This window comes from Triturus cristatus, chromosome 7, assembly GCF_964204655.1.
Source record: "Triturus cristatus chromosome 7, aTriCri1.1, whole genome shotgun sequence".
NCBI classification, from domain to species: Eukaryota; Metazoa; Chordata; class Amphibia; order Caudata; family Salamandridae; genus Triturus; species Triturus cristatus.
In genome coordinates this window covers 811,667,818-811,811,996 of record NC_140590.1, presented here as the reverse complement: position 1 = coordinate 811,811,996, position 144,179 = coordinate 811,667,818, and the positions used below count along the sequence as shown (strand labels likewise).

General features: G+C 47.9%; 1 protein-coding gene across 1 annotated transcript; it reads left to right on the top strand.

Annotated features, from left to right (window-relative positions):
* The first annotated feature begins 81,700 nt into the window (after positions 1-81,700).
* On the top strand, positions 81,701-137,513 carry GM2A (ganglioside GM2 activator). The gene is made up of 5 exons (XM_085617678.1): positions 81,701-82,121; positions 101,888-102,030; positions 106,605-106,757; positions 133,893-134,072; positions 134,256-137,513. The coding sequence occupies exons 2-5, from the start codon at positions 101,914-101,916 to the stop codon at positions 134,427-134,429; spliced, it is 624 nt and encodes a 207-aa protein (XP_085473804.1). The 5' UTR covers positions 81,701-82,121; positions 101,888-101,913; the 3' UTR covers positions 134,430-137,513.
* Positions 137,514-144,179: the final 6,666 nt, after the last annotated feature.

The following is a 144,179-nucleotide window of genomic DNA, read 5'->3' as shown; positions in this document are numbered from 1 at the left end:
CCCGTACCCAGGCCTTTGCCACGTGGGTACGAGCCGTCCCGCCATTGTTGGGGTGACGTAGGTGTGGGCGTGGTACGACTCGTACCCACGCTCTTAAGGCGTGGGTACGGGACGTACCTGTCTGGTTGTGTTGCCGGTTTGCGTCGTCAAGAACTTCCGTTGTGGCGGTCGCTGGCTTAGCTGGACACGCCCCCACCTCCTCGTAGTGACCAGGGCCTGATGGTCAGGTATGTCCAGGGCATGTGTGCTGTGTGACTATGGTGGGGGTTTTGTGGACTGCCCTGGACCTGCCACCCCCCCCCCCTTTCCCCCCTCCCTTTGTTGTTCTGACCTTCTGCGGCGTCTGCGTCGTAACCTGTAGAGGAGGTCGACTGCTATGAGGGCCGGGATGACACGTAGGTTCGGGTCCATGTCTGTCCGTCGCGTACGGGTACTCCTTGTTCGCGTCGTCCTGTCTGTCCGTCGCGTACTGGTACTCCTTGTTCGCGTCGTCCTGTCTGTCCATCGCGTACTGGTACTCCTTGTTCGCGTCGTCCTGATTTCCCGGCAGTTTTTGGCAGCCGGAAAATATTCACCGTGCGGGATGACGTCGGTGTGAATCGTAATTCCTGGTTCGTGAATGGCAGGCTGCGTGCGTCCCGACGTCAGGTCGGCTCTTTCCCGGATCGCATTTGTATGTTTATTTTCGTCGGTCGGGGTTTTGTACGATTCGTACGGAAATGGTGTTTCCGTGCGAATCGTAATTCCATGTTGGTATATTTTGACGACCGGGTACGCGTCGGACGGAGAATATGCTCCGTCCGACGGTTGGTACCCGGTTTTTACAGGATCGTGATTGGCACCTTATTGTCTACTCAAGAAACTGCATGCTACATTAAATCCAGAAAAGGAAACAAATTACTGAAACATTCTGGATACATATATTGTAAAGAAAGGATGAGTTTTCCTAGAAATCATTGGAGGTGTGTGCAATACTACTCAACCCATTGCAGTGGCAGAGCGGTTACACATGATAATATCATTATTAAAACAACAGAACATAACCACTCTGCCTCTGCAATGGAGATTGATGTTAGAGAAACATTAAACGAAATGAAAGAAATTGCAAGCACCTCCAATGATTCCACTGGATCCATATTAAGAGAGGTTGCACAGCATGTCCCCAGTCATGTTGCTAGTAATATGCCTATAATTCCTAATTTGAGACGAATTATTCAAAGACAAAAGCAGGCAAGTAAGACACAAACCACAACACCTCATACCTTTTCTGACATAGTTATACCACATGAACTAACAATCTCTTTTGCTCATGAACACTTCCTTCTCCATGACAACGAAAACCCTCAAAAACGTATTCTTATTTTTAGCACACCACCTAACCTTGTAAAATTAGAAAATAGTGAAATTTGGATGATGGATGGAACGTTTAAAAGTACACCCCATCCTTTCACTCAAATTTACACTATACACGCAAAAATTAACCATAATGTGATCCCCTTAGTATATAGTTTGCTACCTGATAAGACTTCTGCAACTTACTCTGAACTTTTATCAGTTATTACAAATTCTACATCCAAAAGTCCTAGGAAAATAATTGTAGATTTTGAATTGAGCATGATCAATGTGATCAGTAAAACGTACACGGATACCCAAATTCAGGGGTGTTTTTTTTCATTTTTCCCAGGCATTCTGGCGTAAGTTACAAAAAACATCCCTGGTTGCAGAATACTCAAGAGATAGCAAACTTCAATTTGAATTAAAAAAATTAACAGCTCTTTGTTTTGTTCCTCCCGAAAGTGTAGACGAGTACTACACTGCCATTACAGAATCTGAATATTACAATGTAAATGAAGAGAAATTGGCACCCATCTTAAATTATTTTGAAGACACATGGATTGGGCACCTAAGCAGATCGGGTCGCAGGAGGAAGCCACGTTTCCATGTGGAGTGGTGGAACTGTTACACGAGCTGTTTAGAGGGAGAAGCTAAAACAAATAATGCCATTGAGGGATGGCATAACTCCTTCAACCATACAATTGGCAAACCACATCCTAATTTCTACTCTTTCTTGGAAACTTTGAAGAAGGAGCAAAGTTTTCAAGAAATGAAACTTTCACAAACATTAGCTGGTAGTCTAAACCCACGAGTTTCTCAAAAAATAAAGGAAATTTCTGAAAGACTATTGGGTATTATACAACAGTTTTCGTTGTGTGTGGCTCTAGACTACCTTGAAAATGTTTCTAACATTCTAAACTTCTAATTAACTTTTCAACCTTTACTTTCCTGCTTTGCATTAAATTTAATCCAACACAAATTACAATTGGCAATACAATTTTTGTAAAACGTTTTTTCAAATTATTAGTCGAGTCAAGCTACCTTATAATTTTTTCTTTTTATTATTATTTTTTTTCAACAATAAATACAATCTTTCCAAAAACCCAATTCCAAAATTAAACCATACTCAAAATGCGAAAAAACCTGTTCACTTTGTTCTAAATGTGACAATCCATTCCAAAGTTGCATTTAGTACCACCTTCCAAATCATAGTGTCACTATATCTTCGATTTTACAATTTTTAAAGCAACGCAATGAATAATTTTTTTATTCTTTCAAATAATCTTTAGAAAATATAGTAAACAAATTATCTTTACCTTTTTCCATAGTTATCTTTTTTTTTTTTTTTCTCCGTACCAAAAGACAAACTAGTATTTTTAATTAACCGTTCGATTTTTTTGTACAAAATATCCAAAAACGTTCTATTATACATGAATTTCCATAAAATATTTAGGTGCCGATTCCGATCCTGGAAAAACCGGGTACGAACCGTCGGTCGGAGCGTTTTCTCCGTCCGACTCGTACCCAGGAAAAAAACATTACAAACATGGAAGTACGATTCGCACGGAAACACCATTTCTGTACGAATCGTAAAAAACACCGACCGACGAAAATATACATACGAATGTGATCCGGGAATGCTCCAACGTGACGTCGGGACGCTTTCAGGCAGCGTTTCACGAACCAGGAAGTACGATTCGAACCGACAGCAGTCCGGACGGCAATATTTTTACGGCACCCAAAAAGTGCAGGAAAAGCGAAGTACGCCGCGAAACAGCCAGATTAGGGGGCCCGGTACGCGCCGTACCCCCCCCCCAGCCCCCGTGAGTACGCGCCGAACCCCCACCCGTGTATGTACACCCGTGTACGTACGAGTCGTACCCCCACCCGTGTATGTACACCCATGTATGTACGAGTCATACCCCCACCCGTATATGTACACCCGTGTACGTACGAGTCGTACCCCCACCCGTGTATGTACGGTGCGTACCCCCGTAGTGCTGGGGGTACGCACCGTACATACACGGGTGGGGGTGCGACTCGTACGTACACGGGTGTACATACACGGGTGGGGGTACGACTCGTACGTACACGGGTGTACATACACGGGTGGGGGTTCGGCGCGTACTCACAGGGGCTGGGGGGAGGGTCGGCGCGTATGCGGGCACATGTCTCCATGGTTGCTATGGGAGTTCGGTCCGTACGGTGCATTTTCCATACGGTTGTAACATCGGACGCACGGGATGGATCGTACTTGCGCGCTCGGACTTCACTTTTCACATTTGTACGCAAAATCGTCCGGGGATGTGTCGGACACTTTTTCCGACCCGAGGACGTGTGGGGAAATTTTCCAAATGCGATTCGTATGGACTTTTTCCCATACGAATCGTACTTGGCAGTTTGTACGCTACTTGTACGATTCGTACGGTAAAAAGACCGGATACGGGTCGTACGGGGAAAATTTTTCCAGGATCGGAATCGGCACCTTAATGTTTAGAACTACTAATTATAATCAAAACATTTCACTTTCACTTTCAGAGACCCGACATAGGCATACGCTAATAACATGATCGGCGACATGCTTTTTTTACATGTTTTACAAAACATTCAAACACCGCAACCTCTCCTTATCCTTTCTTTACAATATATGTATCCTTTTTTAATCTAAGATGTATAAATAAAGTTAAAATTGTTTCCTACCTGGACGTAGATCAGCTTCCAGCTGCTTCCTCCATCGGTACTCTTCAAAATGGCGGATTACGTTTACGGTTACGTCCTTACGTCATTGAAAGCTGCAAAGATGAATAACGGACTACTTTTTCCTATTATTTAGACAAATATTTAATACATTTAAATTAATAAAATGTTACTTATGTAATATATGTAAAATATTGCAAAAAATATCTAAAATCATAAATGTTTTTTTTTTTTCAATAAACAATTGAAACTCGAAACAATGTATTCTTTATTTGTATTAATGTATTTATTTTACATATACTTATTTCTTCTATCTTTTTACTTCTAAAATCACGTAATTTCTTCCTTACCTCTACACTATTTTCATTTTCTTTCCAAAGTTCCCCTTTCTTCTTTTTTCACACCTTGCTTTCCAGTTCCGCGGGACATCCAGCTTGACCTATTGAAATAAATGAAGGACAATTTTACCCATAGAAATCAATACTAAACCGTGGGATTTTTTTTTTTATTATTCTTTTAAATTAATTTTCCTACTAATAAATTATTGTAAAAATAAATATATTTGTTTTACATTCTTAAGAAATTTTTCAAAATATATTTTGAGGTTTATTTTTATTTTATTTATTTTTTAAAAAGCTAATTATTTTAAAAATATCTTAGCACTATATCTTTTTATTGTAACTGTTAATATTAATCTATATTAATTTTTTCCAGAGTATTAATTTGCAAATTGAATGAGTATTTTTTTAAACAATTTTATAAATAATTAAATTCATTTTTCACAGTATTTTTGTAAGTATATATACTAGATTATTACTAGAGTATTAATTTGCTATTTTTTTGGATTATTTATTAATAGTAAAGTATTCTTTATCAATACTAGAGTAATTTCTTTATTTATTAATTTTAAAAAACATTTAAAAATTTCACCTTATTAAATATTTCCAGAGTATTAATTTCCAAATTAATTAAGTATTGTAGTAAACAATTTTATAAATAATTAAATTAATTATTCACAGTATATTTTTCAGTATATTTACTAGATTATTACTAGAGTATTAATTTGATACTTTTTTGGATTTTTGACTATGCAAAACAATTTAATTATTAATACTAAAGTATTATTTATCAATACTAGAGTAATTTTATTCACAGTATATTTTTCAGTATATTTACTAGATTATTACTAGAGTATTAATTTGATACTTTTTTGGATTTTTGACTATGCAAAACAATTTAATTATTAATACTAAAGTATTATTTATCAATACTAGAGTAATTGTATTCACAGTATATTTTTTAGTATGTTTACTAGATTATTACTAGAGTATTAATTTGATACTTTTTTGGATTTTTGCTTATGCAACACAATTTAATTATTAATACTAAAGTATTATTTATCAATACTAGAGTAATTTCTGTATTAATAAATTTTAAAAAATAATTAAAAAACTTCACTTTATTAAATATTTCCAGAGTATTAATTTGCAAAATAAATAAATATTGTAGTATACAATTTTATAAATAATTAAATTCATTATTAACATTATATTTTTACGTATATATACTAGATTATTACTAGAGTATTTATTTGCTTCTATTTTGGATTTTTGATTAAGTAAAATAATTTAATTATTAATACTAATGTTTTCTTTTTCAATACATTTTAGAAAATAATTAAAATACTTCACTTTATTTAAAAATTAAATTTTCATTTCACTAATTTTCTATAATAAATAATATTAATTTATAATTAAATAAATAATAATTAAAAAGATAATAAATGCGTTGTAAAAGTCTTTGCGTTATAAAGGTACTTACGTTGTAAAAACAGGCGTTGTAAAAGCATGCGTTGTAAAAGAAAATGCGTTGTAAAAATTGCGTTGTAAAGGTAGTGCGTTGTAAAAGTTGCGTTGTAAAGGTTGTTCACCCCTTGAGAACCCGCAGCGTACAAATATATATATTTTTTAAAGAGTTTTATATAGCGCGAACTAGACCCGAGACATAGGGTATCAGAGTGCTTTACATGAGCACCAGTTTCGTTACAGATGGACACATTCCTTTAAGATTAAGGTGCCCCCCCTGTATGTACACCCGTGTACGTTTGAGTCGTACCCCCACCCGTGTATGTACGGTGCGTAGCGCTGGGGGTACGCACCGTACATACACAGGTGGGGGTACGACTCGAACGTACACGGGTGTACATACAGGGGGGTTCGACTCGAACGTACACGGGGGGTTCGACTCGAACGTACATGGGGGGGTTCGACTCGAACGTACACGGGGGGGGTTCGACTCGAACGTACACGGGGGGTTCGCACCGTACATACACGGGTGGGGGTACGACTCGAACGTACACGGGTGTACATACACGGGGGGTCGGCGCGTACATACGGGGGCTGGGGGGGGGTCCGCGCGTACGTACGGGGGCTGGGGGGGGTACGGTGCGTACCGGGCCACCTACTCTGGTCGATTCGCGCCGTACTTCGCTTTTCCGGCACTTTTTGGGTGCCGTGAAAATATTGCCGTCCGGACTGCTGTCGGTTCGATTCGCAATTCCTGGGTCGTGAAACGCTGCCTGAAAGCGTCCCGACGTCACGTCGCAGCATTCCCGGATCACATTCGTATGTATGTTTTCGTCGGTCGGTGTTTTTTACGATTCGTACGGAAATGGTGTTTCCGTGCGAATCGTAATTCCATGTTTGTAAAGTTTTACGACCGGGTACGAGTCGGACGGGGAAAACGCTCCGACCGACGGTTCGTACCAGGTTTTTACGGGATCGTAATCGGCACCCAAGTGATTTGCCCAGAATCACAGGATGTTGAGCGTCGTTGCCAAGACTAGAACCCAGTTCCCCAGCTTTGAGGTCGACTGCTCTAGCCGTAAGGCTACTTCCTCTCCCCAATATTTGCCCACAATTGTCCCATGCCACTTCCTCCATGCTTGATACACGTTAGCAGAAATCAGTAACTCCCTACACAGGGTGCCATTGTGATTTCAACAGCTAACCATCACTGAGTTGCTCATCTGTTGACCTTAAATGTATAAAAGCTGTATCCTGTGGAGAAGTGTGGCTCACTGGTTAGAGGAGGCAGACCTGGAAGCAGAGGTCAGCCCGGGACCAGGGTTCAATTCCCGGCTCGGCTGGGTCTTGAGTCCATAAAATGTCCATGGACTCGATAATTCTCACTCCAGTGCATACTCGATTCATGGGTTCACACTCTGCGACTCTGGGCAATAGCTTGCTTAATCTCCACAATGGCCCCTCGCGGCGGGATGCCTGGCTTTCACCTTGCGGATGCCCTGCCGGGTTATCTCACAGGGGAATACCAGGACGGGTTCCCTAAGCAAGCGCTTAGAGACCGCTTGGTGATTTGCGCTATATAAATTCCTGCACATTTACATCCTTTACAATGACTGGACAACCACTTTTGTTGTATAATATTTAGGTGGCTAATGTATGAGTTTTCACCTCTACAAATAATGTGCAGGAGTAAGCCTTGACTGTTCAGCCTTACTAACCCTGAGAGTGAAAGCCTAAAAAGGAGATCTTGGGTATTTTCGTAGTTCCAGGAATGGCTGCAATGATTATTACAAGTAAACCTACTTTCGCTTGAGTCCCTTTGACCTCCAATTACTGGCTTGAGCATGTAGTCATGGTTCACATTTCAAGTATATCCAAACTGTCGAAAAAGTGAGTCCCAGAAGTTCAGTGATGTGGGCAACTCTAGACATAGGGGCAGATTTATGTTGCACTTGCGCCACTTTTGCGCCGCCGTTGCCTCACTTTTGTGACGCAGCAGCGGCGCAAATCCTGCGCCATGGTGCGGGGTATTTACAACGTGATGCATCTGGGAGATGCGTCACGTTGTAAAGCCCTGCGCCACATGTAGGCGTTCCAGGGCAGGTGGGGGCGTTCCGGCGCAGGAACGCCTCCTAAAAGTGGCTGAGTGAAATCTACAAGATTTCACTCAGTCACTTTTAGGCCCATGCTGCGTCAAAACCCTGCGCCTGCTTGAAGCAGGCGTAAGGATTGACGCAGCATTGTACAGATAGGGCCCCCAAGAACATTGCTGGAGCTGCGTCGCGCTTGCGACGCAACTCCAGCAATGCGCCACTTTTACGGCACAGATGCGTCACGCATCTGTGCCGTTTTTGCCCCATGGTGCGCCGCATTATAAATGTGGCGCATCCATGGTTGCGCAGGTGTGGCGCATAATAATTGGCGCATCCCTGCTGATATGCAGGGATGCGCCAGTTAACATAAATCTGCCCCTAAATACCTTACTCACTAGGGTTCTCCATTAAGAATGTAAATCTATGTATCAAATTATTAATTTCTAGATTATCATTTTTTTTTTTACTAACTGTATAGAAACTGTTGAAATATTCATAACGAGCAACAACAGTGATCATGAAAATTTCTGTAGCTTTGCGAAGCACATTTGTCGAAAGTGTCCCTAGAACATAACATGTGGTATTATGAGTTGAACACCTAGTTCATCATTCAAGCTCCACAATTTACTCACTGTGACTAAGGCCGAAATGAATATTTAGAAACAAGAAGCGCTTCCCCTTTTCTGAACTATTCAGCATAACTCTCATGATTAAACAAAACCTATCCTTTGTGTGTGTGTGTGTGTGTGTGTGTGCGTGTGTGTGTGTGTGTGTGTGTGTGTGTGTGTGTATAATGTGCAAGCTTCACACGTGCCAATTACGATCCGGCAAAAAAAAACCCCGTGCGACTCGTATCCGGTCTTTTTACCGTACGAATCGTACAAGTCCCGTACGAACTGGCAATCACGATTCGCATGGTAAAAAGTCCATACAAACCGCATTGGGAATCATTCCCCACATGTCCTCGGGTCGGAAAATGTGTCCGACACGTCCTCGGACGATTTACCGTACAAACGTGAAAAGTCAAGTCCGACCGAGGAATCACGATCCCACCCGTGCGTCCGAACTCACAACCGTATGGTAAAAACACCGTCCGCACCAAACTCCCATTGCAACCATGGAGATATGTGCCCGCATACGCGCCAAACACACCCCCCAGCATCCATACGTTCGAGTCGTACTCCCCGTTAATGTACACCCCCCCTGCATGTACACCCGTGTACGTGTCGAACCCCCACCCGTGTACCCACACCCCAGTACGTTCGAGTCCTACCCACACCCCTGTACGTGTCGTACCACCGTGTACCCACACCCCAGTACGTTCGAGTCCTACCCCCACCCCTGTACGTGTCGAACCCCCACCCGTGTATGTACACCCCAGTACGTTCGAGTCCTACCCCCACCCCTGTACGTGTCGAACCCCCACCCGTGTATGTACACCCCAGTACGTTAGAGTCCTACCCACACCCCTGTACGTGTCGTACCACCGTGTACCCACACCCCAGTACGTTCGAGTCCTACCCCCACCCCTGTACGTGTCGAACCCCCACCCGTGTATGTACACCCCAGTACGTTCGAGTCCCACCCACACCCCTGTACGTGTCGTACCACCGTGTACCCACACCCCAGTACGTTCGAGTCCTACCCCCACCCCTGTACGTGTCGTACCACCGTGTACCCACACCCCAGTACGTTCCAGTCCTACCCCCATCTATTTTGGATTTTTGATTAAGTAAAATAATTTAATTATTAATACTAATGTTTTCTTTTTCAATACATTTTAGAAAATAATTAAAATACTTCACTTTATTTAAAAATTAAATTTTCATTTCACTAATTTTCTATAATAAATAATATTAATTTATAATTAAATAAATAATAATTAAAAAGATAATAAATGCGTTGTAAAAGTCTTTGCGTTATAAAGGTACTTACGTTGTAAAAACAGGCGTTGTAAAAGCATGCGTTGTAAAAGAAAATGCGTTGTAAAAATTGCGTTGTAAAGGTAGTGCGTTGTAAAAGTTGCGTTGTAAAGGTTGTTCACCCCTTGAGAACCCGCAGCGTACAAATATATATATTTTTTAAAGAGTTTTATATAGCGCGAACTAGACCCGAGACATAGGGTATCAGAGTGCTTTACATGAGCACCAGTTTCGTTACAGATGGACACATTCCTTTAAGATTAAGGTGCCCCCCCTGTATGTACACCCGTGTACGTTTGAGTCGTACCCCCACCCGTGTATGTACGGTGCGTAGCGCTGGGGGTACGCACCGTACATACACAGGTGGGGGTACGACTCGAACGTACACGGGTGTACATACAGGGGGGTTCGACTCGAACGTACACGGGGGGTTCGACTCGAACGTACATGGGGGGGTTCGACTCGAACGTACACGGGGGGGTTCGACTCGAACGTACACGGGGGGTTCGCACCGTACATACACGGGTGGGGGTACGACTCGAACGTACACGGGTGTACATACACGGGGGGTCGGCGCGTACATACGGGGGCTGGGGGGGGGTCCGCGCGTACGTACGGGGGCTGGGGGGGGTACGGTGCGTACCGGGCCACCTACTCTGGTCGATTCGCGCCGTACTTCGCTTTTCCGGCACTTTTTGGGTGCCGTGAAAATATTGCCGTCCGGACTGCTGTCGGTTCGATTCGCAATTCCTGGGTCGTGAAACGCTGCCTGAAAGCGTCCCGACGTCACGTCGCAGCATTCCCGGATCACATTCGTATGTATGTTTTCGTCGGTCGGTGTTTTTTACGATTCGTACGGAAATGGTGTTTCCGTGCGAATCGTAATTCCATGTTTGTAAAGTTTTACGACCGGGTACGAGTCGGACGGGGAAAACGCTCCGACCGACGGTTCGTACCAGGTTTTTACGGGATCGTAATCGGCACCCAAGTGATTTGCCCAGAATCACAGGATGTTGAGCGTCGTTGCCAAGACTAGAACCCAGTTCCCCAGCTTTGAGGTCGACTGCTCTAGCCGTAAGGCTACTTCCTCTCCCCAATATTTGCCCACAATTGTCCCATGCCACTTCCTCCATGCTTGATACACGTTAGCAGAAATCAGTAACTCCCTACACAGGGTGCCATTGTGATTTCAACAGCTAACCATCACTGAGTTGCTCATCTGTTGACCTTAAATGTATAAAAGCTGTATCCTGTGGAGAAGTGTGGCTCACTGGTTAGAGGAGGCAGACCTGGAAGCAGAGGTCAGCCCGGGACCAGGGTTCAATTCCCGGCTCGGCTGGGTCTTGAGTCCATAAAATGTCCATGGACTCGATAATTCTCACTCCAGTGCATACTCGATTCATGGGTTCACACTCTGCGACTCTGGGCAATAGCTTGCTTAATCTCCACAATGGCCCCTCGCGGCGGGATGCCTGGCTTTCACCTTGCGGATGCCCTGCCGGGTTATCTCACAGGGGAATACCAGGACGGGTTCCCTAAGCAAGCGCTTAGAGACCGCTTGGTGATTTGCGCTATATAAATTCCTGCACATTTACATCCTTTACAATGACTGGACAACCACTTTTGTTGTATAATATTTAGGTGGCTAATGTATGAGTTTTCACCTCTACAAATAATGTGCAGGAGTAAGCCTTGACTGTTCAGCCTTACTAACCCTGAGAGTGAAAGCCTAAAAAGGAGATCTTGGGTATTTTCGTAGTTCCAGGAATGGCTGCAATGATTATTACAAGTAAACCTACTTTCGCTTGAGTCCCTTTGACCTCCAATTACTGGCTTGAGCATGTAGTCATGGTTCACATTTCAAGTATATCCAAACTGTCGAAAAAGTGAGTCCCAGAAGTTCAGTGATGTGGGCAACTCTAGACATAGGGGCAGATTTATGTTGCACTTGCGCCACTTTTGCGCCGCCGTTGCCTCACTTTTGTGACGCAGCAGCGGCGCAAATCCTGCGCCATGGTGCGGGGTATTTACAACGTGATGCATCTGGGAGATGCGTCACGTTGTAAAGCCCTGCGCCACATGTAGGCGTTCCAGGGCAGGTGGGGGCGTTCCGGCGCAGGAACGCCTCCTAAAAGTGGCTGAGTGAAATCTACAAGATTTCACTCAGTCACTTTTAGGCCCATGCTGCGTCAAAACCCTGCGCCTGCTTGAAGCAGGCGTAAGGATTGACGCAGCATTGTACAGATAGGGCCCCCAAGAACATTGCTGGAGCTGCGTCGCGCTTGCGACGCAACTCCAGCAATGCGCCACTTTTACGGCACAGATGCGTCACGCATCTGTGCCGTTTTTGCCCCATGGTGCGCCGCATTATAAATGTGGCGCATCCATGGTTGCGCAGGTGTGGCGCATAATAATTGGCGCATCCCTGCTGATATGCAGGGATGCGCCAGTTAACATAAATCTGCCCCTAAATACCTTACTCACTAGGGTTCTCCATTAAGAATGTAAATCTATGTATCAAATTATTAATTTCTAGATTATCATTTTTTTTTTTACTAACTGTATAGAAACTGTTGAAATATTCATAACGAGCAACAACAGTGATCATGAAAATTTCTGTAGCTTTGCGAAGCACATTTGTCGAAAGTGTCCCTAGAACATAACATGTGGTATTATGAGTTGAACACCTAGTTCATCATTCAAGCTCCACAATTTACTCACTGTGACTAAGGCCGAAATGAATATTTAGAAACAAGAAGCGCTTCCCCTTTTCTGAACTATTCAGCATAACTCTCATGATTAAACAAAACCTATCCTTTGTGTGTGTGTGTGTGTGTGTGTGTGCGTGTGTGTGTGTGTGTGTGTGTGTGTGTGTGTGTATAATGTGCAAGCTTCACACGTGCCAATTACGATCCGGCAAAAAAAAACCCCGTGCGACTCGTATCCGGTCTTTTTACCGTACGAATCGTACAAGTCCCGTACGAACTGGCAATCACGATTCGCATGGTAAAAAGTCCATACAAACCGCATTGGGAATCATTCCCCACATGTCCTCGGGTCGGAAAATGTGTCCGACACGTCCTCGGACGATTTACCGTACAAACGTGAAAAGTCAAGTCCGACCGAGGAATCACGATCCCACCCGTGCGTCCGAACTCACAACCGTATGGTAAAAACACCGTCCGCACCAAACTCCCATTGCAACCATGGAGATATGTGCCCGCATACGCGCCAAACACACCCCCCAGCATCCATACGTTCGAGTCGTACTCCCCGTTAATGTACACCCCCCCTGCATGTACACCCGTGTACGTGTCGAACCCCCACCCGTGTACCCACACCCCAGTACGTTCGAGTCCTACCCACACCCCTGTACGTGTCGTACCACCGTGTACCCACACCCCAGTACGTTCGAGTCCTACCCCCACCCCTGTACGTGTCGAACCCCCACCCGTGTATGTACACCCCAGTACGTTCGAGTCCTACCCCCACCCCTGTACGTGTCGAACCCCCACCCGTGTATGTACACCCCAGTACGTTAGAGTCCTACCCACACCCCTGTACGTGTCGTACCACCGTGTACCCACACCCCAGTACGTTCGAGTCCTACCCCCACCCCTGTACGTGTCGAACCCCCACCCGTGTATGTACACCCCAGTACGTTCGAGTCCCACCCACACCCCTGTACGTGTCGTACCACCGTGTACCCACACCCCAGTACGTTCGAGTCCTACCCCCACCCCTGTACGTGTCGTACCACCGTGTACCCACACCCCAGTACGTTCCAGTCCTACCCCCACCCCTGTACGTGTCGTACCACCGTGTACCCACACCCCAGTACGTTCCAGTCCTACCCCCACCCCTGTACGTGTCGAACCCCCACCCGTGTATGTACACCCCAGTACGTTAGAGTCCTACCCACACCCCTGTACGTGTCTAACCCCCACCCGTGTATGTACACCCCAGTACGTTAGAGTCGTACCCACACCCATGTACGTGTCGTACCACCATGTACCCACACCCCAGTACGTTCGAGTCCTACCCCCACCCCTGTACGTGTCGTACCACCGTGTACCCACACCCCAGTACGTTCGAGTCCTACCCCCACCCCTGTACGTGTCGTACCACCGTGTACCCACACCCCAGTACGTTCGAGTCCTACCCCCACCCCTGTACGTGTCGAACCCCCACCCGTGTATGTACACCCCAGTACGTTAGAGTCCTACCCACACCCCTGTACGTGTCGTACCACCGTGTACCCACACCCCAGTACGTTCGAGTCCTACCCCCACCCCTGTACGTGTCGAACCCCCACCCGTGTATGTACACCCCAGTACGTTCGAGTCGCACCCCCAACACAACCTCCTAAGTACGGAGCGCACCCCAGGCCCCAACATCACAACCGCATGTTCGAGTCGTACCAAGCCACACACAAGGCCAGCACCGTACAACCAAATGGCCCATGTACACACCGTACACACGCTCAAAACGCACGTACACAACCAGGAAAAACCAAAACAACACAAGAATACACTATTCGAATGGCACAAAGCCACTAAACATAGCCAACAAACACTGAAAAAACACATACACTGACCTGCAATTGCCAAAAACAAACAGAGGCACTAAACACCACCACTCCTTATAACACACCCACCCAAACTTCAAACACAGCCACACCCACCAATGGACCAACAAAAAGGGCCCACACACACAAACCATGAGCCTTTGCAACAGACTCACTGCTGCTAGACACCACAGACAACTAACAGCACCTTACTACAAGCTTCACCACACCTTACACTTGCACATCTCCACACAACCACCTTCACAAACACACCCTCATCACATTCACGCACACACACACCTGCACAACCACACCCACACACCCACAACCATCCACACACACCCCCCACCATCCACACCCCCCCCCACCATCCACACCCACACCCCTCACCATGCCCACTACCAAGAATCCAAAGTTCAGTAACCGAGAGTTGGAGGTTCTTGTTGATGAAATCCTCAGAGTCGAGCCACAGCTCTTTGGAACATTGGCCAGAAACACCAGCATGGTAGCAAAAACAGCCATGTGGCAGACCATCATTGATGCTGTGAATGCTGTTGGGGACACCAGAAGGACCAGGCAGGAATGCCAGAACAGGTGGTACGATCTGCGGAGGAGGGTCAGAGCCAAGAGGCAGGAGGAACACGACCAGGCCAACGCCACCGGAGGAGGGCCCTCCCGCAGACCCGTACAGTACCAGCCCTGGGAGGAGAGGGTGATGGCCATACTGCCGGTGGAGGCAGTCGAAGGATTAGAAGGACTCCGAGACCCGGGTGAGTACACAAACAACGCACCTCACATGGGGGGAACGGCATCCACAACCAAAATCACTAACAGGCACGCAACCACCCCAAGCCATCGCATGACTCAACCACACTCCATGAACACGCACATGCCACTGGCGCCACCATGCCCCATGCACCCAGCTGGACAATGTCAAGTCACAGGCCACAGAAGACACCAACACATGACACGGTAACCCGGATGGCGGGAGGCTGGGCACCAAAAATCACATAGTGCAACTCAGAAGCAGACAACAATGCCCACTGCCCATATGGCCTAGGTCACAGCCAGACAAACAGTGTGTCCCAACACAGGAATGACTTGCCAGCAAATGGCGGACGCCTTGCATCAACACATGGGGGTGAAGGCACTGTTTCGCACATGACAGCAGCTAATGAACAGCCAACATTGTGAAAGAGTGGCAGCACACACCACCACAGCAGCAGCGCACACACAGACACTACACCCAATGGGTGCCTGGAGATCAGAAACAAACTCACTTCAACAAGCCAAGGCCCATTCAAAGATCTGCTAACAGTGTGTGCCCAGGAAGCTAGCCTGAGGTGACAGAGGGTGACACACAGAGGGAGGGAGAGGGGGACAGAGAGGGAGGGAGAGGGGGACAGAGAGGGAGGGAGAGGGGGACAGAGAGGGAGGGAGACACAGGGACACGGACAGAGGGAGGAGGCTGACACGCGGAGGGAGGGAGAGGGGGACAGAGAGGGAGGGAGAGGGGGACAGAGAGGGAGGGAGACACAGGAAGACGGACAGAGGGAGGAGGGTGACACACGGAGGGAGGGAGAGGGGGACAGAGAGGGAGCGAGACACAGGGAGAGCAAATCAGCCGTGTGGCGTGTGCGAATGTCTGCTCGTCAGCAGGTAGACTGCGTGCATGTAGACAAGGGTGGCCAGTCCCAGAACCCCCCCTCTTCCCCATGGCAAAACACAGGGCTATGTCACAACCTGTTCACGAGCACAACGACAGCTACCTGGATCACATAAGTGTGTGGATCCACTCCATGTGCACATGTACAGTGCTACACGGAAGGCGCCAATGCATGGCTCGCCACACCTGCCCACTCCACTGCTGACTGCAGTCACACTTGACGCAGCAAGTAAGACTGTGCCACACATAGTTAAAGGGGCCAAAGTGGTTCCCAAGGGACACACCCATGCACAAGTGCACTGTGAGTGGAATGCAAGACAGATCCCAATTCCAAGAGGAAATGTCCCAACTTTGAAACAGATGAAACATGGATGTTGCATGGACCAAAATTAACATTGTCTCTCTCACACACAGGTCAACGTCGTGGTTCACCCCCCAACACTGGGGGGGAAGACTCACAGGACCCGGATCTGCGGGAGCCCGATCCCACCGGCAGCGACCACTCTCACCACTCTGTGGACGACCCCGACCGACCTGGCACCTCTGGTGTCCAACCACCTGCAGCACCTGCATCAGGTACAACTGTGCCAACCACCACCCCCACTCCTGCCACATCCCAGGAGACACCCAGGATCCCTGCCCCAACACCACAATGCAGCCAGGCTGGCCAGGAGGGACACGGTGTCCCGGGCACCCAGGAGGAGGCAGGCGACAACGCCAATGCCACCCCTCAGGGGTCCCGGAGACCCGATGTACCCACAAGTGCAGGCCAGGTGCAAGTGGGCAGGGGTGGTGGGAGTGGAGGACGGCGGAGGCGCGAGCCTGACCAGTTGGCTGGGGAACCGGTATTTGCCCATGTCCGTGACATCATGGACACATACCGGCAGGACACCACGGGCATGGCCCAGGTTGTGTCCATCCTCGAGGGGATCAAGACCCAGCAGGCCCAGCAACATGCCTGTCTACTGCTACACCAACGGAGGATGGAGGACAGACAGGCTGAGCAAGTGACGGCGTTCCAGGGGATTCACGATACACTCCGTCGGATGGCCGACAACATGGCCGACCCTCCCTGTGCCAGAAGGCAGAGAACATCACCACCCACAGGGAGGGATCAGGAGGAGGAGGAGGAAACATCCGATGGAGCATCCCAGACGTCGTCACGGCCTGCTGCTGAGGGTCCCCGCAGGAGGCCGGGTCGTCCACGGAAAGGACCGTGAGGGTCGGCGCTACATCACCATCTCCCAGGACACCTGGCCTGGCACCTGGGCCACTGGACCAACAGCATCACAGCATCAAGAGACATTCTCTGCCACATGGCCCTGCTGGTCACTGGCTGACCAATGTTGACAAAGACTGTGGCATGGACTCTGAGGATTTCAAATGGCAAGGACACCAACTCCCCTACTGAACTTTGGATTCCAAACTCCCGGAAAGCCCCTCACTTTGTCCCCCCCCCCCCATAATAAATCACATTATGAAGAGTAGATGCCTGCTGGTTGCATAATTACCTAACATGTGTCTTGTAAAGTCTAAACATGCCTGAGTCATCTATTGTCTTCAACCATCCACACCCTGGGGCCTGAGTCTGGCACAGGACACATGGGTCACAGTGTATTAGGCAAGACAGACATGGAGCACCATACACACCCGTGATGGGCCCAACCAGCTGAGGGGGTGGCCGTACAACCGTGCTGACAGACACATTGAGTACAGCAACAGTCATGCGCAGAGGTCAGGGATCCAGTCCAGTGTCCTGGGGGGCACCCAGGTATGTGTAGACAGGTGGCAGAACCATGTCCTGCAAGCTTGAGTCCGGTGGATGCAGAGAATGGGGTCATGGACAACGTTGGATGCATGGGGATGGCACATGTCACAATACCCACACAGTCATGGACATCATGCCCAATACACAGTCTCAGCACACACACACAGCTTGCATCTTGCTACTCGACACATTGACACATAGCCACAATCAGGGAATACCATGCCAGACATGCTGGATGCACAGTGGCAACACACCAGCATTGACTGAGAAGAGGCACCTTGGAGGCATAGGGACACCTTTATTAGTCATGTTTTCGGGAGTGCAGAGGCTACTTGAAGTACACATGAACACATCCTGTGGAGTAACATGTGGGTCCAACACTGGAACCCCCCTTCTGCAGCACAAATGTGTGTTCGCCATGGAACTGGCACACAAGCCTCGGCTAACAGCTCAACACCCACAGCTGCTCACGGAGAGACTGCCATACACCATTGATCCGCTGATGTGGAAGTCCCACACCATGTCAAGCCAATGCTAACCGTATGTGTCCGAGGGCAGTGTCACACACATTGATGCCATCATCACAATCCCCTATCCCATCACTGATGACTGTCTACCAGGCAGACCATCTATTCAGGTGTACACAGCTGCATGTCTTGTCCCATGCTGATGCCACATGGCTGCAGAGGAACCAAACATAGACAGGGCCAGTGTGCATACATCGTGAACACCTGCCACACCCAATACACCCCTGATGCATCCCTTACCCTATGGAGACTTCCAAACGTGTCCGTGCCTGTAACGCTGAGTCAGCCCACGATGTCGTGTCCAGGAGGAATAGCAGTGCCACAACAATGCAAGCAGCAGACGGCATGCGCAAGTACCTGGGCAAGAGAGACACACAAGAAGTCAGCCACAAAAAGCACAGCCACTTGCATGTGCATTGACTCGACACATGTATGGATGACAACATGCTAGGTCACAAGTATGACTGGGGAAATACTACCATCACGGCCACCATCACTCCAGTGACACACCCACACACACCTCTGACTCACGTGCCATACATGCAGGTGGACACACACATCACAACACATTGCACACGGGGACCAATGCGTGCACACTCAGACACTGGTACTCACCACTAAGCAAAGAAGTCGCGTATGAGCCGAGTCCGGATGTCCTCTTGCGGCTCCACATCCTCCACATCACTAGCCACATTGCCAAGCCCTTCGTCCTCCACGGGTGGATGGTCCTCGTCATGTTGATTCAGGATGAGTGGCACAGCTCTTTCAACTGCCATGTTGTGCAGCATGCAGCAGACCATGAAGATCTTGCAGACCTTCGCCGGGGCATATGGGAGTGCGCCGCCGGTCTTGTGTAGGCACCTGAATCGGCTCTTCAGCAGGCCAAACGTCCTCTCGATCACTCGCCTTGTCCGGCCATGGGCGGTGTTGTAGCGGAGCTGGGCCGGCGTGATGGGGTTGCGGAGAGGTGTGAGCAGCCAAGGCATGTTGGGATAGCCAGCGTCCCCTACATGGGAAGCACATGGACATCGTTAGAAGTGGTGAAGCGGTCGTGCTGGTAGGTTATGCAAAATACAGGACAGACAGACTGTACCCACCAACAACACATGCCCGTTCGTTGCGCAGCTGCATCATCATTTCAGGCATCCTGCTACGCCTCATGATGTAGGCATCGTGTGCTGATCCTGGAAAACGAGCACAGACATGTGAAATCACCATGTTGGCCTGACACACCACAAGGGCATTAATGGAGTGGTAGTGCTTTCGATTGCGGTACGCCACCTCCCGTGCGTGTGGTGGTACCAAAGCTACATGTGTTCCATCTATGGACCCAATGACATGGGGCATCCCTCCCAGGGCATAGAATCCACGCTTGACCTCAGTCATCTGTTCAGGGGTTGGGAACTTGATGAAGTCATCCAGGTGAATCAACATGGCCTCTAAGAAATCATGCAGCACACGGCAGAACATGCTCTGGGACATGCCACCAACATGAGCTATGGTATTTTGAAAGGTACCCGTGGCAAGAAAATGTAGGGCAGCCATTACCTTCAGCTGGGTTGTCAGTGCCGTAGGATACCTGTGCTGCGGTTGCAGGTGTGGTGCCAGTCTCGCCGTCAACTCCACAATCAACGGTTGGGTGAAGCGTTAGAGCCGGATGCTGTCATTCTCCTGCATGGCAGCCAAGTCCGGAATAGGTCGGGCACGAGGCGGCGCTCTGCAGTAATTAGGAAATGACAAGGAAGAGTGAGTGCACTACGACAACAATTCATATGTACTGAGCACATGTTAATCTGTCAATACACATATGCTACATAGGGAGTCAGGTATGTGCTACATGCCCAGGACACGTATGGCTGCCAGGTGACACTCCTACCAAGACCCATCTACACACGGAGATTGTGAACCTCCACATGCCATGGCATGGGATTAGCTGTGTCCCAGTGCAAGTGACCAGCCAGACGCAAGACAGGAGTGACATACGCCCACACATCAGCAGCAGTAGGATGCCGATTGCAGAGACTGGTAGCGGAACACTGGATCCACAGGTCACATGACATTCCACTAGGACAGCCCACACACCTTGCCATGAAGGTGCACATGTCATGACTCACCACACATTCCTTGTGAGGATGCTGACATGTCCTTGTTACGCTACTCCGTGTCCCATGCATACATGTGCACCTCACTTCCGATACCACATGTGGCATGGTGTGCGGAACAGTGTGCAATGACAATCTACACACAGACACATGTTGGTTGCTGCAACGGCTGCAGCTTTTGAGGGTGCTCCAACATCAACCTGATGGGAAGCCCCCACACATACATGACATAGTCACATTGTGCACCGTGGGTAGTGACAAGTCAGGTGTGATAAACCCTGTACCGGGCATCAGGGGACACTTCCGTGTGTTGGTGTCCGTGCCATGCCAGTGACGCCAACCCCAAGTGTGCAGTACGACATGCACACATGTCAAAGGAGTCAAGGCCATGCCTGGCACACATTGCACCATCACACGGTACATCTGTACACATCTCATCATACATCTGGTGCCTTCTCCACTCAGGAGTCATGTGCCACATCACAGGCCGTCACACCTGTGCCCCACACATGTAGTAATGCACAGATGATGCCTTGATGTCAATTAATGGACAAGTATGTCCATCCATGGACAAGTATGTCCGCCCTATCCCTACCTGTGTGCCGCCTGTCACCACTGTGATGTGTGAAAACCGCTGTACTGCTGCGAAGAGGGCCTGTGTATGTTCCCATATCACTATGGAAGTGCTGCCGTATGTGTACCCATCGTGATACCGAGCGTACAGGCATGTGTACGGCCCGTACCACTACGACTACGCATACGCGAGGCCACCCATAGTGATAGGGCCGTACTCACGCCTGTACGCTGACTATCACTATGGGTGTCCTCGCGTATGCGTACTCGTCGTGGTACGGGCCGTACACACGCCTGTACGCTCCCCATCACTATGGGTGGCCTCGCGTATGCGTACTCGTCGTGGTACGGGCCGTACACACGCCTGTACGCTCCCCATCACTATGGGTGTCCTCGCGTATGCGTACTCTTCGTGGTACGGGCCGTACACACGCCGGTACGCTCCCCATCACTATGGGTGTCCTCGCGTATGCATACTCGTCGTGGTACGGGCCGTACACACGCCTGTACGCTCACTATCACTACGAGTACGCATACGCGAGGACACCCATAGTTATGGGGCCGTACTCACGCCTGTACGCTCACTATCACTATGGGTGTCCTCGCGTATGCGTACTCGTAGTGATAGTGAGCGTACAGGCGTGTGTACGGCCCGTACCACGACGAGTACGCATACGCGAGGCCACCCATAGTGATAGTGAGCGTACAGGCGTGAGTACGGCCCCATAACTATGGGTGTCCTCGCGTATGCGTACTCGTAGTGATAGTGAGCGTACAGGCGTGTGTACGGCCCGTACCACGACGAGTACGCATACGCGAGGACACCCATAGTGATGGGGCCGTACTCACGCCTGTACGCTCACTATCACTATGGGTGTCCTCGCGTATGCGTACTCGTCGTGGTACGGGCCGTACACACGCCTGTACGCTCACTATCACTACGAGTACGCATACGCGAGGACACCCATAGTGATAGGGCCGTACTCACGCCTGTACGCTGACTATCACTATGGGTGGCCTCGCGTATGCGTACTCGTAGTGATAGTGAGCGTACAGGCGTGTGTACGGCCCGTACCACGACGAGTACGAATACGCGAGGAGACCCATAATGATAGTGAACGTAGGCACGCGTGTAGGGGCCGTTGCAATGCATTTGGGGTGCCCTTGGGCCCCGAAACGCACCGTACCTGTGTGTGACGCTGAAAATTACATAGGGGACAAGTATTAAGGCCTACATGCATGCTGGTTGTCATGGAGACCAAGTTCAAATTTCGAAATTGTTCTGGAAGGTGCACAGCAGAAGTCAGTTGGAATTCTTCTACTTTGTTGCAATGTGTTTGTGGGGCTGACATCATGCAGGAGAATGAAACCGATAGAGAACCCACAGACTGCTAGGTTTGAAGGGATTGGAGGAAACATAGGATGCAAATGTGAGTGACCAATCACTCTGTACCCCTGTGCATGAGATGGGCCAGCAAGGCAGATATAAGGCAGCCAGGTCCCATGAGGGAGCACTTGCCTGCACATCTCTGTATTCCACGACCCAGCTGCTGCTACTGATTCCCTGGAACCATGTCAAGGGCTGTGGAGAGGTCACAGCCATTCACCCTGGAGGAGAACATGGCTTTGGTGGATGTGATCCTCCCACAGTACCCCATGCTGTATGGGCGACCAGGTTATCAGGTGAGTGCAGTGTCCACTGGCACAGACTGTGCCCCTTTTTCGTGACTGTGACTTCTGGCATTGTGTCCAGGTGTGACCCACATGCTATGTACTGTAGGGGGGTCCCAGGGGTGGGAATGCCTGATGTCTCCCAGCAGTGCCCTGAGACAGGAGGGGTGGGGGCCTATCACTCCCAGCAGTGCCCTGAGACAGGAGGGGTGGGGGCCTATCACTCCCAGCAGTGCCCTGAGACAGGAGGGGTGGGTGCAGAGCCCTCCCAGCAGTGCCCTGAGACAAGAGGGGTGGGGGCCTATCACTCCCAGCAGTGCCCTGAGACAGGAGGGGTGTGTGCAGAGTCCTCCCAGCAGTGCCCTGAGACAGGAGGGGTGGGTGCAGAGCCCTCCCAGCAGTGCCCTGAGACAGGAGGGGTGGGGGCCTATCACTCCCAGCAGTGCCCTGAGACAGGAGGGGTGGGGGCCTATCACTCCCAGCAGTGCCCTGAGACAGGAGGGGTGTGTGCAGAGTCCTCCCAGCAGTGCCCTGAGACAGGAGGGGTGGGTGCAGAGCCCTCCCAGCAGTGCCCTGAGACAAGAGGGGTGGGGGCCTATCACTCCCAGCAGTGCCCTGAGACAGGAGGGGTGGGTGTGATGCACAGTGTGAGGCTGGATCTTTGATTGTGTCGTTGCCCTCATTCCACCTGTGTCCTTTCAATGGCACGTACTGCTTTTGCCCTTCCCCAGAGGATCATGTCCCTATGACAAAGGTGCAATGCGTTGGATGCATACTAGGCCTTGTTGTAAACAGCGAATGTGTTCTAATCTGTGTCCCTGTGACATGTGCCAGGTGTATTGATGTAGTGTCACTTGTCCATCCTCACAGGTAGACGCCTCTGCCAAGGAGCAGATATGGCTGGACGCCGTCAGCGCCGTGAGGAGGGCGGAAGGTCGGAAGCGGCGCCTGACCCAGGTGAGGAAACGCTGGCAGGATATCCGGTGCTGGACGCGGAGGATCGCACGGGTCCTGCTGGGGGACTCACCTGAGAGCCACAAGAACCGCGGGCGCCGCCGTCTCTCCCACATCCAGAAACGTGTGCTGGCGGTGGTCTTTCCTGACTTGGACAGGCGTCTACAGGAGATGCAGCAGCCGGAAGGGGGTAGGTACATGTGTGTGTTTGTTGTGTTTCACCAGCATTTTTAAGTGCAATGTTCCATGGATACACTTCCAGGGTTTATGGTGCTGTGCTGATCCTATCCCCCACAGACTTGCTGTGCTCTCCTGCCTCCTTTCCCCTCCTTGCAATGTGTTCCCTGGTCTGTGTGTAGTCGCTCCATCACAAGGTCATGTAGCCTGACACCTTCTACAAGTGTACAATGCCTGCAGCATAATGTGTGGGGGTGGTGTGTAACAGGATTTGGGACCTTACCTGTGCCCTGTACAGTTCTGGACTTGTGGGTTCCATGTCAGTTGGCACTAATGCTGAGTCCAGACATGGGAGTTAGTCTCTCAAGTGTGAGGCCTTACAGTACGCATGTCCTATGTGGTGGCCTGTGACATGATGTGCATGAGTGTGCGTTACGCATAGTGCAGGGATGTTAGCGTGTGTTGCAGTCATTCCCATTCACGGGCATGGAGTTGTGTGGCCACTACTGTCCCCATGGGCATTTTTTCCTAGGTATCATGTGTGTAATCCGAATATGTTGACAATCTCTGTGTCTACAGCATAGGTTGTGCTCTGTGCCATTGTCCCCTGGCACCATGTATATCGACGTGCGATGTATTACAAGTGTCCACTGTACAGCCTGACCTGATTTTCCAAGTACATACTCACGGTGGCCAATGCCTGTGTGTCTTGTAGCAATCATCTGATGATGCCCATTTGTACATGATTCTTTGGACAGGCGCACCTTGGGTATTTGGTGTGCAACCTTGATTAGTTGCATCCCATGTGTATTTCACCCAGACTAAGAGATGTACGTGCTTCATGTGTCTCCATAGATTTGTCTCATGTAGGGGGTGGGTGGTGCGGGCATGGCCTACATGTCAAGACCTGTCATCTCCTTGCTAGGACTGGCCAGTGTGTGATGTTTGCCTGGACATACACTCAAGGTGCAGTGTGCCAGTCAGGGTGGGCATGTTATCAGTATTACCTATGCTGCATGTGCCTCTTGTTCCTGCCTATGGTCCCTGCTCATCCCTATTTGCTGCCACGCTGTGTTGTGCTGATGCAGTGCTGGATTGTCCCCAGGGCCTTGCTCCTCAGTCAAAATTCCATTTCATCTCATTTGCTAGTGTGTCATGCTCTCCATAGTTATTCCATGGCATGGTGGGTAGAGGAACTGTGTCTTGCATGCCCTACATATGTACCTTGTTTTGTAGATGTAACTCTTCCTTTGTATCAGGCTATGCACTGTAACCTACGTAGATTTGACTCATGTGACATATGTATACAGGTGTATGATAACTTTCTGTCTCTTCACCCTGCCCACAGCATCGTCGGGGGACACGGAGGGAGACATGGACACAGACGGCGCGGAGGGACGGAGCACCAGTGCCAGCGGTGACATCGGGGCTGGCACTTCGAGTGGGACTGAGGCGGTGGAGAGTGAACCCGGGGACCTGTCGACTGGCACAACAGAGTATGAAGCCGACGGGTCCGAGGAGGATCACTCCGAGTGGGCGGTGGCTGCACCACCATCTGACAGCAGCCCTACATCTGGCACCGCCCCCTCCATTGCCATCAGCCGCCTCCCACGTGCTCGTGTCCCTTCCCAGCGTGCCCGGTCCCCACATGTCTCCTTCCTGCCAGGCACCGCACCCCCTGCCCCTGTCTCCACTGCTGCCGCCAATGCTGAGTTTGTGGACATCCAGCGGCAGTTGCAGATTGGTCAGACTGCGATCCTTAATGTCCTCCATGGCCACAGCCAGGTCCTCAACAACATGGAGGCATACTTGGAGGGCATTCATTCATCGCAGGCTGACCAACGCAACTTGCTGAGGTCCATAGACTCCACACTGACTGCAGCAGTGGGTCTCCTGCAGCGCTACGTCCCACCCCATACCCCTGCTCCTTCCACAATTCCCACTCCCATGCCTGTCCCACATACACACAGACGTAAGCATGCACCCACCACAACAGACACAGGCACCACACCAGCAGGGAAGGTCAAACGCACACCTCCTGACACGCACACACAGGGTGCAGTAGGCACACCCACTGGGTCGGGGGGCAAACGTGTGACACGCAGCCAGAGTGGGAGTCCGCATTCCACCCAATCCACTCCCTCCAAATCCCCTCCCCTCAGCTCTCCTGGCCACATCTCCCCCAAAGACTCCTTCATGGCCGCTCTGTCCCTGAGCCCCACAGTGACGCCACCACGCAAGCGGTCAAGGAAGTCCTCGGTCAGGGTGCTTGAGTCCCCCCCCCTGTCCACATCCTCCCCCAGTGGCGCTGCGACCCATCCCTCTGACCCCCCCCCTCCTTGGGGCCTGTGGTTCCTTCGGGTGCAGGGGAGTCCCTGGAGGAACTTGCCAAGGTGTGCAGTGAGATCCTAGAATCCACCTTTGGCCCTGCCCCACCCCCTGTGGTGGAGTCCTCCATCCCTGCACCCAATTCGCCTACCCTTTGCCCTCCTGTCCCTGCGGTGCCTGTTCCTTCCCCCCCCCCATGATGCCCTCACCCCTGTGGAAGACGAGGACTCGTAACTGTGCAGGCAAGCTAGGGGACACGCATCCCACTGTGTCCCCCGTTCCAGCTCGGACTCCTGGACTGCCCTATGGCCTTTGTTATGATGGGACTTACGTCATACTAGTTTTTTGCTCATGCTGAATAAAGCTATTTATTTTTTGCCCTTGGAACACTCCTGCATTGCTGGCATTGCTGTTGGTGGGGCTGCTACATGGTTGTGGGTGTTGGTCATGTGTTGGGTGTGTGGGAAATGTAGTGGTGTGCTGCTCATAGGGGGGACCCTGGGATCAGTGTGCCTCACACGGTGTTAGCTACCTTTCTCCATTCATGTAAGCAGTTGCTGCATGTTGCAATTGTCCCAAGGTGTTTTCCTTCCTCTGTGTACCCTGACTTCTTCCCTGCAGGGTGTTCCCAATATTTAGTGCAGAGCTGTGAGTACATTAACTGGGTGAGTGACGGACTCCTTCACCTTGGCACATGCATGCTGAGCCATTCTCCAGCTGCATCATTCGTGGCATCCTTGGTAGTCATTGTACTTGTGTATGTGGACAATTGACATGACTTCATGTGTAAATGTTTTCTTTTTGGCCCTATGCATGCGTATACTTCCATCCTCGCACACATGTGGTACATGTACTGCAGGGTCTTTGTGCACCTGACTGACATTTGTGGGCATGGTATCTGTGACTACTCCACCCTTTGCGTTCCATGGGCACTGCTGGGAGTGATGGGCCCCCACCCCTCCTGTCTCAGGGCCCTGCTGGGAGGACTCTGCACCCACCCCTCCTGTGTCTGGGCCCTGCTGGGAGGACTCAGCACACACCCCTCCTGTCTCAGGGCACTGCTGGGAGTGATAGGCCCCCACCCCTCCTGTCTCAGGGCCCTGCTGGGAGGACTCTGCACACACCCCTCCTGTGTCTGGGCACTGCTGGGAGGTCTCTGCACACACCCCTCCTGTCTCAGGGCACTGCTGGGAGTGATAGCCCCCCACCCCTCCTGTGTCTGGGCACTGCTGGGAGGACTCTGCACCCACCCCTCCTGTCTCAGGGCACTGCTGAGAGTGATAGGCACCCACCCCTCCTGTCTCAGGGCACTGCTGGGAGTGATAGGCCCCCACCCCTCCTGTCTCAGGGCACTGCTGGGAGGACTCTGCACCCACCCCTCCTGTCTCAGGGCACTGCTGGGAGGACTCTGCACCCACCTCTCCTGTCTCAGGGCACTGCTGGGAGGACTCTGCACCCACCTCTCCTGTGTCTGGGCACTGCTGGGAGGTCTCTGCACACACCCCTCCTGTCTCAGGGCACTGCTGGGAGTGATAGGCCCCCACCCCTCCTGTCTCAGGGCCCTGCTGGGAGGACTCTGCACACACCCCTCCTGTGTCTGGGCCCTGCTGGGAGGACGCAGCACACACCCCTCCTGTCTCAGGGCACTGCTGGGAGTGATAGGCCCCCACCCCTCCTGTCTCAGGGCCCTGCTGGGAGGACTCTGCACACACCCTCCTGTGTCTGGGCACTGCTGGGAGGTCTCTGCACACACCCCTCCTGTCTCAGGGCACTGCTGGGAGTGATAGGCCCCCACCCCTCCTGTGTCTGGGCACTGCTGGGAGGACTCTGCACCCACCCCTCCTGTCTCAGGGCACTGCTGGGAGTGATAGGCACCCACCCCTCCTGTCTCAGGGCCCTGCTGGGAGGACTCTGCACCCACCCCTCCTGTCTCAGGGCACTGCTGGGAGGACTCTGCACCCACCTCTCCTGTCTCAGGACACTGCTGGGAGGACTCTGCACCCACCTCTCCTGTGTCTGGGCACTGCTGGGAGGTCTCTGCACACACCCCTCCTGTCTCAGGGCACTGCTGGGAGTGATAGGCCCCCACCCCTCCTGTCTCAGGGCCCTGCTGGGAGGACTCTGCACACACCCCTCCTGTGTCTGGGCCCTGCTGGGAGGACTCAGCACACACCCCTCCTGTCTCAGGGCACTGCTTGGAGTGATAGGCCCCCACCCCTCCTGTCTCAGGGCCCTGCTGGGAGGACTCTGCACACACCCCTCCTGTGTCTGGGCACTGCTGGGAGGTCTCTGCACACACCCCTCCTGTCTCAGGGCACTGCTGGGAGTGATAGGCCCCCCACCCCTCCTGTGTCTGGGCACTGCTGGGAGGACTCTGCACCCACCCCTCTTGTCTCAGGGCACTGCTGGGAGTAATAGGCACCCACCCCTCCTGTCTCAGGGCACTGCTGGGAGTGATAGGCCCCCACCCCTCCTGTCTCATGGCACTGCTGGGAGGACTCTGCACCCACCCCTCCTGTCTCAGGGCACTGCTGGGAGGACTCTGCACCCACCTCTCCTGTCTCAGGGCACTGCTGGGAGGACTCTGCACCCACCTCTCCTGTGTCTGGGCACTGCTGGGAGGTCTCTGCACACACCCCTCCTGTCTCAGGGCACTGCTGGGAGTGATAGGCCCCCACCCCTCCTGTCTCAGGGCCCTGCTGGGAGGACTCTGCACACACCCCTCCTGTGTCTGGGCCCTGCTGGGAGGACTCAGCACACACCCCTCCTGTCTCAGGGCACTGCTGGGAGTGATAGGCCCCCACCCCTCCTGTCTCAGGGCCCTGCTGGGAGGACTCTGCACACACCCCTCCTGTGTCTGGGCACTGCTGGGAGGTCTCTGCACACACCCCTCCTGTCTCAGGGCACTGCTGGGAGTGATAGGCCCCCACCCCTCATGTGTCTGGGCACTGCTGGGAGGACTCTGCACCCACCTCTCCGATTTCACAATATGTACGCTCATGACATACACGGATGTGGATACGCTCCATGCATTCGAGGTGAGGGTACGTGTCTTACTTACACTGTTGGGGTGGGGGTACGCTCCATACGTACGCGGGTGGGTACGGGTCGTACTTACACTGTTGGGGTGGGGGTGCGCTCCATACGTACGCGGGTGGGGGGTACGAGTCGTACTTACACTGTTGGGGTGGGGCTACGCTCCATACGTACGCGGGTGGGGGGTACGAGTCGTACTTACACTGTTGGGGTGGGGGTACGCTCCATACGTACGCGGGTGGGGGGTACAAGTCGTACTTACACTGTTGGGGTGGGGGTACGCTCCATACGTACGCGGGTGGGTACGGGTCGTACTTACACTGTTGGGGTGGGGGTACGCTCCATACGTACGCGGGTGGGTACGGGTCGTACTTACACTGTTGGGGTGGGGGTGCGCTCCATACGTATGCGGGTGGGGGGTACGAGTCGTACTTACACTGTTGGGGTGGGGGTACGCTCCATACGTACGCGGGTGGGTACGGGTCGTACTTACACTGTTGGGGTGGGGGTACGCTCCATGCATACGGGGTGGGGGTAGGGTCCGTACATATCCGTCCCCACGCTGTGTGATGCTTGTGCGGGCCGTACCCAGGCCTTTGCCACGTGGGTACGAGCCGTCCCGCCATTGTTGGGGTGATGTGGGTGTGGGCGTGGTTCAACTCATACCCACGCTCTTCAGGCGTGGGTACGGGACGTACCTGTCTGGTTGTGTTGCCTGTTCGCGTCGTGACGGACTTCCGTTGTGGCGGTCGCTGGCTTATCTGGACACGCCCCCACCCCCTCGTAGTGACCAGGGCATGGGAGTCAGGTATGTCCAGGGCATGTGTGCTGTGTGACTTTGGTGGGGGGTTTGTGGCCTGCCCTGGTCCTGCCACCCCCACCCCACCCCACTTTCCCCCCTCCCTTAATTGGTCTGACCTTCTGCGGCGTCTGCGTCCGAACCTGTAGAGGAGGTCGATTGCTATGAGGGCCGGGATGACTCGTAGGTTCGGGTCCATGTATGTCCGTCGCGTACTGATCCTCCTTGTTCGCGTCGTCCTGTCGCGTACTGGTCCTCCTTGTTTGCGTCGTCCTGTCGCGTACTGGTCCTCCTTGTTCGCGTCGTCCTGTGTGTCCGTCGCGTACTGGTGGTCCTTGTTCGCGTCGTCCTGATTTCCCGGCAGTTTTTGGCAGCCGGAAAATATTCACCGTGCGGGATGACGTCGGTGCGAATCGTAATTCCTGGTTCGTGAATGGCAGGCTGCGAGCGTCCCGACGTCAGGTCGGCGCTTTCCCGGATCGCATTTGTATGTTTATTTTGTTCGGTCGGGGTTTTTTACGATTCGTACGGAAATGGTGTTCCCGTGCGAATCGTAATTCCATGTTGGTAGATTTTGACGACCGGGTACGCGTCGGACGGAGAATATGCTCCGTCCGACGGTTCGTACCCGGTTTTTACAGGATCGTGATCGGCATTAGTCATTCATCCTTCTGAAGTGGATCCACTGAATAGTAACACCTAGGTGCCGATTACGATCCGGTAAAAACCGGGTACGAACCGTCTGTCGGAGAGTTTTCTCCGTCCGACTCGTACCCGGTCGGAAAACTTTACAAACATGGAATTACGATTCGCACGGAAACACCATTTCCGTACGAATTGTAAAAAACACCGACCGACGAAAATATACGTACAAATGTGATCCGGGAATGCTGCGACGTGACGTCGGGACGCTTTCAGGCAGCGTTTCACGACCCAGGAAGTACGATTCGAACCGACAGCAGTCCGGACGGCGATATTTTCACGGCACCGCTGGGGGTACGCACCGTACATACACGGGTGGGGGTACGACTCGAACGTACACGGGTGTACATACACGGGGGGTACGACACGTACACGGGTGTACATACACGGGGGGTACGACACATACACGGGTGTACATACACGGGTGGGGGTACGACTCGAACGTACACGGGTGTACATACACGGGGGTACGACACGTACACGGGTGTACATACACGGGGGGTACGACACGTACACGGGTGTACATACACGCGTGGGGGTACGACTCGAACGTACACGGGTGTACATACACGGGGGTCCGACACGTACACGGGTGTACATACACGGGTGGGGGTACGACTCGAACGTACACGGGTGTACATACACGGGGGGTACGACACGTACACGGGTGTACATACACGGGTGGGGGTACGACTCGAACGTACATGGGTGTACATACACGGGGGGTACGACACGTACACGGGTGTACATACACGGGGGGTACGACACGTACACGGGTGTACATACACGGGTGGGGGTACGACTCGAACGTACACGGGTGTACATACACGGGGGGTACGACACGTACACGGGTGTACATACACGGGTGGGGGTACGACTCGAACGTACACGGGTGTACATACACGGGGGTACGACACGTACACGGGTGTACATACACGGGTGGGGGTATGACTCGAACGTACACGGGTGTACATACACGGGGGGTACGACACGTACACGGGTGTACATACACGGGGGTACGACACGTACACGGGTGTACATACACGGGTGGGGGTACAACTCGAACGTACACGGGTGTACATACACGGGGGGGTACGACACATACACGGGTGTACATACACAGGTGGGGGTATGACTCGAACGTACACGGATGTACATACACAGGGGGGTACGACACGTACACGGGTGTACATACACGGGTGGGGGTACGACTCGAACGTACACGGGTGTACATACACGGGGGGGTACGACACGTACACGGGTGTACATACACGGGTGGGGGTACGACTCGAACGTACACGGGTGTATACATACACGGGGGGTCGGCGCGTACATACGGGGGCTGGGGGGGGTACGGCGCATACATACGGGGGCTGGGGGGGTCAGCGCGTATGTACGGGGGCTGGGGGGGGTCGGCGCGTACGTACGGGGGCTGGGGGGGTCGGCGCGTACGTACGGGAGCGGGGGGGGGTACGGCGCGTATGCGGGCACATGTCTCCATGGTTGCTATGGGAGTTCGGTGCGGACGGTGCTTTTTCCATACGGTTGTAACATCGGACGCACGGGATGAATCGTGATTCCGCGGTCGGACTTCACTTTTCACATTTGTACCGTAAATCGTCCGAGGACGTGTCGGACACTTTTTCCGACCCGAGGACGTGTGGGGAATAATTCCCAATGCGGTTCGTATGGACTTTTTACCATGCGAATCGTGATTGGCAGTTTGTACGGCACTTGTACGATTCGTACGGTAAAAAGACCGGATACGAGTCGTACGGGGAATTTTTTTGCCGGATCGTAATTGGCACCCTAGTATTTACAGTGCTTTATAGTGACCAGCCCCACAGTTAGCAAGCACTATAAAAAAACAAGTTATGTTTTGTAGCTTTAATATTTAAACCAGTCATATAACACTACATGAAGTGAATTGTCTAGGTGCAGATGTTACTCACTTATTTGCTTCAGAGTCTTACGTCAAGCCATTTCTAATCGTTACCGCTTCTACATAGTGCTATTCTTTCATATCATTAACAACCAGGAGCGGCCGGTGCAGGTAAGCGCGCTGCGGTGGAGGGACTTAGTAGGGGGTAGTCAACAGATGAACAAGCAAAATAAAACTTAAAAAAAGAAAACACTTACCTTGCGCTCGCGGAATCGTCTACTCGGCGATGCGGCAAGCACAATGTAAGTGGTTTTCTTTTTTTATTTTATTTTCCCTCATCGTCATCTGTTGAATCCCCCCCAGCCCGTCCCCCTGCTTCACCGTGCTTACCTGCACCAGCCGCTCCTGTTAACAACTAGCGATGTCTGGTAGTTACTCAAATGTCCAAAGCATCACCACTTCGCCGGAATGAGCAAGGCTCATTTGTTATGTTTGTCCTTAATGTGATGTTTGGATTTTTCACAGTCCTATGAGTTCAGTAATGTAACATTAAAGGCAGCACCAACACACTGAAAATTGCTCCAGTGCTAATGCCCTGAGTGCCTTTGTTTGCTATTTTCATGCTTTCTGGCCTGGGTGCCTTTGTGTGGCATTTCCGTGCCTCCTGGTCTCGGTAATTTTATGTAACATGACCATGCTTTTTGGCCTGGGTGCTTATGTGTGACATTTCCACGGTTTATGGCCTGGGTGTTTATGTGTGACATTTCCACAATTAATAGTATTGGTGTTTAAGTGTGACATTTCCATGCTTTCTGGCCTGGTTGCTTATGTGTGATATTTCCATGGTTTATTGCCTGCTGACTTATGTGTGACATTTCCACGGTTTATGGCCTGGTTTCATATGTGTGACATTTACATGGTTTATGGACTGGGTGCTCATGTGTAACATTTCCTTACTTTCTGGTCTAAGGGCTTATGTGTGACATTTCCTTGGTTTATGGCCTGGGCGCTTATGTGTGACATTTCTACAGTTTATGACCTGGATGCTTATGTGTGACATTTCCACGGTCTGTTAAGTGTGACATTTCCACAGTTTATGGCCTGGGTGCTTATGTGTGACATTTCCACAATTAATGGTATGGGTGCCGCAGGGTGCCATTTTCATGCCTTCTGGCCTGGGTGCTTATGTGTGACATTTCCATGCTTTCTGGCCTGCTGGTTTATGTGTGACATTTCCACGGTTTATGGCCTGGGTTCTTATGTGTGACATTTCCATGGTTTATAGCCTGGGTGCTCATGTGTGGCATTTCCACGATTTGTGGCATGGGTGCTTATGCATGGTATTTCCTTGCTTTCTGGTCTGAGTGCTTATGTGTGATTTCCACAGTTTATGATCTGGGTGCTTATGTGTGACATTTCCACAGTTTATGGCCTGTTAAGTGTGACATTTCCACGGTTTATGGCATGGGTGCTTATGCGTGACATTTCCACGGTTTATGGCCTGGGTGCTTATGTGTGACATTTCCATGCTTTCTGGCCTGCTGGTTTATGTGTGACATTTCTACGGTGTACGGCCTGGCTTCTTATGTGTGACATTTCCATGGTTTATGGCCTGGGTGCTCATGTGTGGCATTTCCACGATTTGTGGCATGGGTGCTTATGCATGGTATTTCCTTGCTTTCTGGTCTGAGTGCTTATGTGTGATTTCCACAGTTTATGATCTGGGTGCTTAAGTGTGACATTTCCACGGTTTATGGCATGGGTGCTTATGCGTGACATTTCCATGATTTCTGGCCTGAGGGCTTATGTTAGGTCATCATGTACGATTTGAAAGTTAATACAGTTAAATATGTACTGGAAAGTGTGTTGTGCTCCCTTTTTGTATTTCTTTTAACAAATTTTCTTGGAGGGATAATGCCCCCAAATCCCTCTATCAGTCGTTATGCTTGCTGCACTCACTCGCTACGCACTGTATGGGGGCTGGTCTAACAAAACTTGCCAGGACTGTCTTGGGTTCCCAGTTCAGCCTGAATGTCGATTAATTAATAATTGTTGTGAATCGCAGTGTGTAACTAACTCTGCACACTGCCACCTCACTTTGCTTTTGTAGTAAAAATACTGGAATCCAAAAAATTAAAAATGAGCCAAACATTAAAGACTTTGTGTGTCTTTCGAGTAAGCGCTGCAGGGCAGGGGTATGAATTGGAAAATGCCTGAATTAGGGTAAGCAAAGTAGGATCTATTTGGGTTGTACTTGTAATCAGTCATGCTAATAGATATAAAGGTGCAGAAATGTATTTGCCACAAATAAATATTATCCTTGTTCAGAACTGTGTCTGTTAGATGAATTGACATCACACTTCACACATGTCTAGCATATTTTCTTTCACTTTGCTTCCCTAGAATGTCACACATTGGACAGAAGACGATTTCAAGCTACTTCATAAAATTTAAGCCCAAAGATGATGAGGAGCCTGCTAGCAAACTTGCTAGAAAAGACCATGGGGCAGATTTACAAGCCCCTTGCGCCACTTTTGCGTCACTTTTCCCATGTTACACGTGACGCAAAAGTGGCACAGAGGGCTTGTAAATCTGCCCCCATGTGCTTACAATGGACAAGGAAGATGATGAAGTATGAGAGAAGGCACTAAATGAGAGTGACACCACTACTATCAGCAGCATTATCACCCCTATAGAAGGAAAGAAACAAGATAGTCCTCTTAGAAATGAACAGCATCAGACTGTGGGAATTGATAAAGAGATAGAGGAAACACCAAGCACTAGCAAACAGGTTGACACATTATCACTTAATCCACATTCAGTCAGAGTTTTTAGTAAAGGCATTCTTCCTAATGGTTGGAAACATGACCAAAAAATGTATTTCCAATGAAAGCATCCATGGTTAACTGTTGAAGGCCCTAACCTTGGCTGTTCTGTTCTGTGTGTTGCCAAGTCCATGATCTTTGTGCTGAAAACTCCTGTGGAATTAAATTGTCCAAAGATTGGACTGAGTTTACTGTGAAGGCATATGGCACCAATATAGACCACCAGCAGACAGAAATCATTGAGGACAAAGATTGCATAACATGCACAAACCAAGGTTCATGTTCCAACTATAAAAATCTTTGAAAACTGACCCCATTCTGACCCAAGCTTCCGCACTGATCTGTGGTTAATGGGGAAGGGTGGCTACAATAGAGCGCTATATTCAAACTCCAAGAAACTAGGTTTGACTGGCCCTACGGCCCGTACAGTAGAAGGGTGGCATGGTGTCCAACGGTGTATGGGATGGCGGGGGCGCCTGACAAAAGCGACCCCCTGTGAGAGCTAGACATCCTGGGACGCCTCAGTGCTTGTGCAGGATTTGATAAGTGGTACATGGTTGGCATCTCCAAGGTGGGAGATGTCTGGATTAAGGGCAAGAAGGCCGCATTTGCAGAACTCCAACTTAAATATCAGCTGGCACCATCAGGACACTTCCGGTATCTTCAGATTAGCCATGCCATAAATTGCGCCCTTCCTACAGACACCTTCCTCCCAGAATCCTCTCCTCTGGAGGACAGGTTGTTGCTGGACCCAATGGACAGCAAGGCTGTCTCTCTAACATACAAGAAACTCATCAACAACCAGCCCGATCCAATGCTGCAATTGCGTGCTAATTGGAAGATGGATCCCCCGCGAAGTGGCCATCCCAATGCGACTCCGGCTTGTCCAGCTTAAGATCTTACACCGGGTATATTTTGATGCGAAATTACTATTTAAATTGGGGAGGAGACAGGACACAAACTGTCTGCGACACTGCAATCAATTAGGTACATTCATACACATCATATGGGAATGCCCCCACATACAGCGATACTGGGTAGATGTTACCCGACAAATGGCTAGATCTTGTGATAAACCCATACACCCAACTCCCCGCCTATGCCTCCTTAACATCTGGGAGGCAACTGACCTCACCCACACCGAACAATCATGGGCCACCATGGGGTGGAGCATAGCGAAAAGAAATATTGCCCAGAAGTGGGGTGTGGATATTTTACCACGGTTGTGGGACTGGGCTTAGGACATGGACCATGCTATGGTGGCGGAGAAAACTGTATATAAAGGTAGGGGCTGCCCTCGAAAATGGGACCAAAAGTGGGGGCGTTGAAATAAATACAGGGGGGACATTTGTATCTCCCCCACGGTGGAACTTAGACGTGCGAGAAATGCAATTCTGGAGGAAGAGGCTACAGACGTGACGACATAATTCCTCGTGTCAGCAAAACATGTGCAGAATGTGGTGACTCTTAGGCGTGTGGACACAAGCGTAACCCTCTATCCAGACCATTATAATGTTCGATGCTACTGTTGATGCTCTTATATGATACTGCATACCTTATTTGTACTTGAATGTATGTAGTAACAGCTGAACTGCTTATGTACTGTTTTCGCTGCTGCTGTTTTTCTTTAATAAAAAATGTTATAAAAATAAAAAATCTTAGAAAACACTAAAAAGGATTCTTTATTGCAAGTAACTGCAAACGCTCAATCTGTACAAATGTCAGCAACAGCCAGAATATTCCGTGTAGCATATAAGGAAGAAAAGCAGAACAAGTCAGCAAATGGTTTTGAAACAGAGATAGACTGCCACCAGTTGAATGGAATGGATATGGAGTGAATTTTGCACTCCAAAGTACCTTGCTCAAACATACAACGCCACATATCCTCAAAAACGAAGAGGAAGATATTTGCCAAAATAATTGATCTTTCCCCAAAAATGTGTCTTTTACTAGATGAAGCCACCACTTTAAATAGGAAAAGTTCTTTAATTGTGTACATGCAAATGCAGCTACCTGGCATGGACTCCCCAGCTAATATTTTTGGTGGCCTCATTGAGTTGAGTGATGGCATAGTAAACAGTTTACTATCTGCATAAAAAAAGATCTAGTTAATATATGTGAGGTCTTTCTCTCCAAATGCCTGGTTTCAGTTGCCTGTGATGGAGCCTCAGTGATGTTTTGCTGCCACAGTGGTGGTGTAAAGAGGTTGCAAGAAAAAATATCTCCCAATATTGTAGCCTGGCACTGCTCAGCACATAGCCTGGAACTTGCAGTTCATGGTGTCATGACAGAAATTAGCGCTACAAATCCTTTAAAATGCTTACTTGATAAACTGTAGTCTCTATTAGCCACATCTGTTAAAAACCGTTTGGAGCTCAAAGAATGTGCAGAAGCACTTGACATTCACCTTTGCAGAATAGGTAGAGTGTTGGATACTCGATGGGTTGCATCAAGCTTCAGAACAATGGAGGCTATTTGCAATGCTTATCTTGCCCTCTACAAGCACTTTACTAGTGCAGCTGATGATGGTTCATGTGACAGTTCAACACGAAATATGTACACAGGCCTAGGAAGGTGATTATCATCTATCCAGTTTGTTGCTAATCTTGGCCTCCTGTATGATGCTGTTCAGGAGTTATCAGAGCTATCAATTGAGTTTCAGAAACGTGACTATACAATCATTGAGGCTTATCTAGCTATTTGACAGCAAATAGCAGTGTTTGAGGCCAAGATAGACAGGCAAGGGAACCCTTTCTCACAGTGTAAAAAGACCATAGAAGAAGATGTATTCCAAAGTGTGATGCTGCACAAAGAAAAGACACTGACAAAAAAAATAGAACAGGGACAATTTTGTCGCAGCCTTGCAGAAAATGTAAGACATCATTTGTTGTCTACAGCAGGTACTTATTCTACTGACAAAAAGGCTGAGTATGATACACTGATTAGTGTAGTGAACGTTTTATACAAACAGTACTGGCCTCATGAATACCTGCTCTATATGGTGAAAGTGATATTGAGTCTCTGTGAAAAAGATTCAACATTGCCAGTCAAGAAACCATACGTGCTTACAGAGAGTATAAGGAATCTGGAGGGAAAGAAATTAAAAGGCAATTGAAGGAGCTTTTAATAGCCTTACGCACTATTGCTATCAGTACTGCAGAATGTGAGGTTTTTTTTCTCAAATTAATCTTATATGCACATCTACAAGAGCATCATTGCTGACTGAAACATCTTCTTTAATGTTTTTAAATCTTGTTGTCCCACCGTTTAAGAGATTCCACCCCATCCCCTATGCTCAGTCATGGCTTGCAATAGGAAGGAGAGTGGTTGATGACATTAGTAGTAAAGCAAGGAAAGAAGAAGTCTTGGATTCCACAAGCTATATAGACAGTTGGTGTGCTTTTCTGGAAAAATAGATGCCAGCCCAGTCCAACTGACAAAACACATGCCATTGTAATGTTTTGAATACGTTAAAACGTTAGGCTTTAGCGTATTTGGATACTTGATTGTTGTTCTAGTTTATTTATGTTATTTATTTGTATTTATAACACTTTATTGACAGTGTCAATTTATTTAGTATTTTGTTATATTTATGTGTCTTCCTTGTTTGGCTGTTATATTTATTGTTCTATTTTATAAATTGTATTTATTTTGTATTTATAACACTTCATTTAGTTTTAATTTTTTTATTTTAGAACATGTATTTATTTGTTTTTATCTATAATTTGATTTTTAATTATTTTGTCTTCATATATTTATAATTTGTATGGCACTGTGGTAATTTTGCACTAATATGTGTGACTTGAGACATGGGTGCCAATTACGATCCGGTAAAAAATTTCCCCGTGCGACTCGTATCCGGTCTTTTTACCGTACGAATCGTACAAGTGCAGTACGAACTGGCAATCACGATTCGCATGGGAAAAAGTCCATACGAACCGCATCGGGAATCTTTCCCCACACGTCCTCGGGTCGGAAAATGTGTCCGACACGTCCTCGGACGATTTACCGTACAAATGTGAAAGGTGAAGTCCGACCGAGGAATCACGATCCATCCCGTGCGTCCAATCTCACAACCGTATGGAAAAAACACCGTCCGCACCGAACTCCCATAGCAACCATGGAGACATGTGCCCGCATACGCGCCCAACACTCCCCCCCGCCCCCGTACGTCCGACACGTACCCCCCGTGTATGTACACCTCCACCCGTGTACCTACACCCCTGTACGTTCGAGTCGTACCCCCACCCCTGTACGTGTCGTACCCCCGTGTACCTACACCCCTGTACGTTCGAGTCCTACCCCCACCCCTGTACGTGTCGTACCACCGTCTATGTACACCCCAGTACGTTCCAGTCCTACCCCCACCCCTGTACGTGTCGTACCACCGTCTATGTACACCCCAGTACGTTCCAGTCCTACCCCCACCCCTGTACGTGTCGTACCACCGTCTATGTACACCCCAGTAGTTCCAGTCGTACCCCCACCCCTGTACGTGTCGTACCCCCGTGTACCTACACCCCAGTACGTTCCAGTCGTACCCCCACCCCTGTACGTGTCGTACCACCGTCTATGTACACCCCAGTACGTTCCAGTCCTACCCCCACCCCTGTACGTGTCGTACCACCGTCTATGTACACCCCAGTACGTTCCAGTCGTACCCCCACCCCTGTACGTGTCGTACCACCGTCTATGTACACCCCAGTACGTTCCAGTCCTACCCCCGCCCCTGTACGTGTTGTACCACTGTCTATGTACACCCCAGTAGTTCCAGTCGTACCCCCACCCCTGTACGTGTCGTACCCCCGTGTACCTACACCCCAGTACGTTCCAGTCGTACCCCCACCCCTGTACGTGTCGTACCACCGTCTATGTACACCCCAGTACGTTCCAGTCCTACCCCCACCCCTGTACGTGTCGTACCACCGTCTATGTACACCCCAGTACGTTCCAGTCGTACCCCCACCCCTGTACGTGTCGTACCACCGTCTATGTACACCCCAGTACGTTCCAGTCCTACCCCCACCCCTGTACGTGTCGTACCACCGTCTATGTACACCCCAGTACGTTCCAGTTCTACCCCCACCCCTGTACGTGTCGTACCACCGTCTATGTACACCCCAGTACGTTCCAGTCCTACCCCCACCCCTGTACGTGTCGTACCACCGTCTATGTACACCCCAGTACGTTCCAGTCCTACCCCCACCCCTGTATGTGTCGTACAACCGTCTATGTACACCCCAGTAGTTCCAGTCATACCCCCACCCCTGTACGTGTCGTACCCCCGTGTACCTACACCCCAGTACGTTCCAGTCGTACCCCCACCTCTGTACGTGTCGTACCACCGTCTATGTACACCCCAGTACGTTCCAATCCTACCCACACCCCTGTACGTGTCGTACCACCGTCTATGTACACCCCAGTACGTTCCAGTCGTACCCCCACCCCTGTACGTGTCGTACCACCGTCTATGTACACCCCAGTACGTTCCAGTCCTACCCACACCCCTGTACGTGTCGTACCACCGTCTATGTACACCCCAGTACGTTCCAGTCGTACCCCCACCCCTGTACGTGTCGTACCACCTTCTATGTACACCCCAGTACGTTCCAATCGTACCCCCACCCCTGTACGTGTCGTACCACCGTCTATGTACACCCCAGTACGTTCGAGTCCTACCCACACCCCTGTACGTGTCGTACCACCGTCTATGTACACCCCAGTACGTTCCAGTCGTACCCCCACCCCTGTACGTGTCGTACCACCGTCTATGTACACCCCAGTACGTTCCAGTCCTACCCCCACCCCTGTACGTGTCGTACCACCGTCTATGTACACCCCAGTAGTTCCAGTCGTACCCCCACCCCTGTACGTGTCGTACCCCCGTGTACCTACACCCCAGTACGTTCCAGTCGTACCCCCACCCCTGTACGTGTCGTACCACCGTCTATGTACACCCCAGTACGTTCCAGTCCTACCCCCACCCCTGTACGTGTCGTACCACCGTGTACCTACACCCCTGTACGTCAGAGTCGCACCCCCACCACTACCTCCTAAGTACGGAGCGCACCCCATGCCCCAACATCACAACCGCATGTACGAGTCGTACCAAGCCACACACAAGGACAGCACCGTACAACCAAATGGCCCATGTACACACCGTACACACGCTAAAAACGCACGTACACCACCAGGACAAACCAAAACAACACAAGAATACACCATTCGAATGGCACAAAGCCACTAAACATGTCCAACAACCACTTAAATAACACATTCACTGACCTGCAACTGCCAAAAACAAACAGAGGCCCAATACACCACCACTCCTTATAACACACCCACCCAAACTTCAAACACAGCCACACCCACCAATGGACCAATAAAAAGGGCCCACACACACAAACCATGAGCCTTTGCAACAGACTCACTGCTGCTAGACACCACAGACAACCTACAGCACCATACTACAAGCTTCACCACACCTTACACTTGCACACCTTCACACAACCACCATCACAAACACACCCTCATCACATTCACACACACACACACCTGCACAACCACACCCACACACCCACAACCATCCACACACACCCCCCACCATCCACACACACCCCCCACCATCCACACCCACACCCCTCACCATGCCCACTACCAAGAATCCAAAGTTCAATAACCGAGAGTTGGAGGTTCTTGTTGATGAAATCCTCAGAGTCGAGCCACAGCTCTTTGGAACATTGGTCAGAAAAACCAGCATGGCAGCTAAAACAGCCATGTGGCAGACCATCATCGATGCTGTGAATGCTGTTGGGGACACCAGAAGGACCAGGCAGGAATGCCAATCCAGGTGGTGCGATCTGCGGAGGAGGGTCCGAGCCAAGATGCAGGAGGAACACAACCAGGCCAACGCCACTGGAGGAGGGCCCTCCCGCAGACCCGTACACTACCAGCCCTGGGAGGAGAGGGTGATGGCCATACTGCCGGTGGAGGCAGTGGACGGATTAGAAGGACTCCGAGACCCGGGTGAGTACACAAACAACGCACCTCACATGGGGGGAACGTCATCCACAACCAAAATCACTAACAGGCACGCAACCACCCCAAGCCATCGCATGACTCAACCACACTCCGTGAACACGCACATGCCACTGCCGCCACCCTGCCCCATGCACCCAGCTGGACAATGTCAAGTCACAGGCCACAGAAGACACCAACACCTGACACGGTAACCCGGATGGCGGGAGGGTGGGCCACAAAATCCACATAGTGCAACTCAGAAGCAGACAACAATGCCCTCTGCCCATATGGCCTAGGTCACAGCCAGACAAACACTGTGTCCCCACACAGGAAAGACTCGCCAGCAAATGGCGGACGCCTTGCATCAACACATGGGGGTGACGGCACGTTCTTGCACATGACAGCAGCTAATGAACAGCCAACATTGTGAAAGAGTGGCAGCACACACCACCACAGCAGCAGCGCACAGACACACACTACACGCAATGGGTGCCTGGAGATCAGAAACTAACTCACATCAACAAGCCAAGGGCCATTCAAAGATCTGCTAACAGTGTGTGCCCAGGAAGCTGGGCTGAGGTGACAGAGGGTGACACACAGAGGGAGGGAGAGGGGGACAGAGAGGGAGGGAGAGGGGGACAGAGAGAGAGGGAGAGGGGGACAGAGAGGGAGGGAGAGGGGGACAGAGAGGGAGGGAGACACAGGGACACGGACAGAGGGAGGAGGCTGACACACGGTGGGAGGGAGAGGGGGACAGAGAGGGAGGGAGAGGGGGACAGAGAGGGAGGGAGAGGGGGACAGAGAGGGAGGGAGAGGGGGACAGAGAGGGAGGGAGACACAGGGACACGGACAGAGGGAGCAGGCTGACACACGGAGGGAGGGAGAGGGGGACAGAGAGGGAGGGAGAGGGGGACAGAGAGGGAGGGAGACACAGGGACACGGACAGAGGGAGCAGGCTGACACACGGAGGGAGGGAGAGGGGGACAGAGAGGGAGGGAGAGGGGGACAGAGAGGGAGGGAGACACAGGGACACGGACAGAGGGAGGAGGCTGACACACGGAGGGAGGGAGAGGGGGACAGAGAGGGAGCGAGACACAGGGAGAGCAAATCAGCCGTGTGGCGTGTGCGAATGTCTGCTCGTCAGCAGGTAGACTGCGTGCATGTAGACAAGGGTGGCCAGTGCCAGAACCCCCCCTCTCCTCTATGGCAAAACACAGGGCCATGTCACAACCTGTGCACGAGCACAACGACAGCTACCTGCATTATATAAGTGTGTGGATCCACTCCATGTGCACATGTACAGTGCTAGACGGAAGGCGCCAATGCATGGCTCGCCACACCTGCCCACTCCACTGCTGACTGCAGTCACACTTGACGCAGCAAGTAAGACTGTGCCACACATAGTTAAAGGGGCCAAAGTGGTGCCCAAGGGACACACCCATGCACAAGTGCACTGTGAGTGGAATGCAAGACAGATCCTAATTCCAAGAGGAAAAGTGCCAACTTTGAAACTGATGAAACATGGATGTTGCATGGACCAAAATTAACATTGTCTCTCTCACACACAGGTCAACGTCGTGGATCACCCCCCAACACTGGGGGGGAAGACTCACAGGACCCGGATCTGCAGGAGCCCGATCCCACCGGCAGCGACCACTCTCACCACTCTGTGGACGACCCCGACCGACCTGGCCCCTCTGGTGTCCAACCACCTGCAGCACCTGCGTCAGGTACAACTGTGCCAACCACCACCCCCACTCCTGCCACATCCCAGGAGACACCCAGGATCCCTGCCCCACCACCACAATGCAGCCAGGCTGGCCAGGAGGGACATGGTGTCCCGGGCACCCAGGAGGAGGCAGGCGACAACGCCAATGCCACCCCTCAGGGGTCCCGGAGACCCGATGTACCCACAAGGGCATGCCTGGCACACATTGCACCCTCACACAGTACACCTGTACACATCTCATCATACATGTGGTGCCTTCTCCACTCAGGAGTAATGTTCCACATCACAGCCTGTCACACCTGTGCCCCACACATGTAGTAATGCACAGACGATGCCTTGATGTCCATTCCTGGACAAGTATGTCCATCCATGGACAAGTATGTCCATCAATGGACAAGTATGTCCACCCTATTCCTACCTGTGTGCCGCCTATCACCACTGTGATGTGTGAAAACTGCCGTACTGCTGCTAAGAGGGCCTGTGTACGTTCCCAAATCACTATGGGAGTGCTGCCGTATGTGTACCCATCGTGATGGCGAGCGTACAGGCATTTGTACGGTCCGTACCACTACGAGTACGCATACGCAAGAACACCCATAGTGGACGGGCCGTACACACGCATGTACGCTCACTATCACTATGGGTCTCCTCGCGTATGCGTACTCGTAGTGGTACGGGCCGTACACACGCATGTACGCTCACTATCACTATGGGTCTCCTCGCGTATGCGTACTCGTAGTGGTACGGGCCGTACACACGCATGTACGCTCACTATCACTATGGGTCTCCTCGCGTATGCGTACTCGTAGTGGTACGGGCCGTACACACGCATGTACGCTCACTATCACTACGTGTACGCATACGCGAGGAGACCCATAGTGATAGTGAGCGTACATGCGTGTGTACGGCCCGTACCACTACGAGTACGCATACGCGAGGAGACCCATAGTGATAGTGAGCGTACATGAGTGTGCACGGCCCGTACCACTACGAGTACGCATACGCGAGGAGACCCATAGTGATTGTGAGCGTACATGCGTGTGTACGGCCCGTACCACTACGAGTACGCATACGCGAGGAGACCCATAGTGATTGTGAACGTAGGCACGCGTGTACGGGCCGTTGCAATGCATTTGGGGTGCCCTAGGGCCCCGAAACGCACCGTACCTGTGTGTGACGCTCCAAATTACATAGGGGACACATGAGGGACAAGTATTAAGGCCTACATGCATGCTGGTTGTCATGGAGACCAAGTTCAAATTTCGATTTTGTTCTGGAAGGTGCACAGCAGAAGTCAGTTGGAATTCTTCTACTTTGTTGCAATGTGATTGTGGGGCTGACATCATGCAGGAAAATGAAACCGATAGAGAACCCACAGACTGCTAGGTTTGAAGGGATTGGAGGAAACATAGGATGCAAATGTGAGTGCCCAATCACTCTGTACTCCTGTGCATGAGATGGGCCAGCAAGGCAGATATAAGGCAGCCAGGTCCCATGAGGGAGCACTTGCCTGCACATCTCTGTATTCCACGACCCAGCTGCTGCTACTGATTACCTGGAACCATGTCAAGGGCTGTGGAGAGGTCACAGCCATTCACCCTGGAGGAGAACATGGCTTTGGTGGATCTGATCCTCCCACGGTACCCCATGCTGTATGGGCGACCAGGTTATCAGGTGAGTGCAGTGTCCACTGCCACAGACTGTGTCCCTTTTTTGTGACTGTGACTTCTGCCATTGTGTCCAGGTGTGACACACATGCTATGTACTGTAGGGGGGGTCCCAAGGGGGGGGAATGCCTGATGTCTCCCAGCAGTGCCCTGAGACAGGAGGGGTGGGGGCCTATCACTCCCAGCAGTGCCCTGAGACAGGAGGGGTGGGGGCCTATCACTCCCAGCAGTGCCCTGAGACAGGAGGGGTGGGGGCCTATCACTCCCAGCAGTGCCCTGAGACAGGAGGGGTGGGTGTGATGCACAGTGTGAGCCTGGATCATTGATTGTGTCGTTGCCCTCATTCCACCTGTGTACTTTCAATGGCACGTACTGCTTTTGCCCTTCCCCAGAGGATCATGTCCCTATGACAAAGGTGCAATGGGTTGGATGCATACTAGGCCTTGTTGTAAACAGCGAATGTGTTCTAAGCAGTGCCCCTGTGACATGTGCCAGGTGTATTGATGTAGTGTCACTTGTCCATCCTCACAGGTAGACGCCTCTGCCAAGGAGCAGATATGGCTGGACGCCGTCAGCGCCGTGAGGAGGGCGGAAGGTCGGAAGCGGCGCCTGACCCAGGTGAGGAAACGCTGGCAGGATATCCGGTGCTGGACGCGGAGGATCGCACGGGTCCTGCTGGGGGACTCACCTGAGAGCCACAAGAACCGCGGGCGCCGCCGTCTCTCCCACATCCAGAAACGTGTGCTGGCGGTTGTCTTTCCTGACTTGGACAGGCGTCTACACGAGATGCAGCAGCCGGAAGGGGGTAGGTACATGTGTGTGTTTGTTGTGTTTCACCAGCATTTGTAAGTGCAATGTTCCATGGATACACTTCCAGGGTTTATGGTGCTGTGCTGATCCTATTCCCCACAGTATTGCAGTGCTCTCCTGCCTGCCTTCCCCTCCTTGCAATGTGTTCCCTGGTCTCTGTGTAGTCGCTCCATCACAAAGTTATGTAGCCTGACACATTCTCCAAGTGTCCAATGCCTGCAGCATCATGTGTGGGGGTGGTGTGTAACAGGTTTAGTGACCTTGCCTGTGCCCAGTCCAGTTCTGGACTTGTGGGTTCCATGCCAGTTGGCACTAATGCTGATTCCAGACATGGGAGTTAATCTCTCGAGTGCAAGGCCTTCCAGCAGGCATGTCCCATGTGGTGGCCTGTGACATGATGTGCATGATTGTGCGTTACGCATAGTGCAGGGATGTTAGCGTGTGTTGCAGTCATTTCCATTCAGGTGCATGGAGTTGTGTGGCCACTACTGTCCCCAGGGGCATCTTTTCCTAGGTATCATGTGTGTAAGCCGAGAATGTCGACAATCTCTGTGTCTACAGCATAGGTTGTGCTCTGTGCCATTGTTCCCTGGCACCATGTATATTGACGTGAGATGTATTGCAAGTGTCCACTGTACAGCCTGACCTGATTTTCCTATTACATACTCACGGTGGCCATTGCCTTTGTGTCTTGTTGCAATCATCTGATGATGCCCATTTGTACATGATAATTTGGACAGCCGCACCTTGGGTAGTTTGTGTGCAATATTGAAGTTTTGCATCCCATGTGTATTTCACCCTGACTACGAGATGTAAGTGCTTCCTGTGTCTCCACAGATTTGTCTCATGTAGGGGGTGGGTGGTGCGGGCATGGCCTACATGTCAAGACCTGTCATCTCCTTGCTAGGACTGGCCAGTGTGTGATGTTTGTCTGGACATACACTCAAGGTGCATTGTGCCAGTCATGGTGGGCATGTTTTCAGTATTACCTATGCTGCATGTGCCTCTAGTTCCTGCCTATGGTCCCTGCTCATCCCTATAGCCTGCCACGCTGTGTGGTGTAGATGCAGTGCTGGATTGTCCCCAGGGCCTTGCTCCTCAGTCAAAATTCCATGTCATCCCATGTGCTATTGTGTCATGCTCTCCATAGTTTTTCCATGGCATGGTGGGTCACACAACTGTGCCTTGCAGGGCCTACATATGTACCTTGTTTTGTAGTTGTAACTCTTCCTTTGTTTCAGGCTATGCACTGTGACCTAAGTAGATTTGACTCATGTGACATATGTATACAGGTGTATGATTAATTTCTGTCTCTTCACCCTGCCCACAGCATCGTCGGGGGACACGGAGGGAGACATGGACACAGACGGCGCGGAGGGACCGAGCACCAGTGCCAGCGGTGACATCGGGGCTGGCACTTCGAGTAGGACAGAGGCGGTGGAGAGTGAACCCGGGGACCTGTCGACTGGCACAACAGAGTATGAAGCTGACGGGTCCGAGGAGGATCACTCCGAGTGGGCGGTGGCTGCACCACCATCTGACAGCAGCCCTACATCTGGCACCGCCCCCTCCATTGGCATCAGCCGCCTCCCACGTGCTCGTGTCCCTTCCCAGCGCGCCCGGTCCCCACATGTCTCCTTCCTGCCAGGCACCGCACCCCCTGCCCCTGTCTCCACTGCTGCCGCCAATGCTGAGTCTGTGGACATCCAGCGGCAGTTGCAGATTGGTCAGACTGCGATCCTTAATGTCCTCCATGGCCACAGCCAGGTCCTCAACAACATGGAGGCATACTTGGAGGGCATTCATTCTTCGTAGGCTGACCAACGCAACTTGCTCAGGTCCATAGACTCCACACTGACTGCAGCAGTGGGTCTCCTGCAGCGCTACGTCCCACCCCCTACCCCTGCTCCTTCCACAATTCCCACTCCCATGCCTGTCCCACATACACACAGACGTAAGCATGCACCCACCACAACAGACACAGGCACCACACCAGCAGGGAAGGTCCGCCGCACACCTCCTGACACGCACACACAGGGTGCAGTAGGCACACCCACTGGGTCGGGGGGCAAACGTGTGACACGCAGCCAGAGTGCGAGTCCGCATTCCACCCAATCCACTCCCTCCAAATCCCCTCCCCTCAGCTCTCCTGGCCACATCTCCCCCAAGGACTCCTTCATGGCCGCTCTGTCCCTGAGCCCCACATTGACACCATCCCGCAAGCGGTCAAGGAGGTCCCCGGTCAGGGTGCTTGAGTCCCCCCCCCCTGTCCACATCCTCCCCCAGTGGCGCTGCGACCCATCCCTCTGACCCCCCCCCCCTCCTTGGGGCCTGTGGTTCCTTCGGGTGCAGGGGAGTCCCTGGAGGACCTTGCAAAGGTGTGCAGTGACATCCTGGCCTCCGCCTTTGGCCCTGCCCCACCCCCTGTGGTGGAGTCCTCCATCCCTGCACCCACGACGCCTACCCTTCACCCTCCTGTCCCTGCGGTGCCTGTTTCCTCACCCCCACATGATGCCCTCACCCCTGTGGAAGACAACGGATTGTAACTGTGCAGGCAAGCTAGGGGACACACATCCCACTGTGTCCCCCATCCAGCTGGGACTCCTGGACTGCCCTATGGGCTTTGTTAATATTTGACTTACGTCATACTAGTTTTTTGCTCATGCTGAATAAAGCTATTTATTTTTTTTCCTTGGAACACTCCTGCATTGCTGGCATTGCTGTTGGTGGGGCTGCTACATGGTTGTGGGTGTTGGTCATGTGTTGGGTGTGTGGGAAATGTAGTAGTGTGCTGCTCATAGGGGGGACCCTGGGATCTGTGTGCCTCACACGGTGTTAGCTACCTTTCTCCATTCATGTATGCAGTTGCTGCATGTTGCAATTGTCCCAAGGTGTATTCCTTCCTCTGTGTACCCTGACTTCTTCCCTGCAGGGTGTCCCCTGACTTTAGCACAGAGCTGTGTGTCCATTAGCTGGGTGTGTGACCTAGTCCTTCACCTTTGCACATGCATGCTGAGCGATGTCTCCACCTGCATCATTCGTGGCATCCTTGGTAGTCATTGTACTTGTGTATGTGGCCTATTGACATGACTTCATGTGTACATGTTTTCTTTTCTGCGCTATGCATGCGTATACTCCCAGCCTCGCACACATGTGGTACATGTACTGCAGGGTCTTTGTACACCTGACTGACATTTGTGGGCATGGTATATGTGACTACTCCACCCTTTGCGTTCCATGGGCACTGCTGGGAGTGATAGGCCCCCACCCCTCCTGTCTCAGGGCACTGCTGGGAGTGATAGGCCCCCACCCCTCCTGTCTCAGGGCACTGCTGGGAGTGATAGGCCCCCACCCCTCCTGTCTCAGGGCACTGCTGGGAGGACTCTGCACACACCCCTCCTGTCTCAGGGCACTGCTGGGAGGACTCTGCACACACCCCTCCTGTCTCTGGGCACTGCTGGGAGTGATAGGCCCCCACCCCTCCTGTCTCAGGGCACTGCTGGGAGGACACTGCACACATCCCTCCTGTCTCAGGGCACTGCTGGGAGGACTCTGCACACACCCCTCCTGTCTCTGGGCACTGCTGGGAGTGATAGGCCCCCACCCCTCCTGTCTCAGGGCACTGCTGGGAGGACTCTGCACCCACCCCTCCTGTCTCTGGGCACTGCTGGGAGTGATAGGCCCCCACCCCTCCTGTCTCAGGGCACTGCTGGGAGGACTCAGCACACACCCCTCCTGTGTCTGGGCACTGCTGGGAGGACTCTGCACACACCCCTCCTGTCTCAGGGCACTGCTGGGAGGACTCTGCACACACCCCTCCTGTCTCAGGGCACTGCTGGGAGGACTCTGCACCCACACCTCCTGTCTCAGGGCACTGCTGGGAGGACTCTGCACCCACCTCTCCAATTGCACAATGTGTACGCTCATGACATGCACGGATGTGGGTACGCTCCATGCATTCGAGGTGGGGGTACGTGTCGTACTTACACTGTTGGGGTGGGGGTACGCTCCATGCATACGGGGTGGGGGTAGGGGTCGTACTTACACTGTTGGGGTGGGGGTACGCTCCATGCATACGCGGGTGAGGGTACGGGTCGTACTTACACTGTTGGGGTGGAGGGTACGCTCCATACGTACGCGGGTGGGGTACGGGTCGTACTTACACTGTTGGGGTGGTGGTACGGTACGTACTTACACTGTTGGGGTGGGGGGTACGCTCCATGCATACGCGGGTGAGGGTACGGGTCGTACTTACACTGTTGGGGTGGGGGGTACGCTCCATGCATACGCGGGTGAGGGTACAGGTCGTACTTACACTGTTGGGGTGGGAGTAGGCTCCATACGTACGCGGGTGGGGTATGGGTCGTACTTACACTGTTGGGGTGGGAATACGCTCCATACGTACGCGGGTGGGGTACGGGTCGTACTTACACTGTTGGGGTGGTGGTACGGTACGTACATACACTGTTGGGCTTGGGGTACGCTCCATGCATACGCGGGTGAGGGTACGGGTCGTACTTACACTGTTGGGGTGGGGGGTACGCTCCATACGTACGCGGGTGGGGTACGGGTCGTACTTACACTGTTGGGGTGGTGGTACGGTATGTACTTACACTGTTGGGGTGGGGGGTACGCTCCATGCATACGCGGGTGAGGGTACAGGTCGTACTTACACTGTTGGGGTGGGAGTAGGCTCCATACGTACGCGGGTGGGGTATGGGTCGTACTTACACTGTTGGGGTGGGAATACGCTCCATACGTACGCGGGTGGGGTACGGGTCGTACTTACACTGTTGGGGTGGTGGTACGGTACGTACATACACTGTTGGGCTTGGGGTACGCTCCATGCATACGCGGGTGAGGGTACGGGTCGTACTTACACTGTTGGGGTGGGGGGTACGCTCCATACGTACGCGGGTGGGGTACGGGTCGTACTTACACTGTTGGGGTGGTGGTACGGTATGTACTTACACTGTTGGGGTGGGGGGTACGCTCCATGCATACGCGGGTGAGGGTACGGGTCGTACTTACACTGTTGGGGTGGGGGGTACGCTCCATGCATACGGGCGTGGGGGTAGGGTCCGTACATATCCGTCCCCACGCTATGTGATGCTTGTGCGGGCCGTACCCAGGCCTTTGCCACGTGGGTACAGCCGTCCCGCCATTGTTGGGGTGACGTAGGTGTGGGCGTGGTACGACTCACACCCACGCTCTTAAGGCGTGGGTACGGGACGTACCTGTATAGTTGTGTTGCCGGTTCGCGTCGTCGGGCACTTCCGTTGTGTCGGACGCTGGCTTTGCTGGACACGCCCCCACCCCCTCGTAGTGACCAGGGCATGGGGCTCAGGTATGTCCAGGGCATGTGTGCTGTGTGACTTTGGTGGTGGTTTTGTGGCCTGCCCCTGGTCCTGCCCCCCCCTTTCCCCCCCTCCCTTAGTTGTTCTGACCTTCTGCGGCGTCTGCGTCGGAACCTGTAGAGGAGGTCGAGTGCTATGAGGGCCGGGATGACACGTAGGTTCGGGTCCATGTCTGTCCGTCGCGTACGGGTCCTCCTTGTTCGCGTCGTCCTGTGTGTCCGTCGCGTACTGGTCCTCCTTGTTTGCGTCGTCCTGTGTGTCCGTCGCGTACTGGTGGTCCTTGTTCGCGTCGTCCTGATTTCCCGGCAGTTTTTGGCTGCCGGAAAATATTCACCGTGCAGGATGACGTCGGTGCGAATCGTAATTCCTGGTTCGTGAATGGCAGGCTGCGAGCATCCCGACGTCAGGTCGGCGCTTTCCCGGATCGCATTTGTAGGATTATTTTGTTCGGTGGGGGTTTTTTACGAATCGTACGGAAATGGTGGTCCCGTGCGATTCGTAATTCCATGTTTGTATTTTTTTACGACCGGGTACGCGTCGGACGGAGAATATGCTCCGTCCGACGGTTCGTACCCGGTTTTTACCGGATCGTAATTGGCACCATGGTCAAATTTGAACTGCCCAGCCACTACCTCTTCTTTTGGCCTATGTTCTTCTAGGACTTTTTGGGGAGATGACATTATTCTGTGCTTTATGGTAAGATACAAATCTTTAATTAAAAAGTAATATTTTGAACACATGCCTCTTCTGTAATCACTGTCTTGTCTGTGTGATACAGAACTACAGTTCCATGTTTTTACTTTTCTGTATTTCCAACAAATGCACATATATTACTCCAAGGAAGTAAGTAAGAGTAACAAGCCCAATTGGTAATCAACTTTTTTTTTGTTTCTCTAAAATGAATCGCTTTAACAGAATACTCAACTATTTATGAACCAAACCCTTTTGGCCACTGGAAGTGACAAGTGACTCTTTCAAGTGTATTACATGATTTTATTCAATTTATCTGTTTAGAGTGTTTTCAGAACATTTTGGTTTATTTTGTCACATAAGATATGTAAGCGTTGTATCTTTGTACTCATGACACACAATTAGACTCTATTAAAAATGGCAACACAAAGCACCTTTGCGCATACCCCAGTATTGTCCTTTCCTAAAAATCAACCCATAGAGCACTGGAATATTTCATGTGTCCCTTTACAACGCGTTAGTCATTTTAGCCAATTTATTCCAAAATTGTGCTTTAACTGCACTTTTGATTTCATCTTTTTCAAAACAATTCGCGGGGGAACCTCCTATAAAAACCTTACTCGCAGGAAGGTTCCCTTGTTGAAATTCAGAAGGGGTATGACATCTAACTTTCAGCAATGCCAGTTGAGGATGTAGGGGGAGCCAATAGAGTAAGTGGGTGGAGCCAGTGGAGGAAGTGGGTGGAAACAGGGAAAGTGGGTGTGGCCTCCGACAACCATTTTAGCACCTTGCAAGAAGGTAGGATCCTTCTGCATGGTTACCCCCACTTTGAGCCTGGTGTTGCTATGTTTTACTGACTAGTCTGACTGGGATCCTGCTTATCAGGACCCCAGTCTTTGTGCTTCTTCCCTAAATTGGACATGGTGAGTACTTAGGTACCCCCATATTGGCTATTGGTGTACCCTTGTAAGTCCCTAGTATATGAAAGTACCCAGGGCACAGGTACCCCATCGGCTGAAGCATTTATAATGGCACACATGAGGGACCATTCAAATTGCGACTACAGGCCTGCTATTGCTGCCTGTGTAAGCTGGTTCTAGCACCACTTACGAGAGTTATAAGTTTCTTATGTCGGAGGTCACTACACTTAAGACCTATGTCACCCCTAAGACAGGCCTTTCAATCCAGACAACAGGGTGCTCCCTTATAAGTGGGAGGGCGCCCCTGCATGAGCAGGACACCCCCTACAACCTTCGGAGTCCATTCTCCCGGGTTATAAGTGTAACAGCCATTACGATATATAGAGTGGCCGTGCGTCATTAATTAATGGCTATCTCTAGACTGGCTGAAACGAACCCTGTTGTGTTTGGTATCAAACATGTTGGAATCATACCCTAACACCGTAAATGGTGTTAGAGGTATGAGTCCATGCACTGTAAAGCTCCTTTGGGAGGCCCTCAGTGCTCCTGGTACCAGTCTTCTAGACCCAGACAGCAAACTATGGCTGGTGCCGACCAGAGACCTGATTCTGCTCTCCTTCTGCTGAGCCAAGCTCGAGCAGGGGAAGGAAGGGCAATAGGGTTCCTGTCACAGGGAGGTGTGACCAACTCCCAGACAGGACTTAGTGTATTGGGACAGGGTGGGGGTGCTTGCCTGCGCCACTAGACTGCTTTGAAGGGCTCACTTGGTGCCCTTCTTGCATACTCCAGTTGAAACAAGTTCAGGGACCCATTGGCTCTCACTCTGGCATGAAACTGGACAAAGGACATGGGAGTATCCTCCCCACTGTCCAGCCCCTTGTCTGGGAGTGACCCCTCAATTGTCCCAACCCTTTCCTTAGGGTACTTAGGTTCTAACCTCTGGGTGGGTCCCTAGATTCGTGGTTTGACAAGATTCAGATCTGAAACCACTTCAACTTCAACCGTCTGGACACTTTGGACTTCGCCAGACTTCGCTTTGGGAACTGAGACTGCACCTGAGAAGACTCCTGCTGCTCCTGGTCTTGTTGTCCTGCCAGTCTTCTGCAATGTCTATGCCTGTGCTCTATTCAGGTTCCTTGCAAGACCTGTGGACATCCAAGACACCCAAAGGAATCTCCCTTGGAGTAAAGGAGTCACTCCCCTGCATCTGAAGGCACCACATCAAAGCTGAACTATCTTAGATCTTACAGGTCCCACGGCCAGAACGGTGGAGATATGGCATCTTCTCCAGAAGCGAATGGGGTGGTCTGGGCGGTTGACTAAAGCCACTCCGTTATGGGAGCCGGACTGTCTGGGGTGGTTGAGCGCCTATGCGAGGTTCGATAAGTGGGACCTCATTGGCATCTCTACAGTGGGGGACATGTGGGTTAAAGGCAGGAGGGCGACGTTTACTGAACTGCAGCTTAAATACCAACTTTCCCCCTCAGAGCAGTTCCGGTACCTACAAATAAGCCATGCAATTGACGGTGCACTGTCCGCTGAGACTCCTCTTCCGGCTTACTCACCCCTGGAAGACAGATTGTTGCTCGACCCCATGGACCGCAAGGCAATTTCCCTTACATACAAGAAGCTGGTCAACAACCGAGATGACCCGCTGCAGAAACTAAGGGCTAGGTGGGAATCGGACGTGGGCGAGATGTCTGACGAGATCTGGAGAGATGCACTGGCCTCCCCTCGGGAGGTTGCGATATCGATGCGGCTCCGCCTGGTCCAGCTCAAGGTTCTGCACCGTGTCTATTTTGATACGGTCCTCTTGTGTAAACTAGGTTGGCGTCCTAACGAGCTATGCATCCGTAACTGTTCTCACGTAGGCACGTTCACACATATCTTATGGGCCTGCCCCCCATACAACACTATTGGATGGAAGTCGCCCGCCAGTTGTCACGGGCCACCGGGAAGTCGGTGGTCCCCTCCCCTCAGCTGTGTCTCCTTAACGTGTGGGAGGACACGGACCTTACCCCAGCGGAGCAGGAGTGGGAGGCATTGGGTTGGGCCCTAGCCAAAAGAAACATTGCCCAGAAATGGGGGGTGGCCACTTTGCCGTCCCTGAACGCCTGGGCCAAAGACATGGATTTCTTGATGGTGGCGGAGAAGACGGTCTATAAAGGAAGAGGGTGCCCCAAAAAGTGGGACCATAAATGGGGGCAGTGGAATAAATATCGGGGGGACATTTGTATATCTCCCACGGTAGAGCTACGGCGAGAGAGACAGGCTCTATTGGACACCTTGGACATAGAGGGAATGACCGGAGCCCTGGGCGACACCTAATCACATATGCTGTGGATTGTAACCCCCCAAGACTTGGGCGGGCCGGTGGGTGGTCAGTATGGCGCTATATGTTGGGTTGGTCTCTGAGCGAAGCTACCCTTGAGGTGAAGTTGATCTTGTCTAGTGCCCTTATATGTACCCTGTATAATTACAGACTGCTTTATGGTCACGACTGCTGTAACTGCTGCGGATTTACTGTTAATAAAAAGTTTTTTCAAAAAAAAAAAGCTGAACTATCTGCTGTTCTTGAGCTCCTATGGACTCCGAAGGGTTTAGTAACACAAGTGGTGGTTCTGCAACTCCCTTAAGGCCTGCACTGTCTTGAAAGCAAGTTTAAAGCCATTATCCCTCGTTGGAACCGCTGGAGCTGTACACCTGTGCACCGCGTCGACTTGCCGTTGCCAAGGCTTATTGACTCTCTCCTCCAGAGATCTTCGGGCTCCGACAAGCTCCAGCCTCACGCATCTCCTGTAGCCAAGATCTCTGCCTGCACCGCATCCTTTGCACCGTGGGCCTTCATCCTATGGTGAGCTGCTCAATGTCCTCGTGTGACCCCTATGCCTTTGGCCCATGGGTCCTCTCAAGGGGTTTCTTTGGCTCCAGTGGGCTCCCCTGCTTGCTCGGGCCTGCTCTAACTTACCTGCTCGTGATGAGTCACTCAGACCTTGCTGGTCCCGACACTGCACCTTTTTCAATGACTACATTGGTTGCCGTTGCCAAGGCTTGTCGGTGCCCCTGCTAGACACTGACCCCCTGGCTCTTGACATCCGACGTGGGACAGCTTGTTAACGGCTCCTGGTCTTCCACAGCATCGCCTGGTCCATACAGCTGCAACTTCAGGGGAACCGTCAACACTCCTGCATCCCCGACATCAGTGGGCATTTGTCTTCCGTGCCTCCTGGTCACTCCTGAGTGGCATAGACTCAGTTCACTCTGCTTGCAGGTATCTCTCATCTTGAATCCACCTTTGGCTTTCACCGGACTCTTCCACCTTCTTCGCCAGCAGCATCATTGCTGAAGTCCTCCATTGGGGTCTACAGCTGTTTCATCTGTCACTTCGCACCTATGCACCCGGCTTCCCTAGTATAGGTATCCTGGTTCCTGGGGTATCCACGGATTGGGTGACTCTCCAACCTTCCATCTTCCACAGGGTGTCTTCAGGGTCTGCTGGGAAGGGTCATTTTTCTTTAAAACTGCAACCGTGACTTACCCAATGACTTGCATTGAGCACACGGTTGTGTTCCCACTCTGCACACGACCTTAGTGGGGTTCCTAGATACTCACCTTGGCTCGTTCCTTGGGTTCTCGACTCTTTTACATCTTCTGGGTCAATTCTCGACTGAGGGCATGGTTCGCATTCCACTATTTTAGTATATGGTTTGGTCTCCCGCTGGAGACCACTGTTTATTTGTGCTACTTACGTGTTCTATTGCCAAAGTACTGTGTATATTGTGGTTATATCTCTGGGTAAGAGTTATTGCAATGTGTTAGTGAGTGTTTATAATAAATACATTTTTTTTATAACTACACCGTGTGTCTCTTTTTTTACTTACCCTATACCATAAGATTAAGTAATAGTAAAACAAGCGGCTTTACACTCCTTCTGGACTAAGCCTGAAGGCTGTTCTCCAGAGCTACCACTTAGAGAGCTGTCTCAGGCTGTCTAAGACCACTAAAATCACCATAAGGGTTGTCTGGATTAGTGCAGGGTGCTACACTTACAGAAGTGAGCACCATGTACTAAGTCAGCCTCCTACATATTTTGCATATTAAGCACTGCCCTACTCTAATTCAAAAGAAACAATTGATGGACTGAATGCTGGACAATGCAAACATTCACCCCCAGTCACAAGGATCTGGGTTAAATCCATCATTCTTTTGCTCACCACACCACACCAGTTTGGACCCTGGCATATGCAAATCAGTCTTGACCCTGTTCCTTGTGGGAACAGTCCAGCCCGAACTGCCAAGCCAGGTCGTCCCTGGACCGGAAACAAGCATTCTGGGACCGGTTTCAGGGCATCACCCTTCATCAGCCAGGCTAGCTTGAATCCAGTGGTGTAGTGAGCACAGGAGCCACGTCTGGGACTATCCTTCCCACTTAGGGTGACATATAATTCAAACCACCCCACCCCAATCCAGGCCCTCCTGCCCTAAACCAATCTAATCCACCCGCTCCAATCCACCTCACCCATTTCAATTCACCTCGCTCCAACCCAATCATCCCACCCAGACCATCCACTCCAATCCACCCCACTCTACTCAATCCAACCCACTCAACCCCAATCCAGTCGATCCCAATCTGCTCCAGTCCAATCCACCCCACTACCTTAATCCAGTCCACTCTATTCCACCTCACTCCACTCTACGCCACTCCACTCTCTGACACTGCACTTTATGACACTCTCTGCCACTGAACCACTGAACTCTACTTCCCTCTACTCAACTCTACGACACTCTATTCCCCGACCTACACTCAACAACACGCTACGCCAACAATTCCAGTCTACGACACTCCACTCTAGGACACTCCATGCCAATAACTTTTAGCCATGCTGAACAGCAGCCACACAGGTATACAACCATTGTTCCCAGTAAGCTGCGCGCGTGGGCACCGCACACAAGTCTCTCTTCGAGCGCGCAGTGTGGCATTTGAAGCGCGCACAACAGCAGGTTAGTCCAGCAGCAAGTGCCTCCTGCACTTGCTGCATTTCTTTAGGTGAAAGGGCGCCGCTGCAGGACAGATTATAAACCTTTGTGAAAGTATTCATGTTAATCGCAGCGCCCATCATGCGCTGCAATTAACATAATTACTTTAACAAAGGCATACAATCTGCCTGCAGCCGCGCCCTTTTAACTAAAGAAATGCAAAGAAGTCTACAATCCCGACTTGTGCTGCATTTGGCTTAGTGTAAAATATTCTTAAAAGAAAACGTTTTAAGAGCAGTGCTGGCAGGCAACCCAAAAACAGATTTTAACTGCCCACAAACACTGCCCTGTGTTTTCAGGTTAAACGTCCTCTGGAGTAAAAAGAGACTCCCGGGCTTGTGTGGCAGAAGCCTTCATCGTTTGGCAACGGCTCCTACGCCTGATGTTTCAACAGGGTCAGTTTTCGGGACCTACGTGAGGCCAGGTCTTGAGCTACCGAGGTTGTGTTTGAGGCAGTTATCACAGAAAGCTTTGTAGCGCCGAGCCACAAATTAATTTCTTTTGTTTCCTTTGTATACTGGTACGTGTGACTTGGGAGCTGCTTCAAAGCACCTCTCGGTGTGGACGGACGGTGTGGACGTCACGGACGCAACCATATACAGGAGTCCCCTCCCCCATTTCCTCCTTCACTAACTGCAGCAGAACCACCCTTCACTGTCTTTTATGTAACTACAAAGAGACTCGTTTATAGTTCTTTCAATGTCATTATGTTAGAACTGAAGCATTTGCAATGTTATATACAACGAAGGCGTAGTCAGTGCTTATTTATCATATGCAAATAAGAACCATTGACAAAGCCAACAGTCCTGGCTTGTTGTAGGTGTTATGTTACTTCTTGTATTAGAGGGATGGGAATTTTCTCTAGTGGAAGTTTCAAGGTAGCGCAGAGGGATAATATGCCTGCTGCAAAGAATGTGTACCATGCAGATCACAAAGGGCATAGAATGAAGATTAGTTAGTGGGTTACTACTTATGTCAGAGAGGTAATTTTGTTACTTGCCGTTTATACGTTAAAATCCTAATATAGAACAGTAAACTATTAACGGTCATCAAAGAACTTCATGCATACTGCAAGGTATAGATTAGAGCGTTATGATTTTTTTTTCCCCAGCCATTCATTATCCTAATGTTGCAAATAGGGTTCATATGGGCGCAAAGTGCTTCTTATTAAAGAGAAATCCTAACCCTGATGTTAAATTTTAAATTCTGAATTTGTGCTTCTCTAGACAAAGCATTCTTAAACTATACTGCCTATCAGTATGAATGACATGTCACTCCTATACCTTGCAGTCCTCTGTCATATGTATCATTTCTTCTACACTGATTTACATACCAATGATTGATTGTCTCTGTTGGGGGGGGGTGTGGCCTTTAGCCGATGTGAGAGGAGGCAGGCTTCGGAACTCCGGCCGGCATACCCCAGGTAAATGATTATCCTGAGCCCCGGGCACATATATTTTGTGCCTGCTGAATGGCGGACTGTCCTGGGAGTGCATTGCTCTCATTGTTGCAGCTAAGCGGGCTGCGTGGCAGAGACAAAACGGCTGGCTATGAACTGAGAGTGAGTGGCCCGGAGCAATATAAGATGGCGGCTGACGAGGAGAGGAGCAGCTAGCCCTCGGCGTTCTGACTGGACCCTGAGCAACCGAGGGCCAAGAGTATCTCCCATGATACTCAGCGGAGTGGGCCGGAAGCGGAGACGCCGCACTTTGAAAGGTGTTGGCGGAAGACCTTGTAGACCCCTCACACCCGTTGCAGCAAGGCGAAGACTGGGACTGCACTCGCGGCCGAGTAGCGGAGAGGCGTATGTCGGAGGCGGCACCCACTTGAGACCGGAAACTCCTGGGTGTGCGCCGTAGTGCAGATACATTAGACGGCAGCTGTTGTTTCATCTCCCTGCATCCCGGTAAGGAGCAAACTGTTTGTGGAGGCAGAGATTTGCCATTGGGAGGCCTTGCGGGGGAGCTGGTGTGCGGGACGGCTCAGCCTCAGCATGAATGAGGGTTGGGAGCGTGCTCCCCCCCCCCCATGTCCTGATAACTGAAGAGTGCAGCTGTGGATGGCTGAGCAGCTGGGAAGTGTTCGCTGCAACAGTGCAACATTAGCAAAAGCAGCGAATGCATATTTAACGTGTCCCCTCTGATGGTAAGGTTGATCATTGAGACTATACCTGAGATCATGGACAAAAGTGGTGTTCTGCCTTTGTACTGGCTGCATAATGAAGGGCCTAATGTGACACGCCTGGGTGGGAGGGACGGGTGGGGGGAACAGTTGGGGATAGTTTGAATAGATACACAGGAACTGTGAAGTTACAGCTAAGCAAATGAGTAATTATCGAGTTGTTAAGTCAGCCGTGGATGCCCTGGTAGTAAACGGATGGAGCCAAGCTATTAAATGCCATTGATAAATGTTTTACCACTGTGGGGCGTTATTTGCAATATCATAATAGGAACTAGATGAATGAATCTAAAGTTGTATTGATAAATGTGATGATTGTTAGAAAACTCAATAAAATCTGTTTGCAAAAAAAAATGATTGATTGTCTCTGTCTCTGTTAAATATGTGTGCAATGGAAAGTACACCCTACACTGGTATGAGAGACGTTATAAAACAAATTAAATACATCTCAGAGAGAGTGGTAATGGAGACCTTGAGGGGCACTGTTAAAGGATAATAGTGAGGCAATCACTGGCGGGGTGGTCATTGTGGTGCGCAACAAACGTTGTCACACAGGGCGCCACCAGCGGTAATACCGGCCCTGTGTGAGGCATATTGTGTGCCTCTGAGAAAGTGTTCATGGTAATTGCAGCACATGACTGGCACTGGGTTTAACATGAATATTCACACAATCTGCACTGATACGTGTTGCTGCAACCACACGCGCGGTCGGGTTACTGGCGCACACAGCCTTGGCTGCAGCACACAGAGACCTTACAGTGCCGCACACAGAGGGAAAAAATTAGAGGGAACATTGTATACAACATGGCAAAAACGCATTGTAAAGCCAATAGCTCTTGTGTAGGTGAGACCTATTGGCTTTGCCAATACTTTTTTGTGTGGAAGTTCTGCTTCCCACATAGACTGTACAGGAAGCTGAAGTCCAAGCAGCGGCGTAGCTAGGGGGGGGCGGTGGGGGCGGTCCGCCCCAGGCGGCACTGTCACTGTTTAGAGGGCGGCAGCGGCCGCGCAGCACTGGCCCGTTGTGGCGGCCTTTATAATTTATTTGGGGACACTAACAGTCAGTGTACCCAAATAAATGATAAAGGCCGCCGCAACTGGCCAGTGCCGCGCGGCCGCTGTTTCAAGTACAAGCACTGCTCACGTGCTTGCAAAAAAGCAACAAATTGCCGCCTGCAGCACACGCACCACGTTGCGAGATAGGGCTATTTGGGCGCGCAGTGGAACAAGCTCCAGCGCGTGCACCGTGACGTCGAGCAGCCCACTACTTCCGGTGCAGCCAGGGAGAGCGCGTGCAGGGGTTGGGATGGATTCCTGCACCTCACCACCATTCCCCGATGACGTGGATGAATCGGCTATGGTGCCTGACACCCCTGGATGGGACCCGTTTACGAATATAAAGTGTACTTTAAGGTAGGAGAGCACAGTGTGGGTCTGAATGGGCAGTTTTTAAAACCGGAGTGTAGTGCAAGCCTGGTTCTAGGGGGTGGGCCGGGGCAATGGCAATTGTTATATGTAGTATTACAGCAATGAATCTGCAACAGATGTACGACAATAATAAAAAATGTTCAGATAACTGGTGATTTATGATCTTGCTAGAGAGCAATCATTTTTCTGTTGCTAGTTTTTAAATGCAGATAAACTGTATTTTATGTGGGTAGCTCGGTGGGTTACTGCCTTTGTCACAGAGATCCTTGTGTTTCTTGCCGTTCAGAAGTTACAATCCTAAAATAGGACAGTGACCTCAGAACTGTCATCAAAGAGCTGCATACAAACTTCACCTTTTTTTGTGTTGTGATATAGTTAGAACTTCTCCAGTCTTTCATTATTCTGATTTCGCTAAAAAGAGTTTGTTTGGGAAGTCATACATTTTTTATCAGTAAAGCCAACCTCCAACCACTGGAGTACTCTTTAAATCCTGAGTTTGTGCTTCTCCGGACCAAAGCCTCGTAAAATATATTGCCCACCAGGATGGATGACATGTGACTCCTACACTTGTAATCCTCATTGGCCTATGTGACATTCCCTGTAGACTGATTCATTCTCTCTGTATAATGTGTGCTGTTATGTAAAGTACTGTGACACCTTACACTGATATGAGTAGCGCTATACAACAAATGGAATGCATATGAGAGAGGGGCAACAGAGATGGGGGGCACTGGTTAAGGGTGGCAGTGAGGGAACACGAGGAGCTGGTCATGGGGTGGGGCAACTACCGAGAGATGAGGGGTACTAGTGGAGGGTGGCAGTGAGGGAAGCCAAGGAGGAGGTCATTGGGTGGGGGTGGGGGGGGGACTACAGAGAGATGAGCGGCACTAGTGTAGGGTGGCAGTGAGGTAAGCGAGGAGGAGGTCGTGGGGTAGGGGGGCTACGGAGCGATGAGGGGCACTGGTGGAGGGTGGCAGTGATGGAGTCTGAGGAGGAGGTTATGAGGGGGAGGGGCTGCGGAGAGATGAAGGACACTGTTGGAGGGTGGTAGTAAAGGTATCTACGGAGAAAGAGGTCATTGTTAGGGCCCCAAAAAAGACTTTTGCACCAGCACTAAATCCAACCCTGTCATGGCCTTTCTGTTTTCGTATATTTAATTAACAGTCGGGTGATTAGGAAAACTGTAAAGTGCATGCTAATTACATTTACTGCTATATTCAATGCTTCAAGTTTGAAGGTGATTTTACTAATGTTTTTTTACCAGGAATAATGAAAATGCAACTGGATGGTGGCTTATATGGGTGCTGGGGCCCAAGGTCAGCTGTGAGATAAGATGCACTGAAGAGGGGTGGTAGAAAAGTGGATAAGCAAGCCTGTAAGGGAGCACGCTGCAGAGTCTGGGGTCAGGTGGAGGTAGTAATGAAGAGGGATTCTTCCTGAAGGTCGCACGGAGGGAGCCTGAGTAGTGTCACTTGCCTGATACTCCCACCTTAGAAATCTCCTCTTCCCATCAAAGGGACATTACATGGAGAAAAAAACACTTTTTGAGAGTAATAATATTTAGAAAGAGATTTGGAAAAGAGTGTGTTTTACTGGGCCTTGGTAGACTAAGAAGAGATAAAGGAGGGCTGGAAGCAGGCCTGGCTAGACATATAAGCGACAAATCGGGCCTGTAGTGGCCCACCCGAATGCACCCTTGGCCCACCCAAATAAAAGTTCCTGGAGGCGGGCATGGTGTAGTGTGTGAGTTTTGGTGATATAATGTGAGGGTAGAAGGAGTAATTTAAAGGTTGGATAGTTTAAATATAGGATGGGTTAATAAAAGGCAGAGGTAGTAGGAGTATGGAGTAGTTTGGGTGTTGAAGGGGTCATTATGTTTGTGTGCATTTACTGATCTAGCACGTTCTAAATTCAGTACACTTGTGAGCAGATTTGCCAAGATTTACACTATGCAACTATGTGCAATAGTCTCGCTTGCACAACCAAAATTAGCATTGCATTGTATACTATTTACAGCGCATTGTGCCACAATGATGGCATCAGCCACACACATGCAAATAACTCTGTTATTTGTGACAAATATGATTTTTAATTTAAGCAAAGACAGAGAAACAATACTTTGTATGAGTTTTGTGTTTTGAGTAAACCCTCGAATGCAATTCTTTTGTGCAGACAGCCTCCTAAGGGTAAATTGGGCACTGTGTGTAATTTTAGCAAATATCACACCTAATATGCTTTGAAATATTTTGGCATTTCCCACTGTCTGTTGTTTGTACTGGGCTACGCTAGTTTGTATGGCTTTAGTTTAGTTGATATGGCTTTGTTTGGAGTTCTAGGCCTGTTGGTGTGGTTCCTACCCCATTACACCCACTTTGCAAGAATTCTAAGGGGTTTTGTGCTACGCGACTAGAATTAGATTACTCAACATTATGTTGTTACATATATATTATAATTTATGGAATAATAAAATGTAAGAGGAGAGAGGGTGAATTTCAATATCACTAAATAAGACCAGTTCTAGAAATCCTTGGTATAGTGAAAGGGAAGGGGCATGGGGTATTGAGGCTGACTTTGTGACATCGAAGATTTGCTCAGATAAAATGGGTCATGCTGAGTGCGCAGGGTAAGTTGATACTGGGAGACTGAGTATAGGAGTAGTAGGTAGGAAGTGGAGACAGTTTGAAAGTTGGAAGTATTTAGAGGTCAGGAGGGATGTGACAAAAGATAGGGTAGCTTCGGTGCTGGGGAGGAAGTTGGAAGAGAATAGTTTACAACTGGAGGTAGTTTCAGCATTGGAGGGGTAGTTTGAAGGTGGAGTTCGCATGAAGGTAGGGGTAGTTTGTTTGAAGGGGTGACTTTGTTCTAGAACATGGGTACTCACAAACTTTCTCTCGGGGGCCAAATTTACAATGTGGTTTGTGGCCGAGGGCCGCACTGGTGGGGGCGGGATCATTGGGGGCGGGGCTATGGGGGGGAGAAAATATCACTGCCGTTTCAAAACATTACTAGACAATGCTGTATTTTCAAAGCAGATGTAACTACATGGAGCACATGTTTATAATGGGTTTTTTTATTAGCAGACAATAGCAATCTTAAGTGGGATTGCATGGCAATTTGCAGTAACCGGATATTCAGCACATGCCCAGTGCAGCACAGGCGTCAGAGTCCCAAAAATAGATATGTTAAAGACAAACACTACGAACTTATTTTACATTTCATGTCACCGATTAGTTTTCTTCCACCCATCCACCCTTTCAGTCATCCATCCATCCTCCCTTTCTCTCTCTATCGACCCTTTCACTTAGCCATCCGTCCTTCCACCCACCCATCTACTCATCCACTCATGAATCCATCCATTGACCCTATCACCCATCTATCCTTTCTCTCATCCATTTATCTTTTCACTCCTTCACTCATCTATTCATCCTTTTGTCCACCTACCCTTTTACTCACTCATCCGTCCATCCATTCACCCTTGCACTTATCAATTCATCAATCCATCCATCATTTCACTCATCCACCCACTCATCATCCACCTCTTCACTCATCCATCCTTTCACTCATCCATCCACCCTTTTACCCATCCAGCTACCCTTCAACCCATTCATCCAGCTATTTACCTTTCCTCTCATCCATCCTTCCACTCACTCATTAATCCATCCAGCCTCTCATTATCCATCTATTCAATCGTTCATTCGTCCATTCACCCTTTCACTAATTCATCCAGCCATCCACCCATCCCTTCACTTACTTACTCACTCGCTCAACTTTTCATATTAATTTTGAGCTGAGCCTTTTGAGAGGAGGCCCATCAAGAACTTCACCCTCGATGCAGGAGCCATTCCAGGACTGGGACAGAAGCCACCCAGGGCGGAGAAAGGATCCACCACAGGGGGGACAGGAGCCATCACAGGCGGGGGGTGGGGTTACAGGAGCCACCACATGGGGGGGGGGGGGGAGGCAGGAGCCATCACAGGAGGGGGAACAGGATCCACCAGGGTGAGCATGCAGTATTCTAGTATCTTGGTTTCAGGGTGGGGTAGGGCTCCTCACCCACTCCTGGACAAAACAACGAGAAGACAGGCTCTCTTTCTAAAATGTTTTGCCATCCCCCACTGTGATGTATGTGAGAAGTTGGCCTGATGTATGATGTCACTAGTTATAGTGTACACCTTATATCAGTCCAAATACCCTTATGGTGATTGGTTGTAAAGTCAACCTTATAGACCAGCTATCCTAGTGGTAGCATGGACAAGAGCAGTCTTAGGCTAAACTCTGAATGGCATGTGAAGCCAGCTGTGATACCATATATAATCCCTTGAATACCAAATGAAAGGACACCACAACAGATATATATATAAAATAAAGTGTATTTATTCTAAGCAAACCCTCAGCACTCTTTATGAGATTAGAGGTAAGTACAACACAGTCTTATTAATGCATACAGTAAGTCACACAGGTAAGTAATACAGTTAGGCCCTAGGGGCCACGCAAACCATACACTAAGTAAGTGGTATAAGGACCACTGTCACGGAAATAGAATAGGCCTAGGCCTAGGGAATCGCTGGGGCTACACTGCACTAGCAACAGTTAGGAAGTGGGAGGCCCACGGGATTCGTATGCAGAGTGGAAACACTCACGCGTAATGCGTAAAAGTCACTAGCAATAGTACAGTTCAGAAATAGATAGATTTAGGACACTTCCGGAGTAGCTAGGAAGTTGAGACTTGAAACTTAGACACTAGGATAGTCACTATCCTGATGAGCACCGGAGTACCCAAGTTACCTAGCCCACAGGCCGCGGGTGCATAGGGTTGAAGTTGCGTCGGGTTTCGTCGTCGACTCCTATGGATGCCTGAAGAAAGATGCTGACAGGCAGTCAGTGAAGAGTGTTCGGTGGATCCCAAGGCTGGGATCAAGAAGAGAAGAGACCTGCAAGCAGAGGGGACAGAGTCAAGATCACTAGCCAGTGACCACGTGGAACCAGGAAGGAACCAGACGATGTCGTGAAGAGTTGCAGGTGAAGGTGAAGCTTGTCGCTGCAGCCAGGAGGACCAGGAAGCGTCGAGGACGACCAGGACCAGGAGGCGAGCTGTCCCACGAAGGCTCTTGCTGTCGGCGGCATCGAAGCTGGGCTAGGACTCACCAGGCCTTGGCAAGCGGAACCCACGAAGGACGGAGGACTTGCTTCAGGATCAGACCAGGAAGGTCTGGGGTGCTTCTTCTTTGCAGGGAAGCAGGGGCCAGTCTGGAGGAGCCAAACCAGCGCAGAAGATTTCGGGATGCGTCGTCACCAAGGCCACTAGCCAGCGGGCAAGCAACCGGACAGACGCGGCAAGCAGGAAAATGCTGAAGGGCCCCACGCAGGACTCGTTGAGTGTGGGGGGCTGGTCTTCGGTGCAGATGGTGCTTGGGGGTGGGGCTTCTCAATCCCCGGTGCACAACTTCGAGGGTGCCTCAGAAGCTGCGCTTGAAGTTACTAGCCACTTTTCCCAGGTAGCCGGTCCCACGTCGCTCGTCGCCTCCACGGATCTCAGCTCTGCTGCAGATGTGGATCAGGGTCGGAGAAGTCTGGAAGTCAAGGCTCTGGTCGGGCTCTGCAGTCGGTTCCTCGTAGAACGTGGGCAAAGCAAAGGGTAGTCTCTTGATGGTGCCTGTTTGCACAGGGTAGCCACTCCTTGGCCACAAGGGAGATTCTTCAGTCTTCTTCTTTCGTCGAATGTCGAAGGTCCAGAGTTTCTGTTCAAGATTGCAGGTTCAGGATAATCTAAAGTCTTGAGGCCCAACTCCCACTCTTATACTAATCTGGGGGGCTGGGATACCTGCTAGGTCACGCCTTATGGGTGGGACCTGGGAGGGGGTGGTTACACCCACTTCCCTTTGTCCAGTTTCGCGCCAGAGCTGGGGCTGGAGTGCCCCAGCACCGGTTTGAACTGGACTATGCAAGGAACACCTTGTGTGCCCCAGGCATGTCTCATTCCTTTCAGCCCACCCTGCCCCAATACACTAAAGGCTGTCTGGGGAGGTGCTAGCACCTCCCCAAGCAGGAAACCTATTGTCCAGGCCTCCCTGGCTGGGATCACTCCCAGCTGCAGGAGGTCAGACTTGTGTCGTGGCAGCAGCATCCATTTTGTGATGCTGAGGCTTTGGTCAGAGGCTAACAGTGAAGTATGATTTTAACATGTCTTTCCCTCTAAAAGGGGGGAACAATATCCTCATGTCCAGAAATGGCATGGGGGTATTATTCCACAGTGTTAGACACCTTACACGACATGTTTCGATAAAGCCAAACCATAGTTACCATAATCGTCTAAGATTATAAGGCACTTTAAGAGTATATGGTAGGCTATATCGTAGAACAGCTATAAGGACATGGTTCCGAAAGCTGCAGACAGGCTCAGCTCATGCTAGAGCACCATCTCACATGTTACCAAGCACTCTGCCTCCAGGATTGTTAAGGCCTGCCATAGGAGTGACTGATAGGTACACATGTGTCTATATATAAGTTAGGTATAGGACTACTACACCTAAGCAAGGGGTGATTACACGACCTTGCCCCAGCTGAGTGATCAGCCAGTTGTGTCAAAATGGAAGGCCAGGCCAGGGGTGGCACAATACATGCTGCAGCCCCTGGCAGGCCTAGGGTACACCTATGCCCTGGGTACCTAGGGTACACTGTACAGGGGCCAATAAGGTGATCCTATCCAAATGGGTTATGCACCTAAAGTACATAGTATTAATTTAGAGAGAGAACAGCAGGGCGGTGGGTCTGATCAGCAGGCCCACAGCCACATCTAAGTCGAAAACCAGTAAAGCAAAAGCAAAAAGTGGGGGTGAACATAGAAAGCAGACCCTACTCTCCTACATAACCCCCCCCCCAAACTTAGGGACATTAAACTAACCTTGACCAGTTGAGTCTTCATGTTCTAAGTGGAAATATCTGGAGAGTCCATCTGCATTGGCATGGTCAGTCCCAGGTCTATGTTCCACTGTGAAGTCCATCCCCTGTAGGGAAATGGACCACCTAAGAAGTTTGGGATTTTCACCCTTCATCTGATTTAGCCACAAGAGGGGCTTATGGTCTGTCTGAATCTTGAAGTGAGTGCCAAACAAGTATGGCCTCAGCTTCTTCAGGGCCCAAACCACAGCAAAGGCCTCCCTCTCAATGGCTGACCAACGTTTCTCTCTAGGGGTCAGCCTTCTACTTATAAAAGCAATGGGCTGGTCTTGACCATCTACATTCAGTTGTGAAAGAACAGCTCCCACACCTAACTCAGAAGCATCTGTCTGGACAATGAACTCTTTGGAGTAGTCTGGACTTTTCAGAATAGGTGCACTGCACATGGCCTGCTTCAGGTCATCAAATGCTTTTTGACAGCTTACTGTCCACTGAACTTTCTTTGGCATCTTCTTGGAGGTCAAGTCATTAAGTGGTGTCACTATGGACCCATAGTTCTTAACAAACTTTCTGTAGTACCCAGTCAGGCCCAAGAAAGCTCTGACCTGAGTCTGGGTAGTTGGAGGAGCCCAGTCCTTTATGGTCTGGATCTTACTCTCCAGTGGTTGAACCTGACCCCCACCAACTAGGTGGCCCAGGTATACAACCTTGCTCTGCCCTATCTGGCACTTAGTGGCCTTGATAGTGAGGCCTGCCTTGTGCAGGGCCCCTAAAACATTCCTCAGGTGGACCAGGTGATCCTCCCAGGTGGAGCTAAAGACAGCAATATCATCAAGATAAGCTGCACAATAGTCATCCAGCCCAGTAAGGACTTGATTCACCAGCCTTTGGAAAGTGGCAGGTGCATTCTTCAAACCAAAGGGCATTACCACAAATTGATAATGTCCTCCTGGGGTCGAGAAAGCAGTTTTGGCCTTTGCACTCTCAGCTAGTCTGATTTGCCAGTAGCCTGCTGTTAGGTCAAATGTGCTCAAAAACTTAGCAGCTGCCAGTCTGTCAATGAGCTCATCTGCCCTAGGTATTGGGTGGGCATCTGTCCTAGTGACAGCATTGAGACCTCTGTAGTCTACGCAAAACCTCATCTCTCTCTTACCACCCTGGGTGTGAGGTTTTGGCACAAGAACTACAGGACTAGCCCAAGGGCTCTCTGAAGGTTCAATGACTCCCAGCTCCAACATCTTTTGTACCTCAACTTTTATGCAGTCCCTGACATGGTCAGGTTGCCTGTAGATTTTACTCTTCACAGGCAGACTGTCACCAGTGTCCACCTCATGGGTGCACCAGTTTGTCTGACTTGGGGTCAGAGAGAACATATGTCTGTAGGATTGCAGAACTTGCCTGCAGTCCTGTTGCTGATGGACAGTGAGGCTGTCAGAAAAGACCACACCATCAACTGAGCCATCATCAGGGTTCTGAGTCAACAGGTCTGGGAGAGGGTCACTCTCTTCCTCCTGCCCCTCATCTGTAGCCATGAGTAGCCCCATGTCTGCCCTGTCAACATATGCCTTCAATCTGTTGACATGAAGCACCCTGTGGGGGCTTCTGGGAGTCCCAAGGTCCACCAAGTAGGTGACTTCTCCCTTTTTCTCAACAATAGTGTGGGGTCCAGACCATTTGTCTTGGAGTGCTGCTGGGGCCACTGGCTCCAACACCCACACTTTCTGTCCTGGCTGGTAAACAGTCAGTACAGCCTTTTGGTCATGCCAAGCTTTTTGGAGTTCTTGGCTTGCCTCAAGGTTTTTAGAAGCCTTCTTCATATACTCTGCCATCCTGGAGCGGAGACCAAGTACATAATCCACTATGTCTAGTTTGGGTTGTCTGAGAGGTCTCTCCCATCCTTCCTTCACCAAACACAGGGGTCCTCTTACAGGATGCCCAAACAAAAGCTCAAAAGGGCTGTAGCCAACCCCCTTTTGTGGGACCTCTCTGTAAGCAAACAGAAGGCAGGGTAAAAGGATGTCCCATCTTCGCCTAAGCTTATCTGGTAATCCTTTTATCATTCCCTTTAGGGTCTTGTTGAATCTCTCAACAAGCCCATTGCACTGTGGGTGATAGGGTGTGGTGAACTTATAGTTAACACCACACTCCTTCCACATTGCAGTCAAGTATCCTGACATGAAGTTGGCACCTCTGTCAGAAATGACCTCCTTTGGAAAGCCCACTCTGGAGAATACTCCAAGCAGGGCCCTTGCCACAACAGGAGCTGTTGTGGTCCTCAGGGGAATTGCTTCTGGGTACCTGGTGGCATGGTCCACTATCACCAGTATGAATCTGTGCCCAGATGCTGTTTGTGGGTCCATTGGTCCTACAATATCTATGCCCACTCTTTCAAAGGGAACCCCCACCACAGGTAGTGGTATGAGGGGGGCCTTTGTGGTGCCACCTGATTTGCCACTGGCTTGGCAGGTGACACAGGAGCGACAAAACTCCTTGGTATCTTCTGACATATGGGGCCAGTGAAAGTGAGGGACAAGCCTGTCCCAAGTCTTGTTCTGGCCTAAATGTCCTGCAAGGGGAATATCATGGGCCAAGGTGAGAAGGAAGCCCCTGAACTTCAGTGGTATGACCAACCTCCTGGACGCACCAGGCTTGGGGTCTCTAGCCTCTGAGTACAGTAGCCCTTCGTCCCAATACACTCTATGGGTACCTTGAGCATTCCCTGCAGCCTCAGCAGCAGCCAGCTGTCTGAGGGGTTCAAGAGATGGGCAGTCTAATTGAGCCTGCCTCAGATCTGCCCTTGAAGGTCCCCCTGTCCCAAGAAACTCAACCTGATCAGGTTCAAGTTCTTCTAGGACAGTTCCTTCAGGGCTCTCAGAATCATCCTCCTGGGAGGGCTGATCCACCACCTGAGGCAGGGGGGAAGGCACAGCCTTAACCCTACTGCTCTTTCTCTTGGGTTGTGACTGGTCCATAGTTTCAGGATCCAGCACTTGTTCAGTGTTGCACTTTTTGGCCTGTGACCTGGTCACAGCAAGGACATGTGCATCTATCCCCAGCATTTCTGCATGGGTCCTATACTCCACTTCAGACCAAACTGAAGTTTCAAGATCATTGCCCAGTAAACACTCTACAGGAAGGTCTGAACTAACAACAACTTTCTTGAGGCCAGTTACCCCTCCCCAGGAGAAGTTAACAATAGCCACACTATGGGAGGTAGTGGCATTGCTAGCGTTGGTCACTAGGTAATTCTCACCTAGTATGATCTGTCCAGGGTCCACAAAAGCAGGTGTCACCATTGTGACACTAGCCCCAGTGTCCCTGTAGGCCTGAGCCATTCTTTGGTTGATAAAAGGCGTCTGTCTGTACTTGCCCAGGTTACTGGGGCCTACAGTGGAGGACAAAGCTAAGTCCCCATCACAGATCAGGACAGCCTGAGTAGGTACTCTGACTAGGCCAGAATCCTCCTCAGTTCCCAGGGTTAACCCTACTACACCCTTTTGCTGGGAACCACCACTTACAGCTGAACTAGGGGGTACAGTTGCCTTAGGGGCAATGGTGGCTGGGGGCTTATCCTTTTTGGTGCACTCACTAAACCAATGTGAGTTAGACTTACAATAGTTGCACCATGGTTTCTTTTGGCCATCTTTCTTTTTATCCTTTTTGGGACCACCCTCCCCCTGAGCCTTTTGGGGGCCTGGTGAAGACTTCTGGTCTTTTTGTTTCTGCTCATTACCCTTCTGGTCTGCCTTTTTCTGATCACCGCCCTGGTTCTGGTTTTTCTGCTTAACTCTAGTCCTGACCCATCTATCTGCCTTCTTTCCCAATTCTTGGGGAGAAGTCAGATCAGAATCAATCAGGTGTTGATGCAATAGCTGGTTTTGACAGTTGTTAAGTATTTGTTCTCTCATGATCAAATTATACAATCCTGTATAGTCCTTAACCTTACTTCCCAATAGCCAGCCTTCCAGAGCCTTAGTGGCACAATCTACAAAGTCAGTCCAGTCCTGAGTCTGTGTCTTCTGGGTATCCCTGAACAACAACCTGTATTGTTCAGTGGTTAGGCCAAACCCATCAATCAGAGCACTCTTCAGGACAGTGTAATTATCTGCATCCTCATCACTAACTGTGAGGAGCTTGTCTCTTCCTTTCTCAGAGAAGGAGAGCCACAAGATAGCTGCCCACTGACTTTGGGGTACCTGCTGTACTTTGCAAGCCCTCTCCAAAGCAGTTATCCATTTGTGGATGTCATCCCCACACTTGTAGGGAGGGACAATCTTGCTCAGGTTTCTATTATCATAGTGCCTGTCTCTATCTCTAGGAATGTTGCTGCCACCAGTGGGTTCTGACCCACTTAACTTTTGCTCTCTAGCCAGAGCAAGCTTCTCCTTGGCAAGGGCAAGTTCTTCCCTCTGAATCCTCAGATTAGCCTCCCTCATTCTGGCTTCATGCTCCCTTCTCTCAGGTGAAGTCATTCCCCTGTGAGAGGAAGCATTAGAGATGCTAGATACATGGGAATGGATGGATTCCCCTGAGGGGGATCTGTCCTTCCTGCTTCTCTGTGAAAGCCTACTTGGGGGTCTGTATGGGGGGACCCCATGCAAGCTCCCATGTAAACTTAGGTTAGCCTGGCTAAGTCTCCTTACTTGGCCCTGGCTGCCTACCTCTCCATCTGAAGCCCCATCTGACTCCTCTGTGGTGGGTAGACCCTCCTCTGTACCTAGGGTACCTGCCTGAGAGGCCCTAAGAGTATCATACTCCTCTAGGAGTTGTCTTAACTGAAGGAGGGTAGGGTTTGCACCCTGTTTTATTCCTCTGGAGGTACACAAATGTCTCATCTCCTGGAATGTGAAGGTATCATACCTAGAGGGGGTCTTCTGCAGACCTGCCCCTCCTGAGAGAGCATCTACTTGATCTCCTCCCAGAGGCATGATCTAGTGAGGGTGTGGTGTGTGCACCTACCTACACTAGTTGTTTCTACTAAACCTCTCTAGTAGTTGTAGTCAGGGTGTGTTACTCCCTTCAACCTACAACTACTAAGTCCAGTAGGACTTAAGTATTATAAACTATGTTATATGTACCTAGACAATATCTGTGTGATCTTTCAATTTAGTATCTCAAGATTACAATGGTATTACAACAGCAAGCTCAGATCCCAACCGCTGCTCACCAATGTGAGAAGTTGGCCTGATGTATGATGTCACTAGTTATAGTGTACACCTTATATCAGTCCAAATACCCTTATGGTGATTGGTTGTAAAGTCAACCTTATAGACCAGCTATCCTAGTGGTAGCATGGACAAGAGCAGTCTTAGGCTAAACTCTGAATGGCATGTGAAGCCAGCTGTGATACCATATATAATCCCTTGAATACCAAATGAAAGGACACCACAACAGATATATATATAAAATAAAGTGTATTTATTCTAAGCAAACCCTCAGCACTCTTTATGAGATTAGAGGTAAGTACAACACAGTCTTATTAATGCATACAGTAAGTCACACAGGTAAGTAATACAGTTAGGCCCTAGGGGCCACGCAAACCATATACTAAGTAAGTGGTATAAGGACCACTGTCACGGAAATAGAATAGGCCTAGGCCTAGGGAATCGCTGGGGCTACACTGCACTAGCAACAGTTAGGAAGTGGGAGGCCCACGGGATTCGTATGCAGAGTGGAAACACTCACGCGTAATGCGTAAAAGTCACTAGCAATAGTACAGTTCAGAAATAGATAGATTTAGGACACTTCCGGAGTAGCTAGGAAGTTGAGACTTGAAACTTAGACACTAGGATAGTCACTATCCTGATGAGCACCGGAGTACCCAAGTTACCTAGCCCACAGGCCGCGGGTGCATAGGGTTGAAGTTGCGTCGGGTTTCGTCGTCGACTCCTATGGATGCCTGAAGAAAGATGCTGACAGGCAGTCAGTGAAGAGTGTCCGGTGGATCCCAAGGCTGGGATCAAGAAGAGAAGAGACCTGCAAGCAGAGGGGACAGAGTCAAGATCACTAGCCAGTGACCACGTGGAACCAGGAAGGAACCAGACGATGTCGTGAAGAGTTGCAGGTGAAGGTGAAGCTTGTCGCTGCAGCCAGGAGGACCAGGAAGCGTCGAGGACGACCAGGACCAGGAGGCGAGCTGTCCCACGAAGGCTCTTGCTGTCGGCGGCGTCGAAGCTGGGCTAGGACTCACCAGGCCTTGGCAAGCGGAACCCACGAAGGACGGAGGACTTGCTTCAGGATCAGACCAGGAAGGTCTGGGGTGCTTCTTCTTTGCAGGGAAGCAGGGGCCAGTCTGGAGGAGCCAAACCAGCGCAGAAGATTTCGGGATGCGTCGTCACCAAGGCCACTAGCCAGCGGGCAAGCAACCGGACAGACGCGGCAAGCAGGAAAATGCTGAAGGGCCCCACGCAGGACTCGTTGAGTGTGGGGGGCTGGTCTTCGGTGCAGATGGTGCTTGGGGGTGGGGCTTCTCAATCCCCGGTGCACAACTTCGAGGGTGCCTCAGAAGCTGCGCTTGAAGTTACTAGCCACTTTTCCCAGGTAGCCGGTCCCACGTCGCTCGTCGCCTCCACGGATCTCAGCTCTGCTGCAGATGTGGATCAGGGTCGGAGAAGTCTGGAAGTCAAGGCTCTGGTCGGGCTCTGCAGTCAGTTCCTCGTAGAACGTGGGCAAAGCAAAGGGTAGTCTCTTGATGGTGCCTGTTTGCACAGGGTAGCCACTCCTTGGCCACAAGGGAGATTCTTCAGTCTTCTTCTTTCGTCGAATGTCGAAGGTCCAGAGTTTCTGTTCAAGATTGCAGGTTCAGGATAATCTAAAGTCTTGATGCCCAACTCCCACTCTTATACTAATCTGGGGGGCTGGGATACCTGCTAGGTCACGCCTTATGGGTGGGACCTGGGAGGGGGTGGTTACACCCACTTCCCTTTGTCCAGTTTCGCGCCAGAGCTGGGGCTGGAGTGCCCCAGCACCGGTTTGAACTGGACTATGCAAGGAACACCTTGTGTGCCCCAGGCATGTCTCATTCCTTTCAGCCCACCCTGCCCCAATACACTAAAGGCTGTCTGGGGAGGTGCTAGCACCTCCCCAAGCAGGAAACCTATTGTCCAGGCCTCCCTGGCTGGGATCACTCCCAGCTGCAGGAGGTCAGACTTGTGTCGTGGCAGCAGCATCCATTTTGTGATGCTGAGGCTTTGGTCAGAGGCTAACAGTGAAGTATGATTTTAACATGTCTTTCCCTCTAAAAGGGGGGAACAATATCCTCATGTCCAGAAATGGCATGGGGGTATTATTCCACAGTGTTAGACACCTTACACGACATGTTTCGATAAAGCCAAACCATAGTTACCATAATCGTCTAAGATTATAAGGCACTTTAAGAGTATATGGTAGGCTATATCGTAGAACAGCTATAAGGACATGGTTCCGAAAGCTGCAGACAGGCTCAGCTCATGCTAGAGCACCATCTCACATGTTACCAAGCACTCTGCCTCCAGGATTGTTAAGGCCTGCCATAGGAGTGACTGATAGGTACACATGTGTCTATATATAAGTTAGGTATAGGACTACTACACCTAAGCAAGGGGTGATTACACGACCTTGCCCCAGCTGAGTGATCAGCCAGTTGTGTCAAAATGGAAGGCCAGGCCAGGGGTGGCACAATACATGCTGCAGCCCCTGGCAGGCCTAGGGTACACCTATGCCCTGGGTACCTAGGGTACACTGTACAGGGGCCAATAAGGTGATCCTATCCAAATGGGTTATGCACCTAAAGTACATAGTATTAATTTAGAGAGAGAACAGCAGGGCGGTGGGTCTGATCAGCAGGCCCACAGCCACATCTAAGTCGAAAACCAGTAAAGCAAAAGCAAAAAGTGGGGGTGAACATAGAAAGCAGACCCTACTCTCCTACAATGTACAGTACTTAAAGGAGATACTTCAAGAGAACTGATTTAACTGATTGTCCGCCATACTTTGTTAATCAGTGTGGGTGTGATTGTGCCATTTCTTTATTTTATTATATTATAGACTGCATGTTTGAAGAACGGAGGTTTGCTTACAATTTAGTGACAGTAATTAAGCTCTGTGAAGATAAACACGTGCTGCCTCAGGGTAATCCGGGCCTGCTCTAGGATGTTTGGGGCCCTGGGCAGAAAGGGAATGTGTGAGGCCCCTCTAAATTGCAATAGATCTGCAATCACATATTTCATACTTCAATGTGCCAGCCGTAAATTATTCCTTCATACTTTAAAAATCCTGTGAGGCCACTTATCCACAGTGGAGAGAAGCGTGGTGTGCATCTGTCCGTCTACAGGTGACCGTCAGTGACGAGTGCTTTGTCCGAAATGAGCAGGAAGTAGATACGTATCTGTCTCTCTCTTGCCCTTTGCGGCTAGAAACATTCTGTTTCGGTGTGAGGATGGTTGTGCAACCTCGAGATGTTGGCAATACAAGTAATTCACAGATTTAGTCAGAAAACAACCTTATGGCTGATGTTTCTAACTCACCAGATCATTGACATTTTGAGGACGATTCACACTAGAAACGTAGTGCGTTCAGTTGAGACCGCACGGGCAGCGCCTCCCAACAAAACCCCGGCTTACAGAAACCCACGCTTCATATGTGAAAGGCACTGCATAGTTTGGCCCTACTCCGGATTCCGTTAGCCTAAATATATGTTCTGTTCTACATTTCTGCTCCTATGAGCAATCATGGCAGATGGTTTGGGCACCTTTCATTCGCGCTGTGCTCGCTCATTTGGAAACAATGCCTCGCCGGCTCCCGGTGTACTTGTTTGCATGTTTCAGTGACCGGGTTACTGACGTCAGAGGTTCTTCAAATAGGTTCTTTACAAAGTCTTCCAAGTGTTACTCTTCCAATGCAACACAGTCCGCTCCTGGCCAATGAGAGAACGCCGTAAGATCTGATTATGTGGTCTAAGTTAATGACAAATGTTTGGTAATCCAGTTATCAATAGTTTTCGTTTTTCCTTATCTTTTGCACGGTGTCCATGGAGATTGGTGGGTATTGTATGTATTGCGCTGTAATTGGTGGTGCATTGTATGCATTTCATTCTCGGTTGGGGTGCATTGTATTTGCTGACGCAGACTGAAACACGTTGTAAATGTATTGATATAGGCAACAGGTTCCAGTCAGAATAGGGCCAACCGAAGACGGAGGCAGAGGGACTTGGCGCACTTGCCACCCTCAGGACAGTGGCTCGTCAGACGGATGCAACTTGTTTTCTCTCTTTCCTTCCGTCACTGGAGCTGGGTCACACTGTTTCAGTTCTACTCAGTTTACTGGTATGTTGGGAACATTTCAGAGAAATATGGGTCAATTGTATTCCTTTCACTTGGAATGTGGTTCATGGCATATCCACTTAGACTCGGGCTAGTTTACGTATTTCATTTTACTTGGTGCTTTTAGGCATTACTTATTCCTCAGCGCTTTGATGGCGGGTTGTATTTATTTAGTGCAACTGCTACTTCATTGCAGTTATTGGAATAAGGACGTGCGTCGTCTACTTCCTTGTCTGCTCCTATGCCACAGTTACAGGATGCCTTGAGCCTCTAGCGGTTGACTTTACTCAAGAATGTTACTGCATTACATGCGTATATGACTACATATGAGTCTTCCCATATTATTATCTGTTGCCGCATCGCACGCTCATCCTCCAGCCTTGCCTGTCTCCAACACTCTGACTGTCCTGCCTCAGGCCTCATGGATTCTGCCACTGGTCCAGCTCGAATGCAGGTCCCTGCATTCACCGCCCTGTCCCTGAAACCTTCCATATGGTGTTAGCGCTGCACTCTGAACAGCGACTCGGTGCGCCACTCTGAGAATACAAGAGGGTTCCGTGGAAAAATGATTCCCAGGCGATTCTCTTCAGCCTCATCAAAATATCACTTCTTTCAAGAGTTAATTTCTTTACTCCCTTTTTAGCTAGCTGGTAGTGTAAACTAAGTGGAATTTATATTTAGCTTTCCAAAAGTATTTTCTTTATTTTAGCTTATTAATGATTACAAACGCAATTGATCAAAAAAAAAAAGAAAAAACGTGCTGCCTCGGGGTAATCCGGGCCTGCTCTAGGATGTTTGGGGCCCTGGGCAGAAAGGGAATGTGTGAGGCCCCTCTAAATTTCAGAGACATGACACATTCAGGGCTGAATAGATGTCCTTGCTCCTGAAGCGTCAGCCCCTCCCGCTCAGTCATTTTCAAGCACCTCTTAACAGCTCATCAAGGGCTGAGGTGTGAAGGTTGCCATCCCGCTGTGCGTCTCTAATGCTGCTGGTATCTGAGCTTTGGTGCTGCATCGGAGTCTGTCACATCCGACCTCAACGGCATCGGAGTCAAGGGAGGTGGGTGGAAGCTGTGCCGGTGCGATCGGTGCCCTGTTAAGATTACAGACAAATGGCGTCCGGGAAAGAATCCTTCAATGACAACGGACCGCGGGCCGCCAATGAAGGCCGGGCGGGCCGCCAGCGGCCCGCGGGCCGTACTATGAGTACCCGTGTTCTAGAAGGTAGTAAGTGGAGATACTCTGACTGTAGGCAGAGTTCTTTGACAATAGGAAGTAGTTTGAGTGGAGAGGTAGTCTAAAAGAATGGGGTAGCGAGAAGATGGGGTAGTTTTGGTGTTGGAGAGGTTGTTTTGGTGCAGTTTGGGTGAAGGAGGGTAGGTTGAAAGGGGGAGATCATTTGAGCATAGAAGTGCTAGATTGAAGGTAGAAGGGGACAGTGTGAGGGAAGATTGGGATATCTGATGGTTGGGATAGTTTAAGGGGCAGTATCGGGTAAAAGTGCATTAGCCCTGGCTGTGTATTAGTGCCATTTAAAATTAGTTTTAGCCACACTGCAAAGCATCTGCAATGCTGTACAGCATGGCTACAAAGCATTGCCAAATCAATAGCTCTCATAAGCAAGACCTTTTGGCTTTGCCAGTGCTTGTTTTTGATTACAGCGTCAGCTCAGCAAAGTAAGTCTGTGCTGAAGTGGACATTTACAGCTGAAGAGTGAATGTGGCAAGCAACACCTGCGTGTTCTTAGTAACACACACAAAAAGAGCGCGGGCGATATGAAAGTGCAGAGACCTTGGCATTACTCATGTGCTAACGAGAGATGTTTGTGAGGACAGGCACATACCATGATATCAGGACTCACATTCAATTACTTTGCTTTCTAAACTTTCAGGAATATTGAAACGAGGCACCTTGGGTGCAATTCATTTTAATATTACATTGGGAAACTAAACTGTTATTAGTATACATTGCCACGGTTCCTTCTGCAGATTCCGTGGGTTGTCCCCTCCTAGTATACCCTTTTCCCCCCACAAAAATAGGAAAATATTTCTATAGATTTTTACATCTTTTTTGCGGGCATGGGTCTGTCTGTAGTGACAGGTGCAGGGTCAAGGCTGTCTCTACGATGGGCCACGGGTCAGATCCCCCCTTCTGGCCTGGTAAAAACGGAATTTTTCACATTCTACTGCATTCTCTGGCCTGACACTCCAGCTTATTGAAATGCTTTCGGAGCACTGACAGTCTTTAAAAACTCACATTACTATACTGTAGTGACCGTAGGCGACACTGAGTTGGTGTTGAATGCTCTCTGTTTGGCGGGAGGGAGGAGTAGAATGGTTACACTGCTCTCTCCTGGGATGGGTGGGGTCAGGGTATGTAGTTCTTCTGTGGCTGGGGCAGTGGATAGCTCCACTGCTCTCTCCTGGGAGGGGCACGTGGGATGGCGTCTACTGAGCTCTCATGGGGGGCTTGGGTGGAGTGAGAAGGCTTCCACTGCAGGGCTGGTACTGCCCCAACTGCAGAACTCAAGTTAGTCTAGTGATCAGGTGCATTGGACTCACCTGTATTATCCTGAAGGTCCTGCCAGGGGAATCGTGGTCAAACCCAGTTTGGTGGACTGGTCTGCAGACATTGCTGAGGTCACGGACGGGATAGATAGGGGACAGGAGACAAGGGTCCTGCACAAGCTGTTATTTTATGAGTGAGATGTCACAAGCAGAGTAGGTAGAACTGATGTAAGTTTTGGGTTTCCTACTGCTTTTCCTTCAGCGGCGTACTAGGTGGGGGCCGTCCGCCCCAGGCGGCAATATTTTGGGGACAGGGGCTCTGGACCGTGTCATATATGTGCATGTAACTTGCATGATCGAGGTAACTATTAGCGGCGATACTACATGTGTCTCGGACCTCTTTCAGGTGCTCGCCGCTCTCCAGCACCCCCTCAGGGGGGCGGCAATCTGAAGGATAGCCCCGGGCGCCAGAAGCTCTAGCTACGCCTCTGAGTCCAAGCTTCACATGTCAAGACCTAGGAAAGGTATAGGCGTGAAAGCGAGTACAAAACAGCCAACCATGCTGTGAGAAACTCGGACATCTGATTCGTGTAATAAACCGAAATACCGAATGAAGAAAACTAAAGACATAAATAAAGAATATGCATGGAACAGAGCATTCAAGATGCCCCCAGTGTCCAGCAGAGGGCTCCCTTCCACTGAGACGAGCTGTAGCCAGTTAGGTGCTGCTTTCGTATTGTTGCCGTCTAGGAAGCGTTCCGTGAAGACGGAAGTTAAAGGTAAGCTCCCGCACTGGCACGGGGAGTGCACTGGCTCGTGCACCACTATCAGCCTCGCCATCCCTTGAGCACAGGGCGCCGTGCCCCGGGAGCTGGGCGGTGCCTTTGAAGGCCGTGGAAGATTTTCCTGCGGAATGGGGGAAGTGCAACGAGCCACACAAGGGGTGGGGCACACGTGATCTCTTATCAAGTGACCCCGGCAGAGCACGGACACAGGGCTTTTGTGTTCCCTTTTTCCGGAGACCTGGCCAGCTTGTTATCAGCCTTGCACGGAGGGTTACCCGGTGACCGGCTGAAATCCAAGGGACGGAGGTGCTGTATATATACGGGACAGAAATCAGAGACCAGCACCCGGTACCTTCCCATCCGCTGCAGGTAAGTGTGCTGCCACTGGAGCACCGAGCTGGGTCCCTCTGCTGCTATGGGGAGGCCCCGCTGTCAGCATCAGTTCCCTTTAGTTAGTCATGAGGCACCCTGTGGTCACTAACCCAAAGCTGCTGCTGAGACCGCCTACAGTGACCGTACCCCTATCCCACCCTTCAGATCCTAGAAATCAAAGTCTTGTCTAATGGCAGTTTCGACTCATCCTAATTTAGCGCAGAGGGTTCCTGTGCCTGCTGCATAGAACGTGTATCATGCAGATCAGGCGGGCAACTAGAGCCAAATTTCGGGGGGGGGGGGGGATGGGCTGAAAAAGATTTCGGAGGGGGTGGGGGGGCTAAGTCTTCCAGCCATAGGCAGAGTGGCTGTGAGAAGGGGTGAAAACACAACAAAAGCCTCATTAACGAGTAAATGGTCTTTTAAACACCCGTGAAGTACTCTGGTGCGGCTGCAATTAGACGGACGCCAACCCGCGAGGCTGTCACATAGGGGGGGGGGGGGGGTGGCTGAAGCCCGGTGAGCCCAATGGGTGTTGCGCGCCTGATGCAGATCACGGGACCGAGTGTGAATGGGCTATGAGTAACGCTATAAAAACATAAAATGTATGTCAGGGAGGGGCACTGTTTCAAGGGTGTGGTGAGGAAATTCGTGAAGGTGGGGAGCAAAAGACTGTGGCAACAGGCGCCTCCAGCCCTAAAGCGGGCCCTGGACACAGAGCGGCCATCTGAGTGACTAGAACCGCTAGTTCTCTTTCCATCTCTTACCAACCCCCACTGCCTCTGAGCCCCTATGTAGTCACAGGAGCACCTCTTGCCACTGTGCTGCCCTTGGTATCCCTGTGCCTTCATGGCTCCCTCTCATTGGGACCCCCGCTCGTCTCTTTCATCTTCTTTTTCATCTTTTTTTCACTTTCTTCAATTACCCTTTTTAGGTCTAGTTTTTTTTTAAAGTGCTACCGTCAAACAGAACTATTTGCAATAACATGCTTAGAGTGGGATTTAGGTCCCTCCCGTCCAACATCTGCTTTCTTCTACCGTCTCTTTTACAGAATTGCCTTGAGACTTTCTCAGTCATGTTTTGACTTGGCCCAGTGGAACATTTGTTTCTCGCCTGATGCTATTGGCTGCTTCAGTGTAGCCCTCTGCATCCACTCGGGGCCTTGCATTGCACTGCTTGAGGGACTTTACAATTCTAGCCTTCGATCCTTTCCTTCTAGCTCCCTCCCGTGTGCCTTGCAGTAACAGGCTAATGCTGTATACAATTAAGCCCAGCCCTGTTTGCTTTCGGTATTCTGTCTCCTCGGGGCTATGGCAAAGAACACACAGACACACATTTAACAAGCATTTACAATGCAATGGTCTCGGCATTGTTAAATTTAGAGCTATTGGCATTGCTCATGACATTATTTTTGTTTTATGTTTTTGTTTTTAAAACATTTAACCCGTTCCGTGCTCATGACGGAACCACTCCGTCATGAGCCACGGGTGCGCTGTGCTCATGACGGAGTGGTTCCGTCATGCTGCGGCCGTTGGCGGCCGCTCCGCCCACGCGGCGCTAATTCCCCGCCTGTGCGGGCGATTAGCGCAGTGGGCGAAGTCGTGGCGGAACCACTCCGTCATGAGCACAGCTCACCCGTGACTCGTGACGGAGTGGTTCCGTCACGAGCACAGCGGCACCGCAACTGCCCCCAAACCCCCCCAGCGCCGCGGCGGAATTCCTGCCGCGGCGAAGGGGTTAAAGAAATGGCATTGTTATTTACAATGTCAATAGCTTAATCACTCTCAAATGCGAGACCTATTGCATTTGCACCCACACACAGAGCCACCCACACACAGAGCAACCCACACACAAATAGAGCCACCCACAGAGCCACCTACACACACACACAGTTACCCACACACAGACAGAGCCACCACGCATAGAGCCACCTACAAAAAAAGCCACCCACACAGAGCCTCCCACACACAGAGCCACACAGCCACACACACACAGCCACATACACACACACAGAGCCACATACACACACAGAGCCACATACACACACAGAGCCACACACACACAGCCACACACACACACAGAGCTACACACCCACATACAGAACCACACACACACATAGAGAGCCACACACACACACACATAGATCTAGACACATACACATTGATCTTGGGAGCCAAAGCAGAAGTGGCACCCACTTCACCTCCTGTTCAAATGTTAAGCTCCGTACTCGCTGCTACCAGTAAGTACACCAAGCTTACACTGATGAGTCTGCTAAACACGTCTCAACGCCATTCAGCCGGCACCAGGGGCCGCGTCCTCTCCGGAACACCTACTTTAACAATCACACCCAACACAAGCTAGAGGCGGGTTTCACTTGGTGCCGATGGAGGAGCACGAACACGCGCAATTGTGCAAACACCATTACTTTGTGCAAGCATTTCAGCACACACACACACACCACAGCCTCCAAGCATTACAGCCACACGCACACACCACAGCCTCCAAGCATCCACATGCACACACGGCAGCCTCCAAGCATTACAGCCACACGCACACACCACAGCCTCCAAGCATCCTCAAGCACACACCACAGTTTCTGTCTTGGTATCCCCGGTTCCGGGGCGTGCTCTCATTTACAATAAGAAATCATTGTAAGGCACATAGGCCCCCCTTGCGATTGCCTCGCCCCACCGAGGTGGTGCCCTGGAGAGGACTGGATCTAGCAGGGTTGCGGCCTCGGCCCGCCACCCTTTCTCGGCAGCAGCAAAGGGGCCGGAGTCCAGGGCATTCGAAGTGAGGCTTTCAAGCCCAGGTTAGAAGTCAAAAGCAGTATTTCCAAACACACCAATGAAAGACGGCTGCGATTTCTAATACAGCATTATTTAAATAATTAATATTGGCTCCGTTATGGAGCTCTCAACACAAACTAAATTGTTGCTGCTAAAGATCAGGAATTTAGTTGCTGACTCACCTGGGCATCCTCCAAAATAAATTGACGCCGGGACCCCGAGGGTCTCACTTAACCCGGACAGGAGCGTAGGGTGGGGGGGAGAGCCCAGGAGAAGGGAGGGGCCGAGAGTATGCAGCAGCGCTGAGGCGAGAGAGGGGACGAATCACCCAACCGGCAGGCAGCAGATTCTCCCGGAGCAGGCCCATCCGTCAGAGCTGCGCGTCACGTCACGGGGTAGCTTCGGCCCGCCATGAACACCACCATCTTTAGCCCGAGGAGAGGGAGCGAGCGCCAGGGGGAGGAGAACGAACAGCGCCAGCCGGAGAGGACATGGGGAGGAGACCAGAGCAGCAGCCGGACACAGGAGCACCGAGGGAGCCGAGAGCAGGGGGAGGGGACGAGCACCAGCCGGGCCGTGTACGGGGTACCATGGTGGACGGGGATGACGCCATGAACACCACCATCTTTCTCCGAGGTCAAGCAGAAATGCCTCGGAGAAACGCAGCGTCATTTTCGGATTCGGGGGCGTGTTTTTCTTTCTCTCCTCTTCCCATTGGCCGAGACCTAAAAAAGGCTAAAAACTGATATACAGATAGGCAAATAATACAAAGGCACAGATAGGCAAAAAATAGAGGAAACACAAACAGTAGAACAGAAGGCTGAACGGACCTGCAGAATAGCAAGGCTCTCCCACTGGACCATCAGGGATGAGGCTCTGTCGTACACTTCCTTTACTTGTAGGGGTGGCGAGTATTTGCACTCTCCCTTCCTTTGTAGTACTGCTAACTTTACTCTGACCCACTCTCCTCTTTCTAGGGCCGTCTCTTTTACGTTTTTTCTGTGGTTGTAATGTTCTGTATAGATCCTCTGCGCTTTCTCCAGATTGTGTTGCACCACTGCCGGCGTCCACTTGCTCGTGACTGTCTTTTCTTTCCGTGCTACATTGTCCTTGGTGAAGGGTTGTCTTCCTCTCAGGATTTGAAAAGGGCTGTACCCCGTGCCGGTGGGGGTGATGCGGTAGGCCCATATCATGCTTTGTAGTTCTTTTTCCCAGTCTTTGCCTATAGAGATGGCTGCTTGTATGGAGCCCAAAATCACCCTGTTGAACCTTTCCACTTGTCCATTGCTCGCCGGGTGGTATACAGCTGTGTGTTTGAGCTTGATGCCGTTTCTCTCCGCAAACTTAATCCATTTGTCCGAGGTAAACTGGGGTCCGTTATCACTGATGATGGCTCTAGGTATGCCTTCTCTGAAGAAAACCGATGTGAGGAATCGAAGTATGGTGTCCGTGTCCATTTCTTCCTGAACGTGTATCTCCGGCCACTTTGAGTATTTATCCACAATGACACACACGTACTTTGGAATCCCTTGTTTGTCTAGTATAGGCCCCTTGATGTCTACGGCCACTTCTTCCCATGGATTGTTGGGGTTCGTGAACTCACCTAGAGCTGGTCTCATTGGCTTCAAGATTTTGTCAGCTCTTTGGCATTGTTCACAATCCCTTACATATCTCTCCACTTGCAGGTCTATTTCTGGCCACCAATACGTTCGCTTGGTTCTTGCTTTAGTCTTTACAATCCCTAGGTGGCCCTCGTGTAATAATGTTAGTAGGTGAGGTGTTGATTTCGCTGGGAGAACCACTCTGTCCCCTCTGTATACAAACATGCCGTCATCTCCCACCGACAGCTGTTCCCCTACTTCATAAAATTGTCGTAGCTGTTTCGTCTGTTGTTTCTTGTCGGGCCACCCGTGAACAATGTATCTCTTGATGTCTCCTAAATCTTTATCAGCTTCATATGCTTCTTTCCATTCTTGTTTACTTATTACCCGTTCTGGATCTTCTGTCAAGGCCACCATTTCGTTGTCTTCTCCTGTGCTGTTGGTGATGCTTTCCATGGCCGAAGCCCTACTGAGATAGTCAGCTATCTTGTTCCGTGATCCCGTATGTACTCCACATCATAGCGATATTCCAAAAGTGTTAGAGTCATTTTAGCTATGCGGGGCGTTGCGCTGGCGTGCCTGCTTGACGTTAACACCTTAACTAATGGTTTGTGGCCCGTTTTGAGCAGAAACCTCGTTCCCCCACAGGAACTGGCGATACTTTCCCATGGCCCATACTACCGCCAACATTTCCTTCTCGATCACACTGAACTTTTGTTCTGAACTCGTTAGGGACCGGGATGCAAAAGTGAGCGTCTCCTTCGTGCCATCTGTTCTCTCTTGCATGAGAACCGCTCCTAGTCCTTTCTCACTGGCATCTGTCATCAGTGTCGATTTTCCTTGGGGATCATACCCTTGCAGGGGGATAGCTTGGCCGATTTCTCTTTTTACGGTGTCGAACTCTCTTCCGTCCATTTGAATGCTGTTTTCTCCCTCGTGAGTTGCCTCAGGTGGTACGTTTTTGTGGCAAAGTGTGGGACAAACTTACTATAATATTCTGCCATCCCGAGAAAGGATCTTACTTCTTCCTTGGTGGAGAGTGGAGGAGCCTCGCAGATGGCTTTTACGTTTGCTCTTTTTGGTGTTATTCCCTGTGCTCTGATCTTGTGTACCAGGTATGTGACTGACGACATGCCAAAGCGGCACTTCTCCCACTCGGCTGTTAGTCCATTCTTCTCCAAGGTCCTTAATACCCTGTCCAGCTTCTCGTCGTGGTCTTTCCGTTCCTTCCCCATCACTAGGATATCATCAAGTATTGTACCCCTTCCATGTCTCGGAACAACCGGGCCATTAGTTTCTGAAAGACCGCTGCTGCTGAAGCCAGGCCAAAGGGCATGCGGCAGAACTGATAGCATCCGAATGGCGTGATGAATGACGTCAGTTTCCTGCTTGTGTGGTGTAGGACCACTTGGTGATACGCTGACTTGAGGTCGATGGTGGAGAACCACTTTACTCCTTTTAGTCCGTGCCAACATCTCCTCTATGCGCGGTAGGGGGAACTTCTCCACTATGATGCACTTATTTAGTTCGCGGAGGTCCACACACGGGCGCACCTTTCTCGTTGGTTTCATTGCCACCACCAATGGTGCCAGCCATTCCGCACTGTCGATGGGTTCTATGATTCCTTCTCCCTCGAGTCTGTGCAGTTCTCGTTGCACCGCTTCCCTCGCCGCAAGCGGTATGGCTCTGCTCAAGCACGCGTCCGCGCACATGCACTGCAAGCTGTAGCCGACGGTAGCATTTTTTGAAGCCCTTACTTAAAGTCTCGCCAGACCAGCGCAAGCGCAGGGTCAGGCAAGACCTAAATATGACTACATGTCCACCCAATTATATTGGGTGGGTGGACATGTAGCCATTGCCCTGACAACCCTTGCTTCCTAGTTCCGTTGGAGAAGTTTGGCCTCGGTGGAAACAGCGTATTCTCTGCCGTGGCCAAACTCAAGGTTGCCTGCAATTCAATTTGGTGGGCAGACCACTATATTGACAGGAAGGGACCTTCTCACTGTTACACTGGTGTATCCCTACTCCATCAATATATAAATCAGGCCAGAGCTCTACACCTTGTTCCTCATTGCTTGTTGAGCTTGTCCATGGTAATTGTGTTGTCTGTCTGAATAAAGGCAGTATTAGGTTTGATTAATGGAGGCACAGATTTAGGTGGTAGATACTCCTCTCCGAGTTCCAGCAAGTTGCTGTTGCATGAAAATTCCTTCCAGGACCAGGTGCTTTGAATCTTAAAGTGATCCACGTGGGCTCCTCATTCCATTTCGGAAGCTTTCAACCCAATAGTCTGTGGCAGTAGTACCGGGTGGAAAAAACACCATTTAAGCTGCTTAGAAATTATGTCTTCTGAAGAATCTAATCCATTGTTTGGATGGTAAACAGTCTCGCGTGGGAAGAAACCAATTTTGCCTTTCGAGTATTCAAGGTTGCTCGAAGGTAATGCATGATCTTTAACAGAGGTGTGTCTGTGTAGAAACGTTATTGTGCAAACACAGCTGTTGCAGAAGAAAGACTGTTTCTTATGTCTAGCACTGCTTTTTGGTAAGGAGCATCCTTTATTAGCTAAATATCTAATTATGGTTAGTTGAAAATATTTGTATTCCTTAGGTGGGCTTCATTTGGAGAAGGCTCAATGGGCGGATTCCAGGCCAAAAGGTAGAGCTTTCTTCTAGAAGTGATCTTTTCCTAGAACAAATTGTATAAACATCTGTTTTTTCTGTGTCACTGGATTGCAAAAATATGCATCTTGGAGATGGGTGACATATATCATATCCTTGGAGGAATTGGTGATACATTTGCTAAAGAGCCAGCTCTCTAAACATCCCATGTCAAGCTCTTTAAAGCAAAGCGAGGAGAAGGGCAATTCGCAACCAGTTTGGAGCTTTCAACTGCCACACTTATAATTTGACTGGAAACTAAGAGACCATCGTTCACTTCTTCTTGAAAACTCTGTGTTATCACTAGGGAAGTTTGCCACATATTTGTGCATAGACTCCTGCAGAGAACGGCCCAGGAATGCCAATGCAGTTGCATGCTTCAGTGGCAGAAGAGCCACAGCACTTCCATGTGTCAAAGCAGGAGGAACTAAGGATTGTGTACCTGAGTGCTTCTTCCTCCCAGTGGTACCTATGACCGAGTCAGGTGTAAATCCACTCATAACTAAGAGATTTATGCTCTGCTGATTTATACTTCTTCGAGACATGCGGAGAAGCAGCTTACAAGGAATACTTCAGTTGTGGGTTTGATGAGACACATTGCAAACAACAACATTAGCTCAGATGCAGTTCGGTGTTGGAGTGTCTTGCAAACAACCAGTGTTTTAGATTGAAGAGTTGCCATGGAGATGTTCAGATTTGCTGGACATCCTTCTACAACATCATAGGGTGTCATTAATTAATGACACCATCGAAAGAGGAGTCACAGCAAGTGTTGCACAATAAGCTCCCAAGTCTCTTGTGGTGTTTATATCTATTGTATTACAATCTGGTGTGCCTTCCAGTTGTGAGGGGCGAACCTCTGTTTGTACAGCTATGCCTTGGAGTACATCCTTTTCTCTGAGGGTGGTCTCACCAATGTGATGGTGTTTTGTTGAGTTTAAAATGGGGCTTATTTTTGGACACTAATGAGAAGAGGTGGACCATATTCAACTTGATTTTGCCTTTGGACAGAAAATATCACCTTATTTCAGTGAGATCCCTGTGAAATCATGTATGAGACCCTGGCAGTATTCTAACTATGCCCTCTCTAACACCAGCATTATTGGTTCAACTCTCTGGAGCCCTAGGTTCATATTGCTTTCCCTTGTCTATCAAAGGATCTTTTTCATGAGGAATCAGAAGTCCCCCAAATTTACCATCACCTTTCTTGATCACATCTAAATATTCAAAGTGCACCATGTTCCTTTTGAAAATCTCTCACAATGTTCACTACTGCTTATTATGATGCAGATATCCAGCTCTCAATTTTTACTGGTATTCTAGTCCCAACGACCACTTCACTCGTTTTCCTGCCGCCACCCCCCTCAACAGATCACCTCTGCTTTAGGGGTGAGAATGTCCATAAAGTCCCCTGGCCATATTATTTCATGACCAGTGGTAAATCTCACTCAAGGGCACTGTCTTTTTTCCTTTTCTCTTTTTTGTGTCTGCTGCATCACTGGCTAGCACGTGCTCGCACGTTTTTCCCCTTTCTGCTTCTCAGTTTGTGTCCCCGAGGAGCTGTTTTTTTTTTTTTCTTTTTACACCGGTCAAAATGATGTCTGATTTTTGTGCTGGCTCCGCCTCGTGCCTGCTATGTCGACTGTTCCTGTTGTACATTCAGCCATCATTGAATTCATACAACCATTTCATATCCTTGTCTTCCTTTCCTTTAATCTAATTCTGTCATTGTCCAATGTGTGAAAACTACACTTTTTGGTATTGCGCTTTGTCCTTGCCCGCATCTCTTCCCCACCCTCACAGCACACCTTCACATATTCGCCTTTATCTCCAAATCCCAGATTCCTGGCACATGCTTCCTGCCATGTCTTCTCTTCCTTGTGCACTTCAGTGCCCTCTGTCATCAGCATGCCTTGCCTTCTTGACTTGCCCACAATGTACTGCTTCACTTTCAACATCTTCTTTTTTCATGGATCAATTAACTGGTTCAGTGTTCATAATTTTTTACCTGCCTTCCTAGGGTACCCTGACAGGGCACACTGACTTCACCCTGCTCTGTTAATATCTCAGAGGCACCCACTCACTAACCATGTTCTGCCCTTCACGTGTATGTGTGTATATATATATATATATATATATATATATATATAGTATGTTTATCATACAGTCTTGAATAGATTAGGGTGTCTCTCTATCAAGGTTCATCCAAAAAATTATCTCCCTTCTTCCAACGTGTTCCACCTCAGAATTGAAATTTCTCACTTCTCCTATGTCCTCATTGTCTCCTTGTATGCCATTTGTACCGTACCTTATGCCCCAGCCTGTTAGGTTTCACTTGCTGTAGCTGCTCATGCTCCTATAAGTGAGCCACCCAATACAATTCTTAAATTTACATCATGTTGCATCACATAAGCCTTCCCTGCTCAGTTCTTATCTGTGTCCCTGCCAGATGACAGCTTAACTCTCCTTCATGATCTGAATCCCTTCATTCAAGGGAGAGTTACGCGCTAGCCTCATCCGTCTTCTCTTTATTGCTTTATCTGGACATTGCCAATCACCTACATTTTTCCAAACACCTGGTGGTTGGCATGCTAGCCCTGCTTTCTCCTACTTCACTCTATCATGTTGCTACCTTCCATCTTCCACATTAATGGCCTTTGTAGCAGTAGACTGGTGTTTCCACCCTTGAGTTCCTTTCCTAATGAGCGGATCCCCATTCCCCCTCCTCTCACTATATCTTGATAGATGCATTATGAGGTGGGAGAGCCCTTGCAATCTCATACACTTTTTTCACCCCTACAGAGGAATTTGAGGCCTGTGACCCTTCCTGTCTACCCCTATATTTCAGGTCCCTCAGTTATTTCCTCCAGGACCTCCTTTCCCCTCACAACGGCTGTAGTCCAGCAGGCCTAAGTGACCCTCTCAGTTATACAGGTCCCTCGTTAAGAGAATCAATTCCCAATCGGTGATATGCCTTTGCGTCCTCCACCCTTTTCCATGGACATTATTTCACTACCCATTTTTCCCTCCAGAAAGAGTAAAAGCTGCAAGCTAGAACAACCACTGATGCCCCTTTTGACACCACCTTCATGCTGGCTATTCTCTCAAACTATCTAATAAGGGTCCTTGGACCACTCCAACTGCACTGCAGCATGGAGAAAACACCGGGCCTCATCATCTGCAGCAACCCGACGGTTGTATTGCCATGCCTTCTTCAGCTTTGGCGAAGGATGGATGTCTTCAACCACACTCAACAGAAACCCTCATCTGCTGCCCAACAGCAAATCATTGAGCAGGATTGCCATGATGTTTCACCCAACCCTTCCCCCATCCCCATCGACATCGACCCCTGGTCGACAGGTAAGCTGCCTCCCCAACCCAGAACAATTTCTCGCTCTTTCACCACATCTATTTTTCATTTCAATTTAGTTCACTTCAATAATGCTTCACAGGAATAACCTGCAGGTTCTCAAGTATTTCCAAAGGTATTCGTATTCGAAAATATTGCACACGTTTTTTTAATTCTCCTGACTTTTCTACCAGCTAAACTTTGATCTTTTGTTGATGATCCTACAGAATTGCCTATGGCGGCCCTACACTGGCATGTCGGGAGCAGTGCACAAGGAATCGGCTTTTATTTTCCACACAGTACAGGTTTCAGTACTCGGAGAACCCATCTTCTCTCCCCCCTCCGCCCCATGTCTATGGGTACTGGTTTCACTCCCTAAAAAAGAATAAAACAGTTAACCCTCTTTTTTAACAAGGTGGCAGAGTACTTACACCCAAAAAAAATTAATTCTTCTTGGTACCATAAATACATTAATGAGAGTTATAAAGAAAGCTGTTTTGACTAAAATGTAGTGTAAAGAACTCTGTTAATCTAAAGATGTAAAAGCATATAACATCTATTCACTTAGGAACCGATATTCAATTAATAAACAACACATAATCAGTAAATACAAAAACGGCGCATTAGTGCATACTTACACACAGTTCATTCCCAAATGTATCCAGTTTCATCTCTGAACCTGTGAACAGGGGCATTATTTTTAGTCACTATTTGATTTTCCCTGTGCTTATGATTTTAAGGTATCTGTTACTGATTTTGCTGGTGACCCATAAACCTTCCAAATGTTCTTAGAGGCAAAATAAACAAAAATGCAAAAGTAAATTAAAACAGAAAGCAAACTAATTAACAGAAAATAAATTAGAACATCAAAGTTCTTAACAAACAGTCTAACCCCAGATCTCTAGCGCTACTTGTTATAGACAGACTAAATATAGCCCCATTCCCATTACTGTCTCATCAGACTTCCTCCTCCCCAGTCCTCACTTTTGAATGAGTTCCTCACTCCTCAACAGATCTCTTGAGCTGCTCCCAACAGAACTCTTTTTTTTTTTTTATCATTAAACCACGTCTTCCTTTAGGGTAATAGCATCCTACTACAACTAATTTCCAGTTTTTTAGGTCGCAGCCTACAAGGCAGCGCAGCTGTGTGGTATGCGAAAGACATCTTGGGGAGATTCACAAAGTTGACCTGGGAATGCATTTTGCCCGTTACTTGCCATTGGTTTTGTGGTTTGTAACTCGCGTTTCTTTCTTCTCATTTGCTGGCTTAAGCTCTAAAGGTTCACTTCCTCCTTCCCATGCTAAAACCTTATTTACCAGTATTCTTCCAAGAGCTCCCTTTCTGTAAACGGGCCTGTAAATCTTGTTCTTATCTCGTCACATTTGCTGTGCATTCAAAGACAGCAGTTAAATGTCAAGCTGTGTCTTTCAGATAACTTGTGCTTTCGGCTGACTTCAAAGTGAGAGCGTTTATAGGAAAGAAGAATGTAGTCTCTGCATGGAGCCCACTGGTGCCCCTCTAATGCTCCATTTACGAGGCTGTTACATAGTCCTTAAATAGCACATGATGATGTAACATGAGGATAACAGAGTGTTAGGTCGAGCCTGGGCAGTGCATGCGCTGCTCTGTGAGGTATTCTGCATTCGGCATATGGGCTATTGGGGACTTTGGACACGCCCACCGCTTTTGGTTGGTTAGTTGGCCTGTTTTTTAAAATTCCTATCTATGGTTGGTTAATATTGTGCATCTGTCTTGCCTTCCGGTGCTTAGTTCACTCCCAGCGGACACCACCAATTGATTCTTTGGTTGGTCAGTTCTGGTCATCTCTTGACTCGTGAGTTATCCCCCCATCCTCCGAGCACAAATACAGTGTCCATCGTGTCATTATTTGGAGGGGAACATTTAGGCCCTTTTTTACAGGCCACTGGCCTGCTGTTGAAGACCGTCATGGGATCTCGTAGGAACTCATGACGGAGGTACTACTCAACACTTCAGAACAGTAAGAGAGTGTTTTCTACTGCAGAAGAGCCACGGAGGAGAACACGAGGTAAGTTCCTCTTTAGCTTATATCACATCCGTCTCATTATACCTATGTTTTTCATGACTCTCGCATTGCTCTTTTGTACCCCCTTTCTCCATCCAACATTGTATTCCTTTGTATATTGGTCTTCTGTTTCTATTGTCAACTTCCTATCTCATTGTCCCCCGGCTCCCTCCACACCCCCCCAGGGGGTGGGTGTAACTGGCGCTCTTGTACCAGGCAGGTGTAATGTATTAAGACCTTAAAGCATGGTCCGTCGCATTGACCCTGTATGCTTTTTGGTTTTGTGTGGTCACCACCTGCTGAATAATCTACAGATTAAACTCTGCTTTCATTGCTTTATAATTTATACTGTCAAATGCTGCCTGGTGTTCCTCACCTCATCTCAGGCCATGGTGGCCTATGTGGTCAATTTTCTGAAAACAAGTGCATGTGCAGAGTCCACTGCGGTGTTATGGCGTCTCGTTTTGTCATGTGCTGTAACGTCATTTGCAGCTCCATCTGAGGCGATAAGTCTTGAAGTTACCCAGAACCCTACAGCTGTATCTATGGGTTTGCAGAGGTGTAGGTTGTTCGATGCTGCCATGCAATGCCCAGCCCTGTGGTTGCTTTACACTTTCTCTTCCTGCCAGGTATTTTACAGCCGATACTTTGCCTCAAGTGCCTTTTACTCTCACGCGCACATGAATTTTGGAGTTATATTGCTTGGCCTTGGTTGCATTGTAATGTCACCTGATTCTGAATAGTTTTCAGCTGTTTCTCTGGGCTTAGGGTGATTTCTGGTGTCACCTGCTGCCATGTGTTCTTCAGCTTTGTATCTGCGCTCCTTTTACTGTCTCCAGCTACTGTGGCCCAGGTCTGCAAAGTGTTCCTCCTCTTGGTTGTTTGAGTAGAGTCCTTTCTTTCTTGACCCTTTAATTTCTGGTCTCTGTCTAATAAGTTGCTACTGGTAGCCCACTTCATGGTGGGCTGAAGCTTGTTTCATTGGCAGTTCATCATCGGAGTGCACATGAGTTTCAAGTGCTGTTGACAATCTCAGAAGAGAGGGCAAAGAGCGAGTTAGCATAGAGATGCACTCTTGCAGACAAGATCAGGTGCTTCGAATGTTCGTATAGGATATTGTGCACTACTGCAATCTTCTATACATGAGTTCCAGGTAAACTTCACTTTCATGGCTCTCAACTGAATCCCCTTCACTAGTGATACACAACTCACTAGGTCCAAATACACAATTTTGAACCTCTTTTGTTTACTCACCTAGAGTTGTAATGCTTTATATTAATAACAGAAATATCTGGTGCCACTCTGATGAAAACTTTCAGACCAAAGAATCCAAAATGCAGCAGCTTCACTGGGTGGAAGCGAGGAAAAGTGGCATCTTGTATCGCATTTGATGGTGGAGACGCAAGGATACTGTTAGGCACCCTATTGTTCAAGAACATGAGAGCCTGTTCGGCGGGGTGCCAGATGCTATAGGAAATTCCAACCACTACATAATTTTCTATTTATCTGTGGAGATATCTGTTTAGCTATCTGGCTCTTTGAATTTATGTACTAATTCCCCAGTAATCCTGTTTGGGTTCTAGAGTAGCTTGCTACCTGTCAAAGTGCTTCAATTACTCATCAGGGGTAGCAAGCGCTATGTAAAGCCAAACCCTTCTCTCTTTTATCCCTCCACTATCCTTTTTCAATCCAAATAACAGACTTACATGTCCACCGCTCAAATTAATTTAATATTTCCCTATACTGATTCGCCACTAATCCTTTTAGGGTTTCAGAGTAGAATGCTACTTGCCAAAACTAGGTCCAACATCTAATCGGGTGTAGCAAGTGCTATGTAAATTCAAACCCTTCTCTCTTCTATTCCTCCACTATCCTTTTCCAATACAAATAACAAACTCGCATATCCACCGTTCAAATGGATTTCATATTCCCCTATACTAATTCCCCCACTAATCCTGGTTGTATTCTGGAATAGCATGCTACCCGCCAAAAAGGTGCTTCAACACGTCATCAGGAAGAGTAAGCGATAAATAAATGCAAACCCTTCCCTCTTCTATCCCTCAAATACTCTTTTGAATCCAAAAAACAGACTAACATGTCCACCGCTCAAATTAATTTTATATTCCCCTATTCTAATTCACCACGAATCCTTTTCGGTTCTAGTGTAGCGTGCTACTTGCCGAAAAAGCGCTTTGATGCCTCATCAGGGGTAGTAAGCACTATATAAATGCGATTACAATTAAAACCTAGTTTGTCACCGTTTTACATGGTTCACATATTCAGACTGTTATTTTGTTCATCTGTACTGTGTGTCTACTTTTTCACTCTGAACACATTCATAATCATTTTTGTCCCTTCAATCGTTCGCTGAACCATTTGGATTTGTTTATTTATTTTTTTTTTTTAAATGATAGCTGGATAGACATCGTTGCTTTGATGGATAATCATTGTGTGCCTGTAAAAGAAAGTAAGAACAAGCATTTGCAATTCAATCGCTCTCGCATTACTGAAAATTTGAGCATTTGGCGTGGCATTATTATTTGCAACACCAATAGGTCAAACTTTCAGTGATGCATTGCAAATGCTTGTTTTTTAAGGCACGGAGAGATAAGTGACTTGCCCAGAATCACAGGATGTTGCAGCAGTGCAGTTTCTGCTTTTTTAAAATCATGTAATGGTTTTCAAAGAAAGAGTTTCCCTGCTCTTTGTTCACTAACGTTTATTGCTGCATGAGTCTACACATGAATGAAAGAGGCGCAATTCTCTAGAACTGGCGTGCTAACGCCCACCTCATCAATATTACTCGGACAGATATAGGCTTGTGCGTTAATGCGATCAACAGTAATGAGACTGCAAGTACTCACATTTGCATTCATAATGTGCCGACGTTCCTAATCCTTCTTTCCTAAAGCTCACAGGTCACAATCGCACATAAATGACACACTATGATGGGCAAATGGAGGAGAACAATCATGGGTTTGTTGGACACCTGTCGGTGCCTCCCAATGCCTGCACATACACAGTGGAAGCTGCCAGTGATTTACATCTTGCAATTTGTAAAAGTTCACCTCTGTCCTCTGGGTTGGGTTCCCACTCCATGCTTTGCGACTGCATAGCAGGCCCTAAGTAATTGTGCATTCTATTCCAAGTAGCAGGAGGTGGAGAGCCCCCGCCACCCCTAACCACTTGACACTCAGCATTACAATGCACATATCACAAATTCTTTCTAGGTCATTTTACACATCAGGCCTGCTGTTTCTAGTGTTGAATTGATATGGCAACATTTTCATGTCATATACGTCAAAGCTCATGTTGCCGTTGGCTCCATGTGCGATCTTGCACTTGCAGCAGCAAATAAACTTTGACAGTCCAAGCGAGAAGAGTGGCCTGCTACACATATATACTACCCTAAATATTTAGACTTTTTGTGCATGGTGCAAAGTAATACAAACCTTCATGCCTTCTCAAAGCAATCTTTTCAATTTCATTTCTAAGTCATGGCTGTTCTGCACTGGGTCCCTCTGTGTCACAACCATCAGTTATGAACCCTTTTCACATTCCCCTGCCGTCCTTGGCTTCTCACCCAGTTATTCATCACAGAAGTCAAACATTTATCTGTATTTTTGGTGTAACTAATTTGAAAAATATTGGTCCTACTCTGATTCCTGAGTAATGCTAGGAGGAACATTGTAATACCCTACTCCAGATGAGTGAGGAAAGTGTGCTTGAAGTATGAATAGACAGAAGTTAAATTTCTGGACCTCCACTTATTGCTAAATCTTTGATCACATCATACACTTCCTATTAGTGATCACAGCATCATGACCTTGTGCAGATCCATCTGAAGTTCTTTCGAAGCATGCGGAGGATGTTGAAGCAGGTTGAGGAGACCGTGTTGATCTGGCAGTTCTTTGTGAGCGATGAGTCTAGTATGATGCTGAGGTTTCGTGCATGGTCCGTCGGGGTGGTGGAATTTCCAACGGTGGAGAGCCACCAGGAGCTGTTCAATGTGGAGGGGGTGGAGCCAAGGATGAGGACTTCTGTCTTTTCTGAGTTAAGTTTCAGTCAGCTGTTCTTCATCCAGGTGGCGACGGCTTTCATCCCTCCTTGGAAGTTGTGTCCAGTGATGTTGTGTTAGTTGATTAGGGAGAGGATCCGCTGGGTGCCATCAGCGTATGAGATGATGTTGAGCCCCAGGTTCCTGACAATTGTTGCGAGGGAGGGCCATGTAGATGTTGAAGAGGGTGGGGCTGAGGGAGGAGCCCTGGGGCACACCACAGTTGGTCTCTGTCGGTTCTGAGAGGTTGGGAGGGAGTCTAACCCGCTGAGTTCTGCCGGTGAGGAAAGAGCGGATCTAGTCGAGGGCCTTGCCATGTATTCCGACGTCGTGGAGTCTGGTGACTAGGGTGCGGTGGGAGACGGTGTTGAATGCTGCCAAGAGGTCCAGGAGGATGAGGGCTGCTGTTTCGCCCTGGTCGAGGAGGGAGCGGATGTCGTCGGTGGCGGAGAGTAGGGCAGTCTCAGTGCTATGATTGCTTTGGAATCCGATTGGGAGATCTCCAGGACATTGTTAGCTTCGATGAAGTTTGCTAGCTGGGTGTTGACAGCCTTTTCGATGACCTTGGCTGCGAAGGGAAGCAGGGAGATGGGCCTGAAGTTCTTGAGGTCCATTGGGTCCGTGGAGGGTTTCTTCAGTAGGAGGTTGACTTCGGCATGTTTCCAGTCATTGGGGAAAGTGGAGGTCTGGAAGGAGCAGTTGATCTTTGAACATAGTTCGGGTGCGATGATAGAGGTGGCTTTGTGGAAGATGTGGTGTGGACAGGGGTTCTGAGGGTGCGCCAGTGTGGATGCTTTTAATTCTCTACTTCCTTTTCTGATAAGTCCCCTGTATGGGGGTTCCAACTATACATATCCTCTCTAAAATCTCCCTCTTTCACTCTTCTTCCACATGGGCTGGAGATTGCCATCACCATAGATGCCATTCTGGTTCTTATCAATGGAATCAACCTTCCTTTGGCCTCTTGGTGGTATAAATATGGTTTCAATGCTCTGATCACTTCTTACATACCAATACCTCTCTTTCCCTCCAGGTAAGCAGAGCTTCTTATCAGTTAAAAGAGCAATTGGAAAATGCCTTTGATAAACCCCTTCCAAGAAACTCACTGCTACTTGGTAGGCGCACCCTTTGAATAACAGTCAGCGCAGTCAGTAATCACTTTAAGTCTGCACTACTTGACTTGGATCCTAACATATCTCGACCAATTCTCTCCTGGGCGTACGTGCCAGCTCCAACACAACCAACAGCGTTGTCTCATCTTCTGGGCTTTATCACTGGATACTCACAAACAGTTGTATCTCTCATGTTTTTCACCTCTGGCCACGATAATTCACCAACACCATATGCTCAGTGTAGGTAATCTCCTCAACCTGATTTAATCTGGCACTGATTAATACCATCACTCAGTAATACCATGATCAGAAACATTACATTTTGTTTTTTGGAAGAGTGTATGTTTTTCTTAATTTTTGGGGAATTCTAGCTAAAACAGAATGCAGTACTGCACCCCTTAGATTACAGTGGCCTATTAAAAGATTTATTCTTTGCAAACACGAAAGTAATGGTGCAACCCTCATAGTAGTGTTCAGATGGGGATAGGCACACTTCCACACAAGGCTAACTGGTGGTTGGGAAGTCAGGATACTCTGAAAAGTTTCTCCCCGGTTCCTCATCGTAACTGTAGATTCTTAGATCACCACTGGATCCCCCTACTTAAAAGAAAAGCCAGTATGGGCTGGCTGAACCAGTAGACAGAAATGAATGCTGCCTGAATCAATGCCAGCTCTTCTTCATCCATTGCTGGCGGCTCGCCAGATATTTGTCAGACATGTTGCTATCCACCAAGGCTGGATGCTGGTCAGGATGAATCTGTAAGTCATGTGGACACATCACACACAAATGACTGCAATGGTTGAGTACCCGAACCAGCAAGAAAATGTACATTTAAGTAATAGGGGAGACAAAGCTGGCTGTACCAGCGGGTATACATAAATATTAAATGGTAAGGCAGAGCAAGCAAACAGCTAAGGAACCCCTAACTTCAGGCCAGTTTTAGGAAATTCAACTAGTTTAACATTTTGAAATCCATCATGAAATAAAAACTGAATCCAGTACAGATTATTTCTGTGATGGTCATGAAATGCTCCCAAGAGCCTACACATATCAGTATGTGTGTAACTCCATCCTTGGGTTTTCAATTGGGTTGTGCACCTTTCCTTTGATTCTCTCAGTTCGAAATTAAGGTTGGATGTACCCACGTCTCTACTGTTTTTCTTGCAAGCATGTGTCGTAGCCTGTTTGAACTCTCGGTCTTCCTTCCCTACCACGTGATTTGCTGTCTTGATTTGCTGTGCTGGCAGTGCTCTGAAGTGGAAGGACTTCCTGAGGCTTTGGCTGAGAATCTTTCAATGTCTTTACCGAGCTCAGCCAATGTGAATATCCACAGGCATGTCTGTGGCATGCCTCTGGACCCTCAGTAATGACAATGGCTCCAATCGGTGTACCTAGAGGGGTTTTGGTTTAACAATCCTTTTGATATTTGTAGACAAGGTTCCGCGAGGGGAGTTCATGTATTGCATGGCCCTATCTTGGAGAGATTTCATGGTATAGGTACATTTTCTGGAGCATCGTATACTGTTTCCACACACGTGTCTTTCGTTGTGGGTTCAGTACTCTCCTCAATCATGTTAACCTGGTATTAGTAAGCTCTGAGTCGTTTTTTTTTTTTTTTTTGCAATCCAAAACCTTGGTCTTTGGGCACCATATTTCACAGTAGTTTTCTGACATGTTGAAAGGCTGCATGCATTGCTCTATTCGGGGCAGGGCAACAATTTCTTTCAGCTTTAACCTCTCCGGTGAGTGTCAGGTCATTTCACATATTGAATATAATTGAATCAAAGCGGCTCCCCAACATCTCTCCATGCAGCTATTTAAAAACAAATCCAGCCAGGTTTATTTTCCTCCTGTACATCCCTCATTCCTTTATTCCATTCCTTTATTCCAATCAAACCTCTTCACCGCCCCACATAGGAAGAGTTCTTGAAAGGGCCTGTGTAACAGACTGAGTCATATGCCCTCTGTGAGTCGCTGCTGCATGTCGAGGTTCCTTCTTCCTTTGAGATCTCCGCACAAAGCTATACATTAATGTCTTGATACTATGTAGCTGGTTGCGTGTTCTCTGGGTATTCCAGTTTGGCTGTTGTGTGGTATATTTTTGTATCAGCTGTATGACTAAATTTTTCTCTCTGTCTTTCCTCCACAGAAGCTGTTAACTATACTACATACAGGATGGCCCGTGTCCCGAACCTCCTCGTAGCGCTCTGTGTGCTGGTGCTGGGCCTCCCAGCGCTGCAAAGCGCAGTGGTGGTGAATGCAAGATTTGATAGTCCCATGAGGCTCAGTCAGGTGAGTGAATGATGTGCTGTGCTTGGGGGAAGGAGTGAGGGTAAGCCACGCTCTCAAACTGCCCCCTCCATTTGCTGTGACCAGTGGCAGACATTATAGCCAGGACCACTGGAATTATGGGACTCCGCAACCGTGGCGTATTCTGCATATTTATGAATTTATTACATTTGCCACATAAACCATAATCTGCTCCATAAATTGGCGATTTTAACGAGAAAAATTAGATTCGAGCTGAAAAGGATCAGAAGTTACTAGAACCTCAGCTTCATTTGTTGCCACACAGTGGAAGATCCTTCACAAAGTTTGACTCCTTTCAGTTGCTTTTTGCTGTATTTGAGTATTAAACTAGTACTAATGTGTGAATCCTTTAGTCAGCGATGAAATGTGTAAAAATAGCAAAATAATTAAGTTATACGATCCCAAAATGTGCTGTATAATTATGCCTCATAATTTGCCTTGTCTTGCAGCATAACTTAGTCAGCCCTGCTACATAATTTGGTCCTCTGTGGCATAATTTCAGTGGCACTTACTATAGCTCATCTAAAGTGCTTACTTATCCCTGGTGCTACCAGATCGCCACTTGTTCCTCTCGTTGTCTGTTTCTGAATCCCATCGAACTTTCCCTTAAATCCTGTGATTCCTCCCCCACGCGCTGAGGGTGATCCTACCTCTGGTATTAGGCTAACAGAAGGCTCTTCTTACAGAAGAGCAGGCCATATTCAGCAGAGGGTGAATCGAACATTCCCCTTAAGACAAACCTGAAGCCACACTTTGTGTATCCAGCTTGATCCAGGTGAAGGCCCACAAGAAGATGGCACAATTACAGCCACCACCATTTTCTCATGCTACCCTCTGACAGCAGGTATCCTATCATGACACCGAGTGCATTTAATGCTGCATTACTCATTTCATGGTGGATTCATGGTGGATCCCCGGGGGACCAAGACTGATTGAGGATCACTGCTTTCTTCTGGGAAGAGAGTCCACCGCAAAAGGAGATAACAAGAGATGAGAAAGAAGCAGAACATGAGCCTTCCATCAGCAGCACGAGATACAATTCTGCAGTGATAGTAAAATAGTTTGTTGGATAATAAAACGTGTTATTCTTATTCAAGGGGAGAGAAATATTGTCAGGTGGATAGAACAATATTTCAACTTTAAAAAATCTGCTTTTGTGTTCTGATCAGTATTTACTTGTAATACACAGCTGTGAAGACATGTGGTATAATAATGGTAATGCTCTTCACTGATAATACCACTGATGTGAGCATATTGGTAAAGTGGTGCGACTAGAAGTAGAGGGCACACTGTTGTGTATTCTGCCACCCTACGTTTTAGGTCGAGCCTAGCGCAGCTCGCATGTGCTGCTCTAGGAGATGACCTTTTGGAATCGGTCTGCACTTTTCTAACACTAGTGCGTGTGGCGGCATCTACCTTGCGGGAGCGAGTAGTGGCGCGCAGGGGCCTTCTGTTTCTAATGAGCGTGGCTGTGCGCGCTTGTTTACATTTGCCTGCATCCCGGTCGCTTTCACTTTCTTTCCTGTCTCGCGGTCGCTTTAACTTTCACTGTTGCGGTGCAGCGCCCTGCAGTTCCTATGTGTGAGGAATAGTCTGAGCAGGTTGGGCTGGCAGATTGAGCGCTCGCTTTCAGTGATCAGGCCATTGCTCTCGCAGATCCTCGCTGACAGCCGGAATCAGGAAACAATCTCCTCATCGCGGTTGCTTTAACTTTCTCTGTTGCGGTGCAGCGCCCTGCAGTTCCTATGTGTGAGGAATAGTCTGTGCAGGTTGGGTTGGCAGATGGAGCGCTCGCTGTCCGTGATCAGGCCATTGCTCTCACAGATCCTGGCAGACAGCCGGAATAAGGAAACAATCTCCTCATCGCGGTCAGTTTAACTTTCACTGTTGTGGTGCAGCGCCCTGCAGTCTCTATGTGTGAGGAATAGTCTGTGCAGGTAGGGCTGGCAGATGGAGTGCTAGCTTTCAGTGATCAGGCCATTGCTCTCGTATACAGCCGGAATAAGGAAACAATCTCCTCATCACAGATAATACCACCTATCTACGGCGGCTGTCAGTGCGTGGCCATGACACCCCATGAGCAGACTGGGTACATCAGAATGTAATAAAGCACGCGCAGCCATTTTCAGAGCTATTTTCTTAGAGAAGAAAGACTCCTATTATTTATCTGCATGCGTATCAATCACTGCCGCATATATAGAGTTCATCTCGGCTCCCCTTGAATGCGAAAGCACAAAAGTGTGCCATTTCGTTGACAGCCATGTAATCTGCCACTCGTTGTACTTAAAGGCAAAAAAGGGCTCTGCCTTCTCGCGTTGAATTCAGCTTTTCTGGATCATTCTCAGGGGCGCAGATCGAATGCTGCCACTCATTTGTAAAGCGCACTAAAAAGTCTAAACCCTGATTCATTTTTGATGCGTTATTGAATCTGTCTTGTTTCGTGGCGCTCGCTTTGCTGCACTCAGCGCTGCAGAGGCTATAAAAGTTATGTATGTTTGTCCGTCAGCTAAGGATGAAAGCTGAGTGCACCCCCTGGTGCGCGACTCTATGCCTGTGCAATGTCTAAGATTACCTTGGCATAGTACATGTGCCTGGCTCCAAGAATGTCTTCGAGTGTGTGTGTGTGGGATCATAATAGTGAGTTGGGCAATACAATTTCAATATATGTTGCGAACTTCCCTCGCAACATTCACATTTCTTTTTGGCGATAGGTTGGCTTCCGATCCTTCAGGGCCCACTATGGCTTCTAAGGAGATCACGAAGCAGCCCAACTGCGTGCCACTGAAGCACACCAAGCATGGTGCCTCTTCTATTCTCTCAGCAATCACTGATGATGCATTTGGTAATTCGCAAGTGTTTGGTGCTTGAGTTCGGCACTCTTCGCCAACCAGCAGGAAGTGCATGAATCTTCTGGGAGAGAGAGGCACTTATGGAGGGGAGAGAGTGCATCCGCCACGAGCACGAGAGTACCTCTGAGGCACGTGACAGTGAGTGCATGTGTGAGGGTGTGTAAGATCCGCAGAGCCGTGTTTTTTGTCTTGCAGTTTTATATAGCTCGAACTCGACCCGGAGGTATCATGGCGCTTTACACGAGCACCAGATGTTCCAGATGGGCACACCCATGTTTTGTTAGGTGTGGGGAGATGAAGTGATTTGCCCAGAATCACAAGAGGTTGAGCCGCAGAGACTCGAACCTTGTAACCCAGCTTCGAGGTCATTCGCTCTAACAGTTAGGCCACATCTTAATGAGTCCAGCCGGCAGGGACAGGGTCCCCTGTACTTACACTCCAGATTGTGTTACTCCTGGGTGTGTCACTATTAGTTTCAGGCCTGTGTCTCTCCCCTGAGGTTATCACTCCTGGATGTATCACTACTGGGTGTGTCATTACTGAGGGTGTAACTCCTGAGTGTGCCACTGGGGCGTGGGGGAGAGCAAACAACCCTGTACTGGTCACCGTGTTCTGTTTGTATGCCGATGCTTGTTTAAACCCAAAAGGCGCTTAGTGGGCGCTATACCCCGACATTGTCACGTGAGAGCTTGTGTCTCACTCTTCGCCAACCAGCAGGAAGTGCGTGAATCTTCTGGGAGCGAGGGGCACTTATGGAGGGGGGAGAGTGCATCCCCCACAAGCACAAGAGTACCTCTGAGGCACGTGACAGTGAGTGCACGTGTGAGGGCGTGTAAGATCCACAGAGCCGTGTTTTTTGTCTTGCAGTTTTATATAGCTCGAATTCGACCCGGAGGTATCAGGGCACTTTACACGAGCACCAGCTGTTCCAGACGGGCACATCCATGTTTTGTTAGGTGTGGGGAGATAAAGTGATTTTTCAACATGCTGCACAGGAGCCACAATTCTCTACAACATAGCTTAAAAACATTGGCTAACCCAATCGCTTTAGCTAAACACTTATAAAGTCCCAAAGGCGAGACCTATTGGCTATGTCAATGCTTGTTCTGTTATGGCTTGGTTGAGTGAAGGGTGGTAAAGCTGTCTTGCAGTCTGCCAGGGGCCGTTCTATTGTTGAAATTCCTTGCTACATCAACCATGTTCACTGCTTAATCTGTAAAAGAATAAGTGGCTGGGCCCAAAGTTTTGCTCAGAATGTTGTGGCCGGCGCTGTTAAATGTCCAGGGCACAAAATACAGAGGCTGCATGTTTGTGATTCCCCCTCATGCCTCTTTCATCCCCACCGGGCACTCCCTCCACATTTATTTTGCTATTTCTGGTTGTTTTTCACCCTGTTTTCTTCCTTTGTCCCATTCTTTCTACCTTTCTCTCCTTCCTTCTGTCCCTCTTATGTTTTTTTCTTTCTCTCTTACTCTGGGTCAAAATCTGATTAGAATAAATAAGTTCTAGTTCCCAAAAATGGGTGCTGGTGGGCCCCACCTACTAAAACACTGGCTCAAATTAACCACTGGTCTTGTTCTTTCTGATCATACCGATGAGTGCCACACCAGAGTTTTCCAGAGCATCCCTTACCTTATGCCCGCAATGCTTTGTACTAACCTGTACAAGCCTGTGGTCTTTACCATCTTCTTCTTCCTCTCCTGACAGGTTCAAGGATTCTCCTGGTCCCAGTGTGATGACCTCCCACATCCAGGGAAGATTGAAAGCCTGTCCATCAGCCCAGATCCCATTTCAGTTACTGGTGACGTGACTGTGGCTGTTGTATGCTCCACCTCTATCGCCCTTGATTCTCCGCTGACGGTAATGTATGGACTTTTTTTGTGAACACTGAGCAGCCCAATTAAGAACGGTCATTAAAGCTGATATTATATATGCAAAACACAGTCATGGCCTGCATCACAGCATCAATAATGTGTATTTTGCAATTGAACCAAGCAATATCGGTTTGTACAAATCTGCACGATTGCAAAGGATTCGCGAAATGTAAAAATATATTTTTATGTTCGTGATTTGTAGGTGCTGATCTCACATGCCACTGCAAGGTGTACATCAACTGTATAATTCTTATGGGGAAATGTTCTTGTAATTGTCCAAATTCTTACCTAGGATGTGAAAGCTATAAGGAAACTCAGTAAAATGTATCTCACAACTAAAATGAGCCAATAATTACCCAAAACTTTTCAAAGTTTAGAACCAAAATTCCAGATAATCTATCAAAGTTAGTATCAGCAAATTGAAATTGTACGTCCCTGCTGTAATGATCGGAGTGCTGGTTGAAGAGAACACACAGACACTGGTGTCACTGAACTATGCCTTATTCTCTCTTTTCTACTTTATCTCTATGGTTCTGAGGGAGTTTTCTCCACCCATGCAGTCTTTGGGCTGACTCCCATTCAAATGCTCTGCTCCTCCACATACTTCCTGTCGAGTTCCCTGGCAGGATGGGTTTCTTGAACCCTGCCTGTGGGCCTGGAAGAAATCCTTGCTTCAGGGTCTTAGTGTTGTCTCCCAACTTCTCAGAGAATGGCCGCTTCCTTTAAAGATGACACAACATTTCTCTCCCAACTCAAACATCCCTTTAGTAGCTTTCCTTGAATCTGTGCTCTGATCACAGAGTTCATTGAGTCAGACTTGCTGTTCCAGTCACTCAAGATGGCGTGATGTCCAGCTTCTTTTCTGGATCTAGCTCCAGACTTTCTGGATTTCGTGTGCTTTTAGGTTGTTATCGATAAACGCCTATATGCAATAGTGGCTTCAGGTGCTTTCCTATGTGAAGGTTTTCTTGATGGTGGTGTGACTCGTGATTTGGTTGATCCAAGGGAATGTTGTTAAATTTTTCATTCATTAATGTTTATTTCAGGGTATCCCTTATAAAACTTACAGTACAGCAACATACAATAATATCCAAAATAGACTTCTATTAATTTACACAGAAGTATGAAAATACAACAGTTCAATACAGTCTTGCTGTTTAGTAAATCGCTTTTCAGGCCGACTTAGGATCTTTCTGAAACACCAGGCAAAGTGCAGAAATTTAAACAGTACGAAGACTATAAAACCAAATGTGCCACCTGCCGTTGTTTCACACAGGCCTCGTAAAACTGGCCTCGTATACCCTGTGCTAGATTCCACATGTATTCCCACTAATTCCATTCTCCGATTCGATGTTCCTTAGTGCAGTAGAATGTTGTCTGATTGCCAAGTTGCAGCAAATTGGAACTATCCATTTTCTTCTGTGGTACCAATAAGCAGTGCAAAAAAATACTAAGTAAGACTCTTTTTTTTTCATGGTCTTATAAACTGAAAATATAACTGACCGAATTATTTAAAAGCCATTTACAACAGAAACTATTTATAGTTAAAGACTCTAGTCTAGATTTCATCTATAGATTTTAGGAGTAGGGGGAATAATATAACCTAAGAAAGGCTCGAACTTTGAGATGTTCTTAAAGTCAAGAAATTACACAAGACCTCTGCATCTTTAGTCACGTTCAGGGGTAGGTCTTCCGCTATAGCGGAGGATCATCGCCCTACATCTTTTAAGCAGTGAGAAACATAAAATGACAATAACTTATAGTTATTGTCATGTTATGTTTCGTGTCCTGCTGCTTGGCGGGCGGGGCTTCTCTGCTTTCTGAGCAGCACAGTAGAGGAGTGGTTTGTCCACTCATGAAGTGCGCAATGACTGTTTGGTAGGCCCTCTCGGGCCGCCCAAAACAGTCATGCGCACTTCTTTGTTCTCCATGCAGGCTGCATTACAGCATGCATGGAGAACATACCCACTCCTCCAGCCCCTGGCTGAGCGCCGTAACACGGCGCTCAGACCAATCGCAACGCTGCATTGCAGCATTGTGATTGGCTTAGGGGAGGGAGCCTGGCTGCCTGCTTCCTGTTACTGTCAGAGGCAGGAGAGCAGGAGCAGAGAAGGCGCGGGATCCGGCCTCAAGGTAAGTTTAAAAAAAAACGAAAACTTTTTATTTCCGATTTCCCCTCCCCGCCCTGCCACCCATGCCGGCCACAACTTTGTGTTAAAAACTGACAATATTTCGTTTTCAGCAAATTCACAGTGCCTCTATATAATAGAGCCTGGGTCATCCCACATCTAATTTAAGCTTAGGGAATAGAACCAAGTTTTCACATATTGTAGTCCGGGTTAGGTATCCATGTTTATAAGGTCATTAAGCGAGCTCCTCCATGGTGCCAGTTCATCAATAGACCGAACTTGCACCCAATAGAGAAAAGCTTTAAGATTAGCTACACATTACTATTTTTAAGACACAAGAATAAATACAGGGGAAGTATAGTGGCATATTTACTAAAGACCTTATACATTTGTTCTCTAACCTGGATAAATTGACAAGACTACAGTTCCCCCAGTTCTCTGTGCCTTAAAGCGATGCTCTTAGGCCCTTTGCTCGTTAGACTTGTAGGGCTGGGGACACAGACCTGGACGTGGTAGCCTGCAACATTTCTAAGATTGCAGTTGCTCAATACTGCAGAGTTAGTTGGCTTTTCAAATTTTGTAGTGTACAAGAAATTGTATTAGCCCACTTAACACCTTGATAACCATATTTATATACCCTTTTGAGTACCATGCCCCCCATCTTCAGTCCAACCTTGAATGATCTATGTGGATTAAAGTCGATTTCTTTTGTTTTCAATGAGTTGATTTACAAACTTGGTTGGTTGCAGAAGATTGAAAACTCATCAAGCACAGTTTGTAACGGCGTTGTTGTTTTAGAAACAGTGTTATCTGCGACAACAGTGCGGGAATTTGTGTCCATTGGGAAATCGTCATTGAAAACTCAGTCATCGTTACTGTAGAGCGAGAACAACGCGGGACCTTTAAAATGCAGCCATTTGAACATGTCTGTGTGCTAATTTATTTAAAGTTTTGTATAGCGCGAACATGAGCCAAGCGGGTATCAGAGCGCTTTACATACAGGTTGTGCAAGACATGGGTAGATCGCTTCGGTAGGAAAGTAAAGCAATATACATCAGGAACAAAAATTACATATTGGCGGGCGACACTGGGCCGTAACAGATGCCAGGTAGTAGCTAAATCAGCTAAACAAGATTGGAGACCAAAGGAGACAGGCTTTTAGTTCAGCGTTCATCAGTAGGTTTTCAGTTTTTAAAATTTCTAGGGCTAATGCAATTTGTCAGTTAATACATCCTTCCCCACATGACTTGGGAGTAGTTGTCAGTGTGTAGACATATTACTATAGTAAGCAAATTATCTGGAACAACTATACATTTCAGAACTTTCCACAGTGTAGATATGGGAACCAGATAAAACTCTGCTCTCAGGTCTACAATGGCCAGAAACTGAATTTTGCATTTAATGGCCACAAATTTCCTGAATATTAATATAAATTGAAAGACCTGGTCTGTGATATGAACTTAAGTCTGAACCCTGCTTCCAAGTTAGACAAAATTTACATTTCCAGCATCCATTCTTGTAATTTATTTAAAACTTGTCTTCAGAAGACTTTTTGAAGGTAATGAATCAGACTAGTGGGTCTATATTTTCACGGGTTGTCCCTTCCATTTTTGTATATTGGAATCATTTTGGCTCCCTTCCGAGTCTCCAGAATTGCAGCACCAGCCAAGATGGCATTCAACAATAGAATAACATATGGGACCCAGACCAGGAGCTTTGATCAATAAAGGTCCAGTGGAATCTCATCTCATCACCAGATTTGAGGTGGATAAAAAACTTAACACAACTTTTTTCATGCAAGCTTTCATGGGCAACTGTATGCCAAAAAGACCAACTGTCATTCTTCTTTACTGCTTCTCGCAAATCTTGTCAGTTCCCTTTTTCCAATTTTGTCATACATAATACATGTTTGGTTCTGGCCAATATCTTTCATTTGATATTGCTTCAGTGTTTGACAAATCCCACTTGTGTTGGCCATGTTGATTGCCACCAGTAATGGCAAAGAAATACTATTGTACTTTCTCTTAATTTGTGCTTTCTTGTGAATCTTTGTTGCTGAACGTTGTTCTGACTATCAGTTCTGCAGTTTCTTCCTTTCTGGTTTGAATGCTTCACTTATAACTGTGTTTCTGTACATATAGAGCTTTACAATGCCTTGTGGTCCTTAAATGCTGCAATCAACAGGCACCACCATCATTCCACTCAGTTTTACTCAATTTACAGACTTCAAGAAAATCATTGGCTGAGTCAGTCTTGTCAGGATTTAAACTTGTACCTCAAACACTTGCACTTGCTGCTAACGCAGCTCATTTTGCCATGATGTCTGCTTTCATTTAGATAGATATTTTATCTAATCACCTATTAGTTGAACTTTTATTTTGATACAAGGGTATTAGTCTGCTCTCTCTGTCATACTGTTGTGTATGTGGACTATGGCCCTTCCTTCATTGTGTAGGATTCCGCTAGTGTGATACTCATAGTTTAGTTGCAGGTCTCCATCGGAGCTCCTTCTTCACCTCTTTCGACTACCTGCTGCATCTTCAGATGCTTCAGATTACAGTGAAGTACTTTGCAGAGTGCACTCTTGCAGTAAAATATTCACATCTGGCCTCTTCAATGTTTTGTGTATGATTTATTCAGATAATTTCATATCTATTTGGGTGTTCTAGCTTACCATGTCAGGCCTGTTGAATTTTAACGTTGGAAAAGGTCCAGTAAATAGTGAAACCTGCAGATTTTTGTGTAAGTAGAACCCAAATTTGAATGATATGTCTCATTTCAAAGGACTTAACTAGAAGGTGATATCTATTGCCCCGATAAATTAATGTCCCTGTGGTCATGGTATTTATCAGGTATAATAAATATCAATTACGCCTAAGGGGCAGTCATAATGGAAAATTTATGGTAGATACAAGGATGTATTTTTATTTTATGTGGATTTTTTCTAAGTCCGCATGCAATAAAAAACTGTAACCTAACTGTAGCCCAGTTAGAAAACAATACTAAAATATTGCACCACAACAACACAAGTTTAATTGGATATGCAGCAATATGAAATACATTAACATCCCACAACTATGGCTGTAACAAAGCTCTAAACCCCAGAGAAGGCTTCAATTCTCAGAAAGCCAAATGACTGTGCCTTCGAAACAAGGCGGGTAAAGCCCTTGCCAACTACCTAAAATTCAGTAAAAGCTTGGGGTAACCGTTATCTTAGACCCCAATGTTAAGCTCTCACATTGGCCGAAAATATTGTAGACATCTTAAGAAATTATTATGAGGACTTGTATGCCACCAACACGAAGGTTCATACACTGGCCTGTAGAGACTACCTTGATAATATTCCATTATTTTCTAGTACTGAAGATAACAAACTTGAATCAAATAAAACAATAGAAAGGACTGAAATTTAAAAAGCCTTCTACTTAATGAAGAATGGTAAAGTCCCAAAGGCTTACCAGCTTCTTTCTACAAATAATGCTCAGAAGTACTTCTAGATTTTCTCGGGGACCTTTTCACACAGTTCTAAGTACCTGGTAAAGTCCAGGGTACCTCAGTGTAAGCAACTATGGTGATAATTCCAAAAGATGGAACGGATACCCTTCTCATGGAAAGCAAAGGCGCTAAAATGTATGCTAAAATCTTTGCATAGAAATGACTTCCAGATCTAATAGACCATTCCAGACTGACTTTCTGAAACGTTGCCTTTTGAGTAACAGCAACCGCCTTTTTACTGATGCCTTTGAAAAAGCTAAACTTACAGAAAAGGCTTTTGACAATGTTTCATGAGCTTTTCTGCATGGTACATTTCACAGATTTGGCTTTGTTGACAAGTTTATCTATACGATAGTGGCTCTCTGCAATACACCTCAGGAAAAATATAAATGGTACCTCATCTCAAGGCCTTTAACTTGGGTCAGGGCACTTGCCAGGGCTGCCCTTTGTCCCCGCTACTTTTCTTGTTAACTGACAAACCTCTGCTTGTTACTCATCTGACATCTGAATTCCCCGTGGACTCATTGGTAAGAGATCATATAAAGTCGCAACGTGTGACTGATGTCCTAATTTTTCAAATGAAATAGACACTCCCCTGCATGCAATCCTTGATACTACTGGAAACTATGCACCAGTCTCTGGGAACTCCCTGTGCAAAGACAAAAAATAAATCTGTCCTTGAATATTCATTGCACTCTGTCCATTCTGAGTAATACTAGCCTTGCAAGTAAAATGATGAATATATTCCACATCCAAATGAAGAGTCCTCGAGTCAAATACCAAATGACGGTGTCCTTAATTACAGAATTGTTGTTTCGTTTTTACATAGAGATATGTACAAGCATTCTTATCTCCTCAAAACGTGGTGTTTATGTCCATAGTCCCATGAACAAGATTCTAAAGCTCCGGAGTCCTTAGTAAGCCTCCTCGCAAAGTTTGCAAGCGTACCGCAACGCGAATACGAGTTTTCGGCACTGTGTATGTGGAATATATTCATCATTTCACTTGCAAACTTGTTTTTAAATACGTATGGATCTTTTGGATATCCGACCTAGGACGTCGAGATAGTGAAATTTGAAGACCAGGGACGTCTAGTGATTACGTTTGTTGAACTGCCTTGAAAAAGTCTTTAAGTAGATGAAACCTGTTGGAAATACCCACTCCCACTCCGCAGGGGGGTGGTGGACTTCCCGAACACACTGTGGTAGCTTGGCTCGAGTGGTCAGGAAACAGGCACCGTGCTAAGCATACAATATACCCATACAATAACCATGCGTGCATCCGTTCCAAAAACGACTCTACACCGTAAAAATTATGAAAATATCTTTCTTTATCTTTTTCTCTCAGTTGCTGATTGGGAAAATAAATAAGTCAATCACAATATACAAATTTTAAATAGTGCAGGTCAAATAAATACTGTCTGAAGATTCAATAAATAGGGGTGATCATAAATATAAGGGACATAAATAAAAGTGCAGGTAATACAGGCAATTAAATATTCTGAGGCAATAAATACTGTACCAACAAATATTGTACACCAGCAAGTCCTGTGGACCAATAAATATAGTGAAGCAATAAATAGGTAAAACACAATAAATACAGTGCCCCCAATAAATAATTAAAAGTATACAGCAACACTCATGTAATCAGATCACTTTTCAATTCCTAAGGGCTGATTTGGCCCAGGCACAGCTTGTAGGGTTGTGGAAGGCTTGAGGGGGGGGGGTCTACTCCCTGGCTGGGACAAGGCTGAGGCCTAAACTGAGGTAGATCAAGGGGGGAATACCAGTGCCCTGGCTTTCTCTCTCCACACAACCTCTCTAGGTTAGTCCCAGTTCACCCCTGGCACAGTCAGGTTGGTTTCAGCACCTCCCTAGCCCCTTAGAGCAGTCTCTCAGGTCTCCACAGGGCCTTAGGCGCCCTCTACTCCACTTACTGCCCTTTTTTCTGAGGTTCCGACGCCGCTGGAGTCGGGTCGATGCCGTGAGGCGGTTCCGGATCGATCTCGGCGGCCTCGGCACAATGTCAGTTCTTTGACGACGCCGATAGGCGGTTCCGGTCCGATGTCGGCGGCCTCGGTTCGATCTCGACCTCCGATTCGACGGCGTCGGGCAGTCTCTACTCGGCTCCGGTCCGATGGCGCTCTCGGCTTCGATGACGCCAGCCGGCCTGGCCTCGATGTCGACTTCCGGCGACTCCGGGGTGCGATCCTCACCCCCGACCTCCGGTGCTCCTCTCCTCGGGTTCCGGCGACTCCGGAGTGCGATCCTCACTCCCGACCTCCGATACACTTCACCTCGGTCTCCGACGACTCCGGAGGGCGGACTTCACTCCTCCGATGACGCCGCTCGCTCGACCTCGGTTCACTTCCTCCTCGACCTCTGGTATTCCTCACGACCTCCGTCGGCGCCCTCTCACGACCTCAGGCGGCTCCGGGTACGACGTCTGCTTCCTCAGTCAGCGCCGCTTCTCCACCTCGGGCTCCAGGTCTCAGGCTACTCGACGCCGGACTCCAGGGAAACCAGTTTCCAGGTCAGGTTCTTGCTGCTTTCTGTTTCTAAGGCCTGTTCCTGCTGTCCAGGTCCTTAAGATGAGTTTTTCTGGCTTTTTCCCACACAGGGCTCCAGGCTGGGATCCGTCAGTAGGGACTAGTATCAAGGGTGGGTTTATGGACCCCACTCCAGGCACAAGTTTCCACCCCTGCTGCTTCACTCCTTCCTCCTTCACTGTTGTGCTGCTCACTCTTCACCAGTCAGGTGCCAACTGCCAGCTCCAACTGCCAACTCTCTGTCTTAGCTTCCCAACATTCTAAACCGCCTCCAACGGTCACAGAGTTCTGGAATGTTCTGGAAGGTGCTAGTAGGTTCCAGTGGATGCTGGTGATGTCACAGGTGGCCACCATTTTGTGCTCCAGGCCCTCAGACAGAAGTTTCAGGGGTAGCTAAAATGGCTCCCTGAATCTGCAGCAACACTAAAAAGTCTGGTGGTTCCCAAAAAGGAAAAATTCAAACAGGGTTTGAGGCAAAAGTGGGACAAAATAAATAATGATGAGGAGGGACCACCCAAAGGGCTGACAGGTCTAACAAAACCCGTGTCGGCTGAAGGCTGAATCTGTGCTGAAAGAATTGGGCTGTGTTTTTTGAATTTACCAAAGAATAAATAAACAGTCAAAACAACGAACAAATTGGGCTTTGATATTTGTTTCTATCATGAGAAGAGAAACCTATAAACTGGGATCCCCGAATAAGGGACATTGTGAAGAATTACATTCTCAGTTGTGATTCTAGTGATGACTTAATGGTCTAATGTGTTTACTCAAGAGAGTGCTATAAAAAGGTTCTAGTATCTATATGGATGGAGCATATTAGTTTTCTAATTTGCATTTAGCACCTTCTGGTAGTAGGATGGCTGAACCAATACAGCACCTCAATTTGATTGGATATATTCACACATTAGTTGACTACGTAATGATACAGCATTATTTGAAGTAAATTTCCCTGTGAGGAACCACTACTACCCTGTTTTGAAGTGATTATATGATTGTGACAATGTTAATGATGAGGATGGTTTACCCACACACAGACGATATCTGTGCACTTGCAAGAGGCTATTGGAATGGACACATCCCATGAGACTGGGTTGGTATTGCTCCTCGACCCCCAAAGAGGGAGAGTGCATCATTTGCCATTGTGATAGATGTACAGCTGAGGTCTTGGACCTAGAGCTGCCTTCTTTTGAAGTTAATACAAATGTCCTTACTGAGGTGCTGCACCCTTGACCAGCCTTATCTGAGCTTTAGCTTCAATTTAATAAAGCCCTGACTGCCCTTATGGATCTTGGCCGAAGCCTTGCTCGTGCACACTGTTGTTACTCCTGCTATTTCCCAATGCTGAAATAGGACGGAGGCCTTTATTCTAGTTTGGATGTTTGCTTTCTGAAAACCATCATTCTTATTGCACACACTTCAGCTATTTGCACGAATGAGCTCTAGTCTTCCTCAGTGCAGCCCCACCGCATCTCCTTTTTCCCTAGACTGACTGATGATGAGGACAAGGGCAGCCTTTTTGCGTAAAGTTATAATGCCTCTTCACATTGGGCAATACATCTTCCTCCCAACCTTCTTTGCTCCTCCACACCCCTTGAAAGAGAAATAAGAGAGAATCCATCGGATAGACCCAAAACAACCTTAAGCTCAATCACACCAAACACCATCGAATAGATGATCAGCTTTTTGTGGGGTTCTCTGGGGCAAAGAAAGGCAAGGCAATGCAGAAAAGGATCTGTGAAGGTGGAAAGTCCTCTGCATCAAGATAAGCATTCGGAAGGGTTAAGAGCTCATTCCACCAGGGCCAAGGTTGGCATCTATTCTAAAGTTTAGGAATCTGCAGTTAGTTGAATCCACGCATTACCCTCCCACATCCCCATTCTGTGGTGTGGTCTTTTTTCCCCTACCTAAAACGGTCCCAAATTAGAGACCTGCACACTGGTACCAACAAATGCTTTGTGCTCAGTGTCTGGGAGTTTGGAAAAACCGACATAGGCATGCAGGGGGAGCACCTATATGAAACTCAGCTACTTCGCTGCAGTGGTGGAATGGGGTTCAATGCAGAGCCGCACAATGCCACTTAGAAGGCATCTAGCAGCACTGCAGTGAAACCGTACATTTCCTGTCTGACGCCTAGGAAATAGTCTAAAGGTGAAGAATCTAAGGTTAGATAGTGTATCCATTAGAATCATACCAAAGGTAACTAACTTGTTTTTTTTGTAGAAAAATCTATCAAATCACTTATAATAAAACACACCAACCTTCGCATCTGTGATCTCATTTAACCTTTCAATTATCTCAGCTGAGTTGGAATCAAAGGTAATTATGGATTAGTACAAACTTGCCATGACCAAAGAGGCTGATGAACTTGCCCAATTAAAATCTGACTTCCCAACAAGAAGTCCACTCAGTGATTTTCTAAAGAAGCTGAAACTCCTCCAATCAGAATCTTGAATCTTGGGTAGAAAAGCAAATCGGGCAAAAAACGTACCTTTGTGGCCAACGTTGCCTTATTCAGAGAAGAGATTGCCACAACAAGAAAATAAGATTGATATGCTTGTTGACATGGTCAAAAAGTCATCCAACCTCTTGACCAAAATTAATATCCCCCCTCTATGAAGAGCATGACAAAAAAATAATCCCAATTTAAAAAAAAAAGAATAAAGGGGATCAAACTCTTCTCGGTTGCTGAAGCTGATTCTTTTTGGGGTTTTAACGCTCAATACTTTAAAAGAATCAGCATCTTTCAAAGACATAATGCCTACCAATGTGAACAACATATTGATTAACACTAAATATCCTCTCATTTTACCCACCGGTTCCCTGCCATAACTGTTAAAACATGCCCATTCTTCATTTTATTCTCGACAGTGGTTATCACTACCTTAAGGGGTAATACCTGATTGCTTTTACATCGGCCATGCCCGCTGCACCTCAAAAAATCTGATGCAGACCAGAAAGACCTTCACAGCTTCCATCCTAAATTAAACCTCCTTCAAACTGCTAACAACCACGTTGACACAAGCCAGCTCCTTGATGGCTACAAATCTGGCTGAAGCACGGAGAGAGACGGTTATGCTACAAATAGTGTATCATGCACTGTAGATACTAGATGGGTTCAATCCTTTTTTTAAACTGCTTTGAAACTAATTTGTTAATTGGAATTATTTCTGAAACAACTCTGAAAGTGATTGCTTCAACCTAGACCACAGTCTTTGATGCTGACAATTGTTCAGCACCCTGAACTAATAGTCAAATTCGAAAGAGTAAGTAAGAATTTTGGAGTCCACCTAAACAAAAATGTGTTTTGCGGATGTATGATATACCTTAAAACATGCACACAAAAAACCTACAGTGGCTTAAGCACAGGCCCAGATACCAGAAGCAGTGGTTGATGGGTGTCAATATGAGTTACGCGCAATATGTGATATAAGACCCACTTCAACGTATACACAAAGAGAAGTATGGTTAGCTAGAGGACTACGATCAAGTGTGAGAAGATTATCAAGCTGATTCACCATCAGAGAACTGAATAAAGCAGTTGTTGTTGCTGTTCTCCAGCATATTACATTTGATTCATTTATTTTAGAAAAGGTTTATTTATTGTATTTGGCACGTGCAAGTTTGTTCCTTTCCATGTAACCTCTTCTGACTTCGGAAGTGGCAGAAGCTAACTTTACCCACCTTCATTAATCTTTGTTTTTTTTTGCTTTTACATTTTAGCTAGTTCCCCATTTTTATTTTTTTGAAATTATTTAGGAGCTGCTGGCCCCACTTTGGAAGTTTACTTGCTTTCTTATTTTAAAAACGTAATTCATTTAGCCACTATTTTTTTTTCTTCTTTTCCATCCGGTTTCTTGAAAGTTACATTTTAACCTTCCAAGTGGCATCCCTCGTTCCTCCTCTCGAGTGTGGCCTTCTAATCCTAAATGCTGGCACATCTGAATCAGAAGATGCACCAAAGGTGTAGCTGTGCACTCGAGACACTGTTTCTTATATGCTAATATCCCATGGTATCAGTTATACCAAAAAATATCTTCCCTCTTTCTTCTTTGCTGTATGCAACTTGTATGCATCATTTAATTTTCTCCTGGATCCAATAATGTTTGTGCTTTCCCCTTCTTCACAACAGTCACTTTCAACCTTTGCCAGCACAGGTGAAGGCTGCATTACACTGTATTACATTGTACCCAGTTTCTTGGGCAAAGTCTTCAATGGCAACTTCACATGACCACTCAGGCTATTTTTCTTTTATGTTACTCTATTGCCATTTGGTACTCCACTTTCCCAACACGCAATCTTCTGTTGTTCTTGGGAAACTGAAAACTGAAGATCTGTTTGGTCAAATCAGTTTTATGAAAACTGCAGCTACTCCTAAAATAGCTAAATGCTGTAAGTCTTGGTCTCCCAGTCTTTAGACTGCATTTGTTATGAAGATATTAGTCTGACATATCACTGAATCAATCATGCAAATTACGACTTGTCAATGAATGTTTGTGATGCTACATGAGTACTACATTTTTCCACATATTAATACGTGGTTTTGTGTGTTGATATGCACAGAGAACATCCTGGTTTTTAGGGACCAGGATAAGACCCGATGACGAAGCATACCACTAATAGACTGGGTGAGGGTCTAACAAAGAAAACAAATTGTTTTCGGGTGTTATCCAGAGGATATATCTGATTCCTTGCATAAGATAGCCAGATGTAGGATGCTTTGTAGTGTCATGGTATACTTGGGGAGAGTGTATAGCCTTTTCTGAAACAAAAACTCTCTCTTCCTCCTTGGAAGGTCCGGTAACACCCCTTTCGGGTTTTTGGACTAAAAATAAATCTAACCAGCTGCCCAGTCACACAGCAGCACCCTGGGTACTTGTCTAAGTATGAGCAGCAATAAATGAAAATAAAAAGATGGCTGCAATTTCTGGGGTTTTATACTTGGATTGAATCGTTTTTTGTTTAATTTTGGAATGTTGTTACTTTTATTGTGCTGTTTGGAGCAACAAAAGATTGAAGTTGTAATATCCATCTCCATGTATGTACTAGGGGGGGGGGGTAACAGTTCCTCGGAACTAAGAAAATGACCAAATTGTGGTACTCACGACAGGTTGGATCAACATAGGTGTAGGGGGGACGTTCTCCTTTTCAATATAGTGCCCTCACACACCCTTGCGAGTGTCATGCTTCATCATCGGGCGTTGCTCCTGGTGAGGGTGGCGCTGCAGTCCCTCACGGGCCCCTCGAGAGGGCTCTTTGGTGGAGATCTTTTGAGGAGACTCCGCAGTTGTGCATGCGGGTGTGTGGGCCTATAAAAAAGGTGAGTGGGCGTTTTAAAATTACCAAATGGTACCCAGAACCATTGTTTATTCAAGGGTCCATATGGTAAATTAAAAGGAAGTGGCCTGGAGCTCCTCTTTAGAACAAATACAGAGGGCAGATGTGTGACTAACCGCTGCTCTCACTAGTGTGCAGTAGTGAAAAAAGTCCTACTTAAAACAGGGGCGACATGTTTCGCGCTCTCAACTGGTCCCTAAAGGATCCTGTGGCGCTTCGTCAGGACCGGAGTGTGAAGTGAAAAACAAACCACATGAAACAGGTTCCAGGAAAGAAAGAGCCTGTGGACCTGTAATACCTTATTCTTAAGGAGTTTAGCGTCCTTGCGCTGATAGGGACTCTTTCTGTGGGTACCTATCCCCAACCTGGTGAGACAAGAAAATTATGTAGAAGAAGCAAAATATACACGCATAAAAGTTATGTTAGCATGTAGGTCAAACATAATTACAATGGTCTGTTATACTACCGTTAAACGCAATCAAAGGTGTGCTATGCTGTTATCGCATGCACTCTTGTCTGTCCATATAGTCATATAGACCAGCTTAAAAATAGTTGAACATGAGGGAGGTAGCTCCCAGTGCAGCTGACCATGGTGCATGGGGGTGTAGCCTATAGGCGCTATCAGTGATAGGGTGCCTTCTAAATCACTCATGCTCATTGCCAACTGTAAATGGTTCCACCTGGATGTAAAAACGGGGGTGAGGTTAGATGCAGGATCTTTGTAGTGCAGGGCAGATAATGTGTACAAGTAAATGTCACTACAGGAGCCAAGAGTAACGTGGTAAAAGGTGATCGTGTTAATTACTCTGCTCCTACTAGGATTATGTCTATATCACAGATCGTGCAGTGAATACTGTACATCTACATGATGTTAAACATAATCAGACTGCGCCCGTAACAACAGTGAGGGGACGCGGTGAGTTGCCACATACACAGAGACACATACGTTCCTATATGCCTACCCCTATATTCAGGAGATCAGGCTCCGTCGGCACCCTCTCGGTTGCAGGCTGAGTAACTGTGTGGAAGATAGGAGCGTAGTCAAAGAGGGGTGGACATGCCGACCAGCCGTCGGACTTTGTTAAAGTGTGCCCTGCCAAATGGGCAAACTACTCGCTACAACTGGTACTCACATGTGCTCGCCTGTCAAGGGTCCAGTAACCTACCCCGCCGTTTTAGTGTGCCGGGAACGGAGTGGGGTGGTGAGCTGTGCTGGTATATATCCCTTTGCTGTAAAGCTGTCCGGATAGTAAGGGCAGGTCTGTGCATGGTGACGCGCTACGTGGGTGGGCGTGTTTGAGGCGGCAATGGTAGTATAGTAAAGGGAAGTGAACGAGGCGGCCATCTTGGCCTGGAGTACTAGAAATATACGGGGAGTCTGTTCTCAGCATACGCCTAGTATGGTGCACTTTAATGGACGTAATGTCGATTTTAAACGCTGCAATTTGGTTGTAACCCTGGCTATAACAACGTAGTGGAATGGACACATGGTGAAAACGTTAGTCAAAGTATGTCCATTTGAAACGCTGCAATATTGCTATAATCCTAGGTTATCACAAAGAAGTGTACAAAAGGTGAGAAAAGATTAAGCGAAGTGTGGGGGAATAGAGGTTTGGGTCCCTCTAGAATAAGCTACAGATTATTTACTTTACTGCTTTATGTAAGTGCGGGGGAAACCGCCTTATTCTGTTTTTGCCCTCTGTGTGATGTAGGATAACGGGGGCATAACGGGAGGGGTTCATGTATAATAAATCAAGACAATGCTCCCTAAAGTATCGGTGGCATGTATCAGAAAATCAGTTCAGCCCATGGGAACTCATCATTGAGTTCCGTTGTGTCACATTTTAATCTGTGAACCCATTGTTGTTCTTGCCTGAACTGGGTTATTTTGGTCCAGTTGGGGTTAGAATCTATGATCGTCCACCTAATGCTATTTGCGGGATGTTTTTGTTCCAGAAAGTGGTTGAGCAGCTTAGTATTGTTTTGCCACGTCGTATTGTACTTTTGTGTTCGCCAATTCTTATCTTGACTGGTCTGGTGGTCATGTCGACATATCTTTTACCACAGGGGCAAAGGATGGTGTAGACACAGTTTGTAGTGTTACAATTGGTGTGTCTGGTTTGGCGCCAATGTGTAGCCAGACCAAGGTCAATTTGTTTAGAGGTTGTGGTCTCAGCACAGGTGGAGCAGGATCTGCATGGGAAGTGGCCCACCACTGGCAGTAAGGCCCAAAGTGTGGGTTGTCGTGTGAGGGATGGCCTAGGTCTGGTGTGGACTAAGTGGTCCCTTAAGTTTTGCGTGCGTTTGAATGCAAAGAGTGGGGGGGGGGGCGGGTGAAAAGGTACCAAAGCGAATGTGCTTTCCATGCTGGTGCCCTGTATTTGATGGTATAGTTGTGATTTGATAGCAAAGACATTTTCTATGAGTGCTATGGAAGCACATTCACAGATAAATGATATCGGTGTCTCATAGGGCCATGGCTCGATGTTCCGCAGGGTGGCCTCAAGTACCTCCAGTGTGGCATCCTTAAGAATAAGGTATTACAAGTCCACAGGATCTTTCTTTCCTGGAACCTGTTTCATGTGGTTTGTTTTTCACTTCACACTCCGGTCATGACGAAGCGCCGCAGGATCCTTTAGGGACCAGTTGAGAGCGCGAAACATGTTGCCCCTGTTTTAAGTAGGACTTTTTTCACTACCGCACACGTCCTGAGAGCAGCGGTTAGTCACACATCTGCCCTCTGTATTTGTTCTAAAGAGGAGCTCCAGGATCCACTTCCTTTTAATTTACCATATGGACCCTTGAATAAACAATGGTTCTGGGTACCATTTGGTAATTTTAAAACACCCACTCACCTTTTTTATAGGCCCACACACCCGCATGCACAACTGCAGCATCTCCTCAAAAGATCTCTGCCAAAGAGACCTCTTGCGCGGCCCGTGAGGGACTGCAGCGCCACCCCCACGAGGAGCAACGCCCAATGATGAAGCATGACACTCGCAAGGGTGTGTGAGGGCACTATATTGAAAAGGAGAACCCCCCCACCCCCTATGTTGATCCAACCTGTCGTGAGTCTTCGGTACCACATTTTGTTAATTTTCTTAGTTCTGAGGAACTGTTGATCCACCCTCCCTAGCCCCCCCCCCCCCCCCAGTACGTACTCGTTATCTTGTGGGAGCACGGGTATTGGTCCTCCTTTCTTTCTAACTTCACTCCCGATCCTCAATCCTTTTTGTGTGACTATATCCATCTCCATACCTTGCTAGAAAATCAGATAGAATGCGGGGCTACTTGCTGATAGAAAGGATTGGATTGACCTAATGATTAGGTAAGTTGGGTAACTGAAAGACTGATAACTTAACAAAATGATTCTCAGTTGATCATTTTCTTTTAAGATCTCGTTTAGTCCCTTGATTACCAAAGGGCCCAAATATGGTAAGGAATGTAAACAGATACATCATCAAATAAAGAAAAATGTGGTTAGACCTTGATGAGAAGGAGACAAATTACAAGCTTAAATGGAAGCTAAAGGAGTCTGTATTGTGTGATGAAACCAGATTAGCCAGAATTATGCGCCAAAATGTGGTTAGATTGAAGGAAAATGTGGTAAAAATGAGGAATTTAACTGGTTTGAAATCAGGAAAATGATTCACACAATTTCTTGTATGGCTAACAAAAGTAACATGTAAGTTCCATTGAAATACTGATGTAACCATTACCGAAATCTGTTAAGTGCAACACTTCTCATAGATTTTCTGTGATCGAACTAAGCTGGGGAAGTGACCATTAATTCAGCAGGAGAAAATAGACACCTCCATAGTTCCAAACCTGATACCCGTGCATTTCATTTCCCTTAAAGCATGTCAGGTTCTTCTTTTATCCCAAGCTTTCAATCCTTTGGTTCATACCCAATCCTACTCAGTATTGTGGCTAAACTAGCATAGCTATGCCTACTTACAAGAAAGAAATCATATCTTCACTTGATGCTAGACATCGACTTCAAGCTCTTCTGTAGAACAATAATACAATCACTGACAGAGGAGAATGGAACAGGGAGCAGGCGATCAGATCTGTGAATCAGACACTAAGGTAGTTATTTAGAGTTTTGTTGATGTGCCGTTGAGCCTATTTAGAATGTATACACAATTCTAACTCTAAATAGGGCGGTTGAGGCACCTGTGTATTTTTTGCGGATGTCCGGCATCCATCAAACTCTCAATAACCCCCTAATCAGTAATCACCATGTCAGTTTGAATAAGAGATACTCTCTACCTTGTAATCCTGGCCCATGTAATGTATATAATAGGCATGTATTGATTTACAGAGTGCAACCCTATCTACAAAATAACAATATGATGTACATAAAAGGCTTCATATTACACATGGTAGGGGATAAGAAGCGAGCTTGCATGGCCAACCGAGGCACAAGTAGGTGGGGACTCTTCGAAAGTGAATCGAAGGGAAGGTTCCAAATCAGAGTGGGAGTGAGAGACTACAGAATGGCTTTCTTTGACAAGAGGCAAGATGGTACAAGAGGCAAGATGGCGGCAGCGTGATTACTGCAGCAGCTCCGCTCTGCGCTTTGTGCCCCGCACGTTGTCGAGCATAATCAAGTGCATTCACCTGGGCGTTGCGGACTTGGGGATTTCGCTTGGGGTTTCGTCTGGATCTACCTCGTCGGCACCCAGAGCTTACACGGATGTCCTGGCTGGGACTGGTACTGAGCAGGCGATTTGGGACTGCAACGCCGGCTGGGATATCGGACCCCTGCGTGCATAGAGGTGGTAAGGGCGGCAGTGAGAGACCGGTACACGCGCTGGTGAGAGCAGCAAGATCATTGTGCTCCACCTGGTGGGCGCTGGCAAGAATTGCAGTCAAAGTGGGACATAGGCTGTCTTTACAGTACTCCTGCATCATAACAAGATATAATTTGGTGTTTGGGAGGATGCCACCCAAATCGGCAAATCAAGTGAAAGAAGCGGCGATTAGAAACTCACCACAAATACATCTGCCCCAAGATAACAGTCTGGACTCCCCCTTAAGCACTGGTGCTTTGGCAGGCAAACCAAATGAGCCTCGCAACGTCAAAAAACAAGCAGAGAGTGGAGGGTTAGGGAGACAGAGGATTCAGACCGAGCGTACTGCGGGGCGGAAAGGGATGAATACAAAAGTTGCAGCTTGTTAGCGAATGTTAGCCTTTTAAGGTTTGGAACCAGGCTCTGTTATATTGTAGCAATGCAGAGCGATCAAATTAAAGCAACCTTTCCCACACCACCTGGCATCTGTCATTGATTGAACTCTTTTTTGCACTAGTATACTTTTAGTAAAGGACTATGGTCCATACGCATCAACGCTCTTGCCCATAAACAAATGGATAAAACAATCCCAAAAATATTCTTTGTGGTGTGATTATTGGCAACATCTTAAATGTAAATGGCTGCTGCAGTGATGGCGTCGGCTAAGAATGTTATGCTAATGCAGTAACTCCAGTGGACTCATGAAACTTTAAAAAAAAAAGTTTATTTTTATTTTGGGAAAAATACCGGTGCAGAAAAGAAGTCTGCTGTGGAATCAGGACAAAGCAGTAGTTTGAATATGTGCCTTTCATTAGTTATGCCATTATTTTTACCAATAACCGTGCACGCCACTTTGGGGAAAATTGTTAAGTCCAAAAAGTTAAAACACAACTCTGCGCTAAACTAATGCGGTAATCGAAGCAAAATAGCAGCGCGGAGTAGCTATGCCGAATCCGGTTCATCGCTGGACTTGCCCTAAGAAAGTTAGCGTTTACACTCATACCTAGTTATAGCCCTAAAAAACTCTATTAATTTATAAAAAGAAAACCTTACTGAAGGTTACAAGAAGCAAGAACATGTAAAACAAGCAAAGTGAACAGATGCAAAGAGCGATCGGGAAGAAAGGCAGTCACAGGCCCAGGCGAGGAAGAAAAGGGGAGGGGGGACGACACGGAAGGGGAGAGAAAAAGACGCAGAGTCTGTCAAGCCAGATAAACAAGCACGCGCATCAGGAGTAACGAGCATTGAAGATCAAAGCGAAAGACGTGCGGCCGAGTGGTGCTTATGACCCGTGATAGACAAATGGCGGCTGCACGCTCACGTGAACGCAAGTGCTAGGCCAGCCAGCAGCACTTTGAAAACTCACCTCCAAAATGTCTCTCCGAGCCAGCGCATGCGCTGGGCTCAGCAACACCTAAAAAGACACAGAACCTGGCAACAACAGAGAGGATGATAATGAGCCTATGACTGACCCCCAAACCTGTAGGCCAACAATTGACGAGGCTTCCGGGGGGATGGGAGCTGTTATAGGTCCCGAAGATCTGCTTCAGGCAGCAGGAGATATCATCTCTGATGGAACAGATAAGTTTTATTCCCTTACCAAGGAGTCACTATCAGGTGTAACCGACTGAGACCACAGTGAACTGGACAACAGCTTGTCTTCGTCAGGCTTCAGCACCTTGGAAGCACCAGAAACAGCACAGAAGCGACAGAAATCTCAGACGAATCTTAAGGGGGGTAAAGGGTGTACTGAGACCCAGACAAATAAAGGAAGGCGCTCAGGCGGCCCTGGTTTGAAGTGGGACTACTCGCATACAAGGATAACCGGCCCAATGGCATCGACAACTGAACAGACAGTATCTCCCAATGGTGCATCTCAGGCAAAGGGGATAACAGATATGAATTCTGCATTGAGTATGATATTGGATACTATAAAAGAACATCGTGCTGAGACTCGGGCTGATGGAAAAAAGCAAGGCAGGCTTCTAAAAAACTGGAGGGGGCAATACAGAAAGTCGGAAAAACCTGTGTAGAGATCGGCCAGCGAATTAACTTTCTGGAAAAGAGAACGGTGGTCGAAAAGGAGTTGTCTGACATTAAAGAGGATACTAAAGCCCATGATGCTCATCTCACCGATGCTATGTGGAAGCTGGAGGATATGGAGAACCATATGAGGAGGAATAACCTCCGCTTCTTAGAGATAAAAGAAGGCCTGGAAGGGGAGGACATGCGTTCCTTCATCGTAAATCTCCTTAAAGAATCCTTCCCTGAGCTTACAGGGTGGGAGTGGGAGCGGGAAGTCCAGAGGGCCCACAGGTTCCCCTTCACAAGACATATAAACTCTGGTAGAGATTCAATCCAACCAAGGGCCATATTAGTCTTTTTTGGTAATTACATGCTTAGGCAGGCTATTTTTGAAAAAGCCCGACTCGAGGCCAGAAGGCAATATAAAGAGACCTCTTTTTTATGTATGTCTGGATTTTTGTCATGTTACCGTAGAGCGTAGATGGCGACTCCGGCAAATGATTAAGCCCTTTCAAGATGCTGGGTTCAAGACCTTTTTACTCTACCTTGCTAAACTGAAGATGATCGTAAGAGGGGCGGTTACGTTTTTCACCTCAGAAATTCAGGCTAGATGGTATCTAGATCAAATCCGGTCAGATAACAGAAATGTCTGAGGTTTCAATGTAACTGTGGGGTTAATTTACGTTTTTTCTTTTTCTTCTTGACATTAGTGAAAGGTCATATATGCATTTTACCTACCATGTGTTTCTTTTTCTCCCCTTTGTTTCTTTCTCTTTCCTCCTTTTCTCTTATCGACACTTTGGGTTTAATAAAGCGCGGAGAGAGCTTAGGGGGGAGGAGGATGGTTTTTTTCCTGTCTCCATCATGCGGATCGTCTTACGTCTGGCTGCCTCTAAGGGTAGGGGAGGTAGGGGGGTGGAGAAGGGGTGAGGGGGTTGGGACAGGGGAGGGTATGGTTACAACGTGAAGTGTAAATTGCAGCAGAAGCAAGAAGCATATTCTGGGTATTATTTAATACGGTTACTAACGGTCAGAGAGCAATTCAGTAGGAAGGCTATACAAGACAGTTTGCAGGAACAGTACAATATCTGTATTAATTTAGATATGGTAGAACAGCTGGAAGCAATTTTTATGGGGAACCATGGTTAAAGTTCGTATTGCGTCTATTAATATATGTGGGCTCAATGATGGGGCCTAGAGGAGGAGGATACAGGAAGATCTCAAGGTATTAAAGGCAGATATCTATTGTCTGCAGGAGACTCGCATTGCCAGGAACGATAGCAACTTACTTAATTCCCTGGGGCTGAAGGTAGCAGCATACACTACACAAGATGTGAAGACTAAGGGAGTCGCAGTTCTTATGAAAGGCAGTGTTACAGGCGGGACCACTAGTAAAGGGCGGACGCCACATTCGATGAGGGCGCTTAAAAATCTTGTAATGGATATCGGTTTGGTAGATTTTTGGCCTAAACTTAGCGCTCCTGAGCCCGGTTATACTTTTTATTCAGCCCCACATAGCAAGTGTGCCAGACTGGACTACTTCTTAACCTCGCCATGTATACCCTAAGAGGCACGAATAGAACTCTTCCCCAGAGTTATGCCCGATCATAACCCGGTAGTCCTAGAGGTTTCAGTAAAAGGCATAAGAAAGAAATATTCTAGATGGACTTTTGAGAGGGCTCTGCTCTCAGATCAAAAATGTATTGGATATATGAAGGACTGGATCAGGGAGTTCTTTAATAATAATAGTGGTAGTGCCCCCCCATGTATGGTCTGGAATGCTTTTAAAGCGGCAGCGAGAGGTGAGATCTTGCAGTACTGTTTGAGTGAGCAGAAAAAAGGCAGAACAGATCAAACAGTTTTATCAAATGCTTGCCCAACTAGAAACATAATTGATTGTCACGTGGTGGGGAACTGTCAAGAATCCGGAGTTCTATTAACATCACTAAAGCCTGCCGGGACGATTTTAATACTGAGAGACTTGCGGGAAAATATTTAGCTAAGAAGCAGGATTGCTATGGATATAGCGAGACGGTGGGCAGATTACTGGCAATCAGGGCTAGACAGCAGGCTTCAGCAGGATATATAGACCGGACTAGAAACGTGCAGGGTAAAGTCGTGACAGAGCCTGCTGAGATTAGAAAGGCTTTCAGAAAATGTTATGAAGACCTGTATTCTGTTTCATCTGGTGAAGGTCACATGAAATTTGGAAGTACAGGAGTTTGAACCGACTGGAAGGGTCCCACAGGAGGAGGTTGCCCGGCTTGGGGCAGAAATTACACAGGAGGAGTTATATAGTGCCTTACAAGCCCTCCCAACGGGCAAGGCATCGGGAACTGACTGCATTCTTATAGAGTTTTACAAAGTTTTCGTCAGTGAGATATATCGTCCTATGCTTAGTTTATTTCAGGAGATCAAGGAAGGGGCCACACCACAGGGTTCCTGGGGTATCGCGAACATTTTCATCTTCTAAAAAAGGGTAAAGATCCAACAAACTTAGGCTCATATAGGCCTATAACGCTGTTAAACAGCAATGCTAAGCTTTATTCTAAGATCTTTGCCTCACTTCTGAACTCTGTAATGCACCATATTGTTTCAGTATGGCAGCACGGTTTTATACAAGGAAGAGGGACTGTAGATCATGTTAGGAGGTTAATCACCTTCTTTGATGCTACTGAGATCGCTGCTAAACCTATGGGGGTAGCTTTTTTAGACACGGAGAAGGCCTTCAACAGGGTGTCATGGAATTTTTTATGGCAGACCCTTAAGGCTTACGGGCTAGGGGAACCATTTGTGGAAGCAATACAGGTCTTCTACATTAACCCTGTAGCAAGATTACAAATTATGGGGGAAGAGACGGCTCCTTTCTCAATCGGCAGGGGAGCAAGACAGGGCTGTCCTGCTTCCCCCTTATTGTTCGCCCTGTATCTAGACCCCCTTCTTGGGCGTCTGGAGGTCTACTCGGAAATGATTCCGGTCTGTCTGCAAGGCGGTGACACCAAGCTATTGGCTTACGCTGATGACGTAGCTATCATTTCATCTGACCCAGACCGCGCAATGACAGCGGTTGAAAGTATCGCTGAAGGCTTTGGTACCCAATCGGGCTTTTTATTAAATAAAGCTAAAACGCTGATCGTGACAAATAGGTTTGTCACAGGTATGGAGAATAGAACTGTTGAAAAAGCGGTTTACCTAGGCATTACCATCACAGCTAAGGTGGATGATATAGTGGACTTGCATATTACCCCTATAATGGGGTAAATTGAAAACGATCTTCAACGTTGGGACAATCTGAAACTGTCAATAGTAGGGAGATGTAATCTCATTAAATTGATGATCCTGCCAAAACGTTTGTATATTTTTCATGCAATTCCTTTGGAAATTCATAATTTTTGTTTTAAACAAATAGAGAAGGAGGTAGCTAGGTTTATTTGGTGCTATCGGAGGACTAGGAGAGCGAATATATACCTCTCCCTTCCCAGGGATAGAGGAGGATGGGGGCTCCCGTCTTTTAAGCTATACTATTTAGCGGCTTCATTCCAATACTACTGGCCTCTCTTTGGAGTCAAGGAAATAGACAGGGGGGATCCTGGACAACTACCAACGATATATGAACTACTGATTGGCGCTCGGGCTAATGGTTGTCTCCTGAAATTTTATGAAGCAAGTGACTTTCAGAAAACGCGCTTCAAGGTATTGATTGCTGCCTTCCGCGACTGGGTAGGCATAAGGAAGAAACTCTGGTTAGGTAGGTTCCATCGCTATTCTCCGATAATCGTGAATGACCAATTGCCCAGGGCATTAGAAGATACATGTCTGGCAAGGTGGGGTAAGAGCGGTATATACAGGATAGGGGATCTGTTAGCTGGGGATCACATAACCTCATTTGAAGTAGTTAGAGAAAGGTTTGGTGTCAGTCCCCCGGGATTGTTTTTAATTTTTACAGCTGAGAGATTTTATGCTTAAAAAAGCAGGAGGTGCGGCAGGGTTTGAACAAGTACCTTTGATGGAATTACTAACTTGTAATACCAGACTCTCAATTACACAAATATATAGATGTTTGCAGGAAGGTGTGCCAGATGATTTGAATAAACATAGTCTGAAATAGCAGGATAGGTTGGGAGTTGAGGATTCTTGCTTTATGAGATCATTAGAACTGTGGCACACTGTACTGTGCTCTGCCAATCTGCGGGCTCAACATTTTAAGACCTTTTTCAATTTATTTATCACACCTGCGAAAATTGTTAAATGGGGTGGTACTGAGGGGACCTCTTATTTCAGATGCTAAACATTTGGGGCTGATTTAGTGCATATCTTTGCCACTTGTACCTGTATAGAATCTATCGGTCGCTAAATTACAAGCTTTTTACAACAGATTCTTGATGTTCCTTTGACACCACAGTTGATGTTATTTAGGGGTATATGACTCAGCAGGCAGTGAAGGGGAAGAACTAATTTTTATAGCTATGGCAGTACTTAGGTTATGTGTTGCTTCAGCTTGGCTTGATCCTCAACCTCCAACCTTCCAGCAGTGGAAGAGACGATTTTTACACATATATAATTTAAGAAAAGGCACTTTATGAAAGGAGAGGCAGAAAAGGCAGAATCAAAGGGAAAAGGATCTGGGGCCCTTTTTTCTCCTGATCGCATCCTTTTTACAAACTGTAATTTCCTCCTTAAGCCAAGCCTAAAGAATTATGTGTCATAATAGGCTGCTCTCTAATTTATGATTTCTTGGTTATTGTGCATAATGTATTACTCGATTGTCTTCTGTTGATCAAATGAAAATGTATAATTTGTTTGGAATGTATGTACAGGTAATCAATGCTGCAATTGCACTGTTTTTCTCGATATAAAAAAAAAAAAAAGATAATAAAAATAGTTTTACAACAAGCTCAATACAGAAATTGTTGCCAGGGCTGTTGGGAATTTTTTCAACCATACGATTTTTGCATAACATATGCCTGGAAGACAGCATGCTGTTGCTGATAGTTTATCACAGCTATGGTCTGAAATATGGAAAAATTCTTCCTGATGAAACCTTTCTTCTTTTTGCTTCCAAGTTTTTGGGAGGATTTAGTAAAGAGGAAGACAGTGACCTCTGCTCTTTACCACAATTAAACAAAAGACATACAAAAAAAAAAAAGAATGGCATTCTTTGAACTCTTTCTGGAATGTCAAAAGGCTTTCGGTACAGAGGATATGGAAACCTCATGGCTAAAATTAAACAAATGAATATGAAGAAACATCTGCTGGACCACCGTTAGTTTACATTGAAAAGCAACAACATGGCAGGATTGTTTGTTAGGAGGACTGAGATTCGAAAAAATGGGTGCGACACAGGGATGCTTCATGACCCTTGACCAGTCAACTTGTATACTAATTACATGTATGTCTATGTACTGACAGACAGAGAATGTCTCAAGGATGTAGGTGTGTATGATTCCAATCCTTTTGTATGCAGACGACTCGGTCCTTCTAGGTACTGTCTTTCTTTCCTTCTAATTAGAACTGCAGAACACTCGCTAGTTTATTGGCCACAGAGAAACCTGGTTCATAGACAAGAACCTGAGGAATGAAGAACTGAGTCCAAATGAATGGCAATCATATGTGGGCAGAGGGAACACATCCAGAAATAATAATCTAATTTCTAGCTAAACAGCAAGAAGCTTAAGACGACTAATACCTATTGGGTATTATAATGAACAGAATATTGTTTAGAAGTACCACAGATTGTGCTGGTCTCTTAAACAAAGAGATTGAAACAAACCTAGGACTACTAAGTCCCAGATCAGGGTTACTAAGAAAGCAAGAAAGTCCCTGTAGGCTTTTGAGAATAAACTGACGTACTTACGGATGGAATATTTTTAAGAAGATTGTCCCAAGACTCTAAATATTGCAATTGCTACTTTGTAAATATTGTGCAAGTCATTAAAAAATAATTTTCGTTTTGAATAAGAAACACTACATGTGCAACATGGTCAATAATGACATTAACAAAACATAGGGGGTTTCTAATTAGCAGATCCTTATGGTTACCCAGATCAGTGGTACATTGAGGACCTCACACGGATAAAAGGCTAAATGTACCCACACCAGGATTTAAACCTCTAACTAGCTGCAGTGCATGCCTTAATCCATTCAGCCATCAGACCCATCATACTTTCAGGCCACAAGTTTGGAGGGAAAACGTCTGAGTTACATGAATAGGGGACTGATGAAACACTGGTGAAATGAGAGACACCCATAGAAGAGGACAATAAAACCCATTAAATTAAAACATGGTTCCTGTCCCAAATAAGAGAAACACTAAATTGCATGAAGTAGTATCGATGTCCAGAAGGGTAGAACCTGAAATGTGTGCTCTTTAACAATCATTTCTGAGGTTTTGCAGGGCATTTGAAAATCACAATATTTAGTGTCAACTCCAAAATCAGATAATCTAGAGATTGTGAGAAGGAGATGGTTACCTGTTGTTTGCATGTTTCAAGTCCATTGTGTCGTTCTGAGCTGATGTCAACTGCTGATTGCTCTCATGACATCATGGTTTCTTTGTGCGACAACTCACTGTACCCCCTGATGTGAGCATGTAGTGCCGTGAGCACCCGCTTTAGGGATTTGTGTGCAAACTCTGGCCTTCCTTTTTAAATACTGACATGTTGAAATCAGGCTTGCATTCTTCTGGACGATAAAATCTTACTATAACACTTGATTTCTAAGCTTAAAAGACCTTTATTTTGTGACTCGTGCTTTTTGGCTTTTTTAAAAAAAACTTAATATTTTGTCTGTTGCAGCTCGCCCTTACCATCGAGAAGAACATCCTGGACATTTGGGTGAAGATTCCTTGTCTAAACAAAATTGGCAGCTGCACCTACGATGCCTGTGAAACTCTTGATAAGATGTTTCCCGTAGGACAGAGCTGTCCAGAGCCGTTGCACACCTATGGCATCCCATGCCATTGCCCCTTCAAAGCGGTGAGATAACTGGGAAGTAGCTGCGGGGACAAATGGGCTGGTGGAGAAAGTGTTATGGGGAAATAGCGCACGAATTACATGAGTGTGCTGGGGTTAGTGAAAGTGGGGGGGGTGCAATGACTCAGTAGGTCATGTAGCTGCTCTAGGACTGACGTCTGGATTCTCTTGCTTCTCTTCCTGCAGGGCACATATTCTCTACCCAGTTCCACATTCAGCATTCCCGATGTGCCCCTTCCATCATGGCTAGAAGGAGGAGAGTACCGTGTGAAGGGTGTCTTGAGTAATGCAGATGGCGAAGTTGGATGCGCTAATATTAATTTGTCCCTGAAGTCAAAGTCTACATCCTGGTGGAAATAGAAATGCCCCTGAATGTGGCAAGGAGGTGGTCTTCGGGTAGTAATGCCCCTACAATCTTGGTTGGTGCTCTTCTCTTCACCATCCCTCCTCTCTGCCTCCAAGATCACTCTGTGAACATAAAGCTGTGTTTGCACCTGGAAATCTACAAATATGCTTCTCTACGAGATTCTAGAATCATGTTCTCTCTACTGCCCAATCATTTAATATTATGCATTAGTTTTAAAGTTAAAGCAACCAGATTTCACACCGTAACATTTGTGTTACACAGAACAGGCAATCAGCATCTGAAGGGTACAGAAGGCCACTTAGTTAAAAATGATATTTTTTAATCTAACTATTGTTGTTGCGTTTTGGGCTTTTTGACGCATTCTAAGAAGATGTACTATTACTCGAATCAATGGTACCCATTTTATATTTCCTAAAAACAGATTCTACAATTCAATTCATCAATTGATCCATTTTATATTTTATAACTATAGATTTTACTATGACCTTAATCAATTAACCCATTTTATTGATCTCAGATGCAAGAAGGCCTTCCTGGCAGGATTTGATTCTGAGAAGTGAGCATTTTGCTTACTGAGCTTTGACACCAGCTAAACTGTCTTTTCCATTAAAAAACAGTGACTCAAGTGCCTTTTAAAGGAGATAACATATACATATGTGAAAATAAAATAGAAACGTTACAAATAAAGACGTAGATTATATGCATGGCAAAAGAAAATGAATCCCTCAAATGGAGAGTTTTTTTAAGAGGGTAAGGGCTAGAAATTTGCATTATAGAACCTCAGACCTTTTGAATTTGGTGCAAATGGCCTATAGGTGGGGATGACTTTTGTATTTATTCCGTGAATTTTTATTCCCAAGATGGCCCATGCCCACATTTTATTAACCTGTGAGTAGAGTGCCATATCTGCTTGTGGAACTTTTGTTGAGCTATTCAGTCTCCTCTAGCACGAATAGGGCAACGTTTTCGGGCTATTATTTGCCTGCCCCAAGCCTCCTGTGTCGATGACCTTCTAAGTTTCCCTTTAAATTCCATCTCTGCCCCCTTAAAAATCAGTTGTATATCAAATTCTAAATATTACCAGGGTTCAGTATTCCCTTATTTTCTCTTAATTGGCATGGAATATAACAGTGACTATTAAACCCATGATGTCCAAGATTTACTGATGAGGGCAGGGTCTGTTACAGATCCTTGCATATCCGCATACAAAATAATCAAAAGTAATTAGTATGAATGGAATTATTTGCATACTCATAGGTTATCTTAAGAATATGGTAGGATTGGGCTTTCTGGATCTACTTTAGACCAGTTTATGAAGCCATCAAAAATCACACTGAAGTTAATGCTACCATCGAAAACAAGTTCTAAATCTCATCCTAAATAAAACTACAATAAATGTACCTTTACCCATGTTTATTACTTTGCCTCTGACCTTTTAAAGCAGCTGCACTTCACTCCCAGTTCAAAATCGGTCCTTCTGTGTAGAGCAGAAACTTGGAGCCCAACAGTGACCAAAACCAACAAAGTCCAGACCTTCATCAACACGTGTCTGAGGAAAATCCTCCAAATCCGCTGGCCAAACACCATCCGCATCTTTGACCTGCTCAATAAGAAATCACGCTGGGGCTGAATAGGCCACACCCTCTGCAAGCCCGCATCAAACGCCACTAGGCATACCCTGACCTGGAACCCTCAAGAGAAAAGGAAGAGAGGAAGGCCACGAAACACCTGTCGCTGAGGCCTTGAGGCTGACTGCAAGGAGATTAGTTACACTTGGAGTCAGATTGAATGAAAATCCCAGGATAAAGATGGCTGGAGAGTCCTGTTTGATGGTCTATACCCCATGAGGGGTAATAGGCATAAGTAAGTACTTCACTCTGCCACGGACTGCGGTAAATGGATATTGTTGAGACCTTCGTAATGATTTTGTTCTTTCCTTGATTTGCTCTTTTGAGGACCCAATCGATTCTGACTCCCTCCTTTAGATATAAAAATCAAATCTCCTAGATTTACCACAAACTTGAACATGTGGCCTTTTGAAGCAATAGCAGCGGAGTAGCCTGCATCTGCCATGGGGCCAACACCGTCTAAACTCAGACAGTACATTATGAGCGCACCAAGCAGGGCCAAAGGAAGAATTATAGTCTCCTATAAATGTTCTCAGTAATAGAGCTATAGTTTCTTGATGGAAGAACAATTACAGCCTTTGCACCACTACCATAGGCAAAGACTACACCGCACCCAGTCCATTACTAAGGACTTCCAACATCCTTGAATGTGGAATATCAGGATCCGGTCAGGACTAAAATGCTTAATGACGCCAGCATTGCGTCCTAGGCCTAGAAGTGGACCTGCAATAGATGACAAAGATGCACTGCAGAGTTGTCATTGTGCCCCAGTACTTTAACAGAAAGTGTTCTGGAAGACCAGGTTAACTGACATTGAGGCTGGAAGTGCCTTTGCTAGGTTTGACCAAGCTGGAAAGCACAGCCTTCAACTGCACCCAGTCTGTATTGAATGCAGTAATTCCGGTGAGGAAGTCTGGCATAATGTCGCAGCTTCATCTAACTGGATGAGCAACAGTACTGTGGACTGTTTGCCAGATTAACCTTTCATTTTCTAAGTCTTCTCAGGATAAACGTTTATTAGTGAGTGCTCACAAACTTTTTCTGTGTTGTATGTGTGTATAGCATATCCATTGCCACAAACCTTGTTTGTCTAAGAATATTACAACTTCAGGTGTAAATTTTATGTTCAGAAAATATTAAGAAACTTCTTTTAATTACTCTCTAGTGTGAGCTTGAATAATCCAGTCCCTGGGATCAAAATTTTAAATCTGTTTTGATCATTAAATAAAACTTTGTACACACATCGTAGTTAACATCACAGGCCCCTCAATCTCTTTCTTGCTGTGCTGTCTTGTTTGTGTTTTTTGCAGGTTAGAACAAAGACTTATGCTCTCTCATTCATTGGGTAAATGCTTGTTGCAAACTTTTGATCAAACCCTGGTCTGTCTATTTTGCCAGCGCTGCTGGCAACAGTTTCAACAGTTCAAAATAAATTTTTTATTAAAATTGCATATAGAGTCATTTACTGATTTTAAGAATGAAACACAAAATTAATTTCTGATTATTTTTAGATTACTTTCCCGAAGCCAGCCTTAAGTTTCTAGTTATGCAGCATTACATGGTGAACGCCACCCCTTTCCGGGGCCGGTGCTGGAAAAGCAATACAAGTTCCTTCCAAATCATAGAATAGTCTTAACGGATCCTCTGTGCAATGTGTTGAGAAATCAAATGCGTTAATTTCAAGTACAGTAAAGCAGACCCACTAATGAAAACAACAGTGAGAAAAGCAACACAAACGAGCAAGTTCTAGCATAAGCTGTTTTTAAATTGAGAGAAATTTGTAAACCGTGAGCAATTATGTATTGTAGAACACAAAGATGTGATTATGGTTAGGCTATTGAAATGTAACAATTCTGTATAGATTCAGAAGGTAACCACAAATGTAGATGTGTGACAATTGGTTATGCATCTTGAATAAATGGGCGCCTAAGTGCGGCAGATCCTTTGCACTGTTATGTTATGTTATGTTTAACTTATAGAGCACACGGCTACTCAAAGTGTCCCGGCGCTTGCCCCAAAAAAGAAAAGTAGACTGCAGACAGATCAGAAGCTAAAAGAGCAACATTTTGAGTTTTTTCTTGAAAAGCTGTGGGTCCTGAATGCCCCAGAGTGCCAACGGTAGTCTGTTCCAGGCCAAGCCGGCTTTACGGACAAATGAACTCCCGCCAAGCCTCTGGCGATTGAACCTGGGGGTCTGTATCAAGAGCTGGTCGGACGAGCGAAGCTGCCTGCTAGGTTTATAAAAGGCAAATCTCTTCTGAAGATAAATAGGGCTTAAACCATAAAGAGCCGAATGTGCAATAGACAGCATCTTGAATTTTAGCCGAGATTCAATTGGGAGCCAGTGCAAGTTACGCAGATGGATCCGAACACGAAGAGTAGAAGAAAGTCCCAGCAGTAGTCTGGCTGCTAAATTTTGGACTACTTGCAATTTCCTCGTAAGGTAGCCTGGACTGCCAACCAAAAGAGCGTTGGCATAGTCCAATCGGGACAAGATCAAAGCCCGGACCACAGTTTCCTTGGCACTATCAGGTAGAAGAGGGAGAAACTTCCTCAAGATCTCCAGAGAACCAAAGCAGGTCCCTGCCAGTTTCTTTACCTGTGTTGAGAAGTTCAAGTTTTCGTCGAACCAGACACCAAGGTTTTTTGCAGAACCCTTACCTACGGTGGGTCGAGGAAAATCATGCGGCCACAGCCTTTCTCTGAAGCCCACTGGAAACGAGCCATACAGGAGCACTTCAGATTTTCCTTCATTGCACTTCAACTGTGCACTCGCCAACCAGTGAAATACAGAGGACAAACAGTGCTGCGCTGCCACAACAGAGTCATCGCCCTTCCTCCAGGAAAACAAAAGCTGAGTATCATCCGCATAGGCCATCAACTTAGCCCCTAGTGACTCCGCAAGATAAACCAGTGGAGTCAGATAGATGTTAAAAAGGAGAGGGCTGAATGATGACCCCTGCGGTACGCCAGTGGTCAGCTGCATAGGCCTGGAGGCACAAGGAGGAAGCCAAACCTGCTGCGACCTATTTTCCAAAAAGGACCTAATCCAGCACAGCACCGATCCAGAAATACCAATTTCCGCTAGGCGATCTAGGAGCAAAGAATGCGGCACCGTGTCGAATGCCGCCGAGAGATCAAGCATAACCAAGGCTGCTCTCCCGCCGGCATCCAGACACTCCCGGATCGCCTCTGTCACCTCCAGCAGTGCTGACTCCGCACTGTAGGATGCGCGGAGACCAGATTGAGCTGGGTGAAGCCAGCCAAACACCTCTACTCAAGGAACATCCTAGGGATGTTGGAAGCCAGATTGCATTCCAGCAATGTAGATAGTGCATGTTTCAAGACATCCCTTTAGGTTCAGTGTATGTATAGTGTGACATGCTAGATAAGAGTAAGTGTGACCAGCATTGCCCATGAGCATAAAGAAAATGTTCAGCTGTAGGTACACATGTAGACACTGTCACCACTGACAGCACTACTGAGGTGTTTGGAGTCTATACTCACAAAGTTATTGTTAGTGACCAAGTCATAATATTCGTTTCATCAAGGCACGATGCAATGAATAAACTGCTGGGAAACTCTGGCTAATTGCCAATTCCACTGGTAAATATCATAGGAGTGACTGTGCACCACTGAACCTTGTGCCAACTAACAAACAATGGTATTGTTGTAGGGGTGATCCTGGGGGTAATTTAGTTAGTATGGTGTGTGTTTTTGGGTACCTAAGACTTGTCATGCAGACATTCACACTGCATTTGATAATGTATACAAACACTGGTAAAGGAGGGTGCGGATGCAGTAGATTGACCTATCCACATAGCTGCTTATACATTACACCTGCTGTTCAATAGTTCTGAATGCCTAGTGACTGCATGTACCCCAGTCGCTGTTCCTTGCTGCAGGCATTTGTGGACTGATTTTGAAATGCTTAAAAGTAGGACAAATAAGATGTTCAAAAAGTTATTTATTCAGCAGGTACCTACCTTGCCCCCCTTTGAACTTACCTGTGCCTGGAATGCCGTCCGGCAAGGGCTTATCGAACCCTCTCCATTGTGCCAGAGGCTCCTTCTTCTCTCCTTCTGCTTTGTCACTATCTTGTACTCTCTCTTTCTTTCCATTGCCTTGCGGTTTTTCTTGCTCTTTCTGTTGTAGTGAGGATATGGACACACCAGCGGACATTGCTAAGTTAGCATAAGTTAGTATATGCTTGGCCGCCATTTTGCCACTTTTACTCACGTTACTACATGACACATTTCTAGTAAACACTTTGCTCGCTTGCTTTCACATGAGAACTGTCTATTTCATATATTTAGTTGAACACTCTGCTCTTCGTCTGCACAGAGTGTTCAAGGTCAAAAAACAATGAGCTCTGTTGAATTGCTTTGGTCAGTCTCACATCCCTAGCCATAACCTAGAACACAGCTGCAACCCTGGAAATTTGGTGCTTTTAATATTGTCTTGCAAGCATGTTAACACGCTTGGAAAAAACGCTTTCCAGGATGGAAGAGCTGTGCTTGTTCGGAGATGTAAATTCCTACATCTGAACTTTGAGGTATGGGGTCCCCCTGACAAAGCCTGGAGGTATTCTATAATTATAATAAACTAGCTTTTAGCACGGGGAGGGTGGCAAGGCGCTATAGTCCTGTTTCCACTATCATTATAATATGATTTCCCATTTGTTCTATAAGGAATTGTAACTACTATGATTTGTTTGAGCTTATGCATTTTGCTGCTAGTATTAGCTTGTGCACTGCATTATAGAGTGTTTTTTGCCTTGCCTGCTTCCGATTCTTGTCATCTCTGCTGTTCTCTTTTGCCATTTTCACTCACCGCTGTTGCTTTCTACATCTCCGCTTTCAACCCTGTCTGCTAATTTTGCTGCTTTCTTCAGCTCCACTCACGCTTTTTCTGCTAGTTTCACTCTATTTTCTGCCTCTTTACCGTTTTCTCCACTTTTCTCTCTCTGTGCCACAGTTTTTCACCACTTTTGGATTATTTTTTTGCCCGCCCCTCTTGGGGCCTTCTCCCACTGTTATCCTCCCATGTGTTCCTTACCTTTCCCATCTGTCATAATTTCCAGCTTACAGCCCCGTCCACCACCCCCTGCTGCCAACAACAAACCCATCTACACCTGACCTGCACCGCGACCCTCCACGATCTCAACCCCAGCTTGCTTACCACGCTGCTGCTGCACAACACTAAGGGAGTATTCTCCTGCACTTCCTGCAAGTTTCCTTGCACTCTTCCACAATCCACCCTAACCAATTCAGCACTGACAGCACCCAACACCTACATGAACCAGCTACCACTGACACAACAGTCCAAACAATGCTCAGCGCTTTCATGCTTGCTCCTTGAACTCCTGCTCGCTCACCAAACAAGCCACAAAGATCTGGGACCTGCTGCACAACCACTCCCTGGACCTACTTTTCCTTACAGAAAATACCTGAATCCTGCATTGTCCCCCAAGATCGCCATTGTCATCCATCCTGGCTACAAGATTGCCAGGCAGGACCATCAGCACAAGCCAGGAGGTGGAGTCCCCATCATTTTCAAGGTTGCCATTACTTGCACCACCTACACAGACACATCCACCAGCAACATGGAACAAGTTATGTTCAAACTTCACATCACAGCCAACTTCACTGTGAGAGTATCCCTGGTCTGCAGACCCCCAGAACCAAGCTCAACTTTGCCCGCATCATCACAGACTTGGTTGCTCCCATCATTCTCGTCTCAAATGCCTTCATCCTCCTCGGAGACCTGAACTTCCATCTGGAAGACGGTCCTGACCCAAACTCAACCGCTCTACTAAAAGACCTCTGCCTCATCCGATGCATAAATGGATGCACCCACTCCACCGGACACTTTTGGACCCGATTTTCACCTCCTGCAACAACATCTCAGTTGACAAGGCCATACCAATCACCTGAATAGACCACAGTTTCGTCATATTTAGCATTTCGATCCTGCACCATCAGACCAACCACTGCCAGACCTGCCCTCTGAATCTGGCATAACATCCCAGAGGATGACTGCACTACCACTCTCTTAGTACAGTGGCCCGAACACACCAGCAAACTGCCTGAATCCCTCCCTAACTACAACAACTGGATCACCGTCTGTGCTGACACCCTGGCTCCTTTCAAGCGCAGCAAAGCCACAAGACCTCAAGCCAACTGGTACTTGGGGAAACTCAGGATGACAAGGCCCCACTGCAAACAAATGGAGCACAGATGAAGATTGAGCAAGGACTTCTCAGACAAGAATACCTTCAAACCCACCCTGAGATGCTACTACCAACAGATCAGGAACACCAAGTGCAGGGCACTTGTAGCCCGCATCATCACCACCGTCAGCAGCAGTAAAGAGATCCTTGCCATCGTGAAAAATGGCACCCCACCAGCAACCTCCTTCAGCAGTATCACCGTATCACGGGACTTCTGCAACCAACACCCTGAATTCTTCTGCAGCAAAATAATCTTCGATCTCAGCAACTTCGACCCTCAGGCAGACCCTGCAGACCTCGTAATATCTCCCTGTCTCAACCAGGAAAACTGCCTTGACCCCATGGCCTGCAATCACCCTGAGCTAGAATGACATTACCATGAAGTCCATCCACCCTGGTGTACCATTGGACCCCTGCGTCTACAAATGCCTTCACCAGGGGACTTCAACCCATCAGCAAAAGCAATAACACCTATCCTGAACAACCCCCCTCATCTGCTACTATCCTGGTCACTTGGAAATGCGCCACAATCCTTCCACTACTCACAAAATCCTCTGCGGACCCATCAACACTTGCCAAATACAAACAGATCTCCCTATTTCCATACCCAGCCTGAGTCCTAGAGAAACACATCAACAGATGCGTCTCTAGCCATCTCAACAACCACCAACTTTTTGACGTCACACAGTCTGGCTTCAGACTCAACCACGGCACAGAAATAGCCCTCACCACCACCGCTCCCCAGAGGCATCGTGCCAGAAAGACTGCTCAGAGGAACCTCACCAGCATTCGATGGACCAGACCGTCAAAATGAGCCTAGAGTACACTGTTGCCCCTGAGAGCCTTTCCTTCAGATGCTGAGAAGGTAAGACTGGCAGCCATGAGTTTAGAACTGCTGAGGGTGCAGCTTTCACCAGCGCAGAGGTGGGAAGGTGAGGGCAGGGCCGGCTGGTGTACCAAGCGCAGGTTTGCCCCTCTTGTGCACTCCTGGTACATATTGAGCTCCTTTTACACCCTACAATACATTGTGTTGTATTAAAGGACTCCAACCCATGCATGAACATTGTAACATGATTGACCCCCTATCCCAGACAGAGGATACTGATGCCCACGGGTATACAGGATCAGAGGTGGATTTGGGTATATTATACCTAGATGCTACTAAAAACTTGTGGATTATTCCACACAATGATCGTTGGTGAAGAGCGGGGGACGTGAATTAAGCCGCAGAAAGTGACTAGAGCCAAAAGAGCACAACCAACCCCTCTGGATAAGACGCATGGCTACAGCCTGGATAGCACCATCCCAGGACCCTTGGGTAATGGGGTCTTAGAAAAACCCTGCGATTACACAAGCCTACAGTGGTTTGGAGATTCTGAGGGGAGCCTGGCTCACATGGGCTAGTGGACATATTAAAAGTTTTCCTCCCATCTGTAAATGAGGTGTGGGCAAACCTGAACAATAAATTGGTGTTGATCACTCCACAGTTTTTAGTAGGAAAAGATGTACACACAGATAATAGCAACAGGCTCCGTGGCAGTGTACAAGGATCCTAGTCTTGATAGTTAAATGCTGGCTGCTCAGTGTAGAGCGGCTGCTGGCGACGTGGGGTGTGACAAATAAGACTCTCAACAAATGAAGATGGACCAATATATCAGAGCTGCACGAAGAACTAAATGCCTTATGAACAGCGGAGAAGGCCAAACCCTGTCAGATGCACCTGTGATGTCTGGCACGCTAATCCTGGTGGCCATCAAAACACTAAGCAAGCATATGAACTGAAAATGGACACTTTTTTATAGAGGTAATCCTCTTGCAAGCTAACCTCTGTAAAGTTTACCAGCACCCAATAGAGACCGAGAAGAAGACAAAAAAGATTGCCT

Bases quoted from the DNA above. Each gene is read 5' to 3' on its own strand.
- GM2A (XM_085617678.1), top strand. From the start codon at position 101,914: ATGGCCCGTGTCCCGAACCTCCTCGTAGCGCTCTGTGTGCTGGTGCTG. The intron at 102,031-106,604 runs GTGAGTGAATGA...CTCTCCTGACAG, and splicing joins GTCCCATGAGGCTCAGTCAG to GTTCAAGGATTCTCCTGGTC. The intron at 106,758-133,892 runs GTAATGTATGGA...TGTCTGTTGCAG, and splicing joins CCCTTGATTCTCCGCTGACG to CTCGCCCTTACCATCGAGAA.